At 41.9% G+C, this 129,222-nt stretch overlaps 11 protein-coding genes and 1 long non-coding RNA gene across 16 annotated transcripts; 5 read left to right on the top strand and 7 right to left on the bottom strand.

Annotated features, from left to right (window-relative positions):
- Positions 1-8,846: 8,846 nt before the first annotated feature.
- gprin3b (GPRIN family member 3b) lies at positions 8,847-17,111 on the bottom strand. The gene is made up of 3 exons (XM_058064471.1): positions 15,841-17,111; positions 14,175-14,274; positions 8,847-11,219 (listed from the first exon to the last, which is right to left on the bottom strand). Exon 3 carries the CDS (start codon positions 11,175-11,177, stop codon positions 9,576-9,578), a length of 1,602 nt encoding a protein of 533 aa, XP_057920454.1. The 5' UTR covers positions 11,178-11,219; positions 14,175-14,274; positions 15,841-17,111; the 3' UTR covers positions 8,847-9,575.
- elmod2 (ELMO/CED-12 domain containing 2) lies at positions 16,650-23,183 on the top strand. The gene is made up of 9 exons (XM_058064503.1): positions 16,650-16,808; positions 17,547-17,696; positions 17,761-17,789; positions 21,015-21,112; positions 21,196-21,325; positions 21,655-21,788; positions 21,911-21,979; positions 22,054-22,187; positions 22,826-23,183. Exons 2-9 carry the CDS (start codon positions 17,552-17,554, stop codon positions 22,963-22,965), a joined length of 879 nt encoding a protein of 292 aa, XP_057920486.1. The 5' UTR covers positions 16,650-16,808; positions 17,547-17,551; the 3' UTR covers positions 22,966-23,183.
- Positions 22,657-27,635, bottom strand: ucp1 (uncoupling protein 1). Of its 2 annotated transcripts, XM_058064493.1 has the most exons (8): positions 27,473-27,635; positions 26,153-26,290; positions 25,867-26,071; positions 24,602-24,799; positions 24,415-24,516; positions 24,116-24,296; positions 23,580-23,721; positions 22,657-23,417 (listed from the first exon to the last, which is right to left on the bottom strand). In XM_058064493.1, exons 2-7 carry the CDS (start codon positions 26,276-26,278, stop codon positions 23,607-23,609), a joined length of 927 nt encoding a protein of 308 aa, XP_057920476.1. In that variant the 5' UTR covers positions 26,279-26,290; positions 27,473-27,635; the 3' UTR covers positions 22,657-23,417; positions 23,580-23,606. The 2 variants fall into 2 exon arrangements, with proteins under 2 accessions (XP_057920476.1, XP_057920466.1); XM_058064483.1 differs by having other exon boundaries at positions 22,657-23,721.
- Positions 27,636-27,796: 161 nt separating this feature from the next.
- On the bottom strand, positions 27,797-55,167 carry tbc1d9 (TBC1 domain family, member 9 (with GRAM domain)). 3 transcript variants are annotated; one of them, XR_009123534.1, is made up of 22 exons: positions 54,516-55,167; positions 45,412-45,522; positions 43,989-44,107; positions 42,822-43,050; positions 40,244-40,505; positions 39,956-40,163; positions 38,487-38,693; positions 38,247-38,411; positions 37,988-38,138; positions 37,688-37,902; positions 37,493-37,610; positions 36,541-36,826; positions 36,332-36,461; positions 34,778-34,876; positions 34,580-34,648; positions 34,255-34,495; positions 33,342-33,407; positions 33,182-33,268; positions 32,602-32,670; positions 32,289-32,348; positions 32,098-32,201; positions 31,732-31,750 (listed from the first exon to the last, which is right to left on the bottom strand). XR_009123534.1 is itself a non-coding variant. In XM_058064455.1 (21 exons), exons 1-21 carry the CDS (start codon positions 54,634-54,636, stop codon positions 28,515-28,517), a joined length of 3,075 nt encoding a protein of 1,024 aa, XP_057920438.1. In that variant the 5' UTR covers positions 54,637-55,166; the 3' UTR covers positions 27,797-28,514. The 3 variants fall into 3 exon arrangements, 2 of the variants coding, with proteins under 2 accessions (XP_057920438.1, XP_057920428.1); XM_058064455.1 differs by lacking the exons at positions 31,732-31,750; positions 32,289-32,348 and adding an exon at positions 27,797-28,532 and having other exon boundaries at positions 54,516-55,166; XM_058064445.1 differs by lacking the exon at positions 32,289-32,348 and having other exon boundaries at positions 28,920-31,750.
- Positions 55,168-58,102: 2,935 nt separating this feature from the next.
- LOC131139670 (aspartate aminotransferase, cytoplasmic-like) lies at positions 58,103-66,703 on the bottom strand. The gene is made up of 9 exons (XM_058089488.1): positions 66,473-66,703; positions 62,511-62,692; positions 62,310-62,433; positions 62,120-62,232; positions 60,834-60,938; positions 60,607-60,757; positions 60,373-60,538; positions 59,939-60,081; positions 58,103-58,785 (listed from the first exon to the last, which is right to left on the bottom strand). Exons 1-9 carry the CDS (start codon positions 66,579-66,581, stop codon positions 58,646-58,648), a joined length of 1,233 nt encoding a protein of 410 aa, XP_057945471.1. The 5' UTR covers positions 66,582-66,703; the 3' UTR covers positions 58,103-58,645.
- Positions 66,704-70,550: 3,847 nt separating this feature from the next.
- On the top strand, positions 70,551-76,673 carry LOC131140311 (uncharacterized). The gene is made up of 11 exons (XM_058090593.1): positions 70,551-71,101; positions 71,724-71,862; positions 71,944-72,106; positions 72,217-72,409; positions 72,626-72,697; positions 73,155-73,229; positions 73,529-73,603; positions 73,998-74,072; positions 75,400-75,505; positions 75,764-75,834; positions 75,909-76,673. The coding sequence occupies exons 2-11, from the start codon at positions 71,754-71,756 to the stop codon at positions 76,656-76,658; spliced, it is 1,689 nt and encodes a 562-aa protein (XP_057946576.1). The 5' UTR covers positions 70,551-71,101; positions 71,724-71,753; the 3' UTR covers positions 76,659-76,673.
- Positions 76,674-77,810: 1,137 nt separating this feature from the next.
- Positions 77,811-80,789, top strand: LOC131140318 (uncharacterized). The gene is made up of 8 exons (XM_058090606.1): positions 77,811-77,973; positions 78,131-78,217; positions 78,871-78,921; positions 79,022-79,060; positions 79,170-79,220; positions 79,306-79,335; positions 79,588-79,641; positions 79,790-80,789. The coding sequence occupies exons 1-8, from the start codon at positions 77,913-77,915 to the stop codon at positions 80,032-80,034; spliced, it is 618 nt and encodes a 205-aa protein (XP_057946589.1). The 5' UTR covers positions 77,811-77,912; the 3' UTR covers positions 80,035-80,789.
- A 7,909-nt stretch (positions 80,790-88,698) lies between these two features.
- On the bottom strand, positions 88,699-90,967 carry LOC131100413 (uncharacterized). Its single transcript, XR_009119091.1, has 3 exons — positions 90,864-90,967; positions 90,129-90,200; positions 88,699-88,839 (listed from the first exon to the last, which is right to left on the bottom strand). It is a non-coding gene; the product is annotated as an uncharacterized LOC131100413 (long non-coding RNA).
- A 187-nt stretch (positions 90,968-91,154) lies between these two features.
- Positions 91,155-93,252, top strand: LOC131141530 (homeobox protein Nkx-2.3-like). Its single transcript, XM_058091604.1, has 2 exons — positions 91,155-91,685; positions 92,587-93,252. Exons 1-2 carry the CDS (start codon positions 91,241-91,243, stop codon positions 93,216-93,218), a joined length of 1,077 nt encoding a protein of 358 aa, XP_057947587.1. The 5' UTR covers positions 91,155-91,240; the 3' UTR covers positions 93,219-93,252.
- Positions 93,253-99,757: 6,505 nt separating this feature from the next.
- Positions 99,758-104,848, bottom strand: LOC131141514 (mitoferrin-2-like). Its single transcript, XM_058091603.1, has 4 exons — positions 104,380-104,848; positions 100,812-101,040; positions 100,674-100,730; positions 99,758-100,399 (listed from the first exon to the last, which is right to left on the bottom strand). The coding sequence occupies exons 1-4, from the start codon at positions 104,719-104,721 to the stop codon at positions 99,825-99,827; spliced, it is 1,203 nt and encodes a 400-aa protein (XP_057947586.1). The 5' UTR covers positions 104,722-104,848; the 3' UTR covers positions 99,758-99,824.
- Positions 104,849-105,291: 443 nt separating this feature from the next.
- LOC131129248 (ectonucleoside triphosphate diphosphohydrolase 4-like) lies at positions 105,292-110,409 on the top strand. Its single transcript, XM_058072574.1, has 14 exons — positions 105,292-105,471; positions 105,743-105,869; positions 105,941-106,099; positions 106,478-106,683; positions 106,759-106,909; positions 107,007-107,110; positions 107,181-107,240; positions 107,309-107,457; positions 107,609-107,775; positions 107,890-108,094; positions 108,161-108,280; positions 108,342-108,427; positions 108,501-108,662; positions 109,757-110,409. Exons 2-14 carry the CDS (start codon positions 105,862-105,864, stop codon positions 109,971-109,973), a joined length of 1,794 nt encoding a protein of 597 aa, XP_057928557.1. The 5' UTR covers positions 105,292-105,471; positions 105,743-105,861; the 3' UTR covers positions 109,974-110,409.
- A 779-nt stretch (positions 110,410-111,188) lies between these two features.
- LOC131131065 (CREB3 regulatory factor-like) lies at positions 111,189-128,933 on the bottom strand. 2 transcript variants are annotated; one of them, XM_058075392.1, is made up of 10 exons: positions 128,597-128,933; positions 122,911-122,980; positions 122,758-122,825; positions 122,569-122,685; positions 121,746-122,454; positions 120,734-120,907; positions 120,392-120,581; positions 117,885-117,958; positions 117,186-117,314; positions 111,189-115,621 (listed from the first exon to the last, which is right to left on the bottom strand). In XM_058075392.1, the coding sequence occupies exons 3-10, from the start codon at positions 122,764-122,766 to the stop codon at positions 115,518-115,520; spliced, it is 1,506 nt and encodes a 501-aa protein (XP_057931375.1). In that variant the 5' UTR covers positions 122,767-122,825; positions 122,911-122,980; positions 128,597-128,933; the 3' UTR covers positions 111,189-115,517. The 2 variants fall into 2 exon arrangements, with proteins under 2 accessions (XP_057931375.1, XP_057931382.1); XM_058075399.1 differs by lacking the exon at positions 128,597-128,933 and adding an exon at positions 127,905-128,133.
- Between the last annotated feature and the right edge of the window lie 289 nt (positions 128,934-129,222).

Genomic DNA, 129,222 nt, shown 5'->3' with positions numbered 1-129,222 from the left:
CTCTTCATTCTTCTTCCTCCAAACACGCTTATTGGAATTATGACCAAAAAGTTCTATTTTGGTCTCATCTGACCATAAAACTTTCTCCCATGACTCCTCTGTATCATCCAAATGGTCATATGCAAACTTAAGACGGGCCTTGACATGTGCTGGTTTAAGCAGGGGAACCTTTCGTGCCATGCATGATTTCACATCATGACGTCTTAGTGTATTACCTACAGTAACCTTGGAAACGGTGGTCCCAGCTCTTTTCAGGTCATTGACCAAGTCCTGTCGTGTAGTTCTGGGCTGATTCCTCACCTTTCTTAGAATCATTGAGACCCCACGAGGTGATATCTTGCATGGGGCTCCACTCCGATTGAGATTGACCGTCATGTTTAGCTTCTTCCATTTTCTAATGATAGCTCCAACAGTGGACCTTTTTTCACCAAGCTGCTTGGTAATTGCTCCGTAGCCCTTTCCAGCTTTGTGGAGGTGTACAATTTTGTCTCTGGTGTCTTTGGACAGCTCTTTGGTCTTCGCCATGTTACAAGTTAAAGTCTTACTGATTGTATGGGGTGGACAGGTGTCTTTATGCAGCTAACGACCTCAAACAGGTGCATCTGATTCAGGATGATACATGGAGTGCAGGTGGACTTCTAATGGGCAGACTAACAGGTCTTTCAGGGTCAGAATTCTAGATGATACACAGGTGTTCAAATACTTATTTGCAGCTGTATCACACAAATAAATTGTTAAAAAATCATGCATTGTGATTTCTGGATTTTTCTTTTTAGTTTATCTCTCTCACAGTGGACATGCACCTACGATGAAAATTTCAGACCCCTCCATGATTTCTAAGTGGGAGAAATAGCAAAATAGCAGGGTGTTCAAATACTTATTTTCTTCACTGTATGTATCATTGTGTGGTTTATGTTTTTTAAGTGTGCAAGTGAATCTGTATTAATGGTTTTGGTCAATACACAATGTGGTATTTAATAGTTCTTACATATTCACTCCTAATCAAGACCAGTTAACGAATTACAAGAATTTATATTTTGCACTGTTAGATCTTAAGGAGGTTCTAAGTACAGTATCAAAATGCAAAAAGAAGAAATAAGAATGAGAAAAAAATATATACAGTAAACCTCGGATATATCGGACTCGGATATATCGGAAATTCGCTCACAACGGACAGATAAAAAAGAACCGATTTTTCTGTAATGCATTTCCAATAAAATTCATTGCATATATCGGATTTTTTATAACGGATTTTGCCTATTTCGGACAAAATCTCCAGTCCCGTTCCAATGCATTTTCATTAAATTTCCCTCGCATATATCGGATGGCCGCATCGTGGCGCTCCGATTCGCCGAATCGTGACAGGCCGCTATACGACGTCATTTGCAGCGTTTGCAGCGTTGCCTGCGCGTCCAGGTACATTGGAAACATAGTCAAGGAAGTGCCTTTTTAGAACGGATAAAATCCAATTTACGCATATACCGGATATAAATCCGATATATGCGTAAAACGGACATTTTCCGGTATACGCATATAACGGATTTCGCTTATATCAGACAAAACCAGTGGGAACAATTGAATCCGATATATCCGAGGTTTACTGTATGTACTTTATTGCAATCCAGTGACATCATTAGGCCTATTTTAGGGGGGCTTCAGACATCCTAAAATGTTCTTAAGCCCCCCTAAATAATTTGATATTTTTTATTGATTTTTTTAAAAATTTTGATTGATTTTGTTGGGGTTTTTTTACAAAAAAAAATATCTGACAAATTTCATATAATAGGGCAAAAACAGGCTAATAAGCAAGCCAATAAGCAGGCTAATACTAGCCTACTAGTAGTAGTAATAATCATTCATTCATTCATTCATTTTTTATCGCTTATCCTCACGAGGGTCGCGCGGGGCGTGCTGGAGCCTATCCCAGCTGTCTTCATGCGAGAGGTGGGGTACACCCTGGACTGATGGCCAGCCAATCACAGGGCACATATAGACAAACAACCATTCACACTCACATTCATACCTATGGACAATTTGGAGTCTATACAATTTGGAATTTGCATGTTCTCCCCGTGCATGCGTGGGTTTTCTCCGGGTACTCCGGTTTCCTCCCACATTCCAAAAACATGCTAGGTTAATTAGCGACTCCAAATTGTCCATAGGTATGAATGTGAGTCGGGCGGCACGGCGGTCTAGTGGTCAGTGCGCAGACCTCACAGCTAGGAGACCAGGGTTCAATTCGTCCCTCGGGCATCTCTGTGTGGAGTTTGCATGTTCTCCCCATGCATGCGTGGGTTTTCTCCGGGTACTCCGGTTTCCTCCCACATTCCAAAAACATGCTAGGTTAATTGGCGACTCCAAATTGTCCATAGGTATGAATGTGAGTGTGAATGGTTGTTTGTCGATATGTGCCCTGTGATTGGCTGGCCACCAGTCCAGGGTGTACCCCGCCTCCCGCCCAAAGACAGCTGGGATAGGCTCCAGCACCCCCCGCGACCCTCGTGAGGAAAAAGCGGTAGAAAATGAATGAATGAATGAATGTGAGTGTGAATGGTTGTTTGTCTATATGTGCCCTGTGATTGGCTGGCCACCAGTCCAGGGTGTACGCTGCCTCTCGCCCAAAGACAGCTGGGATAGGCTCCAGCACCCCCGCGACCCTTGTGAGGATAAGCGGTAGAAAAAAACATGAATGTAGGAACGTTTCAGGAAAATATCAGTTCCCGACTAAAACAGCTTTTTATGAAAACTTAATTTCAAGCATAGCTTTCACTTTGACACAAATATTTTGGCTTTTGTGACTAAATATCTAAACTATACCAACATAAACAGCGATGGTGATGGTCAGGCGATGGGAAACTACCCACATTGCCAACCTCGGCCGTCGCCTCTCACTGCTGGCGACGCCATAATGGAATGAAGTCCAGCCTCTCTCGAGGTGAAGCCGACTATATCTAGCCGGAATGTCTCCAAATTGTGCACCAGCTTGGGCTTCTTCCCCATCGGAGGTGGTATTCCACATCCCAAGAGGATCCGACTGACCCCTTTGGCCCCCACCATGAGTGGTGTGGTGAGCTCATATATTATATCTACATACATATACGTATATATTGACATATATATTGTTTTTTTTTGGAAAAATTCTGCAAAGTCAAACATTATAATGTAATGATCCAGGTGATGGGAGGTCACCATGGCAACAACAGATGTGATATTCTCCTTCTACTTTCTTTTTAAGATCAAACTTCTACGTATTGTTGCTTTAGCTCGACTCTCCATCTAAAAGCCTCACTTTGATATGAAATCCACGTTCAAAGTGTCTAATCCCTCCACTCCGTGGAACGCTACTAGATGTTCTTCCCAGATAAGTACTTTCCTTTCATTTTCTCTCAGCAACAGAGTTGGATGATGTAACAAAAGCAGCTTAGCGCTCTGCGGGGACACGAAGACGGAGCAAAAAAAAAGAAAAACAATCCTTACGCAATGTGAGTTTTTTTTTCTTTGTTTGGCCGCACTAATGGCTAGCTATTGTTTGCGAGGTTGTCGGGGAACGTTGATAGATGGGCTGTGTGCTTCCACTGGCAGTGTTACACCTTTATCACACTTTGTTTTCTTTCTTTTCTCGTTCCGCCAAGAGGGAGAGATGTGATTTATGGGCACATGTGAGCCATAATAAAGCAGTCTCCTAATGAAGGTGCAGAAGGTGACCTCAAAGTGTGTTTGTTGGTGCGTTTGGGTGAAATCGGGAAGATTTAACCAATTCAGGGGACGTTTACTTGACAGCAATTTACTAAAAGTGGAAACGTTTTACCTCTGAAGACGAAACAGTAAACCTCGGATATATTGGATTCAATTGTTCCCACTGGTTTGCATGTTCTCCCCGTGCATGCGTGGGTTTTCTCCGGGTACTCCGGTTTCCTCCCACATTCCAAAAACATGCTAGGTTAATTAGCGACTCCAAATTGTCCATAGGTATGAATGTGAGTGTGAATGGTTGTTTGTCTATATGTGCCCTGTGATTGGCTGGCCACCAGTCCAGGGTGTACCCAGCCTCTCGCCCGAAGACAGCTGGGATAGGCTCCAGCACCCCCGCGACCCTCGTGAGGAAAAGCGGTAGAAAATGAATGAATGGTTAAAGATGTTTGTGAAATGCTTGAAAATGTGTTTTTCTATGGAAAACAAAGAAATTTGCAAGGTTAATTGGAAAACATGCTAGGTTAATTGCCGACTCCAAATAGTCCATAGGTATGAATGTGAGTGTGAATGGTTGTTTGTCTATAAGTGCCGCCTCTCGCCCGAAGTTAAGCTTGGATAGGCTCCAGCACCCTCAACTAAGATGTTATGAAAATGTCACATCCCTAACACGCCATGATGGCGTTCCCTTTGAGTTTTTTGGTATTTTTGTGTGAACATTGAGTTCAATCGGGTTACAAAACAGTACCCGCCCTCTAACCGAGCCGTAAAGGGATTGACTGTAAGAAGGTTGTTTGATAAAGCAGCACTCCAGTCTTATGCGGCACCACAAACAAATGTAGGCCACGTATTCCGTCGGGAGTGGATCGGCCATCACAAAGACGAGCGCGACTTCCAAGCGATCCAGGGATAAATAAGAAGAAGAATGCGTGCTTGCGTGCCGCTTCACGGGGGGGGGGGGGGGGGGTGGGGGGGGCGGATTAGAAGCCGGCCGAGGTTTTTAATCACTTGCCCGTTACGAGCTTAGCCAGCTTCATTACAATCTGAGCACAGACGAGAAGAAATGGAAGCTGAAAGAGGAAAATGGGGGCACGGAAGTTAAAGGGAGGGGGTTAAGATGGCTGGAATATATTCTTGATTGTTTGCTCACACTAACATTCGTCTTCTCCGTGTGAGTGAGAAGAAGCTCTCGGCTTTTTTTAATGAGGGGTTCCGACTTCTTCTGGCAGGTCCATCAGTGTTTAATTTTAGATGCTAACTCAGCCTCAGGGTTTCCCTCTTGTAGTGTAGAAACACCCCACAGGCTTTTATTTTGTTTTCAGTGGGAAACCGAGGCGGGATTAATCACCTGTCAATCACAGGACTGAAACCTACTGAAAATGAAGGCAATGTATGTGACGGACAGGCGGCGGATTAGTGGGCGCTAACTTTGTAACATGTTATATCCTGCAAATTATGAATTTGTTGTCATCTAATGGGCTGCACGGTGGTCGTGTGGTTAGCGCACAGACCTCACAGCTAGGAGACCGGGGTTCAATTCCACCCTGTCTCCCCATGTATGCGTGGGTTTTCTCCGGGTACTCCGGTTTCCTCCCACATTCCAAAAACATGCTAGGTTAATTGGCGACTTCAAATTGTCCATAGGTATGAATGTGAGTGTGAATGGTTGTTTGTCTATATGTGCCCTGTGATTGGCTGGCCACCAGTCCAGGGTGTGCCCCGCCTCTCACCCGAAGACAGCTGGGATAGGCTCCAGCACCCCCTGTGACCCTCGTGAGGATAAGCGGTAGAAAATAAATGAATGAATGAATGAATGAATGTTAACTATCATTGAATGTATAGCCTGTCCCTCGTTTATCATCTCGACCTGACTGTGATAAGTGAATTTCCGTGAAATAGGATTCAATATTACTGGTAATTAATGTTATATTTTTTTGAAGTTAGAGTACAGAAAACTGTTTAGGACTTTCCAAGTATGTTTTTTTTACCATTATTAGAGCCTTGTAGACATAAAATAACACCCCTACAGTTACTGTTACCCTCTTATTATTCTTGGTTTACAACACATTGATCAACATGATCACTGCAGGGACACAAGAGACGGCTACCGCTTTAAATATAGCATACCTACCGAGCTAACAAGTTAGCCTCCAATTGGTTGATTCTAACTTAAGAAGGGGTTTCAAAGGCAAGGACAAAGAAGCCAAACACTTACCACTTCCACACAGAAAGGGAGGAAACCTTTTTTTTTATTCTAACAATGTAACACTACTGACACCTAGTGACCAGAATACCATACCGGTAATATTTTGGGATGAATAATAGTCCAAAGTCAACCACAAAACAGCGGACATTTTGTTAATTAATTAAAAAAAACTGCAGTAGAGTCAGGGAGCGATGTTCGAAATTTTTTTATTTTTTATTTTTTTTAATTTAATTTTATTATTTATCCCTTTCATTCATCATTTATATGTATTTCTATGCATTTCAGATTTTTCTGAATGTCAAAATATAATACGTGTTGCGTTTTAACATTTTTGACTTTCTGAAACAGATTACCGTATTTTCTGGACTATGAATCGTACTTTTTTTTCATAGGTTGGCTGTTCCTGCGACTTATACTCCAGAGTGACTTATAAATGAAAAAAATTGTTATGTTACGTAAACACTGGACATCTTTACTGTTCATGTTTATTTTTTGTGTAGCTGAATAACCATTGTGTTAGCATATCTTACACCTATTCGGCCTGTTGTCTATTCTTTTATTGGTAGAAGTTTATAGTTTATAAAATATAAAAATAAATTTAAAAAAATAAAAAATAAAAAAATAAAAAAATAAAAAAATAAAAAAATAAAAAAATAAAAAAAATAAAAAATAATAATAATAAAATAAAATAAATAAATAAATTTAAAAATGCGACTTATACTCCAGAGCGACTTATAGTCCAGAAAATACAGTAATTGGATATATATTATTTCTGATAGAAAAAAATTTATTCAGTTAAGGTCCGTTTCTATTAGAGTCGGACCCGTTCGAGCAAACGAATGACTCTAACCAAGGTTCCAATGTCAATATTCCGAGTGTGAATTGGAATTCTGTCCTTTAGTAAGTGCGACTATGGGTGGTATTTTTGTCCTTGTGTCTTTACACTCCTTTTTATTATTTTTTTTGGTCATCGTAATAAATCACCCGCTGGGCTAAACGCCACCTTTGGTCACATCTAATCTCCAAGCAGTCATGTCGACACACGAAGCAGGTTATTAAAAATTTAAAACACAGCTAATTAAAGCTGGGGTTAAAGACCTATTATTATGAAATGACAAAACATAATATATAAGGGGGAGACGCTGACCGAGCTTGGATGACGAGGAAGGGTAATGGGAAAGTGTGAAAAGGTCATGGGGGGGCACTTTCACTTTCAAAAACAGCCCCCTTTCCTCCATTGCGACAAATCATCGCAGGTGGTAGAGGATGCACGAGTGACTAGATGTGACATGTCCATACAATCACGCGATGATGATGTTCACATGAAGAGACGCGCTTGTTAAAAACGATAACGCCTGCCTCTTGATATCAGCGTTAACACCAGCCATGGCTGGAAATAACACAACACACAAACATAACACAAAAGTCAGGGGATTAGGTCCGGTTAAAAATGTCACAGAACACGTTGGAATTCATATTTCCGTCAATAAACCGCAGCTCCCCAGTGTCGGCAGCACTCGTGCAGGTGATATTTGCAATAAAGATAGCTTCAAGTTTTATAATGATTAGACAAATGGTCAATGACTCAGCCCTTGCAAAAAAAAAAATTAACCGCAGCTCCCCAGTGTTGGCAGCACTCGTGAGGATAAGCGGTAGAAAATGAATGAATATTATTTTAGAGCTGCACGAGTGGTTAGCACGCAGGCCTCACAACTAGGAGACCCAAGTTCAATTCCACCCTCAGTGTCAAGTCAAACCCTTGTCCAAAATAATTTAGATAAGGCAGACAGGAAAAAAAATAAATAAAAAGATAAATAAAAATAAAAAATACTTTTCATAGCCCTCATTAAGGGAATAATAAATTTTCGTTGTAACTAGCACGTTATTTTACTAAATTAAACACGGGAGATCAGGTGGGGAAAATCTAAACCGGAAGTGGGAATCAGTTTTAAGCGCACCTGGGCGTCTGCATGGGGGCACTTCCTTTCTCAGCAGGTAAGGCTGCAGACAAGTGGTATCGAGAAGGTAGTCAGAACTGCACCCCAAACCTTGCGCAAACTGGAGCTACACAACACTGAAGAGGCAGCCGGTTTTCACCTATGCGTGCTATGCACTATGCGTGCTATGTGCTGTGCTACGCTGTGCTGTACTGTGCTGTACATTGTCACAACAAGACTTGTGCCTCACTAAATAAAACCCAAAACAGCAAAAGCATCGAGTGGATCCAGTCTTTCCTCAGTGTGGCTACTCGGACCCCCTTTTTCAAGTTCAGGGGATGCGCAAGGCTAGAAGGAACTTGACACTCAGCCATCTCTGTGTGGAGTTTGCATGTTCTCCCCGTGCATGCGTGGGATTTCTCCGGGTACTCCGGTTTCCTCCCACATTCCAAAAACATGCTAGGTTAATTGGTGACTCCAAATTGTCCATAGGTATGAATGTGAGTGTGAATGGTTGTTTGTCTATATGTGCCCTGTGATTGGCTGGCCACCATTCCAGGGTGTACCCAGTCTCTCGCCCAAAGACAGCTGGGATAGGCTCCAGCACCCCGGCGACCCTTGTGAGGATAAGCGGTAGAAAATGAATGACTGAATGAATGAATGAATGAATATTATTTTAGGGCTGCACGAGTGGTTAGCACGCAGGCCTCACAACTAGGAGACCCAAGTTCAATCCCACCCTCGGCCATCTCTGTGTGGAGTTTGCATGTTCTCCCCGTGCATGCGTGGGTTTTCTCCGGGTACTCCGGTTTCCTCCCACGTTCCAAAAACATGCTAGGTTAATTAGCGACCTCAAATTGTCCATAGGTATGAATGTGAGTGTGAATGGTTGTTTGTCTATATGTGCCCTGTGATTGGCTGGCCACCAGTCCAGTATGTACCCCATTTCTCGCTCTTTTGTGAAGATAAGCGGTAGAATATGAATTAATGAATGAACTTAAGCGGGTCAAGCATTGGGGTTAAGTAACAGCGCCACCATGTGGTGTATTTGTCTGAAAAATACCAGCACAGCTTACATAGCTTATATAAATAAATACATACATAATACAAATAAAAACCGTGTAAAACGCAACTGGTGTTTTTTTTCATCTTTTAATAGAAAACCAAAGAGTAACAGTAAGTGTATTCATACAGTCTTTTTTTTTGTTTTTTGCTTGACTGTACTAACTAGAAACAAAGGGGCGGGGCTCTTATAAATACAATAAATACACTACCCCCCCGAACGCATTAAAACATCCAATTTGACGTTGCTTTCACGTATTTTCACACGTAGTTTGACAGCAAATCATAACCCGCCTGTAACCGCTATCTTTTTACTGCAAAGTTCCTTTCGTACGTTGCGACTAATATACATGCTTCTCTATATTATTATTATTATTATTGCATTTGTTATTTAAAAACTCTTTTTTTTTAAATACCCATTTCTATAAAAGTAGTTGTTCATTTGATACCTTTTACTTCATCGCCATGGATCTCCTTTGATCACAAATGTCACAATTCTAGTCTACAAACATTCCAAGATACTCACAGGAACGCCGTTCTGTGTACGGCGTCAACGTGGCGTTGCTGCGGTGACCAGCGGAGAACAAATACTTTGACCTCTAAGTGTGGGACGGAGAAAAAGGGGGCTGGGGGGGGGGGGGGGGGGGGGGGAGACGAGGAGTCTGACATTGGCTCAACCTCTAATCATGAACGGAGGAAGGAGGGGGGCGCATGCAGCAGTTGGGACGCCGCACGTTCTGCAGCATAGACCTGAACAGGTTGTGTTGCCGCTGTTTGGTCTTCTTGCCGCCGCGAGGCGAATCCAGGCCGGTGATGGACTTGCGAAAGGAGGTTTGAGCGATCAGTTTCCTTTCCTGCTCCTTGATTTTGCACTGTAAGTGACTCTGGATGGCAAAACCGAGCGACTCCGGATCCACAGACGCGCCGTAGACTTCCCATGTCATTCCCTGCTCGTCCCAAACGACGTCGTGGACGCTTTTTCCCTTCTGCTTCTGATCATCGTCTTCTTCGTCACTTTTCTCCACTTCGGACTCCTTTGCAAAGTCTTTACCTTTCGGGTTTTCTTGAGGACTCATAGTTTTTGTTACTGTGGACTTGGATGATGTATCAGCTGGTGTAGACCTTTGGGTCTGGTCAGTCTGGGCTGGAACGTCAGACGGTCCTGACGCAACAGTTTTTGTTTCGTTTTTTGTCTCCATCTCCTTCCGGTTGCCGTGCTCGATGTTGATTTGATAAACCGGTTGGAGTTGAGATGAGGTGGTTTCTTTCGGTTTTGCGCCAAGATTTACGTCGTTCCTAGTGGGGCACATCTCCGCCTCAACGGTCAGGCGCTCTGATCTCGGATCTGCAGAAGGTAGAAGTGTATTCATCTGCGGGAGCCCCATCTGATGGAATCCTAAACTCCCGTCGGTTTTGTAGATGACAGCGAGGCTCTGCACCTCGTCATGGGCGCCGGAGTTGGGTCTGAAGGGGAGCAGGCTCGGGCTGGTGGAAACGGACTTGCTAATGGTGCTAGCGACCGCCTGGACTTCTACGTCTTTGCCCTGCTTGACTGGCGTTGATGACAGCGAGGAGGTCATAGTCGAGGCCTCCTTGTAGAGCTTCCTGAGAGGTTCCACCTGGAGTTGTGCGACAGTCATGTCAACATTCTTCGAGGGGTCCATCTGCACGGGTGCTAGCTGATGTTTTTCTACGGGTGCCTCCTGAGTTGAAGGCGAATTCGAGTTCAGTTGGGGGAACTCTTGAGAAACGGAGCGTCTTCGCTTGTGATTGGTCTCCTTTGGACTCTCGGACGCATGAATACACTCGGAGGCACCTTCAAGTGTGAGGTGCCTTGACTCGCCGTGATTTGTCGAGATAATCCGCGGCGAGGTTGCGACCGCCGCCTTGTCCTCAGGGAACGTCTTCCCGATGTTAGTTAAAGGAGAAACAGAGCTCTTAGATGCGACTTTTTCATCAGCAAGGCTTAATAGACTGCTAATATTAGCATTAGCATCCCTCATCTGGTCTCCCACCTCAGCCAAACCTTGACCCGACAAGTCCGCAGTCACCTTAAGGGTCCCATCTGTCGGTTGGACTGGCGTGGCTTTGGTTCCCGTTTTGGGGATCTGATCCTGATTGTGTTCCGGTGTCATGCGTCCGGGTTTCTGACAAACCTGGGAGAGTTTCAAGTCGGGTTCCTTCACCCAGTTGGCGTTGGACTCCTTATTAGTGAGAGGGTCCACCACAGGCACCTGAGGTACCATCTGGACTGTCACTGTCCGTTTTGGGTTGGATCCCATCCTGGAGTCTTGTTACTTCTTGTAATCCAAATATGTACTCTCCTACGAGGGGGGAAACACAGTGACTGTCAATCTTCTGAAGTCATAACAAATTAAGTAGATGTATTTATTATTATTAAGTTACTCAATTACATTTGTGTACTTTCCCACTGTTAATGTTACATTGTCCAATCATCCAATACTTCATCCAATACTTCTCTACAAGAGAGGAGAAATATTATCTCCAGAAACAGATTTGAGTGTGATTCGGCAAGCAAAATAAAACACTTATTAGTTATTACACTACACATCTATAGTGCTTGTATATTTTTATATTTTTCTCTTTATTTTATTTATACACATTTTGTATTTTTTAATTAAAAAATTACAAATCAAACATTTAATTTTAGCATATTTTTCAAATGTTTGATTCCTAAAATTACTTCTTTAAAAAAAAATAATAGCAAAATAAAAGCAAAATTTGTTCTCAATTAGAAATCACTCCACACTCTTTATTGCTCTATGGTTACTTATTGTGTGGAAATATGGGCTAATAACTATAAAAGCAATCTTCACTCACTAAATGTACTGCAAAAAAGGTCAGTAAGGATAATTCAGAGAACATACTAACTCCTTATTTCTAAAATCACTAATACTTCAACTTGCTGATAAAGTTAATCTTCAAACAGCTAAAATAATGCATACGGCTAAAAATAACCAATTAGCTAAAAATGTCATCCAATACTTCTCTACAAGAGAGGAGAAATATGATCTCAGGGAAGAAGTACATTTGAAACACTTATATGCTAGGACTACGTTAAAAAGCCATAGCATTTCAGTATGTGGAATCAAACAATGGAATGGATTGAGTAAGGACCTCAAACAATGCACAACGATGAGCCAGTTCAAGAAACAATACAAGCAGTTGATGTTTGCTAAATACAAGGATGAAGAGTCTTGAACCAGTCATGATGTGCTATATATATCACTATATTGACACTTACTATGGTACCCATTATGTCATTGGATGCTCATATCACCTCGTACTTCGGTATGTGACTAAATTAAATTAAATTAAATTAAATTAAATTAAATTAAATTAAATTAAATTAAATTAAATTAAATTAAATTAAATTAAATTAAATTAAATTAAATTAAATTAAATTAAAGAAAGCAGGAAGTGAACAAATGTAACAGTTACTGATTGTAAAAGTACCAGATGGAGGGGTAGGATTTAATAAGCTTTGCTTCTTCCTACTCCCTTTGGACATGTGGAACTGTGAACTGATTATGTGATGCATTCAATTGTAATCTGATGCATGTTCAAATGAAATAAAACCATTACATTGTTGTACAGTATATGATATACAATATCTACAATAGCTCTTCTTGAAGGTTGCACGGCTTCGAGTGGTTAGTGTGAAGGCCTCACAGCTAGGAGACCAGGGTTCAATTCCACCCTCGGCCATCTCTGTGTGGATTTTGCATGGTCTCCCTGTGCATGTGTGGGTTTTCCAGTTTCCTCCCACATTCCAAAAACATGCTAGGTTAATTAGCGACTCCAAACTGTCCATATAGGTATGAATTGTGAATGGTTGTTTGTCTATATGTGCCCTGTGATTGGACACTTTTGCACCAGTCCAGGGTGTACCCCGCCTCTTGCCCGAAGACAGCTGGGATAGACTCCAGCACCTCTTGCGACCCTCTTGAGGACAAGCGGTAGAAAATGAATGAATGAGCTCTTCTTGAACACAGACACGGACAAACATAGCTTGTTAGCATTGAAGCGACACTTTTGAACTGTCTGAATTCCAGCATGAAGACTAGATTATGTACATCCTGCTGCCAATACACTACAGTCGGACATCTGACACTTTAATTGAAAGATGATGAATAAATATGGAGGACCTAAGTGGGGTGAAATGGATGTAAATAGAAAACAAGGTTGGATAACTGCATGCAAATTGAAGAAATGCACCGTGAATTATAACACATCATTTTAAGAGATGTATTAGAACGGATGTGTTAAAAAAAAAAACTATCATTAACATTAGATAAGGGTGGCACGGCGGTCCTAGTGGTTAGCGCGCAGACCTCACAGCTAGGAGACCAGGGTTCAATTCCACCCTCGGCCATCTCTGTGTGGAGTTTGCATGTTCTCCGGGTATTTTCTCCGGGTACTCCGGTTACCTCCCACATTCCAAAAACATGCTAGGTTAATTAGCGACTCCAAATTGTCCATAGGTATGAATGTGAGTGTGAATGGTTGTTTGTCTATATGCGCCCTGTGATTGGCTGGCGACCAGTCCAGGGTGTACCCCGCCTCTCGCCCATAGACAGCTGGGATAGGCTCCAGCATACCCCCGCGACCCTCGTGAGGAAAAAGCGGTAGAAAATGAATGAATGAATGAACATTAGATAATAATGCAACAGTATGCAAATTAGGGTTGTTGATGTTGGAAAAGCTTTTGCTTTTTTGGATCAGAGGGTGAGAGTATTAGTAATGACTCAGGGTTGATGCAGTTGCACTCGAGATAAGACAATCAGAATGATGGATGACTCCATTACTAATTAAGCATTTCATTGACACACTATTCTCCACAAACTGACATTTTCATATAGAATTCAGCATCACTTCCATGCATAACATGCGGGCGCCTTACTGAATAGACAAGTGTAGCATCTGTGTCTCCCTGCTATACTATTCATGTGCCGATCTGTCACCGTAGTGCAAATATTGATGGGAAACACATCCTCCTTGTCATTGCATGTTCGGCTTGGGTTTTAATTGAAACCTGATGATTTTATAGCATGCAAGTACATAATAAAAATGATAATATTCAAAAGAGCAATGCATGTAATGTGAAGTATTGTATTTTTGCACTGCATGTCCCACCCTTAACATCCTCACAGGCCAATGATGTGTATTGCTGCTTACGTTTGACCTTGCGGGTGCACGCAACCTAGTAAAAAGCACTATGCTGTGTAGTGGAAACAACAAAAAAAGGGGGGGCTTACCTTAGCTTGCGGGGGGGGGGGGATCAGCACCGCTTTACAGGTCCTGTTAAGGAGCGCTGCAGTTTGCGCATCCGTAGTCCGTGAGATGAGGCTGAAAGCCCTGACATGAATATGGAAAAGCAGTCTCTATGACATGCGGACACGCCCTCCTGCAAGATTTTCTCCCTTTTTTTTAGGAGGAGGAGAGAGGAGGAGGAGGAGAAGGGGGAGGAGACGCAACGCACACAATCCAAGCTGCAGTGAGTCACCGATAAAAGGCTTCAAACGAAAGATGCAGCCTTTCGCAAATAAAAAAAAAAAAAAAAGGAAAATATTCACACACAGTGATGACGGTGCGTGGCATCCCTTAGTGGGCTGGTCCACCACGCACGGTGTTCACCGTGCACTATAGAGTAAAAAGCACATGATGAATGGATGAGTGTTCGATGCTTCATTCACTGCGATAATGCAATATCAAAGTCCAATATTAGAACTAATAACAATACAATTGTTTCATATTGTAACATTGTACATTAATTATGGGGAAAATATTATGTAATACAGAATATTATGAATCTTTGTACGTAATAGTCATTAAAATATGTAATACAAATCAAATGGCAGTGTATATTATGTATTTAAATATGAGACCAATATATGGAATATAATTTAATATGACCATAAAAATGTGCGTACAAATAAAAGCCTTTTTCCGCCTAACCGCCAATACAACTAATATTTTCTGCATTTTAGCAAAGAAACACCCCAGCTTGTATATATTTGAATGCCCTATAATAATAATAATAATAATAATAATGATAATAATAATAATAATAATATGCTATACATATCACTATACTGACAGTTACTATGGTACCGATTATGTCATTGTATGGTCATATCACGTCATACTTCTGTACGTGACAAAAGTAAAATAAAATAAAAAATTATTTAAAAAAATACTTAAACTATATAAGGAAAGCAGGAAGTGAACAAATGTAACAGTTACTGATTGTAAAAGTACCAGATGGAGAGGTAGATTATTCCCAATTATTATATTTTATTACATTTTATTATGAATTGTTATTATTTTTAAAAACAAGTAATTTTAGGAATGAAACATTTGAAAAATATGCTAGAATTAAATGTTTAATTTACAATTTATTAATTACTTTAATTAAAAGTTAATTTATTAATTGTATGGTCATACCACCTCGTACTTCGGTACCTGACAAAAAATAATAATAATAATAAAATAAAATAAAAACAAACTATATTAGGAAAGCAGGAAGTGAACAAATGTACCAGTTACTGATTGTAAAAGTACCAGATGGAGGGGTAGGATTTAATAAGCTTTGCTTCTTCCTACTCCTTTTTGACATGTGGAACTGTGAACTGATTATGGGATGCATTCAATTGTAATCTGATGCATGTTCAAATGAAATAAAACCATTACCATTACCATAATAATAATTTAATAAAAATTCAACATTATTTAATACCTCACCCCGATAGATGCCTGGTACTCTCTGCAGTTCAGCAACTAAACAACCCCTATCTATATATGCAGCATTTATTATACACATAATATTTGATTATATTATATTGTCTTCTGAATAGTATGAAATATTGCAGTAAATAACTGCTGTGGGCCACAATAAAGCACACAGTACATATTAGTACATACCTGTACACAGCATGAGGCGATCTTTCTTCACTGGTCAAGCAAGAAGTTTCAATCAGGGGACTGACAGGCACCCTAATTACACCACAGTGTATTTACGTCCGGAGGCCCCGCAGTTAGAGGTGCATCGGGGGCAGTCAGGTGAGTATACTGGTGTTGTGATAAATGAGGAAAACAACAACAACAACAACCAGGGCACACACACACACACAAATAATATAGAACCACTCAACCACTTAAAGGGGCTAAACCCTGCACATCTCAGTGGGTGGGGGGTTTTCAAGAAAAAGCACTAAATGGAATGAGCGGTTTACTGCTGCAGAAGCGGAAAGTTGGTACACATGGACTTCCTAACGTTGTGACGTGAGAAGGTCAAAAGATCTTGTGGAAGTCTTGTAAAGTTCTGGTACCATGCTATGTGTGTATAAGGTCTTTATTTTCAATACATTTTGTATTGAAGACCAAATTAAAGGCCAAATAGTGGTCTTATTTGTTATAGACAGTGTATGGCAGCATCTTGTGGTTGTTTTGGGAATTAGCACAATTAACTGCGTCCAGCTATTGCAATTAAAATCATGAAAAAACAGGTCTGGACACTAGATGGCGCTGCAAGCCAAGCACAAACCTCCCCGTTAAAAGGAGCGTGTGCGGTGTTTATAAACATCCCGTAAACTTGACTGTCATCACATTCAACGTTTTTGATTGACCGAATTACACAACTGGAAAAGAAAATCACAAAACTACAGATATAAGTCTTACATTTAGAGGTGTAAGTTGTTCAAATATCATCCTAACCCTCGCTTCATTGTTGCACCTGAAGCTTGTGTGTAAGCGACCCTGAACGCCACACCAATGCAGGCTGACATCTTGCTAACAGTCCACGCACATTCGTTGACTACACAGAAAACATAGCTTGCCGCTGAAGATAAGCTTGGATACGTTTTATTTTAAATGATAAGATAATAACAAGGGTAAGAGCCACAAAATCAACAAAATAATTTAGCTATACCGTATATGTGAACATCGAGCGAACAAAGCTAGCTACCGGTAATAGACAACCTGTTGTCTGGACGACGCTTTCACTGTCAATCAGTCACTGAAGCAGTTAGTTTGCTTATAAAGTTGTTATCAAGAAGCTATTTATGATCATATATGTGCCGTGAAAGCGACAGTGCACTCACATGTCTACGTAACGTCAGGTCGACGTTTGTTTTTATGCTAGCACTTATTAGCAGCGATGCTAGCCGAGCCATTGTTGTGGCAGCTGGGATACTAGTCAGCGAGTCTCACTGCGCATGTGCAATTTTGCTCAACATTGTTATCGTCGCTATAAATGATTTAATAAGCGAATTTCACACAGTAAATCATATTTGTCACAATTACACAGGCGCCAGGAACACATTAACATCAGACATGTCTTACATCATGTAAATAACTCGTATCAAAATGATGACATGCCTTGTAATATCAAGATTACTCAGATTTTATTATCAGATATATATATTTTGCATGTCTGAGTACCAGTACCTAGAAACAAAATACTCTAAAATGCTCTACTTTTTATGTTGTATATTTTTCTTTTTTTTAGTTGGTCACAAAATATAAAGAATTAGTTTTTTTATGTGATGTAAATTATTATGACCCTGTTTAGTATATTTACAACTGTTCAAGGGGTGAATGCTGTTTATTTTCAATTGTTCACCTTTTAGGAAGCATGCTGGCCTGTATCTGGCAATACGTGTACACATACTACCTCAGGTACTGGCTGAAGTGGTTGATCAGGCAGGCAACAGGCACCTGCGAGCTGCAGAGAATATGCTTGGGATACCAACCGGGAGCGACCAGAACAACAAAAACAGGTAAGAAAATCATCCCAAATGTGATGTTTCAATCAAATTTTCACACTTTTGTGTGCTATTGCAGAATACTCCCTGGGGTTGTCAAAGAGCAAGGTAAGCCATTTCATATTGGGGTATAGGCGTCAATAGCTTTTCCTATTGAGCTTATGTAATATGGGGAGCCTTTAAACCCATCAGAATTATCAGCGGTGCAAAGGTCTAATGTTGCACAGTTGTAAACAGGATCCGTCCTGATTTGTATCATCTAGAACAGGGGTCTCAAACACGTGGCCCGCAGGACACTAGTTTGAGGCCCCCGCCTTGATATGAAAGTTTAATGTTAGTGTGGCCCGTGCCACAATTGAAAAAAGTTTTATATGGATGCTGTATGGTATCATACCCAGAAAAAATTATTACGTTTGATTAATGTTCATGTTAAAGGTTAAATAACTGTTAATAGTTATCCTCCCTATCCGTGTGGAAGTGGTAAGTTTTGGGCTTTTTTAAGTTTAAAGGAAATAACTTGGAGGCTACCGTTTAGGTCGCTAGATCTCTAGTTTGCGAGTTAGCATGTGTCTCAAGACCCTGCAGTTGCGCAATACAGTAAACCTCGGATATATCAGACTCGGATATATCGGAAATTCGCTCACAATGGACAGATAAAAAAGAACCATTTTTTCTGTAATGCATTTCCAATAAAAATTCATTGCATATATCGGATTTTTTATAACGGATTTCGCCTATTTCGGACAAAATCTCCAGTCCCGTTCCAATGCATTTCCATTAAATTTCCCTCGCATATATCGGATGGCCGCATCGTGGCGCTCCGATTCGCCGAATCGTGACAGGCCGCTATATGACGTCATTTGCAGCGTTTGCAGCGTTGCCTGCGCGTCCAGGTACATTGGAAACATAGTCAAGGAAGTGCCTTTTTATAACGGATAAAATCCGATTTACGCATATACCGGATATAAATCCGATATATGTGTAAAACGGACATTTTCCGGTATACGCATATAACGGATTTCGCTTATATCGGACAAAACCAGTGGGAACAATTGAATCCGATATATCTGAGGTTTACTGTATGTTGTAAATAAAAAGAGTATAAATGTGACTATAGTCGTGTTTTGTCATGTCTACAGGGCTCTAATAATACTTTGTTAATTTTAATCTGAAAAAAATAATTTGTCTACCCACCAACTAGTATATGTGGTTTCTTGAGTTTGTATTATTTGCTGTTTTATTATTATTATTATGTTTATTTATTACTGATTGATTGATTTTCTTTATTCTTTATTTATTTTTTATCTTATTTTGTGCAGAAAAATAAAAGTAAGATATTTGAGAACAGTGGAATGTTTTATCAGAGCTTTTATTGTAGAAAATCGGAACCAAAGCACTGAAAAAGTTTGTATATTTTTCTGTTTTTAATAAGTGTATTTTTTTGGAAAACCTGATGTGGCCCAGTCTCACCCAGACCCTAGCTCCAGTGGCCCCCAAGTAAATTAAGTTTGAGACCCCTGATCTAGAACATCGTCTTGCTACACTTGGCGCGTGGTCTTCATTTTCTAAAGCATACAAACCATTATTCTACAGTCTAGAACAGGGGTCGGGAACCTTTTTGGCTACAAGAGCCATGAAGGCCAGATATTTTTAAATGTGTATCTGTGAGAGCCATGTACATTTTTTTGAACATTGAATGCAATAAAATGTGTGCATTTTTATGTAAGGCCAACAGTTTTAGATATAATGGGCTCTAATTACGTAGACCAGGAACACTACCCCACGCCAAGGGGGTGTGGCCAGCACACTTTTGTGAGCAGCGCAGTGTCCAATAATAAATCAAATACTTGCTGCCATTAATGCAACTTCTGCTGCTGCATGGTTTTGCACCGTATTCAGTACACGTATTTCATTCTTTTGGCCATCTTTGCCAGAAGGCTTGGTTCTGCAGCTTTAGCTAGGTGACTATTTGACTAAAGGAGGAAAGTTTACATTTACATCTTAATGACCGAGGTACACTACCGCATTACCCAGTAATAATCGAGTTTTGGTGTTTGACCTGGAAAATATCATCAGGAAAGATAGATATGGTTGGCCGTATTGCAGTAGAAAATAGATGGACGGATTAAAATGCATAAGAAAGTTGTTGATTTTTAATATTTTTAACAGTGATTTCTGTGATGTTTACTTTAAAATGTTAGCAAACATACATTTTTATTGTGGTAAGAAATGCTTGAGAGCCAGATACAGTCATCAAAAGAGCCCTACCTGGCTCCCGAGCCATAGGTTCCCTACCTCTGGTCTAGAAATTCTGTCTATGAAAATTACATGAAATATACAAATTGCAGTTGATTGCTGCTGGCAGTGCGAAGCAGACTCCTGCTCCGGTGGTACAAGGACCGAATGGCACGTAGTAGCGTGCCACCAATCCCGTACTCCCGCAACACCTCCTACAAGACTCAAACTCTCCATCCCCAAAGTTCGTACCGTCTTTGGACGCAGCTCTTTCCAGTTTGCTACAGCTAATGACTGGAACACCGTACAAAACTCTCTAAAACTTTCAGCCTTCACATCTCTCTCTGTCTTTAAACAAAACTTGCAACTAATTACATCTGACTTATGCACTTGCTGATTAGGCCTATTGCCATATCCCATTGTTTTAATGTTGCTTTTGTATTACATATTTACGGTATTGATATTTGTCATTTTATATAACATTTTTCTTATTTTCAGCACTCCCCTCGCCCATCAAAGTGCTTTTGCTCTTTGTTCAGGCTGCATTTGTAAATAAGAATTTGTTCTTAAATTGCTTGCCTGGGTAAATAAAGGTAAAATAAAATAAATAAAAAAAAGACCACGCAACTATATTCTAAGTTGAGGTCAACAGGCCCCCATCCCCACTGTAAACAGTGTGGACTGGGCACTGCTTCCCCTTTCTAAGGCATTGAATGGTTTGCAAGAACGACCGAAAATTCTGCTCCATGGTCTCACTCTTTTCAGCTCTACGGCACCCCTAATCTGTGGTGTCGGGTTTGGGGTTTGGCACCACAAGCTCCGAATTCCCCTCAGAAATGGGGGAATTGGGTTAATTTCAACTCTGGAGTTGAACAAGGTCCAGCCCCTTTCGAGTTTGGGTCGAGGGGAGTCCAGCTATGTCTAGTCGCATAAGCTCGGCCGAGGTTATATAGTCCCAGACACAGTAGCCCCCACTAAACCCCCCCCCCCCACCATGATAAGGTTGTGATTCACATATATATATATATATATATATATATATATATTTATTTTTTTTTTTTTCAATTACATTATACAGTACTTTTTCTTCCTCCACAGCTTCTAAGATGTGCCCTGGAAACCAGCGAGGACAAGTTACAACAATGTGTGGAGCACATCATGAAGGAGAAGAAAGTTAAACTGCAGATTAATCCGCTGTAAAGCCACACACTCTTCTTCCCAAAATAATGCTTCCTGTACTGTTAAACTGTTTTTTTTTTACCTGATTTCGTCCTTGTAGGTTCAAAGAGAGCCTGCACACGTCTCTGCTGCAGATAACAGGATACAAACGCCTGTACGCGTCCGTGGAAGACACCAGGAAGGAAGTGTTCAACTCGGATAACCAAGAACACGAGGCCATGTTGCTCAAGGTGCTAAAAATAAGATAGTCACGACTGCTAGTACAAATTTGCATCTTACGTACTTATTTTTAATATTGTCACATGTAGAAGAGCTACCTTCAAATTAACTTTATCATCAACCCTGTAAGTGACAAAGCGTACAAAAGCTGTCTAGACGAGAGCTAGCGCCAGCAATTAATTGTAAAAATATGTTAACTGCCGTTAACAACACATACCTCATAAATTCCATAAAATCAGCCGCAACTTTGTTCACATGACTTGAACAACGATGCGGCTGATTTATGGCTAGAAGAACTAGAGTTCCACTGCATGATGGACGAAATGTGTGTCGCACTCAGCTCTGGGAGTTACTCATGCCGGGCGTCAAGCTGGACTCCAGAGTGACCAAGCAGTGGGGGGACATCGGCTTCCAAGGGGACGACCCTAAGACCGACTTCAGAGGAATGGGCATGCTGGGCCTCATCAACCTCCTGTGAGTCCTGAATCTAAATCCTAATGGAATTAGTAACACAACATTATAGGCTGTTAAAGTTTTAGGCACAGCTTGTTCTCATTCAAAGCATACAAAAAGTGGTCTTGTTGTTTTTGTCACAGTTTCTTCAGTCAAAACTACACGGAGGAAGCACGCATGGTGTTGTCTCATGCTAATCATCCTAAACTGGGGTGAGGACAAATCCAAATCATCACATTTCTTCTACTCCTGATATCACACTCATTTGGATTCAATGGATTTCCAGGTACTCGTACGCCATCGTCGGGATCAACCTGACGGAGATGGCCTACAGCCTCCTGAAGAGCGGCGCTCTCAAAGCTCATTTCTACAACACGGTGGCGGGCACACCTCAGCTACGACATTTTCATCAGTTTTACTGTGAGTGTAAATCGCCTTGACTTGACTGAAAAGCTTAGCTGAGGTCTTATTCTCCCTTCTTGAGGCGGCAAACAGAGACAGCGCCTCTGCTGATGGCAACCAAGTACTGCACTGCATTTTGACATTTTGTCAGGATAGTGCATGAAATGCAAAATTGAAGAAATTTGTGGACAAATAGGCCCAGTCGCTGTCAATTAGCTCACTTCTGCTGCTCGCTGTTGTGCCTCATGATAAACTCATTTATTCAGTCAAGACAATGCATGACATGCTGCTTAGTACAAAGTCTTTGCTGAAGTTGCGGGAAAAATTAAACACTTGACTCAAAATTTGCACAAATGTGTGGGTTGTCGTACTTGGATGACGCTGTCATGGAAATAAGCGTAAATATTCAATCGAGACACTGCATGATATGCTGTTTGTTGTTATGCCTTGCTGAACTCATGGGGGAAAAAAATCGTCTCAGACACCGTCACGGAAATAAGCCGATTTATTCAATCAAGACAATGCGTGATATGAAAAACTGCACCGATCTGGCATCTCATTTTTTGGGGGGGTCACATGATCAACAGCATATGCTGTCTTGTTATGTTTTTGTTATTGGATAAAACAATAACACAGCATCTCGTCTTGTCTTCCAGGCTACCTGGCGTTCGAGTTTGACAAATTCTGGATCGCAGAGGAACCCGAAAGCATCATGCTGTTCAATCAGTACAGAGAAAAATTCCATAATTTGGTCCAGACCCAGTTGAAGGACCCCAATGTGTCTCTCGTGCTCTAATCCAGCTAACAACTAACGCTTAGCACCGGGAAGGAAACACAAACCTCTTCGGGGAGTGGTTTGTGACGATTTGAGCTCTTTCAACAAGCCAGCAGCCGACTTGCTGCGGTGGTCCAAAGACTCTTGGAAAAATGTTAAATCACGTTAACACTTTACGTTCAGCTCAGGATTTTGATATTTATGTCCTTAATAATGTGACAAATGCTTGTTTGATGTGTGACTTTAACCATTAAACACACACACACACACACACACATATGTTTGCTGTCTAAACTTAGAATAATAAGAACAGGTTAAATATATGTATTGATATATGTAGGATGCATATAAACATGTAGTACATTACACCATAGGGCACCATGAGTACTTCAGCTGCTTCAAGAGTCAATATTGTCTCGTTTGTCTTGTTAAAAGTGCAGTTTTTCTTCTTCACACTTAAGCATCAGGCACACCTGCACGATGGAACATCAGTCAGTAAAAAAAAAAATGTTTATGTAAATGCAAAATGCAGCCCCCATGTTAAATTCATATCAGTCCAAATCTATTGCAGTCACACACTGCTGTGGGATGGCCTCATATACTGTATATTTAAGAGGACTTATTAGCAAGTGTACCTAATACAGTGCTCGGTGCGTTCCTGCTCAGTTAGTGGCCTCAAACCTCTTCTTGGTGACCATCATGCCTCGTTTTATTTGCTCAAAGGACACGAACATCACAATGTTCCATGAGCCCAGTCTCAGGAAGGATGGCACAAATCTAAAACACACACAAAAAAAAGGTAAAATTAAGATTAATTCATTCATTTTCTACCACTTTTCCTCATGAGGGTCACAGGTATGCTGGAGCCTATCCCAGCTGTCTTTGGGCTGGACTGGTGGCCAGCCAATCACAGGGCACATATAGACAAACAACCATTCACACTCACATTCATACCTATGGACAATTTGGAGTCGCTAATTAACCTAGCATGTTTTTGGAATGTGGGAGGAAACCGGAGAAAACCCACGCATGCTCAGGGAGAACATCAGGGGAACAAACTCCACACAGAGATGCCCGAGGGTGGAATTGAACCCTGGTTTCCTAGCTGTGAGGTCTGCGCGCTAACCACCACAAAGATCACACACAAAAAAAAACACGAGTGAGCGCTCACCCCTTGTAGAAAGCCGTGGGCCCCTCTTTGGTGAGCATGGTCCAGGCGCAGTTGATAGCGCTCCTGTACTGACCCGGCGGTGAGTTCATGTACCTGGTCTTCACCACGTCGACCGGGGAGGCGATCACCGTGGTAACGAAGCCGGCTCCGAAGGCGGACACGAAGTGACACGGAAGATTGTCTGCGCAAATTGTCATATCAGCACTTTGTATGGACGATTGTGTTATCAGCTGGAGGGACAGTGGGTGTGTGGGCTCTCAGCCAATCAGCTGTCAGTATACATGTGCGTGTGCGCTCACCTGACATGAGCTTGTGTCGCAGGATGGCCTCTTTGATGAGGTCATAGGTTACCAGCTCTGTGCAGTTGACCAGCGCGTTCCTCGTGATGTTGGGAAGCGTTCCTGCACGTTTTTTTTTTACAAAATATTACATAAAATTATTTTTTTAAGTTATTTTTAAGTAAAAATACGTTTTAAAAAGAAGAACCTTTCCAGAGTCCTCGCAGGCCCTCGTTCTGGAAGATGTGTTTGTAGGCCTGCATGGTTCCACTGTAGCGCCGCGCCATGCCGTCCAGGTTCATCTGAGCTTGGAACCTCACCTTCACCACGTCTGTGGGCTGAGCGAAGGACACCGCCATGGCGCCCGTCGTGCAGCCGGCCAGGATACGCACCAACACTCCCGGATCTGTAAAACACAAACACAAACAGTCAAGTACTGCAATACTCACATTCATATGCAGTACACCGACACACAAATCGTTCAATTCCAGCCGTGCTTCAAAAGCCGTCCCACTCTATAACGGACATTTTTGATGATTTTGACACAGAATTTTGTGTCCTCGAGCTATATAGACATGGTCAATACCAAACGAAAGATTAGACTCTCATCTTTCATCAGAGAAAAAATATTTGTTTCTACCTTTTTCCGTTTTTTAGTAATCAGCAGTAAAACATAGGTAAGTTTCAGCAAAATATCACTTCTCAACAAAATACACATATTTAGCCACATATATTTAGCTGCACGTTGGTCGAGTGGCGCACAGACCTCACAGCTAGGAGACCCGGGTTCAATTCCACCCTCGGCCATCTCTGTGTGGAGTTTGCATGTTCTCCCCGTGCATGCATGGGTTTTCTCCGGGTACTCCGGTTTCCTCCCACATTCCAAAAACATGCTAGGTTAATTGGCGACTCCAAATTGTCCATAGGTATGAATGTGAGTGTGAATGGTTGTTTGTCTATATGTGCCCTGTGATTGGCTGGCGACCAATCCAGGGTGTACTCCGCCTCTCACAGAGAAGACAGCTGGGATAGGCTCCAGCACCCCCGCAACCCTTGTGAGGATAAGCGGAAGAAAATGAATGAATGAAAAATACGGGCTGCATGGCGGCCGGGTACTCCGGTTTCCTCCCACATTCCAAAAACATGCTAGGTTAATTGGCGACTCCAAATTGTCCATAGGTATGAATGTGAGTGTGAATGGTTGTTTATCTATATGTGCCAGCTGGGATAGGCTCCAGCACCTCCATGACCCTCGTGAGAATACACGGTAGAAAATGAATGAATGAATATTTAGCCAAAATGTCAACACAGAACCACTGTTTTAATGGAACAAACTGCTCAGCTGATGGCTTCATCATAAACAGCTGGGTTCAATATTTTAAAGCGCATGCAGAGGTTAATAATAATAAAAAACATTTCATAAAAAATATTTTAATAACACTAATTGTCATGAAAAAAAAGTTGCATACTTACTGTGTGCCCCTCCAGTGTAGAAGTCCCTGACGTTGTCGTAGAGTCCGATCCGAACGGAGGCAAAACACACTTGCCTCTGCAGACCCGCCACCAGGCCGTTGTACAGCGCCCTGGGCCCCTCGGTGCGGATCATGGTGCTGATGGTGCCGAACACGCCTCTGTAGCGGATGTTCTTGGCTGCCTCCACCGCCTTCTCGCCTTGGATCTGAACTCAAAGAACGCCATCTTTCAGGACAACAATGGCAACACAATGACGCCATTAGAGATAAAACCCGTACGCTTTTACCTGCAGTCTGACTTTGGCCGTGTCCAGAGGGAACGTGACGATGTCGGCGATGCAAGCTGCCGCTCCTGCGCTTGCCATCTTTACACCAAGAGGTGGGGGGACGTCTGAGGGTTTGAGACCCACCATCTTCTCCTAAATCTGAATTTGAAAGCACTAAAATGAGGCATGAGGCAACGTTTACATTATGGGGTGTCCAAACAAGCCATTTTCATATTTTTATTAATATTATTATTATATTTTATTTTTTTGCACTTTTTTTTATTTACATATATTTAAACTTTTTCTCATTTTACTTTTGACATTCTTAATATGACTTTTTTTTCCCAAAAATTGCGACATTATGCTTCTAAAAGTATTTTACGCCCTCAAAATATTTTATTCTTGTGAAATTCTTATTTTCTGAAGATTACAACATTTTCTTATTAGGACTTTAATTTTCATCATATTTTAAGTTATTCACAAAACAACTTCTTCCAAACTTAATAATTTTTTTTCTGTTTCTCCTAATACTTTTGACTTAAAAATGTTTTTTTTTCAAAATTTTTTTCGTTCTAAAATGACTCAAAATAGTACAATTCTTGAAAAATGTATTAGTTTTTTGTCACAAGATTCAAACGTTTATCTTTTATGACTTTATTCTCAAAAATATAACGTTTTCTAACCAAATTTCCCCCAAATTCTAACTTTATTCTTTATTTTGTTTCTCATTCTGACTTAAAAAAGTGTCATTTTTTCTTTAGTATTTTAAAATCACATTTTTGTCCCCCTTAAAAATTTACTCTTTTTCACTCAGATTATTATGCCTTTATTCCCATATTATGAATTTTGCAACCAAATTTTCCCCAAAATTGCAACTTTATTCTTTAATATTTTAACTCTGCGTTTCTAAAAAATAAGATTTTTTTTAAACTTTATTCTTTATTTTGTTTCTCATTCTGACTTTAAAAAAAGTGTAATTTTTTCTTTAGTATTTTAAAATCACATTTTTGTCCCCCTTAAAAATGTACTTTTTTCCCTCAGATTATTACGACTTTATTCCCACATAATGAATTTTGCAACCAAATTTTCCCCAAAATTGCAACTTTATTCTTTAATATTTTAACTTTGCGTTTCTAAAAATAAAATTTTATTCTTGTAAAAATGCCCTATTTTGTACTATTATAACTCAATTCTAATATTTCAACCTTATCGCTGTAAAATTTGCGCTCTTTTGTTTTTTGTTGTAAGTTATGTTGTTTAGTAATATGTTTGGCAGATAGCCCCCATGCCACACTTTGGACATCCCTTGCTCAGCGGTTCTGCAGTAAGAAGTGTACTTACATGCTTTATGATTCGGACCCTTGGGTGTCAACCAGGCAGGATTGGATAATAATCCATAAAAGGCGTCCACGCGGCACGGAAGGACGTCTTGGTGTTTTTGCTCTGTATTTATATATTTTCTGGCTGGCCGGCTTCTTTATGACACACGAGAGGCGTTACTGTAGGTTCTCCCGAGTCAAAGCAAAGTCCATCGACTGCCAAAGAGTCAATGTTCAATGGAGCCCTTTTCAAATAAACAACCCCCCCAACACAGTGGCTTGTTGCTTCACACACAGATGTTGCTTCTTGATGGGGAAATAGCTTCAAAGAAGCATCACCTGCGTGTGTCGCTTCTTCCGAGAGCCGATACGGAATAAAATGATATCAAGGGAGGATTTAGCAGCTGTCTGCAAGTCTGTTCTGTACTCCTACTTCTCACCATGTGCGTTTCATTTGCAGCCGCAAGAATGACACACTGATGAAGGTAAAAGTTGTGACTGAAGTTCACTGTGCAGCAGATAAGAGCTTCTGCATCACCGAGACGTCATAACTTCCACTAACTGCGTCTGTACCGCTGTTGGGAAAATGAGTTATGAAATTATGATGGATTTATTTCAACACTACAGCGAATGAGTAGTATGCTAAAAATGTATGAGTTGAATTTGTGCGGTTTTATTGTGATAGTTACATGTCATGAAATGCCATTACATTTCAAACGCATACCGTAGTACAAACCATCACACTACCACCACCATATTTTACTGTTGGTATAACGTTCTTTTTCTCTGACATTTACACCAGATTCTTGTTTTTGTTCAGGAGCATTTTGTTTGTTTGGGTCTTGGAACACTGACCTTAACTGAGGCAAGTGAGGCCTGCAGTTCTTTGGATGTTGTTGTGGGGTCTTTTGTGACCTCCTGGATGAGTCATGGCTGCGCTCTTGGGATCATTTTGGTGGTTGGTGGCCACTCCTGGGAATCTTCACCACTGTTTCATGTTTTCTCCATTTGTGGATAATGGCTCTCGCTGTGGTTTGTTGGAGTCCCATAGCTTTAGAAATGGCTTAAATCCCATCAATACCCTAAAAAAATAAATTAAATTGTTTAAAAATGACAGTTTTATAGTATTTGTTATATTTAACAGGGGAGATTATAGTATAATATTGTGACAGCTGTTTAAAGAAGAAGAAAGTTGTAGCACCACGCAGTGGAGACGTTGTTGCACTGCAGTCTTAGATGAGTTTTTCCTATTGGCGTGACTAAATGACAAAAACAGCTAATGAGTAACTATTGGAAGCATCTTCAATGTAAAAACCACAAGTCACACTTACAGCGATTGTTCTGATTGATTAATTATTGATCGTCATGGCATGCGTCCAAGATGGCAGGCAGCTCACTGATCCCTGATTGGTCGATCTGGGACACGCCCCAAGAAATGAGTGCATTCAGTACAAGGATGAAGGAGAAGATTCTGTGTGGCTGTGTTTTAATGTGATGAATGATACTCAGTGCATCAACTGTTGCAGCTTAAAAACACAAAAAGTACAAAAAGGATGAGGCAAGAAAATAAAATATAAAGTACACAAAGTGTGTACTGACAAAGTGAAAGTAGTGTCATTGTCGTCGTATATAGTTAACATTCAGATCTTCTTTACAAAACATGATCAACATGATATCATCTGATTATACATATAACTACATTATTATTATTATTATTATTATTATTACGGAAAGTCGTTACACAGGAAGCCACCGTCAGGAATCGACCAATAGAATGTGTCCGAGTGAAGCCCTACGCACTTGCCACAGATATACACGCTTTCACCTGCAAAAAAAGGTAGAATGAGGTACTGTTTTTAGTAGACAGTCCACTTTGCTGCAGCGCTGCACTGCTAGATTGCTGCCCTCAGTCTCCTCTTGGATAAAATGTGTCCTTTAAGAGCTAAATACAGTAGATCCTTAACTTTCTTGCTGCCCCCAGTCTCCTCTTGGACAAAATGTGCCCCCTAAGAGGTAAATACAGCAGATCATAACTCTTATGCTGCCCTTAGTCTCCTGTTAGATGAAATGTGTCTCCTCAGGTGTAAATACAATTTGCTTTCTTGCTGCCCTCAGTCTCCTCTTGGATAAAATGTGTCCTTTAAGAGCTAAATACAGTAGATCCTTAACTTTCTTGCTGCCCCCAGTCTCCTCTTGGACAAAATGTGCCCCCTAAGAGGTAAATACAGCAGATCATAACTCTTATGCTGCCCTTAGTCTCCTGTTGGATGAAATGTGTCTCCTAAGGTGTAAATACAATTTGCTTTCTTGCTGCCCTCAGTCTCCTCTTGGATAAAACCTGTCTCCTAAGAGGTAAATACATTAGACCGTTACTTTCCTGCTGCCCTCAGTCTCCTCTTGGATGAAATGTGTTTCCTAAGGGGTAAATATAGTAGATCCCTGCTTTATTGCTGCCCTCAGTCTTCTCTTGGATAAAATGTGTCTCCTAAGAGGTAAATACATTAGATCCTTGCTTTCTTACTGCCCTCAGTCTCCTCTTAGATGAAATGTGTTTCCCCTGGGGGTAAATACAGCAGCTCATCATTTTTATGCTGCCCTCAGTCTCCTCTTGGACAAAATGTGTCTCCTAAGGGGTAAATACAGTAGATCCTTGCTTTCTTGCTGCCCTCAGTCTTCTCTTGGATGAAATGTGTCTCCTTGGGGCTAAATACAGCAGATAATAATGCTTATACTGCCCTTAGTCTCCTGTTGGATAAATCATGTCTCCATTGAAATGAATAAAGGAAACACTGTCTTGTTGTCTGCGGTCTCTTGGATAACATTTTTATCCAAGCCTCAGTCTCATTTTGGATAAAATGTTTCCTTCATGACCTACTGTACTGTTGCCCATCAGTCCCTCCTTCTCTTCCTGCCCTCAATCTCCACTTGAATAAAATGTGTCTGTTTTGAGAAGTAAATACAGCAGACCCTCATTCTCTTGTTACCTGCTGTCTGTTTTTTTTTTTTTTTAGATGACATTCGTCTTCTTGCTGCCCTCTTCTCCAGTTGGATAACAACACGGCACAGAGTCTCCTTAGAAGTAAATAGAGGACCCTGGTTCCCCTCAGTCTACTCCTAGAATAAATATGTCTCCTTATAGAAATACAGGACACTGCTCCTCAGTCTCCTCTCGGATAAGAGAGAGAGAATCCTTATAGTGACAAGAGAGCCTGCTTCTCTTGGTGTTCAGTATCTTGATGCCTTCAATGCAGTGTTTTGTTTTTGCAGTTTCTCGATGAGAGTTTAAGTAGTAGTAGCATATAGTAGCATATAATATAGTAGCATAAAGGGAAAACGGAGGTGAGACGGTACTGTGCAGTGGAAAAACAGCGTATAGTTTACACATGAAATTCAGTTATTCCTTCTTTCATAGGGACGTGTTGTATTGTTGATGTTGTCGTACTAAAGCCATTGCAGTGTAAATACACCGTTGACGACACCACATGTGACTTCACGCCAACAAATATTGATATATTATGTGATGGTGTTCACATTCGTTCAACTATTTTCCACGTGAAATTAGCATCTAAAACGCACTGAGACATAATAAATAAGAATCCTCGTGAGATGTTGCCTATCCGGATAGAGAGATTTCATAGTCACTGGTGGACAGCAGGGGGCGCCCAACTTTGTGAACGTTCTTAGCGTTTGCGATGCGAGCGGTCACGTCCACGGGCTTCTCAAAGTAGCGCACCAGAGCCTGCTCGGTGAGCACGGACGCCAAGAACTGCTCAAAGGTGATAGCCCAGTCTTTGTCGACGCTGGTGCTGCGAGGCAGCGCTCGTCCTCCGTCACCGCCGCCATTGTTCTTCCCGTCGCTTCTCACCAGCACCGTGTCATCCGCGATGTCTTCGCACTGCAGCTTGTCGTCCATGTCATGGGACCCGGCACTGAGCACCGAGTATGACGACACCGATGTGTCGTCTTTGGCCTCGTCGTCGGAAATGAGCATGGCGGACGACGAAGCGGCGTTGTCTTTGGGGGACGAGTCCTCCAGTTTGATGTCCTGCATGGGCGGTGACGGCTCGCAGCCTTCCGGAACTCTCCCCTCCTCGCAGGGGCTCGGCTTGCGCTCCGAAACAAAGGGGTCGGTTTTGCATACCTCAGCCTGATCCCTGCGAGCAGTGCAGAAGAGCTTGCCCACTTCTCCCATTTCCAGCAGCAGACTGGTGACGGTGGCGGTGGCGTGGTACAGCTCCTGCTCGGCCGCGTCCTCGCTAAACATGCTGTACAGGGTCTTGCACAGCTCGATGAACTGGCTCTGCAGGAGAACACAATCAAGTCCGGTATTTTTGACCAGTAACACGCGCTTTGATCCGTGGTGAAATCCGGATTGGAACAGGTGAGTCCATGCACATGCGTGGGTGCAACGTAGCAGACTATGACTGGAAAGCGCTCCTCGCAAGTTCTTAATGATAACTGACACATTCAATCCAAGTCTAAACCCACGGCATCTTACCTGTGATTACATTTGGGTGTGTTATAAAGACATGTCATTTAATTACTGTGAGTAATTAATCACAGGTATTTTAGGTACCACAACCTAAAGTAGGCTTCGAGTTTCGCCCCCTGTGCGATTGAGTTTGAAGGAAGGAAGTGAGGTCCTACCTGATTCAGCTTGGGAAGATCTTTAGTGTGCTCCGTTTTAGACTTGGTTTCCTGGTTCCACAGTTTGAGGTAGTGGCGGTAGTCGGGATTGTTGAATTTCTTCACTGGAAGACAAGATTGTGAAAAATGCTGTGAAATTGCGTTGGTTCACGGGTACAAACACAACAATGCTAGTCCAGTTCTCATAATACCAAAACAGGGCGTCTTCTTTCACGGCTACTTCCTCACTCATGTGGTATTCAGCGTGACATCTGTTAGTGTCGTTTAGAGGACAGTTTATGGTTCCTTTTCCAGTTTATAAAAATGTATACTTGCATAAACCAAACAATAAGAAAGAATTGAAATAACCAGAGATGTACTTTATACAATTTATGTGCTATCTCCTCCCACCAGTTATGAACAATAACTGCCACCTTGCACAAAACAGAACTAAAACAGTAAGATTCAATTGCAGTTGCAATGGACTGATATGTACAGGACATTCAGGTGTCAATGTTGACTTACCCTTTTCCGTCTTAAAGGTAACCCTGACAAAGCCGTCATCCTTCTCATTTCGGTTTTTGGCGTCCTGGCCTGAGGAGAGAAAGAACGCACCCGGGATGAATTTACACCAAATTCGGGCGCTAATGCACACCAAAGCTGCTTGCCAACCGCCAATAAACAACAGAAGAAGAAAAACACCACAAAGACTGACACACACTGACAACTTTCCGTTTGAGCGGGTACAAGATACCTGAATTGGATTGGTTAAAGGAATATTCCATCCTCGTTCAATTCTTTCCGTTTGAGCAAATAAACCAAATGCAATTGGAATATTTGGGTCCATGTATACTATTGACATAATGGCTATTGACATAATATTTGCAAATGATGATTAATAAATGTTAATTATAAAAAGTGATATTGGATAATTCCTCACGGCACACCTGACAGTTTCTCAAGGTACACTAGCGTGCCGCGGCACAGTGGTTGAAAATCACTGGTATAGAGTATAAGTATAACCAAACTAAGCATATAAAAGTAGACACGCTAACGACCAGTTTGATATATATTTAGGATGGTTTCTGCATGTGCAATATGTTACCCATTGACGTTTCCGGGGTGATGTCCTCAAAGAAGTACTGAGTGGCCTCGAAGGCGGAGTCAGGCTCTTCCTGTTCATTCGTCATCTCTGACAGAAAAAAGGAACATTATCATCAACAATTTTTTTTTCATATGCAACTTTGGCCTGAGCCAACACTGACCAGGTAAAATGTGCATCTTGTAGAGGAGCTTCAGCTTCTCCGTGAGGTCCCCGTGACATAGAACACCTACAACACACAACGACTCGGCATTAGTGTCATGCCATTGTGGAAACTATAGAGACCTCTTATGTAAAACAAACTGGTGAGACCACCTAATCCAACTATGTTTGTTACCAGTTCGGCTAATGTTATCAGTGTGCAGTACTGGACTGCAACCAGCAGAGGCACTATTGATTCAACTGGTTTACTGTCTGAAGGACTCCTGTGGGAAACACTGAGCTACTATTCAAAATAAAGTTTTTTTTCCCCTCTCCCAAAGAAATATATATAATGCAACAAAGCCTTGGGCATGATCTGTTTTCATTAGTCTGGATTTTTGCATATTTTCCATCCATTCATTCATTCATTCATTTTCTACCGCTTTTTTCCTCACAAGGGTCACGGGGGATGCTGGAGTCTATGGACGAGAGGCGGGGTACACCCTGGACTGGTCGCCAGCCAATCACAGGGCACATATAGTCAAACAACCATTCACACTCACATTCATACCTATGGACAATTTGGAGTCAACAATTAACCTAGCATGTTTTTGGAATGTGGGAGGAAACCGGAGTACCCGGAGAAAACCCACGCATGCACAGGGAGAACATGCAAACTCCACACAGAGATGGCCGAGGGTGGAATTGAACCCTGGTCTCCTAGCTGTGAGGTCTGCGCGCTAACCACTAGACCGCCGTGACGCCATTTTCCATCCAAAATGAGGGAAATAAAAAGCACCATGAACAATTTTTAAGTGTAATAAGAAGTTACACAGTAACTGTTAATAGTAACACATAAACAGGTACACTATACGGTGTTATCTGTGGTATTATTTTTATGATAAATACACCATGTGATATATAATAGCACCTACCGAGTCCGTTGATGAACTCCCGGAAATTGATGAAGGCGTCCCCGTTCTGGTCCAGCAGGCGAAAGAAGCGTACAGCCAAGGGGTCCGAGTGGCTGCCGTTGGCCCAGGGAAACAGGAGATTGAACAGGCCCTTGAACTGCTCCATGTCGATGCGGTACTGCTCCAGGTAGGGCAGGCTGGGGTCGTGACGCTCCGTCGGGTTGCTGCTGCCTCCCCAGTAGCAGCTAGTCAGGTGCTCCGCCTCAGGAAAGACACATGGATTTTGGAATTGAAATATTTTTATAATGTAGTGGAAAAAAAAGTTCAGTCATGGTAAAATAGTCACCTTGAAGAGGATGTAGAGTTCCTCCAACTCATCCATGCTGAAGGCAGTCTCTGTTACAATCGTTCTGACCTATTGAACAATGTTACGCATGGACAACAAGCAGAATGTTAAGAACGTTAGTACCAAGTTGAGCTTTTTCCATGCTCAATTCTGATTGACATGCACAACAATGGCTCCTTCAGTCACAAGGAGTCTTACCACGTTGCGCTTCGTTGTATCTTCAATGGTTTGGATGACCCTCAGCCTCTGTTTGAAACGCATCTGCTCGATGACGTCGGCGCGGATGGAGCCAAATTTCTAAGGGTGGAAACAGAACGAGCAGGGATAAGGAACAAAGGCTTCGCATTTGACAGCAAAAACCATGGCTGAGTCGCTTTAGCAACAACAATTTTCACTTAGACACGGTTATGGGAACCCTAGAAATGTGTGGAGTTGTCAGTGTACAGCTTGTCAACGCAAAGCCATACCTGATGATAGTAATCATGATAGTAATCTGGGGTAATCTGGTAGTCTGGGGCTGCACGAGTGCTACCTGCACTGAGTGAGCTGCGGTTCATATTGCAGGGGAAAACAAATCCCAACTGTGACATTGTACAACTGAACATAAAGGACAGTTTTCCAATATAAGGAGCCCAAACACACCTCCCTTATGACAAGTTTCTATAGCCACGTTTACATGGACCCAAATATTCCAATTCCATTTGGGTTATTTGCTCAAATGGAAAGAATCTAACTTTTGTATACACCTCATTCCGAAAGAAAAGTGCCAATCCGAATGAATATATAATCGGATTCACAGGGATGGAATATTCCTTTTCCCAATCCGATTGAGGTATCTTGTACCCGCTCAATCGGAAAGTTGTCAGACTGCGTTCTTCTTCGTGGTGTTTTTCTTCTTCTGTTGTTTATTGGCGGTTGGCAAGCAGCTTTCGTGTGCATTAGCGCTATCTGTGGAACAGAATCTAAACCCTTCTATACGCCATTCACAAGTCCAGTTTTATTTAAAAAGAAAATACATATCTATATAAAACATGTGCCCAGCTTAATTATAAAATATTAGCAAGATTGAACTTTATCTTTTCCTGTTCCCGGGTGCGTTCTTTCAGCGAATGCTGAGATATGACGTAACATGCAGCTCGAGATGTTCGATTTAAAAAAATGGAGGCGAGCAATCAACATTGGACTGCTGCGGAAAGTTTGTTTTTGATTCAAACTAAATTTCAAGACTGGAAAGAATGAAAAACTGGCAATACGGAGTTATTCCAACAAGTGAAAGAAAAAAATCGAGGAAGTTGGTATCACGTGATGTTGGTGTTTAAGCTTTACTGCGCATGCCCCATTGACTATTCTGGTTGATTATAGCGGCGCATGTAGACACGCGATTGGAATATTCCTTTCCATGGATACCATTGCTTTCGTAAAGGTCATTCGGAAAGAGAATGACGTGGCTTATGTTGAGGAGGCTAAAGGTAATGAAGTGGCCCGGTTTGTCTCCAGACATGTCTCCACAAAGCTTACATGGTCATTCAAGTGTTGCTTTGATGTTTTCCTGACTTGTAGTGTGCATTATTCAAAGGCTAATGGCTAATTTAGCTACCCGATTATAACTTGCATGCATCCATTAAATCCATTAAAAGGTCAAGAATGTGCTGGAACATTACATTTTACAAGTCAATCATCTAATGAAAACAAGACACGATGTTAAAAAGTACACGTTGGACTTCTATAGTCCTGATGTTTTATATCAAATACCTCATAAGAACTGCGGACCAGTTTGAAGATGTCCACCTCTGGATGCGGTTCTCCGTTGTCCGTCAGCAAGGAATGTAGATGTAGGATGGGTGGCAAGGTGCTGTCCTTATTGGTCACGTTGTCAAGGTACCTACGAGAAGCAAACGTTTCCTCTTAGGTTTAGGAGGAGTCAACAGCCAGAAGGTCCCGGCTCCCGTTTTCGCCTTTACCTGCCCAGCACCGTCATAGCCTCGCCATCGTCCTTGCACCCGAGCAGCTGGTGGATGTTGGCATGCAGCACGGAAAGCGCCAGCTGAAAGATCACCTTGATGCCGTCGTAGAAGAAGCAGTCCACTACCACCACGGCGCTCTCAAATGGCATGACTGACAGGAAGAGGGTGAGGAACCAGGACAGCGAGATGGTGGAGATGACGCCAAGGTCCTGCATGCAGTCGTACAGCTGGGGGACGTACTCTCTGGCCAGTTCCTCGAACACACCTTGATCAACCAGAGCTCCTGGCACGGGAAGATAACAATGATTTTTTAAATTCAGGTATACCCTCTTCCTATTGGTGGCCATATTAATACTTAGAATGTCTACATGTACAAATACACAGGAGCAGTCAAAGGTTTTGGGACACTCTCCTTCGATAATCTTCAGCAAGTGTGTCCAAACATTTGACTGGTACTGATGCTGGTGCTCCGAGACACAGGTTGCCCACCTTTGCATTAAATGGAGTGTCCTATGGCAACAGGGGTTATGTTCCCTGACTGGCTGATTTAATAATATATCTAAAATACAAGTTATTTTACCCTCGGCCACCTCTGTGTGGAGTTTGCATGTTCTCCCCGTGCATGCATGGGTTTTCCCCGGGGACTCGGGTTTCCTCCCACATTCCAAAAACATGCTAGGTTAATTGGCGACTCCAAATTGTCCATAGGTATGAATGTGAGTGTGAATGGTTGTTTGTCTATATGTGCTCTGTGATTGGCTGGCGACCAGTCCAGGGTGTACCCCGCCTCTCCAAAACAACAACAAATCACAAAATCTATATATATTAATATATATTACCTTGGAAAAAATATATTAAAAATTTCCACAATATAACAATACATGTTATAAATGAATCAAACATGTGAAAAGGTTACGACAATTAAAAAAAAATAACGCAACATACAGACCTACGACCCTGGTGTTGTAGTAGTCTGGAAGCATCCTCTCACAGAGCGCCACCAACAACCAGAAGGCCTCCTCCTCTTTAGCATAGAGCAGCAACACCGATGTCACGATATTCATGGCCTGTAGCGATAAAGACATATCAACACACTTCCTGCACACCATTATCACCATATGGAGCCATAATCTCTATATGGTACCTGACAATATCCGATGTTGGGGTTTCTGAAGGCGTAGGCCGTGAGCACCCGGCGGAGGGCAGCGATACCGATCTCATTTTGGAAAGCAGGGTGCTCTGGCAGAGAGCGGTGAAGGTCTCGCTCGATTTCTTCTGTCGCCAGGTTGTATTTCCCCATCGACCTCTCCACCAGGTCTTCGTAATAGCCGGGATGGGTGGCCATCTCGTTGACGGCTCCTAGAAACATGAGAAACGGGAATGCTCCAAGTGAGAACTAACGCGGATTAGCGTATACTTTATATGCCGTGTGGTCAAAGCTCACCTGAGAAGAGCAGCCAGAGCTCCCCTCTCATGCCTTCAGGGATGCCTTTCAGGACCAGTTCTTTGGTCTTCTCTGTACGGTACATGCACACCCCCTGGCCGTACTCCGCAAAATGGTTCTTCCAGGCCTGCTCCTTCAGGAACTCTTTAGCCTGATGAAGCGAAATATTGAAATATGAATCATGTTAAATCTAGGTTGACATATGAAAGACAGGAAGTTGTGATAGCATGCATGTACTCCCAGCTGTGTGAGAGCTCACCAGTTTAGGATTGAAGTCCTCTGGCGAGCGGCGGCGGTACATGGTCATGAGGGCCTGGGTAGCGGTGGGCACGCTGCTGTCGTTCAAGTTGAAAGTCCGCTCGCACTCTGAACCTAGACTGTGCTGCGGACTGCTGGAGAGCAACAATCCATGCTGGGAGTAAACCTGGAAAAGCATAAAAAAACACATCTTCAGCAACAGGAACAACGCAGACAACGACCAAGCCAAAACAATTCCCACCTCGTCATCGGAGCTGTTGAGGCTGCCGGTGAGTTCCCGCTCCTGGCAGCTCTTGGAAGGGGTCTGCTGGAGGAAGTCGGAGATCCTCTGCACCAGGAAGTCTCGATCCTTCAGGTTGGCGAAAAGGAAAGTCATGCGATTCTTGGTGCTGATGGAGACCGGGCTGGGCAGCACGTTGGAGCTGTCCGCCTTCTCCACGATGGTCACCTGCACGATGATGTAGAGTTGTAGAGATGTAGAGAGACTAATGTTTTTGTTACCTTATGTGAAAGTATACTTGAAAGTATGATTTATGACAATGATTCCCAAAGTGTGGGCCGCGGTGGTACTGCAGGTGGGCCATGAGCGGTCATATAAAAATATGATTCATTTTTGCAAATTTTTTTTTTTTTTGTAACATTTTTATTGCATGATTTCAAAAAAATATTATAGTCCCAAGTAATAACCTATTGAGTGTTATTGACCTGTCACAATATTTTAGGAACCTTATACAGTTTATGATTGGAACGTAGCTCTCTGGTCATCATGCCAGTATTGAATGCAGTTATTAAAAGTATGAGAATTAATTCTGTCTTGTCTGTACACCACAGATTAAAAGTTTGGGCTTCCTTTTTCCCCTTCCTTTCATTTCAATCCTGAATCTTAATAATAATAATAATAATAATAATAATAATAATAATAATAATAATAATAATAATAATAATAATAATAATAATAATAATAATAATAAATAATAATAATAAATAATAAATAATAAATAATAATTAATCAACAATAATAATAACATTAACAACAACATTATTATTATTATTGATTAATCATTTATTAATATTAATTTATAAATATACATAAATAATAATAACATTAACAACAATATTATTATTATTATTGTTATTATTATAAGATTCAGGATTGAAATGAAAGCAGGGGGATAAAGGAATATTATAATATTATATAATAATTTTATTATTATAATTATTAGGTGCTCTGAGAATGCAGCATTTCGTCTATGTACTGTTTATAGGAGGTGGGCCGCGGACATTTTTTTGATTTTCAAGTGTGCCCTGAGTTGGTAAAGTTTGGAAACCCCTGATTTATGAAATCCAACTACAAATATAAAGAAAGCCTACATCATCTTCCCTGAAGACAGGTAATGATAATAGCAAAATGGTGTAATAAAATATAACATATAATACAGTACAATGATTAAAAACAATTATTATACTATATATTATACTATATTACACTATAATGCTAATACAAATAATAATTAAAAGTTACACACCAAAATCCACAACTATTCAGTCTCCAATTAACCTAACATGAGATATTTTTATATTTGTACTCGGCGAGAACCCACGCATACACAGGGAGAACATTGTCAACATTTTCAAGCACTGCAACGATTAAAGGGTAAATGCCATCCATACATCTCATCGTATGTGGGATGTATGGATGGCATGACTGACCTCCCGGAGTGGAATGATGAGGCTACACTGCATCTCCTCCTTGCTGGTGAAGCAGATGTAGTTGGTGGAGACAAACATCTGTCCCAGGATGTGCATTTTGTTAAAGGGGGTCCACAGGGTGCAGTCGGTGTGCCCGTCCAGTTTTTCATCTTTGGGCAGACGGAAGAGAGCCCTGTAGCGCTCGCTCTTGGCTCTAGCATCCAAGTCCCTGGAGACAGGAGACCCCAGCCATGAAATAACATTTCCACGACAGAAGAATGAAAGAAGTAAAAGACTTAGAAAAGTCACCTCTTGAGGGCCGACACCTTCTTGGGTGACTTTTTCTTGAGTTTAGGCAGTGAGCGGTCCTCCTCGAAGCCCTTGTTGTCCAGGAGCTGACGCATGGCGATGTTGGCCAGCTGCTCGGCCAGCTTGAAGGTCTCGTTGATGTTGAGGAAGACGGAGAAGACGTGCTCGTGGCTGCGCGTGCTGACCTTGATGCCGTCGGGCAGCAGGAGGGTGGCGCTCTTCTCTAGCTGCGTGATGTCCGCCCAGCGCACCACCAGTTTGACTGAGAGAGACAAATATCAGGACCCATTGTGGGTGTTGCATGGGCAAGGAACCATATAAGGCAAAACAACAATGTGAACATCATTCCTGCTTCACCCCAAGTGTGTGAAGGAGCAATATCGCATGTCCTTTCTTCCTGCAGCTGTCAGGCTGAACAACCAGCACCGCTCCCAATAGACTTCTACACCACTATATACATCTGTGTAATACTTGCTTTTATACTCAATATACGTAGTTACTCCAGACCCCATTCACTGTTCAATATCTGATCAACCTCCATGTGCAATATTAAGGGCTCTAAATGCAATATACTAAGTTCTATGTGAAGTATTTCCATAATGCCTCATATTAACTCTCTAACAAGATCTCAGTGTATCGACTGGTCATATATCTCATCTCATTTCATATTATCTACATACTGTATTGTATATAACTCTGGGAAAAACTGTTGATTTTGTTAATACTTGGGTTGTTTATATTGTTTATTTTTCTATATTGTGTATTTTGTACTGCTTAACTGACTCTGTACTCTTGCTGCTGTACAATACAAATTTCCCCACTGAGGGACGAATAAAGGCATATCTTAATCTTAATCTTGCAGTTAAAATGTGCACTATAAAAAAAATATATATTGTTGTAATAATGATGCCAAGCAATATTGTGCCACTCCACTCCTGTAGGGGACAGTAAAGCATATTACAAAGCAGGTGCCAATGGCCGCACATAGCGCAAACAGCTCCATTTGCAGTAGTTGGTGCCCAACTTAGTTTTCAAAAATGAAACTAATCATAAATTGAGTAATTTAGTATGAAATCCCCTGCGGCTGACTCAATGTGGCTACTAAGTAGCACTTAAGCTTGAAATGCATGCACAACCACAACGGACACCACTGGGCATCCACCATTTGTTATTACTGTGATAGTGTGTGTATGTTCTATTTGAGTTGTTCAAAACACAATCATGCTCCAATGATACACGTTAAATGAGTGTTAAATGTTATCTTCCTCACTCATTAGCTCTACTACTCAAACCCGCTTTTAAAAATTGAGAGTTTTCATGCTGTCATAAAGGAAAAAGCTTCTTTCTCATGGACATCATTCCCCAAGCTAGATGAGCCTGCTCTGTTTATATCTCCACCACATAAAAAGACAGGTTTGTATAACACAAAAAACAGGCTTTGCAATGCAACTTAAAATAAAGCCTATAAAGTCGGGAGCTCACTATTCCATTATTGACGATACGGCCACACGGGCCTACCTTGTTAGGGAGGGAAAAAAGTTGCAAATGGAGAAACGAGCAGCCAATATGGCCGAAAAAAATGGAGGATTTATAGAGGCTGTTGTTATTCTGCAAGATGGTGGTCACGTTGATGATAGATAATTATAGGTTATCACATGGTTTGTCTGGTATCAGGCCAGGTATCATGCTCCCAAGTGTCAGTATCAGTATATACTGGCACGCGGGGGCATGATACTGGGCCTGATACCAGACAAACCATGTGATGATCATATTATCACATACCATTTAATCATGAGCTTATTATCATGTACTATTTAATCAAAAGACCATTTTGTTTCCAGAAAATTTTCAGTTTATTACATGTATTATGTCTAAACAGTGTAAACACAATAATTGCAAAAATATTTCAACAATAATATTTTCTCAACAGTCTTATCTTATCAATGTCTGACAATTAAAGTTCCATTAATCAAGTTTGGGTTTTTTGGTGACTGGAGAAGCACTAGGCACTAAGCACTTGTGCGCTGTTCTCTGATTGGTTGTTTTACAGGAATGATACCGGAGCAGCGTGCTCTGAGTGGACAGCTACGGGGGCTGATACTGGACATGGTTAAACTCTATATTTTATCAGTATCACTGCCCTGGGCTTTGACACAGTATCATTTCGGCCTTTTCCCGTATCATTCATGGGCGCTTTCTAGGGTACAGGGCCAATTAATACTGTAGTATGTGATAAGATATGATATCTTGACAAATACATCAAATACGGCAAATGAACACAGGCATTCAAGGATGCTGTGAATGATATGTAGTATTCTACACTGGTCACAAGGTGTCAGTAATTTTACTCGCTTCATTGCCGGAATAAGATGTTATTGTAGGTTTAAATGATCTCACAACAGGCACAATAATCCCGAATAAAAAAAACACAGGTTACTGTTGCTGCCTAATACTCAACTCTAAACCGCTAAGAATGGAGGAGCTGCAAGGATGTTATTTTTTGCTAGTTGCTTGACTATTAGCATAATGTAATAGCTCACATAGCTACGCTAGTGTTGCCAATGCTCAATGTGCCCACCTTCTTTGCCCAGTAGGTAGGAGTAGAAGCACAGATGGTTGATGCTGAGGTACAGCCACCCTTGCCGTGGGACCTTGCCCTTCCAGAAGCTGCAGGAGTAATAGTTGACCAGTTTCTCCTCCTCCGGCATGCCAAACAATTTGCGAAACTTGGAGCTGGCCTCTTTGAACTTGTCCGTGTCGTCGTCCTCTTTGACGTCGTGGTTCTTATTGTACTCTGCGATGATGCCCTGCAGCGGGTAAACGGCAGAAGATGTACTGCCATCTCAAAACTCTGTGAGGGTTTGTTAGTTTTACGTTTGCCGCTGCGGGACGGTTCTTGCTACTCTCACAGATTAATTGCGAATAAGGTGTTAATGATTCCCTCGCCTCTTAGAGTGATGCAGTGTTGTTGCATGCAGAGACAGTTACATCTATTCACATTTGCACCTGCTTCACGGCTATACGTCCATACTGAGGTGCGTTTGGGTTGCTTTGTACATTTCTATAAATATACATATAATAGCCACAAATACTGGACTGTAATGTGTCATAATCTTTCCTCCAGCATATCTGGTGTGTAGCTATTTGCATAGTTACTGCAGCTACTGATACTGTGTAAATGTTAACCAAATCAGAGTGAAGCGTAGCATGATGTTTGGTGAAAATGTAGCTGTAGTAAACATAGTCACAGCTACATAGGGCTATCAATTATTGGAGGTGACGGGTTTATTTTTCAAAGTGGAAAAGTGCGAAAAGTACCATATTTTCTGGACTATTAGTTGATCCGGAGTATGCAAGTAAATCACGACATTCGAAAAAAATTGTCATAAAAGACGCAAAAACATCTATGTTGTGCTGGGTTTTAAGTTGTGTTTATTTATTTGCGAATTTCCCCATGGGAATGAATAAAGTATCTACCATTTTTAAAAATACAAATTGTCATAAAAGATGCAAAAACATCTATGTTGTGCTGGGTTTTAAGTTGTGTTTATTTATTTGCGAATTTCCCCATGGGGATGAATAAAGTATCTACCATTTATAAATATATTTCATAAAATGCAAGCTAAATTCAGCTATACTTACAAAAACATAAGCAAGCGTAAAAAAAACTGTAACCAAGTTCACCAAGCTCCCAATCTCATTCCATATCAATCAATCCACATCAATGTGAAAATGTCACACTTGCCTGGACTTTTCCTTTGACAAATGTGGTTATGTCGTTCTCATTCTCAAAGATGGAGAGAGTCTGCAGCATGTTGTGTTCCAGCCACTCCCAGTGCTCCGTGATCTCTTTACGCGATGTTCCTGAAGAAATAGATGAAGACGTGTTGAAACAACAACAACGCTTTATTAGAATGCATTCATTCATATTCGCATCTGTTTGCTAACTGCTAGCACTGATGGCACAAAGAGGTTTAATAGCCGAGAAGCTGCTCATTCTCTTATGTGTTCATTTCACGCAGAGACAATGCACACAGACACATGCAGAGTGAACCCTCTTGTCATCCAGCCTTTGTAGCACTATTGACGTGATTGTAATAAAATGAGGAGGCCGTTTTCCCTGACGGAACGCTAAATCGTCGTAGTCCACACCCTCCTGAACTAACCATGTCCAAATGGCAACCTGTTGGCCAAAAACTTGTTGAAGCTTGAAGTTGAAGCTAGCCCGGTTAGCCAAGTTTAGCAGAGCATGCTAGTGTGGCTGTGTGTGTGCAACTCTGTAGGTCAGAGATGGGAAAACTACACAACTTCCAAAGTATTTAATAGAATTTTTTTAACATTCAAGCTGACAACATAACTTGCAAGTAGTCATGTTTATCGTTCATACTTGTAATAAATAACCATCTCAAGCCAAAAACGTTGCCCACCCCTGCTCTAGGTTGTATGAGTGTGTTTACACCATGTTGTGTTTTCTCACTTACGATGCCTGCTGACGTCATGCAAGAGAGACGTGTTTATTCTTGCTCCCAGCTCGTCTTAACTGTCAACACACATTCTCAAACAAACACAACACACTTTCGGCCTCCAAAAAGTATTGACACTGGGCTCCGATACAATTCTCTTATAGGAATTTTCCGATACCACCTGCAAAGATTACCGATGCATGACCCACGTCTGTGTTTTCATGCTGTCAGCAATTGTGGCCAAAAGAGTATCAGCGATTAGAGCCGTCTCCACACATGCCAGCACTCTGACTGACTAAGTGGTCGGACTTTTACACAACAAAAAATTCCCGGGTTGCTACAATAGCAAGCTTGCCTCCATTTTTTGTAGTAACAAAAGCCTAAGTCTTAACCCCAAATGAACAAATCGCCAAACGCACACTCCAGTAATCTTGCTTAAAGCAAAAACAAATGAAATTTGCATCCATAGGACAAGAAAGCAAAATGAAAACATTACACAAGCGACAAAATCTCAGTCTGGCTGGCATTCCCTCTTCCTTTAATCCTGATCTTTAACACTCCACTGGGGCATGATGTAATGCTTGGCATTCGACTGCACACATGGGAAACGACAGGATGTGTGCGGGACATGGGTGGGGGTGAAAAACACGGGAAGGCTCCTTCCTTTTAACAATGACCATAACCCTAAATGGCAAGTTGACGCACCGTGAGCGATGATCCAGTAGGAGAGGGAGTCCGGGGTTTGGTAGAGGATCCTGAAAGGGGCCATTCGGGCACTTGAATCCAGGACCACGTCCAAGGTTCCCACCAGCAAACCTGTGAACACACCAAAATATAATGCTAAGCAAGGCGTAACACAGGAAACACACAAATCAACATTAGCTGGATAAAAAGCTCCATCCACTTTTATGACCTATAAATGCAGTTTGAATGTAGTATTCTGGTGTTAAATGATGCCAAAGTTATAGAATAGTTACAAAATAATCTGAGTGGGCCCCACCCTCGCCACACACACACCAGTTCCGGGCCCCCCCTCACGCCCGGGACAAGATTCCCAGTCAACGGCCCTGTACACAATTAACTATATACATAGAAAATTCAAATAGCTTAAAAGTCCCGTTCATAGATGAAAAACCATCCGTACATTTGGTCCTGGAGCGGACTTCCTTATATGGGAGTGGCTGTAACCCAATAAACTCCCTGCCCTCACCCAAGCGCTCCTTCCCCCGCCCTCTCCAAAGCGAAAAAAAAAAAAAGTTCTAAGCTAACAATTATGTAAAAGATAGCTAGTTTTGTGCCTCAGCGTTACATTCATCAACTGTCCCTTGAAAAAAATAAGAAAAAATGTCCCAAATTTAGCTGATAGGATACCCATCATGTCTTTGTGGGTATGCCTTGTCAAGTGTCCAGTTGGTGTGTTGTGTAACAGGGGATTATGATTGAAATACTCTTAAGGGTGAACACAATAATCCAAATATGGTCTTAATGAGGTTAAGCTCAATTATTGCTACCCGTGTAACTGCATTCATTGTCCGTGGTTATAAAAAAAACTGCCAAAGCTGCCTATGACTTTTGTAATTGCGGTGCATTTGTCAAGACAAATGTAAAACAAAGAAGTGCAAATGACATGCACATTGTTACTCATGTTCCTGCCATGCATTTACAAAAGAGCTACAAAAGAGCAAATAGTAGGCTTACATTCATCTGGCTCTGGGGGAAATGGATAACTCAGGTTAAGTCTTAAAGGCGCAAAGGCCAACAACATAATGCAGCTTAAACACTTGGCATTTGATCCCGCCCGCAAAACAAAAAAAGTGTTGTGTCGTGCATGAAAACAATGACTTACTTTCTGCCTCCCAAAAACAAAAAATCTATGCTATGTGGACAAAAAACCTTCCAAAACAAGTCAGAGCATGATGGGTTGACCGCAGCGAGCGTACACCCGAGTTCAGGCGACTATCAGGCGGTTTAGGTTTAACACAGGAAACACACAGCTTACGACGTGCGAGACCACCGCAGGTGTTAAGACCATGTGACAGCCACCATCATTATATAGGAGAAATGCACTTGATCGCCAGTCTATTGTTACTTTCTTATGTACTGGCATGGGAGACTCTCTTTTGGAATGTTCTGAACTCTTGTTTCCATTCGTTTGTCATGACTGCCCACCCCGCTTAGATGTAAACCTCGGGCTCACACTGCATCTCCGTGCCACACTGCGGAGAAAAATAGAGAATAGAGAAAAATAGCTAAAGTCATGTTGTATGTAACTAGTTGAAACCAAATAAACAGCGCCTCTCCTGGTTGAAGAGTAGTAGTGCATTCATCTTCTTGCACTTATTCAAGATCGGGTCGCCGGGGCCGCAGCCTAAGAGAAACCCAGACTTCCCTCTCAGCGACTTCTTCATCCAGCTCTTCCTGGTGGATCCAGGCCAATAAACCCATGATACAAAATGGAAAAACTTTGCGCAGGGGGCGAGGCCAACCTGTCGCACGTCTTGTGACCCAATGGTCTTAGCTGCTTGGAGCCAGTCAATATTAAAAGTTTGCCAAAGGTTGTGATGAATGGATGAAATGCAAGGCTAGGCCTGTCATGATATATTTTCTTGGTCGATAATTCTGCTGCAAATTGCTGTTAATCATCAGAACGTTTATTCATGAGGTGTGTAATTCACATTTGGACCCCTAGATGGTACTCAAGTATTAGTGTACCTGCGTGAGCCACATTAGCTTGACACGGAAGTTGTTTAAAATGTATGCCATATGGTTGAATTTCTTTTACAATGCCGCGATTGACCCTGTCGTTTCCTTATATTTGCCGATTAAACACCTCGGGAAGCATCGACTGTCGGGACGAAGACTTAAAACCCGAATATTCCCACAATGGGAATGTCGACTGTGGCGTTCGCCTCAGAAACCATCGCCTATATGTAACTACATCTAACAACTGGAAAAACAACCCGCTAAGAACACTACCTCTTTTGTGATGTAATGGAGCACATCATGTTTACATGTTTCCCGTGGTCAGAGGCATCTTAAAAAGCATGTGATGATATGTGTGTTTTAATTATAATTAGCTTTTTGTTTACACCAAGCAAAACAAATCATCCTCTTTTGGAGAAGACCTGTTACCATCGCCGTCAACACGAGGTCTCATTTAATCAGTGATATCGGCCATACATGCTGAACATTTGATGAACAACAGTAGTGAAATGGAACCTGTCCAACAGGGGTTGACGACCTTTTTGACCAGACTGACCAGCTTAGACCCACCATGACCTGGTAAAAGCCCTTGGATCAGGACTTGAAATGTGTTTTTTTATTCATTTTATGTGTGTTAATTTGTTCATTTCCTGACCCATTAAAATGGGGGCGTTCAACGTGCCATTTGGGCTGGCAAAACATTCTAAAAGTAGAATTAAAAAAAATGCAAAAATGAAATAATACGCAGTAATTTATAAGAAATATTGTAATTTTAGTAGCATAAAGTTTGAAAGTCGTAATAAATAAAACAATGACTATACTTGTAATTTTGGGGGAATTGGGTTGCAGAAAAAGTGATAATGTTAGGAGAATAAAGTAAAAAATATTATGGCAATAAACTCGTGATTACAAAAAGTTGAAATATTTGGAACTTAAATTTAATTTTTGTTACAAGAGTAAAGATATCAAGAGAAAAAAATCAGATTTTAACTATACTTGCAATTTTACAAGAATAAACTGGTAATATAATTATTAAATGTCATTTTCGTAGCATGTAGTTAAAATATTTAAAAAGACTTAAGACATAATACTATGAGAAACAGGAAAAACTAAATGAAGTTGTAGTCAAAACTCATAATATGATGAAAGAAAAAGATTATTAAAGAAGAAAGTTGAAATATTTGTCAAATAGCCAAAATGAGAAACAAAGAACAAAGAGCGAGATTATATTTTTTATATAACTTCTCATCATATCTTTACAAAATCTCAGTGATCCTTGCATCCTTTCATTTTTCAGTCTGTGGCCCTCGCATTGGACAACCATCACAACTTTGAATCACAATTTCTATGCAAAAAAAGACGCCAAAATAGAAATTTTGGTTGAGTATTTAAGGGAAAATGGACTTCTTATTAAAAGGCCACAAGAGTTAAATGGATGAGAACATTTCAATTCAGTTTCAGCAGATTATTTGCGAGGAAATGTTGGACTCCAAACAAAAGTACTACTCATGTGCAAACAATGCAACGCTTGTTGGGTGTAAAATGCTACATCCTGCTAAGTGTTGACGCCGCTTTCTATAAAAGAAGAGCAGCATGCCGTCTGTGCCAGCGTCACTGTGTGTTACCATTGCCAACTGGCACATAGCAAAAGTCAGCAAGCTTAGCATTTACATAAGGATGACATCATCCTCCCGGCATCGCCAAGTACGACGCAGCAAGAGCCGCTGCCTTGGGAGGATTCATTGGGAATTATTTATTATTACGCAAAAATGGCTTTGGGCACTGAAGCAGAAAGGCGTATTTGAAGCTAACACAAGTGAGTGTTGTGTTCAGCTGGTGTGATCAAGATGCTTTCATGACTCAGCAATCCTGTGGTAATTTACAGTATGTACAAATATAATCATGCAACACAAAATAGGCCAAAAAGCAGGCATTATGTGCAGTAATGTGATGCTTCTCAACATGAACAAATGCTACCATTTTACTCAAGGACTTAAGCTGCGCTGTCAGCCTCACTCTTCCACTATTTCAGCTAGCTTGGCTAGCCAGGGTGAGTTGGCTTCACTGCCCTGATTCGCTGCCGATGCCACTGGCAAGGCTCGCTGGTGTTCATCAGCTTCCAGGAGGAGTGATTAAATTAATTGCACTGGAACCTCGGTTAGCATCCACCTCAGTTTGAGTGATTTTTTTGGTTAAAAAATTATTAAAATGATACTCATTTTCTGGCATTTGGATTGAGTTGTGGACTCCTATTGAGCAGCTACACATGACAAGCTTTGGAGATCTTCCAGACTCTGCACCTCTTCCAGACTCTTTTCATGTAAAACAACCATTTTGTCGTTTATGTTGTGGCATAGACATTTTGCTTGAAATTTATCTTTTAACGAGGCTACACAGCGGACGACCGGTTAGTGCGCAGGCCTGACAGCTAGGAGACCAGAGTTCAATTCCAAACTCGGCCATCTCTGTGTGGAGTTTGCATGTTCTCCCCATGCATGCGTGGGTTTTTTTCCGGGTACTCCGGTTTCCTCCCACATTCCAAAAACATGCTAGGTTAACACTGAAAACAAGTCAATGTACCTTAAATTCTGCGATGTCTTTGAATGCAACCCCTCTTTGCTTGTAATGACATGTTTAAAAATGTTATTTTAGCTTTTAATACATCTAAATAAATATCATCGTCCTGTCATTTATCTTTTTATTCAGTCTTTCTCTGACATAGTTGCCAATGGTGATTAATTCATTCAAAACTGTGATTAATCCGATTAATATTTTAAACCATTTGGCATTATATGATTGATATAATATAAATATAATTGATTAATTCATGCCTGCGCCCGGGCTGCACGGCGAGCAAGTGTTTAGCGTGCACGCCTCACAGCTAGGAGACCCGAGTTCAATTCCACCCTCGGCCATCTCTGTGTGGAGTTTGCATGTTCTCCCCGAGCATGCGTGGGTTTTTTTCCGGGTACTCCGGTTTCCTCCCACATTCCAAAAACATGCTAGGTTAATTGGCGACTCCAAATTGTCCATAGGTATGAATGTGAGTGTGAATGGTTGTTTGTCTATATGTGCCCTGTGATTGGCTGGCAACCAGTCCAGGGTGTACCCAGTCTCTCGCCCGAAGACAGCTGGGATAGGCTCCAGCATACCCTCGCGACCCTCCTGAGCATAAGCGGTAGAAAATGAATGAATATATCTTTTCACAAAGCCTTTTTCCCCTTTGTTTTGTTTTCCCTTTTTGTGTTCTACTGCTGATTACTAAAGAAGGGAAAATGGTAGAAACAAACTGTTTTATATATAATATATAAATTTATTAAAAATTTTGTCTGGGATTGAGTGAGTTAAATCTTTTTTTTTTTTTACTTTACCGTAACCTACTTTAACTTTACCCACATACTGTACATCCAATTTTTATTTAGATGCATTTTACAGTGATGTAAATCTGACAGTTGGTTTACATTAAGTGAACATATGAAACATTGTACACATCCAAAATGCAGACAAGCAACTACCTGAGTATCAACAGCAGGCAGCGACAACACAGAAGCAAATCTATTTTGCATTTTCTGGCTCCAAAAAGCTGTTGTCATATCAACAAACACCGCTTTTATCGCTTTTCAGTTTCTCGCACCCTACACTTGTTGTAAAAGTTGACACTTCTCAGATCACCCATTGTCACCCGGTTCTGTTTGAAAAGCAATAAAAGTCATCCAAAGGTCCACACATGGGCGGCCACGTAATCAAACCAAGCCTTTATACTTTCTGGCTGCTGTCTAATCTAGGACTATCTGGTCAAAATGTAACTATTTGAATCCAGGTCAGGACAAGAATAGCACCTGAACGATCCAAATTTGGACCAGCACCTTAATATATCAGACCATATTTCTCAGCGATGTCATTAAAGATTCATGTACTAGTCACAGAAACATGAAGAACATGTACTCCATGAATACAATGAGGTCATAAAAAGAACCAATTAGCATCTTTTGTAAGGGTGCAGGAGGTGAAACTTAAACCTGCCGACAATGCAAAAACACAGCACTATGTAAACCAGGGATCTCAAACATTATGTTTGATTAATTAATTAATTAAAAAACCTCATTTTCTCATTCATTTTTCAGTCTGTGGCCCTTGCATTGGACAACCATCACAACTTTGAATCACAATTTCTATGCAAAAAAAAAAAGATGACAAAATAGAAATTTTGGTTGAGTATTTAAGGGAAAATGGACTTCTCCTAAAAAATTCAGTTTCAGCAGATTATTTGTGACATTCTGCAGCATTTAACTGACTTCCCTATTCTTGGTGTTTGCACGTGCCCTGTCGGACACTGAACATTTTGCATTGAAGACACAAGAGGAAGGATGAGGAGGATTTTTTTTTTTTAATAAAAAAAAAAAAAAAGAGGAAGGGGGATGATTCAGCATGAGCAACCAGTGCAACCATATCTCCGCCTGAGAGGACTCCATCAAGCATCTGCACTGTTTTAATCCTACAAGCGTTAGCATTGTTTCTGTTTGTAAACAGCAGCAGGCAGGAACATGTCTGCTATTTTTGCTGCAAGGCGCTTTGGTTCCTTCTGGAATCATCTGCACAGGTTTTTTACTGACAACTTCCTGTCTTATGAGGACACAGCAAGGTTATAACCTGATCACGGATCATGTGATGGTCACGCTGTCCAACCATGCATGACACCTGCCTATATAATCATTGCAATTACACAATGTGACAAGAGCTGCATTAAAGATATGGCCTTTACAAACACAATGGCGTTTAATCTCCCGACCACAGCTATGGTGAATTGGAGAATTACACAATCCATGATGAATATGTAACGCTATAACATTATGAACAGCCTTGTTTAACCCTCAGATGAACGAGTGACTGGACCCTACACTCTTCCATAAGTGGGTCAAAAATGACCCATACTAGAATCAATGTGTTTTTATGTTTTTATATAATTTTGCCATTTTGGTTAGGAATAATCACTTGTATGATATTTAGTATTATATTTAAGACCACACAAGTATTATTTCATGTTAGAAACATCTTAAATTTTCACTTTTTTAATTAGTTGGCAATTTACTGTTCACGCTGCACTTTACATTATGTTGTTCATATTTGGTGTCTATTTATTCTCCACATTATTATTATTGTTATTATTTATTATTACTTATCTTCTTTTGTGTCTGTTATATGGGAGCCAGGCAACGACATTTCGTTGGCAATTTCACTACTGTGTTTTTGTGCAATGACAATAAAGGAAGTCTATCTATCTATCTATCTATCTATCTTAGAAAAAGAAAATGACCCCATAACAACAATAGAATATGTGAGGATCCATTGTGTGTTTCCATTGTCCCATCACTGCATGCAGTTCAGACAAACTACCCGTTTCTGGCTGTGATCATTGCACACAGGTACATTGCATTTCCCACACCTATGGCTGACTTTGTGATATTTGTTATTTGGTCAGATCTGACACCCGTTTCTCTTTACTACACAACTGCTGGACATCTATAGGACCATTTCAGCTATGTATCTAACAGCCAAAACATGGATGAGGAAACAAAAGAGTAATGCCCAATAATACATATAGAAATGTTAGCCAGCTAGTTATAAAGTAGGCTAATTTGTTGATAATACTAACAGTCATGAAAGACACATACACAATATTATATGAAGATGTGTAAAATAATTTTCCTGAAGGGGTGACACTTTTGATATAGTCTGTGTGGTCTACTGTTAATTTATTCCTGTCAGCCTAACTTGATAAGAATCAAAGGTTCCTATTGGATTCCATAGAAAATGCATGCGGGTCATTTTGGACCCACTTATGGAAGGTTGGGGTAGTGACACACTGTATGAAATTTACGTTAAAAATTTGAATGGCATGATATCAAAAACATGTTTTTGGAGGAATACCTGAAATATGAAATAACAATTTTTCATTACGAAGATATTTCAAGAAAACATTTTTGACCCACTTATGCATCTAAGGCAGGAGTATCAAACACGCGGCCCGCAGGCCAAGTGTGGCCCGCAGGACACTAGTTTGAGGCCCCCGCCTTGATATGAAAGTTTAATGTTAGTGCGCCCCCGCAAGTTTGATATGGATGCTGCATGGTATCATGTACCCAGAAAAAAATATTACGTTTGATTAATGTTCATGTTAAAGGTTAAATAACTGTTAATAGTTATCCTCCCTATCCGTGTGGAAGTGGTAAGTTTTTGGCTATTTAAGTTTAAAGGAAATAACTTGAAGGCTACCGTTTAGGTCGCTCGCTCTCTAGTTTGCGAGTTAGCATGTGTCTCAAGACCCTGCAGTTGCGCAATATGTAAAAGAGTATAAATGTGACTATAGTCGTGTTTTGTCATGTCTACAGGGCTCTAATAATGCTTTGTTCACTTTAATCTGAAAAAAATAATTTGTCTACCCACCAACTATATGTGGTTTCTTAAGTTTTTATTATTTGCCGTTTTATTATTATTATTATTATATTTATTTATTTATTACTGATTGATTGATTTTCTTTATTCTTGTTCTTATTTTGTGTAGAAAAATAAAAAGTAAGATATTTGAGATCAGTGGAATGTTTTATCAGAGCTTTTCTTGTAGAAAATCGGAACCAAAGCAAAGTTTATTCATTTTTCAGTTTTTAATAAATGCGTTTTTTTTTTGAAAACCTGGCCCAGACCCTAGCTCCAGTGGCCCCAGGTAAATTGAGTTTGAGACCCCTGATCTAAGGGTTAAGCTAAGCCTAACAAACTAGATAAAGGACATGGAACTTGTATAATTTATACCCAGGTTTCTATCAAACAAGGGAATTATTCAGTATAAAAAACACTTGGGAACAGTCCTGCGTACCACCAGTGGTACTCGCACAACAGTTTGAGACACTATGCCCTTTAACGTCATAGCACTTTTTAATTCACTGCTGTGCTGAGGGAGTTTCTAAGGTACAAGATGCAGGATGGGATACGGTGTGGTGGTCTACACTTTTCTTAATGCAGCTCCTGTACTTGAGTTTAAGGGTATAAACGACGGTGACGATTATGTTTTTCAACACTAAATAGAAAATGTAAAGATATAAGACACTCACCCGCTAGTCCTCCACCTCCGCCGCCATGGCCCTTCCTCTTCTGGAGGATGAAATAAGGATTCGCTCTCTCGGTCATCCATAAAGCGCCAGCCAGTAACACCTCTTCGGGACTGACCCACATGATTGCTTTTAAGGTGACATAGACCTCTTAGGTTTTAATAATGGCAATATATTACTATTATTATTATTATTGTTATGAAATGCAGTCTAATTGCTAGCTAACTTGCAGGCGCGAGACGAGCTAAAATTAAACACTGCTAGCTAGGCTAGCTAGCGTCGAAGCCCGAATTAAAAAAAACCTTCCACACGTCACTTTTTCCTTTTTTTAAAAATTATATTAATAAAAATCGGATTATCCGTGTCCCTGTTGTGCTAAACCAGCTTCGGGTTCGATGAGGTGTTTGGTTGTGGACGCTCCGTAGCAGGTGCGCCGTCTCCTTACATGACACAGCGAGACACTCCGCGATATATTCAAGAAGAAAATAAATTCAATGTTATTTTTTTCAAAAACAACAAACAAAACACGTTTATAACGTGTCACCCTCTCAAGCTGCGGTGACTTCCCTCGCAGACGTGAAGGGGTCGTCTGACAACAATGACGTTAACCGGACACCATCCTTCTTCTTTTTGTCCTCCTCCGAGGAGGTGGGCGGATCTACACGAACGTCCAAGTACCGATACCAAGGACGGTATCAGTACCGAATCGATACCAGCGTATTTAGATTTATATTTTTCAGTATCTGCGGTGTTTATCTTTTGGTTTATCTATGTGAATATTGTTTCAAATAATTTGTGTAAAAAAGACAATATTATGATCAAATTGGTGATATCTATACATATTATATATTATTGTATTTACATTTGGTGAAAAACAAATAAAAAGTATCGTATCGGCAAGACTGGCATCTTATTTACTTGGTATCGGATGGATACAATATGGGCCGTATTGCCCACCCCTTACTCTTACTTCCCTCCACGGAAAGTAGAGCGTGTGCGTCCCACGCGGACACTATGGCTACACGTTACGTCACCAGCCTCCTTATAATACATATACAAATTTCCAATATGGTTGAAAACAAATCAGCTAAAGCCATCACAGCACATTATGGCAATACTCGTATAGGATGCAACCCCCCAATACACAATAAATTATTATTTTTGATTTTCTAAAATAGTGGTCACTCAACTGCAGAGAGTCACGGGTGCCTTTATTGATATATATTTATCCAAATGATACCCATTATCCATAAAAACTAACAAAAAATTATGTATTTTATATTCAATACAGAGTAGAGAGTCATTAAAGAAGATCATATTTTCAGATGAAGTTGCAAAGCATCGCTGGACCTCAACCAAGCTGTTAAGAAATGGATCTAAACATATTTTTAGACTCAGAAAATGTGTGGTATACTTGTTTTATATTTAATACAGAGTAGGCTGAGATCATCATAAGATGAGGTACAGTATAATGGTTATTGGTTGGATATTGTAATATCAGTTTTTATTGAAAACATTGTTTATACATTAGACAGAATAGGGAAATTAATACTGCATCCTGGAATATTAATTAGTAGGGCTACAATTGCACATTTTCTTTACAAGTTTGAAGCCTTATAGGACTTCTGCCCCAATACAAATATCTGTACCTTATACCTATACCTAGAGTTATAGGTGGGGTTAGGTTTAGAGGTAGTGTTAGGGTTTGAGGTACCGTTAAGGATGGGTTAGAGGTAGGGTTTGAAGTTGGGCTGGAGTTAGGGTTACAGGTAGGGTTAGGTTTAGAGGTAGTGTTTGGGTTAGAGTTGGTTTAAAGGTAGGGTTCAAAGTACGGTTGCAGTTAGAGGTAGGGTTTGGTTAGGGTTGGGGGGTCAGGGTTAGAGCTAGTGTTGGGGGGGGGGTCAGGGTTAGAGCTAGTGTTGAGGGGATCGGGGTTAGAGCTAGGGTTGGGGGGGGTAGGGTTGGGGGGATCAGGGTTAGAGCTAGGGTTGGGGGGATCAGGGTTAGAGGTAGGGTTAGCTTTAGAGTTACGGTTAGGGATGGGTTGGGTTTAGGGTTCGGTTTAGAGGTAGTGTTAGGGTTAGAGGTAGGGTTACAGGTAGGGTTAAGGATGTGTTAGAGGTAGGGTTTGAAGTTGGGCTGGAGTTAGGGTTACAGGTAGGGTTAGGTTTAGAGGTAGTGTTTGGGATAGAGTTGGTTTAAAGGTAGGGTTCAAAGTACAGTTGCGGTTAGAGGTAGGGTTTGGGTTGGGTTAGGGTTGGGGGGTCAGGGTTAGAGCTAGTGTTGGGGGGGTCAGGGTTAGAGCTAGTGTTGGGGGGGTCAGGGTTAGAGCTAGGGTTGAGGGGATCAGGGTTAGAGCTAGGGTTGAGGGGATCAGGGTTAGAGCTAGGGTTGGGGGGATCAGGGTTAGAGCTAGGGTTGGGGGGATCAGGGTTAGAGCTAGGGTTGGGGGGATCAGGGTTAGAGCTAGGGTTGGGGGGATCAGGGTTAGAGCTAGGGTTGGGGGGATCAGGGTTAGAGGTAGGGTTAGCTTTAGAGTTACGGTTAGGGATGGGTTGGGTTTAGGGTTAGGTTTAGAGGTAGTGTTAGGGTTAGAGGTAGGGTTACAGGTAGGGTTAAGGATGTGTTAGAGGTAGGGTTGGGGTTAAGGTTACAGGTAGGGTTAGGGATGGGTTAGGGATGGGTTAGAGGTAGGGTTTGAGTTAGGGTTGGGGGGATTAGGGTTAGAGCTAGGGTTGGGGGGTCAGGGTTAGAGGTAGGGTTGGCTTTAGAGGTACGGTTAGGGATGGGTTAGGTTTAGAGGTAGTGTTAGGGTTAGAGGTAGGGTTTGAAGTAGGGTTGGGGTTAAGGTTACAGGTAGGGTTAGGGATGGGTTAGAGGTAGGGCTTGAAGTAAGGCTGGGGTTAGGGTTACAGGTAGTGTTAGGGTTAGAGGTCGGGTTAAGGGTTAGGGTTTAGAGGTAGTGTTAGAGGTGGTGTTTGGAGATAGGTTTGGGGTTAGGGTTAGAGGAAGGGTTTGGGTTGACTTTTTTTTTTATTTGGGCACACAATCTTTAGCCTGCTGATAGGAAGACAAATGGTTGCCAACAGTAACCATAGTCCACATCCTCCATGACGCCTTAACAACATAAATAAGACAACTTGTAGACTCAGCCTGCAGCACTGGACCAATCAAGCACAGACGTTGGGTCACGTGACCACAACGGTGCAGGATACAGTAACTGGCTTTAAAGGTACACTAACCCTTTGCATTGGCCCTTGCAGGTTGTTTTAGTTTTTCTTCTGCAGGAGACAACTCTGCTTCAAGATTTGATTGAGGATGTGAAATCTGAAAAAGCAGAAACGATACGCTGACCTTGAACAAGGGACAGGAGTAAACGACATCAACAAACAAGTTCAAGCACTTTCAGCCACTCATATCTACACAAATCCCAAAGACAAGGACAACACTTTGCTATACAATTGATGTTTTTGCAATTGGAGGAAGAAATTCAATCTTGTCTGTTCTTGCTGTAAACATGCCGTCTGAAAAGGAACATGGTGAATTTACACCAAATATTTCACACTCAACAGAAATACAACAGAACACACTTTCATGTACAGCTGGGATTTTATTAGTGCACCTGACAGGCAAACTGCAACACTCATAGTTTATAGCTGTGTGTGCTGAAACAATCATTTCCCATATCCCATACTGTATAATTCCAGCACTTTTCAGTATTCTAAGCCCTGAAGGACATTTTTATCAGCTTTCAAACATTAAGACAAACAAATGAAGAAAAGCTAATCAGGTTTCTTGTAATGACATGACACTCGTTTGATTCAAATACAGCAGGAGAGCAGCTCTTCACGTTCCTAGCATATTCTTGAATATTTCAGTGTAGTTCGGGCCCAGAGACTTCAAGACAAAGTGTGTGATGACGTCATGGGTGAAATGTGCTTACAGTTACACAAACAGCAAAAGGTGAGGATGCACGTTACTGGCCTGACGTCACACGGGAGACAAAAGCAGGATTTGACATATGGAGGGACACGTGGCGCCACCTGGAGGGACTTCTCATTGGCAGTCTAGCCAATCAGAGGCCGGAGGGGGCGATGCTGAACGAAGGCAAGGCAAGCAGGGGGCATGGCCTCTTATTGGACCTGGGTGACAGCCTCGTGGATGGACTGGGCCACGTAGTCGATGTTCTTGGAGGTGAGGCCGCACATGTTGATGCGCCCGCTCGCCATCAAGTACACATGCTTCTCTTTGATCATGAACGACACCTGATTGGCTGCCGGACAACAATGGAAGGCTTCAATAACATTTAACTAGGTAGCTGTAATTCCATGTTATTGTAAGGTGCTTCAAGGAAAATTGCACTTTTGTAGTTTTGCCCATCATCAACAATTCTTATGTGAGACATGAACACACATTTTCTTTTTCCTGTGTGTTTTAAAGATACACAAACAGCTAAAAAAAGAGGCAGGTCATTAATGCACACAACGGGTCACACCTACAAGGTTTTATATGCATTGTACTAACAGATAACATGTAATACTTACAGTATTTAGCCATGTTTTGTTCCTTTTAAACATTAGCGGAACTTCCTTCCTGGGCGCATTGGTTTCACATCACAACAAAGAAAGGAACACTACACCTAGAGTAGAATTTTCCAAAAAAAAAATAATTTCCAATCACAACAGCAGTTTCCATCTCTATGCCCATGACATTCAGCTATAAAGACCTGTGCTCCCCAAAACACAGAACATGGACCCTCTTCACAGTTATCCTTCTCCACTGAAATGAGGGGAATATTCTCTTTAGCCCTGACCCCCCCATAGCAACAAAGAAAGGAACACTACACCTAGCGTAGAATTTTCCAAACTCTAAAACAAAAAAAATAATTTCCAATCACAACAGCAGTTTCCATCTCTCTGCCCATGACATTCAGCTATAAAGACCTGTGCTCCCCAAACACAGAACATGGACCCTCTTCACAGTTATCCTTCTCCACTGAAATGAGGGGAATATTCTCTTTAAATGTAACAGTTACCGATTTTAAAAGTACCAGATGGAGGTGTACGATTTAATAAGCTTTGCTTCTTCCTACTTCCTATGTGGAACTGTGAACTGATTATGGGATGCACTCAATTGTAATCTGATGCATGTTCAAATGAAATAAAACCATTACCATTACCATTACATTAAGTCAAATGAGTGTTGGAGGTGGGTTTCCCAGATAGGCGGAATATGCACTTCCCATTACCTGCATTCTCAGTTTTGCCTTTTTTAGCTGTTTTTATCTTTATAATGCACAGAAAGGAGAAAGACGTGTGCTCCTGTCTTACATAAGAATTGTGGAAGATGGGCAAAATTCCCCCAAAGTGCCCTTTTCCTTTAAGTAACTAGTTTAAGAAGACATAGTATGTGTGTGTTGTACATACGGTTGAGACCCGTGAAGCTGAACATGCCGATCTGCTGGGTGATGTGGTCCCAGGTCCCCGGGGTGCCGAGGGCCTGCAGTTTGGACTTGAGTTGGTCCCTCATGAGGAGCACCCGGTCGGCCATGGTCTTCACGTTGGACTTCCTGTCGCCGTGGAAACCACAACATTGCATAAATCACGTTTACTGCGCTGATAATACCACCGCGTGATGCCTTCATGCACAGCTAGGAAATGCAGAGGATGGTTGGCGTGATGGCCAAGTGTCTCCACGTCTCTTGCCGGCTATGACTCAGTTTTCCACAAAAATGTATTTTATATACATAATATTTCATCAATAAATAGCACTAGCTCACTATCCTGTATGTATGCAAACAAATAGAAGATAAAAAGTGGACTCAATTGTAGCATTAAGTAGCATCCGTAGCAACACGTACCATTCTGCAAACAATTCAGGGCAGTTGAGGGTCTTGCTGACCACACGCGCCCCCTGTGAGGGCGGGTTGGACCAGGTAGTCCGGACAATCTTCTCCATCTGAGACAGGATGCGGCTCAAGTTCTCGCTGTCGCGTGCCACCACGGTCAGGTTGCCCACCCTCTCGTCTGCAGAAGAGGCGGGTTCTTAACATGGCCGCTCAAGTTTGCCGTGGGTGTACTTTGCATGTACTCACTGTACAGCCCAAAGTTCTTGGAGAAGGACTGTGCCACGAAGAGCTCAAATCCCTGGGACACAAAGAAGCGGATGGCCCAGGCGTCTTTCTCCAGAGAGCCGGACGCGAAGCCCTGGTAGGCGGAGTCAAAGAAGACAAAGAGATTCCTTCTCTGGAGACGAGAAAAAGAAGAAGATGAGACAAGGACCAGCAGGATTATGTGAAAATCAAACCAAACGTCATGTGACCTTCATGAGCTCTGCAATCTGCTTCCACTCGTCCTGAGTGGGGTCGGTGCCGGTGGGATTGTGTGCGCAGGCATGCAGCACGAAGACGGAACCTTCTGGAGCTTTCTGTGTCAACACACAACGTAAACACGATGGATCCACTTTACTGTCCCATGATATAAATATAACAATAAACTGTGCTGTTTATGGTTAAATACAACCCATTATTAGTCAAAAATATTCATGTTGAAGAAAAGTTGATGTATTTTTTGGCTAAATTAAGCATTCAAATGAACTAAAATGATGACGTGAATATGTAGTATTCTACTAGGAGCCAGTGCCAGTGAAGCACGAGAGCAGGGGTCTCAAACTCAATTTACTTGGAGGCCACTGGAGCTCGGGTCTGGGTGAGACTGGGTCGCATCAAGTTTTCAAAAAAAAAACACATTTATTAAAAACAAAAACATTTAAAAAACTTCGCTTTGGTTCCAATTTTCTACAATAAAAGCTCTGATAAAACATTCCACTGTTCTCAAATATCTTACTTTTTACATCTTATTTTTCTACACAAAATAAGATGAAACATAAATAAACAAATCAAGAATAAAGAAAATCAATCAATCAATAATAAATAAATATAATAATAATAATAATAATAATAATAAAAAAACGACAAATAATAAAAACTTAAGAAACCACATATAGTTGGTGGGTAGACAAATTATTTTTTTCAGATTAAAATGAACAAAGCATTATTAGAGCCCTGTAGACATGACAAAACACGACTATAGTCACATTTATACTCTTTTTATTTACAACATATTGCGCAACTGCAGGGTCTTGAGACACATGCTAACTCGCAAACTAGAGAGCTAGCGACCTAAACAGTAGCCTTCAAGTTATTTCCTTTAAACTTAAATAGCCAAAAACTTACCACTTCCACACGGATAGGGAGGATAACTATTAACAGTTATTTAACCTTAAACATGAACATTAATCAAACGTAATATTTTTTTCTGGGTACATGATATCATACAGCATCCATATCAAACTTGCGCGGGCCGCACTAACATTAAACTTTCATATCAAGGCGGGGGCCTCAAACTAGTGTCCTGCGGGCCGTGTGTTTGAGACCCCTGCACTAGAGCCAGCAAATGGAAATGCAGTGTAAAAAGCCAGTTGAGGCTTTACAGTGTGCATTACTGCCATCTATAGGACTAGAGTGGAACTTGTATTTTCATTCAATAAGGCTCTGCACTCGACTGGGTAACATTCTCGTTCAATCATGTCACAAAAAAAAAGGTCACCTCGAGGTCCTCCAGCAGGCCACTGAGGTCCAGACCCCTCTTAGCAGCATCCCAGTAGCGGTATGGCCGGATGTCTTTGAATCCAGCGTCTGCAAACACGCCATTGTGGTTCTCTGTCGCAAAAAAGCAACGCCAAAATAAATCATCTATCACAAGTTTACACTCATCCTTGGTGTGGCGGTGTACACACCCCAGGTGGGTGCCGACACGTAAATGGGCGTGGCCGTGTTGTTGACGCCGTTGTACCAACGCCGCAGGAACTCCGCTCCGATCCTCAGCGCACCCGTCCCACCCAGTGCCTGGACACCACCCACCTGAAACAACCTCACAGAATCACTTATGTCATCGTGCCAGTTGTGTAAAAATAAACATTAGCAGACATTAGCCTCACCCTGTTCTCCTTGATGGCGGGGCTGTCGTCTCCCAGGGCGACCTTGGAGGCGGCCGAGCGGAACTCGGGGAGTCCGAGAATGGGCAGGTACTCGTGGTTGAGACTGGTGTCCTCCACGATGAGTCGCTCCACCTTCTTGACCACCGGCAACACCCACGGCTGGCAATCATCTGTGCGATAGGCTGAGAGAGACACCGCCATCTTCACTTTACCACCATAATAATAATAATAATAATAGGGCGGCACGGCGGTCGAGTGGTTAGCGCGCAGACCTCACAGCTAGGAGACGAGGGTTCAATTCCACCCTCGGCCAGCTGTGTGTGGAGTTTGCATGTTCTCCCCGTGCATGCGTGGGTTTTCTCCGGGTACTCCGGTTTCCTCCCACATTCCAAAAACATGCTAGGTTAATCGGCGACTCCAAATTGTCCATAGGTATGAATGTGAGTGTGAATGGTTGTTTGTCTATATGTGCCCTGTGGTGTACCCCGCCTCTCGCCCGAAGACAGCTGGGATAGGCTCCAGCACCCCCCGCGAGGAAAAGCGGTAGAAAATGAATGAATGAATAATAATAATAATAATAATAACAACAACAATAGTACATTTTTACCATAAAACAGACACATACAGTTAGCATGAGAATAAAAAAATGGGATGTAACATTATAAGCAAGGTTGAAGAGAATGGGTTTTAACATGGTGGACAGGTCAGTGCAACTACGAGTGTAATGGGCGTAACGGGTGACCAGGTCACATGACCTTCTATTGATAATCTATTATCACATGGTGGACTTTAACAATTTGTTGTCAACAATATGTTGGCAAACAACAACAATGTAACAGTGTCCCCTGCCGCCCCAAAGTCGTGACCCTGAAAGATATACCTTGGTTCCCAAACTTTTTATGCAAAAAATGCAATACTTTGACCTGAAAACGCCCCTCAGCTACACTTTAGCACTGGCGTCGTCAGCAGTACACGTTGCTAACTGCAGTACACGCCATTTTATGATTCATCTACTACATCCATGTATTGATTTACACTCCTTAGATGCAATTACATCGATGTGTGTTCGGCAAGGACGACATATATCGATGTAACGTTGTTGAAAAGGTCATCGATTGATTGCATGGATACTAGACAATAAAGCATTGGATTCTAGCACAGCAGGCTTTATATGGATGCGTGCTTTATTTAGCACTTTTAACAACGAAGACGTTAAATGTTATTTGATTCAGTCGGCCTGTCTGTGCATGGCGGATCGCACCGGTGAGCAAGAAAAATTTTGTTAAATAGGTGTGCAACGCTCTTTGTTTATTCAAATGAGAGAAGTAGCAGGCTGAACCACCGCTCACCTGACCTGCAGAGAAGTTGGTTGCACTTTATTTTTGATATAAATGTTGGACTTGTATTCTTATTATGCTGAAAAACAACAGATAAACTTAGGGTTGCAACCAACGATTATTTTAGTAATTGATTAATAGGTCAATTATTATTATTATTTTTCCCAAAAAATATAATAACTATTAAGAGAAAAAAGTTTTAATTAAACGAGAAAAAGTCTTAATTTTATGAGAATTTTAAAGAAAAATAACGTCATTTAGTAGCATAAAGTTACAAATATTAAAGAAAAAGATGTTATTTTTGAAAAGTCACAATATAATATAAAACAAACAAAATAGTTTTTGGAATTTTTGCACAAAAAGTTCTAATGTTATGGGAATGACATCTAAATATTTTGGGAATTAAGTCATAATTACGATAAGACAGTTTACAAGAAGAAAGCTGAACTAGTTTAAGAAAAACAACAACAGACATGAAACACTTGTATTTGACAAGAATAACATAACATAATAAATACAATGCCATAGTAAAGTTGAAAATATGAAAGAAAAAATAATGTTTGGAATATTATGTAGAGCTCCACTAGGACAACCAGGACAGTGGCATTTGCGCGGCAGCCAATGAGACGGCTTCTATTAGCGACATCCCTTAGCCGTGGCCAATGAGAGCGCTCAGCTAGGAAAAGTGCAATTTTTTGACATTTATTTTCATGTTTTTATCACATGTTCATGTGTGCCTGTTATTTTAAATTAAAACCTAGCTCATCGTCTATTTTTACAAGCAAACCCTGCGGCAAGATGAGATAACCTGTGCTTTCATACAACATCAGGAAAGTTTACTGAGGAAAATGTTCAGTACGAAAAATAAACCCAGTAGCATTAAACTAAAACGCAGAAACAACGTTTGGCCACCAGATGTCAGTGTGTAAAATTAATTCATGTGTTTCCTCTCTTGTCATCTCTTATGGGAATAAAGCCAAACTATTATGGGAATAATAATATTACAATATATGAAGACTATTTAAGAAGAAAGTTGAAATATTTGAAAACAAAAAATAAAAATCGGCAAAGCTGAAGTACATTTTCTTCTTGAAATATATAAAACATATTCACTAAGCATCATTGGCATTCGTCAGGAAGGGCATCCGGAATTTAAAGGGCTCAAGCCAATCAGAAAACACCCGAAATAAACAAACAAGCATATCTACATGTGTTGCTTTAAAAATTATCAAATTGGCCCTTGTATCTTTTCATTTTTCAGTATGTGGCCCTTGCTGGAAAAAGTTTGGACACCCCTGCACTAAACACTTTGCACTAAACAGCTCTTTTGCACACTTTCATACTCGACAGCTGACAGTAACAGAAAAAGTACTTCCTTTCCTTCATACATTGTATTGCATTGCTGCAACAGTCAAACAAATTGTGAGCCTGACAGAGAAAAAGGTCACATGGACTCACGAACACACTGAACTGAACTCGCATGCACATGTTTGACCCCTGAGGAACTCGTGGCGTCTCTCCTTGTGTTGTATCACGTATCAGATCACGGCTACAGCTCTACACCAAGGACCGCTGGTGGTGGGCGCATGGAAAAGGTCACAGGGTCCCCAGCTGGAGGACAAGGACCGTGAATGAAGTACAGTAGTGCATTTATGTAATAAAAGCTGCTGCTTCCTGTATGCATCAAGTCACGTGATCACCTACTATACACGGTATAACCACTGTCACATTGGAGGAATTAGATTTTAAAAGATATATCACAAAATAGGCTCTGTAAAACCTCTTTTATTGAAGCTGTTTATTGCATACGACATGTTGGTGCGGATTTGTGTGTTGTTTTGCCAACAACCTGCTGCTGCCTGTAGTTCCTTCATTCTATTTATTTATTTCTCTCTCCATTTACCTATATATTAAATATATGTAAATATATAAACATTCGCAACAGAAGAGAGAAAGCTAGCTGTAACAAACAGCATCATTTTCAACATTCCCCATGCAACATGTACACAAAAGCTTAACATTGTGATATCTGAATGCAGACATCACTCTTGCTTGCAAATACCCATCCACACAAAAATAGGCTGTGATGCAATTACAAATGTATGCCTTGGTGGTTATAAATATTTAAATAGTGGAGTTTTTCCTCCATCCACAATTCAGTGCCTAAACTGGTAATAATCAAAATAAATAAATGATTGGGTAAGATCTGAATAAAACAGGAAATTCAACATTAGTTTGCCCTCCTTAAACGACTTAAACGTTGTCATTTTTGATCCAAACAGTTGTGTAGTTATGTTGGCCAATTTCAATAAGCGTGAGAGGTTGTCTTGTTTTGACAAACTATGACTAATAATGACAATGAATGGGAAATGATGCATTCGCGGTACATCATTCACCGCAGGAAAAGTCAAACACAGAGATGCTCGGAGAACACCGTTACGTCATAGTTGCCACGGTACAAGTTTCCATATCGGCGAATTAATGTGCACTCAGCGTTCATCTACAAGCACGACACATGAGCGGAAATATGATTTAGACCGTGATAGTTACGATATTCATAACTGTGAGGTCACAGGACGCATTGAACGCAGCTGAGCATTAGCATTAGCATTGTTAGCAGCTTACCTCCGACGCCAAGATTCACCTTCTGTGGGTGACTGTCGTCCCTGAAGTCAGCGGTGAGCTTGAAGACGGCAACCGGGGGCGCCTGCGGGACGTCGCTGAACACGGACATGGCTGAAGAGAAGATGGAAGGCGGCCCGGGGTCTTCTAGCTAGCAGGCAGGTAAGGAGGGAGTAGACAGCGGGTAACCGGTTTCACCTTCACCGCTACGCTAGGACAAGCAGGACATAGGCGTCTGCGCGGCAGCCAATGAGACGGCTTCTTTTAGCGACGTCGCTTAGCCTTGGCCAATGGGAGAGCTCAGCTAGCAAAAGTGCAATTTTTAACATTATATTATTATTTATTTATTTTCAAGTTTTCATCACACGTTCATATGTGCCCGTTATTTTAAATTAAAACCTAGCTCATCTGTCTGGTTTAAATAATCAAAACCACTCTCTTTAAATTAAAAAAAGAGGTAATAATAAAGACTATTGTCTATTTTTATAAGCAAACCTTCCTGCTGTGCTTTAATACAACATCAGGAAAGTTTACTTAGGAATATGTTCAGTACTAAAAATAAACCCAGTAGCATTAAACTAAAACGCAGAAACAACATTTGGCCACTAGATGTCGTACAAGAACTAGTGTACAACACTACTTGTGAATGCGCCTAACATTCATCCATGACCTTAATTCAGGGTTTGAACTGTTGTACTTTCACTTTTCCATTACAACTGACAATTTGGGGTGTACCTAATGAACTGTCCAGTGGCTGCAGAGGATTTAAAAGCAACAATGAAACAAATGTAGGATGCTGTTAATGACAGGTAAGTCCCACTGGGCTGCGGGATAACACGTTCAGTGTGTAAAAATAAACATTCATGTGTTTCCTCTCTTGTCATCTGTCCTTAAGTGTTTGATGAACAGCCTCCTCTTCCAGCCGCCTGTAGCCAAAGTAGCAATTCTTTTGTGACACACACACACACACTTTGTACTGCTCTCCATGTGAGGACATCTATTAAAGTCCATTTGTTTAGGCGTGGCTCACCTAAACATACACAGACAAAACAAACAAAGAGCTATTTACATTTACTGTCTTTGCATAGCGTTGTTTGTTGTACCGCTGGGCAAATACTGTTAACTAGCGTATATCGATGATATTTTAAACAAAAAATGAAACTCCTTTTAACTCAAAACCAGGAAGTAAACATGCCACGTTACTTTAAGAACTTCAGCAACAATTATTTTTTCAGCTGAGCCGCAGCGCCCTCTACCGGCACAAGCGGGTCATGAATGGAAAACAGTAGTGCGATGGATGGATTACCTATTTGGCCTTCTTAACGCCCTCTCAGATGTTTTTTTGCCGTCGCCATGACAACTGAAAAGACAAACCCAAGTTAGCTTGATGCTTGATTGAACATTATGACGTTATTTAGAGTTTTTAAACAGAACCAAGCTGCATCCAACCAGACCAGGAGTGGCATAGCCTTGAATGGAGGCTCAGGTCGAAAGCCTTAATGCTTTTCTTTTAACACTCTTCAGCCATCACTCCCGAGAGCACTGTCTCCTCCGGCCGGCCGGCCGGCCGGCCAGCGTCTTCTTCCTCCTTTGCAGTCCACCATGGCAGCAGTGTTGGGTTTCAAAGTCTCCTGGATGAAGATGATTGAGTCCATTAGTCCTCATGAAGGACGCCGCTTACAAAAGCCTCCCGAGGGAGAATTTCTCGGTGTTCTATTTGTGAAAGCAGACAAATATTTAGTCAACATGCTTCTTAATAGCAACCTTTGATGTTTCCATTCACGGAGACTAGATAAAACATGTCTGATGGGAAGCTGCTACATTTAGCCTTGTTGTTTTGGTAACACTTTACATGGAGGTATACAATTACAGTAGTTAGAGGAACCTAACCCTAACCAATACTCATTAGTTACTAATCATTACTTCATTAGGTCCTCAGTAATTACTCATAGTTTATGTGCCTGAGTAACAACTCATTATTTCCTCAGTAACTACTCAAAATGTATGTGCCTTAGTTCCCCAGTAACTACTCTATTCATTAGTTCCTCAATAACTACTCAAAATGCACATTCCCTAGTTATTAGTTCCTCAGTGACTACTCTAAATGTATATGCCTTTGTTCCTCGGTAACTACTGTACTCATTAATTCCCCAGTAACTACTCTAAATTGATGTGCCTTAATTCCTCAGTAACTACTCATTAGTTAATTTGTTCCACAGTAAACATATGTGTCTTAGTTCCTCAGTAACTAATCTACCCATTAGTTCCTCAGTAACTACTCAAAATGTATGTGCCTTAGTTCCCCAGTAACTACTCTATTCATTAGTTCCTCAATAACTACTCAAAATGCACATTCCCTAGTTATTAGTTCCTCAGTGACTACTCTAAATGTATATGCCTTTGTTCCTCGGTAACTACTGTACTCATTAATTCCCCAGTAACTACTCTAAATTGATGTGCCTTAATTCCTCAGTAACTACTCATTAGTTAATTTGTTCCACAGTAAACATATGTGTCTTAGTTCCTCAGTAACTAATCTACCCATTAGTTCCTCAGTAACTACTCAAAATGTATGTGCCTTAGTTCCCCAGTAACTACTCTATTCATTAGTTCCTCAATAACTACTCAAAATGCACATTCCCTAGTTATTAGTTCCTCAGTGACTACTCTAAATGTATATGCCTTTGTTCCTCGGTAACTACTCTACTCATTAATTCCCCAGTAACTACTCTAAATTGATGTGCCTTAATTCCTCAGTAACTACTCATTAGTTAATTTGTTCCACAGTAAACATATGTGCCTTAGTTCCTCAGTAACTACTCTACCCATTAGTTCCTCAGTAACTACTCAAAATGTATGTGCCTTCGTTCCTCAGTAACTACCCATTAGTTCCTCAGTAACTACTCAAAATGTATGTGCCTTAGTTCCCCAGTAACTACTCTACTCATTAGTTCCTCAATAACTACTCAAAATGTACATGCCTTTGTTCCTCGGTAACTATTCTACTCATTAATTCCCCAGTAACTATTCTAAATTGATGTGCCTTAGTTCCTCAGTAACTACTCATTAGTTCATTCTTTCCACAGTAACTACTATAAATGTATGTGCCTTAGTTCCTCAGTAACTACTCAAAATGTATGTGCCTTAGTTCCCCAGTATCTACTCATGATTTACTCAATAACTACTCAAAATGCACATGCCCTAGTCATTAGTTCCTCAGTAACTACTCTAAATGTATATACCATTGTTCCTCGATAACTACTCTACTCATGAACCACCCAGTAACTACTCTAAGTTGATGTGCCTTAGTTCCTCAGTAACTACTAATTAGTTCATCCGTTCCACAGTAACTACTTTCAATGTATGTGCCTTAGTTCCTCAATAACTACTCAAGATGTATGTTCCTTAGTTCCCCAATAGTCTACTCGTTAGTTCCTCAATAACTACTCAAAATGCACATGCCCTAGTAATTAGTTCATCAGTAACTACTCTAAATTGATCTGCCTTTGTTCCTTGGTAACCACTCTACTCATTAGTTCCATTTTTTAGTTCCATAATTACTTTAAATTTACTTTAAATTCGCTATTAACATTGCTTCACTTCTTTTTACACTTGTATGAGGCTTCAGAGTGTTGAAGTGGGACTTCAAGTGTTGGGCACAGGTTGACCCAGGAACAGATGATTCCAATATCCATTACTTTACTGGGGGATCAATTGTTTCCAAATTTGATTGCATTTATGATGGCAACAGATGATCTCCAACAGGGAACATACCTACAGTAGTCTTCTTACAGGTTAAAGTGCCCACTTGCGCTCGAATTAACAATGAGATGCTCTCTACTGGTTTCAATATTGTAGTCGGGGGTCCCTGGAGTCCCATAAAACCAATTAGGCCGAGCGTCAGAGGCCGTGCTCTCCATTGGCCATGCTCTTCATTGGCCGTGCTCTCCATTGGCGCTTAATGGGCTGTGCTTTGTCAGCGACGTCTGCTTCCTCCCGTCAGAAGTCGGCACACAACAAGCTGTCAACAAGCTGATTTATACAGCAACAACTCTGTGTGTATGTGTATGTGTGTGTGTGTGTGTGTGTGTGTGTGTGTTTGTTTTTGTGAATTATGAGGACATTTGACAAGAATACACGCAACACTGTGAGGACATTTTGAATTATGAGGACAGGGTCGGTGTCCTCATAATTCTGCCAACGTAGAAGTGTTTCTATGGGTCTAAAAAGCTGAAAACCAAATTTTCTCCAAAAGTCCTCACAATACACATATACCAGAATTTGTGTAAAATCTGTGTATCGCTCTAGCACCCCTGTAGCCAGGTCCTGGTATTGCACCCCTGATGAATTATTCACACTTGTGTAAATTTTAAAGCTTCTGATTGGCTGCCGGGCGGAAGGTACCCACAATTACGGATTGTGACAGAAAAGTTGTGTATTTACTTCGTCCTGATTGGCTGACTGGTAGAGGGTCCTCATAATGTAGGATTTTGTCAATTGTGTGTATTTAAATTCTCAACACCGATGAGGTGACCGCTAATCAGCCAATGAGCTGCAGCCCCAAGCTTCCTGGCTTCCTGCTACAGCGTGAACACGTTGCCATTTAATTGTCTACTGCACTGGAGACACGAGGTAAGAATGAAAGCACACTACTATGTTTCAAGTCCATAAAGTTTGCAATCCCAGTAAGGAGAACACTGTATGTCAACAGCATGTAAACCAGCTAGTACTATCTTAACATACTAACTGGTTAATTTATGTTAGCACGACATGGTATGCTAGCCTAGCTTAAAGAGCTATTTAAAGAGCTAGGTACATGTTAGGTACACAAGCACATGTTAGCATTAAGCATATAAGTTTTCATTTAGTCTTTGAAACAAATATATTATACCTAACAGCACAAGTAGATATTGTGCCTTGTGTTTTTTAACCTGCTAAATTCACTTTTAATACAAACTAAAAGACATGACTTCCTATGCTTGTTCTTTTGTCACAAAGTAAGTGGTATGTATTAAAATATAATGTAGGTGACAATGCATGCACCTGATGTAAATTTCAGATGGTCTTAATCTAGTTTAGTGTAGTTAAACAGAAACAGCAAGTGAGTTGATGTTTCTGTCTTGATCCTTGACTTAAGGGGGAACAGTGTTTAAAATGTTTTACTTGCACTATTGCACTATGACAAAAAGTTAGATGTAAAATGTTTGGTAACAGGTAAAACTGACATACTTAAGTTCTTATTTATTGATCAAAGGCATCATCTTTATTGAAACAAAGCGAGGCAATGAGGCCGCAGAGGGTGAAAGTAAAACCAAAAGAAGAGGCTGCATACTTTGCATCCTTAGGAAAGGACAAGGATGGATTTGATATCCGTTTTATAAATTCATTCAAAGGTGAGTTACAAGATGGTTTAGCATGAATTAAATCTTGTGCTAATCTCAAAACTTTGACCCTTTGTCTTTTTTATTTTTTAGGTCGAGGAGTATTCAGCAAGCGGCATTTTGAGAAAGGAGAGTTCCTCATCGAATATCGAGGACAGGTCATATCTAAACAAGAACATGAAAACAGGCTACATATATACCATGATGCCCTCAAGGTGTTCATGTTTGAATTTCGGTATAATGGAAAGAATTTGTGGTATGTATATTGTCACACATAACTTGCAGTATGTCGTTTTACACAGAAAAACTATTCAACAAAAATAACAATAACAGAGTTATTCATTTTGTCATTTTTTGTAATTTTAGTGTTGATGCTGCTCAAGAGGATGACTCCCTCGGCCGACTTGTAAACGATGATAATGTGAGCCCAAATAGCAAAATGAAGACGATCACTGTCAATGGGCAGCCTCATTTGTGTCTATTTGCAACAACGGACATCAAGCCTGGTGAAGAGATAACATACAATTACGGAGACTCTGACTGGCCATGGAGGTTAAAGGTACAGATGGAATTTGACAAAATACTAACACATTCCTGTGTGGATCTTCTATAATTTTACAGTTTACTATGCACAGGAGAAAACAAGTGTGCCATGTCATATTACAAAATGAATATGGTATATCAATACTTTTATTGTATTTCTATTCCTTCTACTAAACCATTTGACAATGTTATCACAGGTACACAGCTAATTGCTTCCTTGTATTATTTTCAGTGTCCCACAGTGAAGGAGCCGGTTTGTTCTGGGGATTTGGTCAGCCATGGAAAAATAATTGCAACTGACAAGGTAAATGTTGCTGATGGTAAAAGATTTTACAGTAAAAGAGCGATCTTGGCGACATTAGATGAGTCCAATACATTGTGGAATTAGGAATGTTGTATCCAACCATTTAATTAAACTAAAAATATACTGAAGTCAGACCAATTGTTCCTAGATATATATTTGTTTTCTTTGCTCACTACTTGTGTGCTATAACAGGTATGCAAAATGTATTATTGAATTATAATTATAATATATATATATATATATATATATATATATATATATATATATATATATATATATATATATATATATAATTAAATCATTAATCAGATGTGTTTTGACAAGATCACAACTGAAGGAGATCCACAACCTGCTGTTGCAACCATGTCATCGGACTCCTTCACAGATGACTTGAATCATATTGCGATCATGCTGTCCAAAATAAGTATTTGATAAGATGTCACCCCTTATTTTTCAGGAGAACATAACTGAGGCAGATCCACAACATGCTTCTGTGACCATGACATCTAACTCCTTGATCGATGACAAACAGGTGACTTACTCATATTCTGAATGTTGATCAATGTTGATAAAACTTTGTTGGCTGGATGTACTTACTGTATGTGACTTTGCTCGATGTGTCCGTCCTGTTTACACATACTGAGGACTCATTATGGATACTGCTAAGTGTTAAATTTGTCTACATCACATCATCTATGTTCACACTAACAGTTACCACTGCACCATATTACAGTCATCAATATGATACAGAATTGTGTTTTGAACTCTGATATTAGCAGTTACTGTCTGTTGTGCTAAAATGATGTAAGCCTTTTGTTTTTCTGTCACAAGGTATCAGCTGCCACAGATGGTTACCATGCAGAAGAGGCCAAGATGTGTGTTTCCCCGAGTGAAACCAACGAACAGGTAAATTCATTTCCACTGATTTTAGGTATAGTTTTTCTCTCAGATTAGCTGGATGTAAAGGTCAGACTTGTACATGTGACAAATATTTGTGTGTGTCTGAATTATTTAACGACAATGGCTGATATTCCTGACTTGTTTAATTTAATTATTGCTATTGTTGTTGTCAATCTGTTGTGATTGTGGATTGATGTATGGCTGGTGAGCTACAAATGAATTGCCCCTTTGGGGATAAATAAAGTTTCCTGAATCTGAAACATCAAACTAAACTGCTTACATGAATGAGTGTACAACAACTTTTTTGAACATTATCCCTCTTATGGTAACTCACTACATACAACTGGTGCTCTTGTTCATACCTGGTTATTTAATGTGATTTTTATCCCTTATTCTTCAGGACAACCAAACTGAGACAGATCCACAACCTGCTGATGCAAACAAGACATCTGACTGCTTGACCGATGATAAACAGGTGATTTACTCTATATTCTGAATGCTAATCTAGGTCTGATGTTATGCAGGGACAAAATACTGTTGGCTGGATAATGTCAATATTGAACAGACCGAGTCAGGTATAGACATAAAGAGGACTATGTTTGGACCCTATACACTTTTTTAATAATTGAGATGGGTTTCTAACATTAAATGTTACACACACACAGTCCTCCTTCTGTCCCTCCTTGTCAGGTATAGACATTATGAAGACTATATCTGGGCCCTATACACAGGAATATTATTGAGATGGGTTTCTAACATTAAATGTTACACACACGCAGTCCTCAGTATGTGTCCTAGTCAGGTATAGACATTATGAAGACTATATTTGGACCCTATACACAGGAATATTATTGAGATGGGTTTCTAACATTAAATGTTACACACACACAGTCCTCAGTATGTGTCCTAGTCAGGTATAGACATTATGAAGACTATATTTGGGCCCTATACACAGGAATATTATTGAGATGGGTTTCTAACATTAAATGTGACACATACACAGTCCTCCTTGTGTCCCTCCTAGTCAGGAATAGACATTATGAAGACTATATTTGGACCCTATACACAGGAATATTATTGAGATGGGTTTCTAACATTAAATGTTACACACACACAGTCCTCCTTGTGTCTGTCCTAGTCAGGTATAGACATTATGAAGACTATATTTGGACCCTATACACAGGAATATTATTGAGATGGGTTTCTAACATTAAATGTGACACATACACAGTCCTCAGTATGTGTCCTAGTCAGGTATAGACATTATGAAGACTATATTTGGACCCTATACACAGGAATATTATTGAGATGGGTTTCTAACATTAAATGTTACACACACACAGTCCTCAGTATGTGTCCTAGTCAGGTATAGACATTATGAAGACTATATTTGGGCCCTATACACAGGAATATTATTGAGATGGGTTTCTAACATTAAATGTTACACACACACAGTCCTCCTTGTGTCCCTCCTTGTCAGGTATAGACATTATGAAGACTATATTTGGACCCTATACACACAAGAATATTACTGAGATGGGTTCTAACATTAAATGCTACACACACGCAGTTTTCGGTATGTGTCCTAGTCAGGTATAGACATTATGAAGACTATATTTGGGCCCTATACACACAGAATTAATGCAACTGTATTTACATTTTAATTCATTGGAGCTAACGGAATACATTTCATTAATTTTTATCTTCAATCAGGTGGTAATACTTATTGTTGTACTTATTTGAATCTTTTAAAATTTGTGATGCAATTTTAAAGTCACTGTTTTTGTTGTTGGGTTCAACAGGGCTGTAAGCATGACTTGGTCTCCACAGTAGTACCGAGCTTGGAAAAATGTGCCCTGTGTACTGGACCCTTTTCTGCCTTGAAATGGATTGGTGTGAGATGTAAAGGTTGGTATTACGTCTTCATGAGGAAAATGCATGTGAAAATGCAAGTGCATGTATAGATACACTATGTATCTATTACTAAACCACAATTACTGCAACTGACTGAATAGACTGCAGTTCTACAACTGCTAGACTGTAGAAAAAAGGATAATTTGTATGAACAACATGATTTAGAAAGACAATCAGTGCAGAGGGCAAAAAGTGCATTGTAAAATCCACAGTATATGCACTGACGTACATCTGTCTGTATTACCTGTTTAGTTTGCTCCTGCTTCTGGCACAAATCCTGCTATGTCAAGAGGATGAAGACTGACTCTGAATTCCCGCCATTTGTAAGTGTATTTAAGAAATTGTATTGTTTAATTCTTAAAAGGTCAGTGCAGTGATCTTTCCCCCCCACTATCAGGTTACTGAAGGAGCAAGTTCAAGTGAAGAGATATCAGATGAGGAATATGTACCTGACTCTTCCAGTGACTCAGAGAATTCCGGAGATATTTCATTAGGGCCTTCAAAATCTTTTCAAGAAGTGCCTGATATTGAAGTGGTCTGCACTGAGCTTCCCTCTGAAAATCTGGAAAACACACCTTCCCAAGAACACCTCTTAGATGAAGTGACATTACCTGATGTTAGAGAAGCAGACACTACATTGCAGCTTGAGAAAACTTGTGATGACTCCAAGCAAGCCTCAGGAGGGGTTCAGCCTGAAGTTCAGAAAGGCAGTGTTGAAGATACATTTCAGACCACTGAAGAAACTGGAGAAGACCACCATGTACAGTCTTCAGGCATATCCTCTTCTGCAAGCAAGATAAATTATTGCTACATTTGTGGCAAACCACAGTCAAAAATTACTCGTCACCTGAAAACCCATGAGAAGACAAATGTGGAAGTTGCTCGAGTTTTAGCATTCCCAAAACACTCCAAAGAACGACAAAGACAGCTGAACATACTACGGAACAAAGGAAATCATAAACATAATACAGATGTTTTAACAAGTGGGACTGGAGTGCTGAAAATGAAACGAAAACCCAAGAAAGTGCAAGACGTTAAACAGTATGTGCATTGTACGTATTGCCATGCTTTGTATCTTCGGAGGCATCTGTGGCGACATCTTCAAAAATGTCTCTCAAAACCAGGAGAAACCAAAGGAAGGAACTAGAGTCTTGTCCTTGGCCACAATGTCAGAGTCAGGCCTACCTCAACAGATATCCCAAGGTGTGTGGAAGCTGTTAACTGTCATGAAAGATGATGACATTTCTGCTGCTGTGCGAAGTGACTTCTGCATTCTTCAGCTGGCGCAGTCATTTTTCAACAAACATGGTCAAGATCCCACCAAATATGAATATATTCGGCAGAAGCTTCGTGAAGTTGGAAGACTTCTACTAATACTGTGTAAAGAATTTTCCATATATAATCTTGAGGATGCTGTAAGACCTGTAAATTTCCATTCAGTTATCCAAGCAGTCAAGAAGGTGTCTGGGTTTGATGAAGAAAAGCATTGCTACAAAACGCCAAGCCTCGCACTTAAGTTGGGTCATTCATTGCAAAAGATTAGTGACATCATCCATTGCAGAGCTTTAATGACAGGAGACAATGAGCTGAAAAAGTCAACCCAGACTTTCAAAAAGCTTTACACCTCAAAGTGGTCTGAACTTGTCTCTCATACTGCTTTGACCACCTTGAATGAGGCGCACTTCAACAAGCCATCCACCCTGCCTTTTACTGAAGATGTGCAACGTCTTCATCAGCATCTTGAAAAGACAGCAGATTTGGCATCTGAGAACCTGGGAAAGATGCCTTCACCACAAGTGTATGGTGAACTTTGCAGAGCAACTTTGGCAAAGATCATATTATTCAACCGAAGACGTGGAGGTGAAGTTGCAAAAATGCAATTACACAGCTTCATCGGAAGAGACACAACACCCCTCCATAAGGATGTTGCTCTTGGCCTCACAAAGTTTGAACAAAAACTCTGTGAACATTTCAGCCGGGTGGAAATTAGGGGTAAAAGAGGACGAAAAGTTGCTGTGTTGCTATCACCGGACGTGGTTGATTCATTGACACTCCTCTTGAAAAAAAGGAAGGAATGTGGAGTTCCAGAGGAGAACATTTTTTTGTTTGGAAGGCCCCACTGTTTAACTTCATACAGAGGACAGGATTGTTTAAGGACGTATGCAAATGAGTGTGGTGCTCAGAACCCAGAACTCCTGAGGTCAACCCAGTTACGCAAACATGTTGCAACGTTGTCCCAGGTCCTGAACCTCAAAAACCATGAACTGGACCAGGTTGCAAAAACCATGAACTGGACCAGGTTGCGGACTTCCTCGGCCATGATATTCGTGTCCACAGAGAATACTACAGGCTTCCAGAGGCGACAACACAGCTGGCCAAAATATCCAAGCTACTGCTTGCCATGGAGAAGGGGTCCATCACAAACCTTCAGGGCAAAACTCTTGAAGAGATTGAGATAGAAGGTATTGTTTAAACTAGATTAACATTTCATACATTTTACAGGCAATTATTCCTTGATGATATTTAGCAAAACATGACTTGTCTACAGACTACAATTTAGTGACTTTATTATAAAAATAAGTTAATGTTAAAAAGTAATTGATCTTTTTTGTTTGTCAGATAACCTTGACTTCACTGCTTCTGAAGCAAGTGAAGAAAGTGAAGCTGACGGAGAGGATCAGCCCTCAGATCCACAAACAGACATGGGTAGGTGTAGCTAAATGTAGACAACCCATGTCCAGTAGTCAAATTGCCTACTATAGCACTTCCTATTATCTAAATGACCAAGAATCTTCAAACGTTCAGCTAGATGAATGAAAAGATGGAATATATGTGAAATTATATAAATCCACATGTAGAGCGTTCTATGATGCTCTCTCGTGAAGCAGAGTATATACACAAAGGTTTATTTGGAAATTGATGCCCAGTAGTCACACTGAAAACGAATGAAACATGATGAATGTTAACATCTTCCATAGTTTCATAGTGTTTGGGCAATATGAAAGTGTAGCCAGCATTAAACCATCTGAAGCGCAAAGACTGTGCCTCCCGTTTGCTCTTTACTCAGTTGTTTCCTATTTCATTGAACTTCTTGATTGTACTTTGTCCATGGAAGATGTGAAAACCTAATACATACACGCAGTCAATGGCTAACCAGTTAATACATTTTTGTCAGTGGCACTTCTACTAAATAAAGACTTTTTTAATTAAACAATGAGGATCTGCACTTATTATAGTGGCATTGTCCGATTTGCATATCAAATATTGACATGTGCTACTGATAGTTTTTTAATATTATCTGTGCACCTTGCCTGCATGAAGTACATTACCCATTTTAAACTGTGATGTATATTTTACAGGACAGGAGAGAGCTGTGCTACCTGTCAACAACCCTTCAGCTGCCTCAGATGGTATGATCCTGTGTCAGTCCACCAAGCATTGTTTCGTACATTGTAAGTACAATCAAAAAGTGTGGAGGGTTATCGTAAATCGGTGTTTCATATTCCACAGACTTCAGAGATGACTCTGCCCTTCTAAAGACTTCTAGTGGTATGATCAGAGATATAATTGATTAACCATCAAGAGATGTGCTGTGTTGCCAGGTTAAAATATTATGTAAAAAGGTGACTTAAAGTGAACTGTGATGTATATTTTACAGGACAGGAGAGAACTGTACAACCTGTTGACAACCCTTCAGCTGCCTCTGATGGTATGATCCTGATCCACTACTTGCAGGTCAGCTGGTGCTGCTGTTATGGTCTATTCTAATCATTTGTTTGATATTCCATTCATAGGTGACACTGCTCTTGAAGGGACATCTAAAGGTCTTTTAAAAATATAATTTTTAAAAGCAATTAGGAAGCATTAGTAGCATCCCCACATTTTAAAACTAAAATCAGTGTGCTGTTTTTTTTTAATTCTATTATATTTGATTGAATAATTGTCATTGCACACAATTTGACCTTTATTTATTTTTTTATTGGAGTTTTGGCTTTATTACCTATAATCAAGCTACATAACAACACAATTTTAACTCTATAAACACTAATACTGTTTTATTTGCTGGGTTTTTTTAGAGGATAATGGGAAGAAAAAGTCCAGCAGGAAAAAAAAACGTCATGAACAAAGTGGTAAATCACACCTGTACAGACACAATTGAATAACCTGTATTCAAATGTAAAAAGGAACATGATGTAGAGGGTGCATGAGAAATGCAAAGGAAATAATTGTTCATCAAGGGTTTAGTTTCTTGTTTACAACGTACTTTCTTTTTTATAGCGATTACCAAAAATGCTGGAGTGGACGATCCCAGGAGGAAAATAAAGCATCCATGGTCTCCAGCTGAGGTTGCAGCTGTGATGAGACATTTTAAAGATCACATCAACAATGGTAAACTCGTCACTATGATTCAGTGCCAGCAGTGCAAGACCGCTGAGCATCATGTTCTTGCCGACCGCACTCTTCAAAATATAAGAGATTTTGTTAGAAATCGTGGCATAACACTGAAGAGGAAGAACCAATAAGTACAGAGAGAGATGATGTTTTGTTTTTATGTGTTAAAAGATAAGAGCTGAGCTCTGTTAAGTGGCGACAAAGCCACAAAAAATAAAGTTGGTTCTTTAACAACTTTAACAACTGGTTATACCTGGTGTAATGTCTTTGTCTATCAGATATGTATTAATAGGTTTTACCCGAGGTGGATAATGACTATTGTATACTGAGGATGTCTTACACACATGCCACAGATCAGGTATGTCTTTAAATTTCACAATGGTATTGTGTTCATCTATTTGTCCTCATATACTGGTTGTGACCTATTAATGCACATTACTTTCATTTTTGTGTTTGTGTGAATCCATGTTCCAGCAAGTCACCTGTGACCCTCCAAGTCACATTAGTGTCAGTGTTTGTGTGTTGTATAACAACAGTCCTTATTAATCAAGTTGGTTCTTATAATTCTCCTTTTTGTCATGGGCGGGGTTTAGCAGCTCATTAACTTTGTCCTTACAAGTCGTCGTAGTGTCAGGTTGTTGTAACTTGCGTTGCTTTTTGTGTTTCTGACTTTTGAAGTGAGATTTGCAGAGTACAGCCCAAACCAAATTTTTTGATATATGCCACACCTCTGGGAAACAAGCGGAAAGGGGTGCCACCCTAATACACCAAAAAACTTGTTTGGCGAGAGGTGTCCTTGTAGTTCACAAAAACCCGTATGTGTGTGTGTGTGTGTGTGTGTGTGTGTGTGTGTGTGTGTGTGTGTGTGTGTGTGTGTGTGTGTGTGTGTGTGTCTGGATGAGCTCTGGCTGCAGGAAGTGATCCGTGTTGCTGTGTACACATCAGCAAACACCACCAGGGGCCGTGAAGGAGGGAGGGAGGGGGTACATGTTTGGGGTCAATGTGTGTGTTTGTGTGTCCTGTCATCAAGCCTACACCTTTGACAAAAGGAAGAGTGATGTGTTATTTTAGCTTTCTTTCTTTTCTCCAATCACCAACAACACCTCATTACTACTACTACTAATAATAAATCATTACTATCAATAATAATTTAGCAGAAAATTGTTGTTAGGCAGGTCCTGTTTGTTTGTTTTTTTCAGAGACAGTTTCTGGGGGAACAGCTACTCTGTGCTCCTACCACTGGAGGGCGATATTTGCAGAACTTGACATCAATTGGTTCCAGACCCGACAAATGAATTTGTCTATCATGATTAATAAATGAAATATTTTTATAGTTCAAGCATGTAAAATCTGTTTATGACTTAATAAATACAATTTTTACCATTATCAGAGCCATGTCGCCGTGAAATCACCCCCCTGGAGTCACCTTTACACTCCTATTATTTTGTTTACACCACATTGCTTTACTGTAATGCGCAGGCTACGGGATCACTGCAGGGACACAAAAGACGGCCAAGGTTTTAAGCATTAGCGTGCTAACAAGTTCAATTAAAAAACATGGTTTAAAATGGAGTGGGGAAGGACAAAGAAACATACCACTTCCACACTGGATGGGAGGAGAACTATAGATATTGTTTTTACTGTTGCAATAAAGGAAAGTCAGCAGGATTTAAAAATCCTTTTTGTAAACTGATGAGCCATATATTTTATTTATATACATATTTTTTATGATTGATGCTATTTATGCCAGCATATCATAGCAACCCCCCACATACTGCCATTGCCACTTGCCCTAAACAAAAGTAATGTTTTGTCGTTTGACAGCGATGGTGTTCCATAAAAAAAAGTCACAAGTCGAGCATAAAGAGCACCGGTTCAAAATGGTGTGTTCATCCACGCTTGGGGATCGAACCGTGTTCTTGGTGTGCTGCTGTGATGCCGAGCTGCTGCCAAAAGTCACGCAGGGGTCACAGGGAAAGGGAGCGGCTGCAGCTCATGTGAAAGGAAGCGTGCTAGCGTGTGTTGTCATGTATGTTTACATATGGCCTCCATGCGCTTTATGATGGACGACCCCCCCACTTGAGCGCTCACATCCATCCAGGAGGCTGACGGGCTGGAAATACACAAGCTAGCTAGCAAGCGCAGGGAGACGCCAAAAGAGGATTGATGGCTGATGTTTCCTTTTCTCTTCTTTTCTTTTTTTTTTTATAGGCCTAAATCACAACTACTTAACGATCCACGCGATAAGCATGCCTTCGCCGTAAAGCCGTGTGACCTTCCAGGAAGTAAACAGCGCTCTGGAGCGATGGAGTCGGGCTGTTGTGGCGAAGTGACAACCTGTTAGCCAGCTCATGTAAACAAACATCCTTACTGGACGCTTTATTCCTGTCGTGTTTGCTGACTGCAGCGAGTGGGAATGGCGGGGGCTGAGCGGTAAACAGAGGAGCGCACGTCCGCAGCTGCTGGATGCTGAGCGGATGAAGACCATCAGGCCTCAAGGTCGTCTCCCCGGCAGCAGGAGAACGTCACTCAGCGTGACAAATGTATTTTCATTTCGTAACCGCTGGTCAGCACCAAAGTTGGGGGTGTCCAAAGCCTTGGGAGTTGATGACCTCGTATTGGAGGGGAAATGCGGCACGGTCTGCAAAAGTGCAGAATTCCCACTGCGTGCCAGTTTTGGAATTGTGTAAATCCGCCAAGTAAAATCAGACTTATGATCAATAACATTATGTTTCTTTGCTCCTTTCAAAGCGAAAGTAAACAGGCAAGGAAACATGACACCACCTTCCTATTGGTGGAAACAAGCTCATCCATCAATCAGTCAAAGCAATGGAGGTAGTTTGGTTGCAGAGAAAGAAGGGGGAGGGCTAATCCAACACTGCCGTCAAGTGACCGCCTGACACAGAGACGTGAGTTTTTGAGTACTTTGAGTACTTTGAGTATGTGACTTTTTAATTACTGTAAATTTCAACGTAATTCAAGCTGCAGCTATGCGCGTCATAAAATGTGATATTTTAAATACTTTTTAATCAAATAAAACACAGCAACTTAAACAGTGCAGAATAGTACACGGCTACTTCAACAGTACCGAATAGCACATGTAACATACTGTAGATAACAGTAGTCTATCCTCTTGGGAACTAAAACCACAAAAAACACACAATTCCTTCATCACACATGTTGTCTGTCTCTCTCTCTCTCTTTCTCACAGCCTTTCGAAGCCTGTTCTGCAAGTGCAAGACTTGTTGCACAGTTCTTTTCTCTGACAGCCAAAAATATGAAATATCCCATCTTGAATCGTATATAAAAGTAAAACAATTTTTTATCAAATAATAAAAATGGAAAACAAAAAAGCAAAAAGGCGGCCAGTAATAAGAAAAATTGAAAATGATATTACACTTTATGACCTAGGAATAACTTTGGATCGTCTTAGCCCGCTTACAAAACGAAAAGGACAGTAGGACACCAGCGTGAACAACACTAGCATAGCTGTGTGATGCTAAAATGCTAACATTACACACACATCTTAACAGCAACATCATGCTAGGTCAGCATAGTCGCCAAAGAAAAACAAAATGATCAAACTTACATCTCACTCGTCTGTCGCTGACTGACGGATGGTGGCACGACTTTGTTTTAAGACGCGTAGTGAAGCCTGATTTATCCATTTTTTTAAAAAAACAAAATAGAAGCTTATAAAGGAGGCCTGCTGACAACAGCGTGGCGGACACTTCCTGACATTCTTGTGGCGCAGGCACACAGACAAGTCTATACATGACACGTTACTCCTTCAACACAATCTCCCATCATGCATCTTGGTAAGTGAATGGAAGGCACTGCAGTGTGTGTGTGTGTGTGTGTGTGTGTGTGTGTGTGTGTGTGTGTGTGTGTGTGTGTGTGTGTGTGTGTGTGTGTGTGTGTGTGTACCCATGATTAGACGTTCCACAGATAAACGAGCTGCTAATCCAGTGCAGGTCAACGAGGTCAGTGGCAAACTGCCGCCAGAAGGAGACACATGCACACGAAAGTAAACACAACATGTATATACGTGTGCACACACACACACACACCTAAAGGTATGTGTGTGTGTGTGTGTGTGTGTGTGTGTGTGTGTGTGTGTGTGGTCAGATGTCCAATTGTCAACACTATTGTATCATCTGATCTTGTTTCACATGTCAAAAGAACAAATAAAGTGGCAATGATGACGTTAAGCTACTCTTGCTAGCATAAGATGAGCTAAACTGTACTCACATATAAGGATAAATAGGCTGAGCTAAATAAAGCCAGGATATATTCATATGCTCGTAGTCGTTACACTAAGATGAGCCAAACCAGGGGCTTCCAAAGTGTGGCCCAGGGGCAATTCGCAGCCGGCAAGTGTTTTTCACTGGCCGGCGGAGCATTCTAAAAATTGGCTATTCCAAATTGTCCATAGGTATGAATGTGAGTGTGAATGGTTGTTTGTCTATACGTATGTGCCCTGTGATTGGCGGCTGGGATAGGCTCCAGCATACCCGCGACCCTCATGAGGATAAGCGGCATAGAAAATGGATGGATGGATGGATGGATGTGGAAGCTAACAAATTACATAGAAAATGAGAAAATGCGGGCTGCACGGCGACCGAGTGGTTAGCGCACAGACCTCACAGCTAGGAGACCCGAGTTCGATTCCACCCTAGGCCATCTCTGTGTGGTATTCTCCCTGTGCATGCGTGGGTTTTCTCCGGGTACTCCGGTTTTCTCCCACATTCCAAAAACATGCTAGGTTAATTAGTGACTCCAAATTGTCCATAGGTATGAATGTGAGTGTGAATGGTTGTTTGTCTATATGTGACCTGTGATTGGCTGGCCACTAGTCCAGGGTGTACCCTGCCTTTCGCCCGAAGACAGCTGGGATAGGCTCCAGCACCCCACGCAACCCTCGTGAGGATAAGCATTGGAAAATGAATGAATAAATGAGAAAATGCACCAAGATTATTGAAGAAGAAAGTTGAAATATTTAGAAAATGTTTAAAAAGAGCAGCAAAAATTGGTTTAAAAAATTAAAAAAGGAGCAAAGACTAAAGTTAATATTAATTATACGCCATCACTTTATCACATCTTTTCCACAGTAATTATTGCACTTTCATGGTTGAATACGGCCTTTTATTAGTAAAAAATAATAATATTTATGGAAATTGTACTTTTTCTGGGCCTAAATGAAGTATCAAAGTTTGAAAATGGCTAAACGAACTCACTAAATGCAACTAAAGTGCAACTACAGAGCAGAAAAAGTATAAAAATTGTGAACGTTGGCCGCTAGGTGTCACTAATGGTTCGGTGAGAAAAGTCCACAAAAGGCATTTCTTGCAAGCTTAAAGTATCTCACAATAACAAAGAAATAATAATCATAACAACAACAACACGGGCTCAAGTCTGAACCTCCGACAGGTGACCAAGGTCACTTCCTGTCCACCTGGCACTCAGGTCCCCCCAGGGAACACATTTAATGTGACACACACAAGCAGGAGCTTTATTTACATAATTTACTCTTTGTGTATATACTATATACTATACTATGTACTATATACTATATTGGGTAATACAAGAGAGGAACCATTTAAAGCTGCTATTACGATACATTCATGAGCCACTAGCCAACACAGGATGTACAATGTCCAGAAAAAAACTATGAGGAACTGCTAACATGCGAGTCTGTGACCTTATTAATGTCTAATATGTCTTATTTTCTCTGATTGTATCTACTAAAGGTGATTATAGGGGTGCTATTTCATGTCTGGAGGGCTCTAATGATGTTACAAAACCACATTTGGAAGATTGTAAACAGGCTTCTATGGCATAATTGATCACAAGGTTTGTTGCTGTGATGCAACAATTGCTTCTGCATTGTATACCTTTATTTCCACGTATCACGTGCACCAAGGACGTATGTTGAACGGGACTGAGACGGTCGTGTTTCAGAGCCGTCACGGTGTCACATGACTGCCTGTCACTCACGTGACCTGTCATCTTGTCACCCCGCTCAAGGAGCGGCCTCATTACAAAGTCATGTCAGATCATTACAACCTCGTCAGCCGCCCGGGAAACTTAATCGCCGCCATGCACGCGCATGCGCATGCTCACACGCACACCCTCAGCTCCAGGCTGTTTGTTCTAGAAAATAAGTCACTAAAAGAACATGTAAATGAATTTCAAGCATGCAAAGAAGCAAAAGAAAAAGCCAACTTTCGTTTTTCGTTCTGCTTTGAAGTCTAAAACCTAATGTTGTCTTTCTTTCATACGTTCACCAAATTCAATTGACTCCTTGCTTCAAAACAAAGGCTGAATTGTATTTCTATTTTTGACTTTTTGTTTGTTTTAATAAACTTTGTAACAGGAACAGAAGTCCAACTTTGCAAAAGTAATTGTAAGAATTTGACTTGCTGATTGTTGAACCTCTCAAACTTTTTCATATTGAATAAACATTTAATTTGTGGTGGGGTGACATTTTCATAGTAGTGTATTTTGATATATTTTTTTAGTAAGTTTAACATTTAAGAGAAAAAACATTCATGAATGAATGGCATACATTTTGAACACGAATTTAAAAAGTCAATAAAATGAAGTTAAAATGAATTAAATAATGCATGCTATACATACAACGTAATGTAAATATAATATAAACAAATACATAGAATAAATAGATATAAATAACATTTTATTTTTTGGAGGGGATTCTTATATTTAATGAAAAATATTTATATATGCCTTTTCAAAACATGAAAAGGCTTTTCCGAAGCAAAAAATGACTTAAATAATAGACCAAGACAGATATTTTAGCTGTTTCAAAATAAAATTAAGGTGTTTTTTAAAAGGTTTTTTTTAAGTTAAAAAACAAATCATTTTAAAACTGTCCGTCTTAAGTCTCAAAACTTCTACCCAGACTTCAAAAAAGAAGGGAATTATAAATTATGAGATAAAATGTCTAAAATATGAGTCATAATTATGACACAGAGTCGAAATTATTTTATAAAACGTCAACCAATTTTGAGATAAATCGTATACTATGAGATTAAAAAAGGGCAAATTATGACATAAAAATTGAGAATTAATTGTGACAAAAAAAGTCATAATTGTGAGATAAAAAGTCGAAATGATCAGTCATGATTCATTGTGAGATTTTTTTAAAAGGCCAATTCATGAGATACAACGTTGAAATTAGGAGATGTGCTGCCTTCTTCGCTTTGCACATGCGCAGTTTGTATCTCATAATGTCAACCTCTAATTATATATATTTTTTTGTCTCATAATTACTACTTTTTATGGCATCATTTCGAACTTTTATCTCGTAATTATGACTTTCTATCACGTGATTTCGACTTAATATCTTGTATTTATATACTTTGATTTGATCATTTCTACTTTGTGTATCATTTTATGAGTATTGCCAAAACTAGACATGTATTCACTTGGTTTCGGATCGATACCCAAACACAGACAGCAACACGCACGGAGGCCGCACGTGCAAGTTGGAGTGTGGCGGAAAGGCGGAAGACAAAATAAACAAAACAATAATTTCCCACATAAATCATCCATTTCTGTGGCGGGTAACAAATTGGAGGCGACGTGTGACGTGGCGCGTGACGCTTGACGAGAAGTAGAAGCGCCGAGCCAATTCAACTCCAACCTTCATCCTGTTTAACGCCACCATTTACGACGCGCGTGCGCACACACGTTAGTATTTGTGGTATTGATGACGTACTAGCGCGTGCTCTAATGTGGATGTTTTTTGTTTTCGATTCTGCTAATTATAATTCCTGATATCAAGACTGAATTCCACTTTGTTGAGGGTATTTTGAGTAAAACATATTTATTTCTAAACAGTTTTATTGTCATTTTCCCAGTAAATGTGAAATTATCCGCCACAAAATCAAAAAAAAAGATTATATTTGATAAAAGAACAATACAATATAATAAAATACAATAATATCAGATGGCATATAATTAACAAGAGGGGATAGAAGTGACCTAGATATAATTAAATGGGAAAAGATTTACAATAATCCAATTATTATATTATTATAACAATAATTATTAATACAATACAATTAAATACATTTCATCAATGTAAATATCTTATTATAAATATTATTATTTCGTTCATGAAGAACCCCACAATGGCGTCCTGTCTTATTCCACAAAGTATTTCAATGTATGTATTATTATTGTTATTATTATTATTATTATGTTTTTGCTTTTAGTTTCTGCTTCTGGTGCACGCGCACACGCTGAGCTAATCCGAGCATGAAGAGCAGCCTGGCGCCTCCGAGAATGACAGCAGACAAGAGGTGTGACCTTTCCTATTGTCAGCAGCACACAAGTAAACACTACAACTACTGCAAAAATCGAAATTAGTTTCTTTTCATTTTCTCAAAAAGTGCATTTATATTTGTCAACTGCAAAACTACTGAACAAAACAAAGAATCTATGTTTACATAAGCGAGCTATATAGCAAAAGTGTAGTTTTTGCATTCAAAGTGGTGTAAAAAAATAATACCAATTGCATGCCATGCCAGAGTGTACACTCTTAAAAAGTGTATATATAAGTCACGTGACTGTCCCACACCAACACTTTAAACCAGAAGGTGAACACTGGAATGAGTTACCTGGCTTTGCTTTTAGTTTCTTCCCAACATGCACCAGTACACGTGAGGAAGGTCACACAAAATAAACACCAAGGTCAATTCTCAGGCCACACATTGGACTCCAATAGCAAAAGGAAGTATTAGTCTTGATGCTGGGATTAAGACAATTCAAAGTGCTTTTAGTAAACCATACTGTGTGTGTGTGTGTACCTTTGATCCACTTTCGTCATACACCACGCAGGATGGTCCAAAAGAGTTTTTCCTCAGGAAGTAGTCCTTTGTCAGGTGGGCATTGTGAAGAGCAGCGTTGTCCTGTTGAAAAAAACAGCCATTACCACACAGACCATGCAGGGCCTTCAGTCATGAGGGATTCTACCCTGCATCTCCTACATCTCCACATAGCTATCTGCCATTTGACGCCCCTGCACAACCTCAAGCTATATTGTTGCATTGAAGGATCATGATGCCCCCCGCCGTGTCGCATGGAAAACATATAATGTGGAATCTTCTTGTCATGCCGGTAACCTTGCCAAGATGTCTTCCCTCTTAAATGTCCCATATAGGTGCTCTCCTGCTAATTCCAAAGAGGTCATTTTGTGGCGTTAAAGGAGACGAGACCTTTTAGTTCTTAAAAGCCTTCTCATGGTTATTTGACTGCACTCTGTATAGCAACATTCATTTGGGTCCTGTGTCTTGACGGACAGCCAATTGGGATCTTCCAGCTCAGGGCGGGTGACATTTTTGCTCTGTAACCCTCAGGGTCTTTGTAGAAGTTTCAAACGACTGTCTGACTGCGTCCAACCTCAGCAGCAAGAGCACGCTACGAGAGGCCTTGCTTATGCAGCTCAACAATCCCACCACGTTCAGAAAAAACTTTTTTTTTTTTTTTGTCATCAAGAGATGGTGACAGTGTGAATGCCTGACATGAAATCACATTCAATCCACATTGTTGCCAAGATTAAACATTTTTGCCTCACTCCCATTTCTTCTTTCTGTATTTTGAAGTTTTACTTCCAACCTCCTTGAGAGCCAACAGTGCAAAATAGAAATTCTTGCAATATTTTTCCTAGCCTATGTTGGATTGGTGTTAGCTTGTTTAATAATTAGATATTAAACACCCTGCTTCAGCAAGCCACATATTCAGAATATAATTTCATTTCACCACATCACAGTGGTGTCATCAGGCTTATTTTTAGGCGGACTTCACCCCCCTAAAATGTTCTTAAACCCCCTCAATAATTTGATATTTTTACTGATTTTTTAAAAATTGTTAGTGACTTGGTGTTAGCTAATTTTAAATATTTTTTAAAAATTAAATTTTATTATCGTTAGCAACTTTTTAGTTGGTGTTAACTTCTTAGTGTTAGTGACTTGTTGGTGTTGGCGACTTGTTAATGTTAAAATATCTGACAAATTTCATACGATAGGGCAAAAGCAGGTTCTTGGTCATTATTATTATTATTTTTTTAATGTGTACTACATTGAGTGCATCTCCATTGGGCTAAGCCCCCCGTCTGTCCTCAGAACCTAGTGACTCCCCTGTCATTTTCTAAACAATATTTGGTGCAAAAACAAAACAATTTCGCACAAAAAATGTATACCTGTTTTTGAGGTTATGGTGGTCTTCAGGGAAAGGATTATTTGGGTGGGGGTCCATCGATTTATTGGTGCCACTGTAAAAGAAAATATAAAAAAAAAGAAAGACAGAAGCAGATTAGTTTCAGCTTTATAAAAAAGACACTACGTTTTTCCTGGAGGAATTTTAATTGCTCCCTCTGGGGGGGTCTGCTTATCATCCCAGGGTGGTTATTAATACAACAGTCCAGATAAAGAACCCCGTGGGATAAAGGCTTCTCACGTAGTATACCTCTGTATACATGACATATAATACATAATACAGTTTATTAAGAAGATTTGAACTATTTTTTTTTTAGCTTTTGACGCTTATGGTTGGGATTTTGTTTTGTGTTTAAAAAAAATATAATTATTATTGAATGATGTACTTCCTGTTTACAGTCCATCACAACCGGAAGCAGTGGCCAATAAAAAGGTAACGTCCACTGCGCATACATGTGACAAATATGTCTTTGTGCTGAGGTGACAAAGAATAAAGTTAGCATGGCTAAAAGAGGAAATGTTCGCTTTAAATTGGTGGGATTTCTGCGCACAAACGTTTTTCTGCGCACTTTGGAGGGGGCGATATGCTCGTGGACAACAAAAGATGACGTTGGACACAAACAAAAGAAGAAGAGTTTATATATATATATATATATATATATATATATATATATATATATATATATATATATAGTATATATATAAATATTTACACTCACCACGCAGAACTTGAACTGCTTGCTTCCTGTGTGCGTAAAAGCGCGCAGTAGTTGCAAGGGGGGGGGGGCAAACTGCACACATGCACGTGCGCGCACGGCACTCCACGCCCACTCCCCTTTTTTCTCAAAAGTTTTTTTTTCCACTTTTCTCTTCCACGCCTCCCTGACAGACGAGCAGGCAGAGGCAAACACAGAAGTGTCCAACAGGAGAGCAGCAGCGCGGACCAGGACCAGGACCAGGACCAGGACTCCTACCTCGGCTGTGGTGGCCAAGATGGGGGCTTAGAGGCACCTCAAATCCCCACAGGGCAGGCAGGAAGACGAAGGAGGAGGTGGTGGTGGTGGTCATACATTTGCACAAGGAGCAAGACGCGCGCATGTTACTCGGAGGGCTCCACGTCGTGCACGGCGGCGAGGAGCAGGACTTGGACGTCATGATGCTGCAGAGCCCGCTCACCTCCACGCCATTCTCCGTCAAGGACATCCTGAAGCTGGAGCTGGAGCAGCAGCAGCAGCAGCAGCAGGCCTCCATGGAACTCCAGCAGCAGCGGACTCACCTGGCCGTCTCTCCCCGACACACGCATTACCACAGCCCGCCGCCCTCCTGCATGCTGGCCCGAGATAGCCCTCCGTCCTTCTCGGACACCGACGACAACCCCATGGTCTACCTCGGGGCGCTGGCCAGGGGGGGCGATGAGGACGACGAGGAGGACGATGAAGAACGCGGTGGGGACAGCGGCTTGTCCACGGACGTGTACGCTCACAGAGGCGGGCTGCGGGGGTCCAAAGTGGAGACCCCAGACTTGGACGAGCAGGACAGGAGTGAGTCTCTATAAGGCCTGCACGCTAAAATGACAAAATAAAACAATAAACATTATAGCAATGTATGAAATATAAAAAGTACCTAAATTAGTATTTATATTAACTTTCAAAACCAAAGATAATCTTCATTGCAGCCATTTTAATCTTACATAGAGCACATTAAAAACAACGTCAAATAAACAACATAAATTATCAACATTTTTATCAGATAATCATAAAAACTGATACATTAATATAACATGCCAATGTGCTAAAACAACAAATCAAATGTGAGATCAGTAGAAATATATATTAAATTGACTGTATTGTACAGCAAACTATATTATATACATTAATATATTAAATATGAAATGTTAGTTTGGTAATATTATAAATTAATATAAAATATTAGTTTAAAATCTCGGTGTTCAGCAACAGCATTTGTTTCAATGATATTATTTTTATTATGATGATGAAATCTTCCAGCTTTCTTTTGCAATACGTCAACTAAAGACGTACAATTACAGTAATAAAATCCTTTTATAAACATAGTATTAATAAGACTCAGTACTTCAAATTTGAGTATTTTCTATGCACTAATATAACAATCACAAGTTGGCAATAAAATAATTGAGATAAATAAATGTCCTAATTGATATATTACACAGAAGGATATAATATAATGTAATATAATGTATTACTGATAGAAGCCCACGATTAAAGATGTATATTAAGAGGATAAAGATAACGGGAGAGATGCCTTATGAATAGAATATCAACAATATGTCCCATTGGTAAATACATGTTTTCAATAATAAACAAAAAAAATAGAAAAATGAATAAAGTAGTTGACCGTGTTTGAACGTCCATTAAGTAGTGAAATGAATGATATGACGAGCGTGTTTCTCTGCCTCCTTCCCAGGGCTGCTCGTGTTGGAGTCCCGGGAGGAGGCAGCCGAGGGCGGCCACGGCGACGCTCAACGGCCGGCACAGAAGCCTCGGAGCCGGCGGCGACCCCGTGTGCTCTTCTCCCAGGCTCAGGTGTTCGAGCTGGAGCGTCGCTTCAAGCAGCAACGCTACCTGTCCGCCCCCGAGAGGGAGCACTTAGCCTCGGCCCTCAAGCTGACGTCCAACCAGGTAAAGATCTGGTTCCAGAACCGCCGCTACAAGTGCAAGCGTCAGCGGCAGGACAGAACCCTGGAGACGGCCGGGCAGCACCGACCTCCCCCACCGAGGCGCGTCGCCGTGCCGGTGCTGGTGCGGGACGGGAAGCCGTGTCTCGGCGGTGGGGCGCAGGGCTACGCGACCACCGCGGCTCCATACGCGAGCAGCCCGTACGGCTACGGAGGCTACCCGGCCTACACGTACGGCAGCCCGGCCTACCAGAACACCTACACCTGCACATACAGCAGCCTCCCTCCGCTGCCACCCTCCGGCACCAACAACGCCTTCATGAACTTGGGGGGGCTGGGCGGCTCTCAGCAGCCCCCAAACCACCAAGGCAGCCCCGTGACGTCCTGCCAGGGCTCCCTGCAGGGGATCCGGGCTTGGTGACGTCATTGCAATTGAAGGACAAAGAAGAACGGACGCACCATGTTTTGAATGTTGCTTTCTCCTTTAAGTTGTCGGTGAGTTTTTTTGTGTTGCTGAGAGATTTCACTTTTATTCTAATAAATAAGACAAAGTTTGCTTGACTTTGTGGACGTCATTGTCACATAAAGTGCTGGTCCACTTGGGACCTCTTTGTCCCGATGCCAGTGGATGTGCTGAAAGGTTGGGGGAAGACAAGCTGGTTTCAAGAAAGTAGTCCAGCACAATGCCTCTCATTGGACCGACGGGGGGGCAGGAGAGGAGGGGGTGCAGGGTCCCCAGCAAAGACAAAAGGGACGCAGGCTTTCTGGAGATTGACGTCCTAATATTCCCACATGAGAGCGAGTAGTGCAAATGTGCGCACTTTTGTTCCCCCTCGTCAAGCTTTTTGTTCCCCCCCAGAAAGGAGCCGCGTGGTGCGAGGGGCAGCCGGGCTGGAGGTGGTGCCAGCAAGCAGGGGGGCAGAAAGGGGAGGGGGGGTTCTTGTCAAAGAATTGGGTTTTTATTGCTACAAGTTGCACCATTTAGCCAGAATGGGGTTGGGGGGGGGGGGGGGGGGGGGGGTAGAGGGTCGAGTCCTGTGCTCCATTATGTTGGTTTGTGAGGGGGGGGGGGGGCTTGTTCTCAACATTGCAATTTAATAGCAGCAATGATAAGAATAAATGATTAATAATTGATTAATAAATGATTAATAATCGCTTCATTAACACACCCACTGTGTCCCTCAATGGACACACTTGAATTGCCTTTTAATTAAGTGTGATAATTAGGTATTGTAATGACAGTATGTCATCCTCATTATCATTTATCTCCCAGTTTATATACATTTACATGACATTTATTTACAAAATCATACTTTTAAAAACTATTTTAAGGAATTATTAACATAATTTGTTAAAAAAAGCAACATCCGGTTGGGGGTTTTTATGTCCAAATTAATTAAAACAATTTCATAGATAAAAATAGTAATTAGGAAAATTGCTGAAATAAATAAATACATTTATAGATAATATACATGTTCAATTATTATCATTGAGGAAAAGAAAAGCCTCCACATGCATGAAGAACAAGGTAATCATGAAAAATGGATGAGCGAGATGCTAATTTGATGTTAGTCATTGACTAACAACAAGTGCAGGTCAATTATTAACAAGATGGAAGTGGAGGGTGTCAATTAGAGGGGAGGGGCATCAATTATGCATCATTTGTCCCTCCTGTTGTGCTCTAATTGGACTCCCTCTATATGTGTCACCAGCTTCTGGAAACATCTGACTAAACAGTGTGCTTCTCAAACAATTCCAAAGCACCATAAAAAGAAGGAGAAATCCAAAAGTAACCCCCCCCCCCCCACACACACACACACACATACACGCATACATACCCATGCCGGCAGTCTGATGGTCTGATGGTCTCCTTGCTCAAACTGAGATCTTTGGATGATCTGTGTGAGACAAGACAGAAATAATGGAGGATTATTGAAGATCTGATAAGGAGGCGTGCCCTCAGGTGATGTACACAAACACGGGTCTGTCAAGGGCGGGCCACATCAAACGTCTTAATCTTTTTTTTTAAACCTTTAAAAGGGGACCTATTATGCTCATTTTTCGAGAAGAAGCCGGACACGAGGACGCAAATGTTAGCGACACTAGCATAGCATAGCAAGCAAATACAGTACAGTGCTAACACTACATCAACAACAACATTATGCTAGGTTACCTTAATAGCTGAAAAAAAACAAACTGTAAGCTCCCACCTGACTGACTGACTGACAGATAGTTGGCATAGCTCTGGGTGTGATTTTAAGATGTGTAGTGAAGCCTTTTGGTAATGGTATTATTTCATTTCAACATGCATCAGATTACAATTGAGTGCATCCCATAATCAGTTCACAGTTCCACATGTCCAAAAGGAGTAGGAAGAAGCAAAGCTTATTAAATCCTACCCCTCCATCTGGTACTTTTACAATCAGTAACTGGTACATTTGTTCACTTCCTGCTTTCCTAATATAGTTTCAGTTTTTTGTTTTTTTTTAAATTTTTTTGTCACGTACCGAAGTACGAGGTGATATGACCATACAATGACATAATGGGTACCATAGTAACTGTCAATATTACTATATTGACAGTTGCTATATGTCAATATCAGTTACCATAGTAACTGTCAATACAGTGATATTGACAGTTACTATGCTATGGTACCACATGTGCTATGGTCAAACAAAGTAGTGAGCGCCTAAATCGGCCTGGCTTATCAAGCTAAGGGTCAAAACGACAGCAGTTGGCAGTTGACTTGAATGGGTTACCTTTTAGGATGTGTGGCGAAGCCTGTTTTTTTCCCCCCCTTCATGTTAAACACACACATCAAAAAGTCACTTTTGCCTCATCTGGGGGTCCTGTAAAGATAGTATTTGCAGTTAATATCGGACACCATCAGTGTATCATCTCCACAGAGTGGATCCCAGCTATTATGGGATGCCAGCGCTGCATTTAGAAGCGTTCTGCTCATCGTCGTCTCCCGTCAGACTTCCTGACAGCACCTAATAGATTTCAGCGCGGACGGGAATGTTTGGTTTAGCTTCTCTCGATGGTTTCCCGTGTCCGCGGTGGGAGAGCGCGAGGGCGGCCAAGTCGAGACGCTCCTTTGGCTCGTCCATCAGTCTTCTGTAAATATTTGCACGGTCGTCCACATTTATCCTGCGAGCGCCGCGGCTTTCTGGGGCAAAAACATGGCGTTCCTGGGAAGATAGCAGCACGTTTGTGTCCAAGAGATTTATCCCAATGTGCCAAACACACATAAATTCACTGGCAGGCGTGTTTCTGTAAAAGTCATTAGGATCGTTTATCAGCTGCAGCTGGGAGAGAAAAAAGTACCAAAAAAATCATCAGCAGCTGATAAAGCAGGGGTCTCCAAAGTTGGGCCTGCGTGCCTTTTGAGGAATGGAAAATCCGCTTTCTGCAAATTCTACAGATCAAATACTATGAAAACATGACACAAAAACACCGACAATGGACCAAATCCCCCCCAAAATGTTATAATTGGAATGATTAAAGTCGATTGACAAATGTGGAACATGGAAAACATTCTTCTTTCACTTTCAACGGGAATTTTGACACAAAAAATTTGGAATTCAGGAAATGTGGACATTTATTTTTCTACCACTTATTCATGATCTAACTTATTTTCCTAATCTTCTACTGTTTGTTGTTTTATACATTTATATTCCATATTGAGCTGTGTTTTAATAAACAGAGATTTGGATAAAGCAAACAAAGATCAAAACATATGTGATTAATTACAAGTTAACTACGGACAAAATGAGATTAATTTTTTTTTTCAATTGACAGCCCTAGTTTTTACATATTGACTGATTGTGCTTTTGAATATTGGATTTGTGTTTTTACATAATTATTGTGTTGTTACTTATAATTGTTTGAAAATTATTTTATTTATTCATGTTGACTTTTTTACAAATTAAAAAAAATCCTGTTTTTCCAATTTTTCATATTTATGTATTTTTTAAATCTTATTTCATGTATATTTTTTATATATATTTATGACCGTGTTTTTATTACTACTATTTTTTTTTTACATATTCAGGTGTTCCATATTTCATTTTTATGTATTAAAATGCAAAGAATATGAAACACGTGTCATTTTGCAGCCCTGCACACCCTGTACTAAAGATACAAAAAGTTTACTTTGGGATGGATGAAAAAGGGAAAGGAGAATATCACTCCTCTACTATCGTCCATCTGTGACTCCGCCCTTCCTGTGTAAGCCCCACCCCTTCGACGAAGTTTCCAAAGCTCGACAGGCTGCTCTTCATTGTCGCTCTGGAAAGTTCCAGGCAGAGGTGGCCATGGTAACGCACTCATACACGCCCCCTATTCATCAGCTGTCTATCAACGCCGTGCTTCCCTCCCATTGGTGATTCACGGCATTGATGTCGGTTCACCTCTGTCGCCATGTTGTCCTGACGTCACGGTCCACGCGCGAACAGCAGTAAACACAAGCTAATGCTAGCATCAGGAATAAGGCTATGCTAGCCACACAGTTTAAGAAATCTACGTTTTTGGCAAAGATTTAAGAAGCGGTTTAAGTTTTTGGTCTGTTGCAGTAGTATACCCAAAAAGATTAAACCTATTTTTGTCTGCATCTTAGAGGAATTTTGTTTTGTCATGTAAAAACTACATATTTGATTTGTTTGTTTGTAAGGCAAATAGGCTATTACAGGATCAATTTTACAAGTGCAAAAACCAATTCTTCACTCATAACCAAACACAACTTTGTCAGCGAGTTTGTTTATAGTGCATAGTACTCTCAAGTATATCACCAAGTTCTGTCTGTCTGCTAGCAAAATTACTTTGTTTCTTAAAGCAATGTTTGTCTTTTTTGCTATCAAGATTACACAAAAATTACAACCTATTTTTTGTTTTTGTTAGCATTATGTAAAAAAACAAAACATATATTTTTGTTGCACAAAAGAAAGTGTTAGTTTGTATTACGCAAAAACAAGAACAAACACTTTGGCTGGCAGTATGGCACAAAAACTACACTAAGAATATTTTATATTATAGTGTAACAAAATAATGTCATGCAAAAAAAAAAAAAAATTAAAACCGTGCAGTTAATACAAAACTGCACATGATTGCAAAATGATTTTGTAAACGTAAACGCAAAACGTCCCGAGGAATATGTTTGTTACTTTTGCTAGTATCCTGTGTGTGTGTGTGTGTTGGGGGGGGCGTGTCCAGTTGCTGTTTACCTGCAGGGTCTTCTTGTCCAAGCGTTGCCCATCATGTCTCACTTTACCTCCCGGCTGGAAAGCTGATCTGATAGTACTTCGGACAGGAAGTCCGAGGTCACGCGCTGCCTCCACCCCCAGCCTGGAGGGCCGCATGGCGGCAGCTGAGGTCGCAGCCAAGGTCAACATTTGGCGCGTGGATGGAACAGGAGACAAATGGAGGTGGAGGACACGCAAACATGTCCCCCTCCGAAGTCGTGTGAGGAACACAATCCTCCTGCCCAACTGTGATGAATGTTCCAATGTGGGACCACTTTCTAATCTTTCCATCCACGCCCGCAGCTGACAAGAAAAAAAATCCATTAATCTTCATTCACTTTGCTATAGCTACACGGCACGCGCCTGACGACGCCATCTTGGTTTTTGAACACCCGCATAGTTAAACAGAAACCATTTACTGGCCTCGTAGGAAATAAGGAAAATACATTCAAAATCAAAATCACATTCTTCAATGACACACAAGTGTAAAAAAGAAGTGAAGCAGTGTTAGTAATAAATATCACTTTGCTAAGAGTTCCCAATCCAATCACAATCTGCAAAATCAGTGTATAGCGCTAATAGATACAACAGAAAACATGACCATTACAAAAGTAAAACAGTGTCACTTGTGCTTGATAGCCCTTTGCTGCCTTCATCTGAGCCAGTGAATGGACTCGTCTTGCGTTCTGGGTATTGTCCTCTTATACATGTTATGTTACCATGCAGCCCCCACCAAGTGCAAATCCATTACGACTGAAAACACCCATGTATGTAAACAGAGATCTTAAATTAAACAACACCACCCTCTGCTGGACATACGTGAGTATCACCCTGCATAAACACCACTTACCTTGATGTACCTGCTACTTAAACCTGAAAAGAAGCCAAAAAGAAGACACACATCAAACATAAAATTGAAGGAAACTAAGAGTAACTATTTTGTATAGCTGTGGTGGCTGTTTCTAATATTTGAAAACTAAGGCAGTGAGATATTAGAAGTAGTTATGTAGTAAAAAAAAAAAAAAGAGAGGCGTGAAACAAAGTGGAATTGAGTCTTGGAGCACCAAGAGAAGACCCTGCTTCTGCGAGGAGCTGCCTTAGCGACTTTATTTACAAGCAAACAAAAATACAGGTGTCGCTTTTGAGCAGAGTTCAATCAAGCGTCTTGTTTTCCACATTGTTAGTTCTCGTCTATGGGGGCTCTTTGGCTTGCAAACCTTCTTTTACAACCTGGCAGACCATCAGTGAGCTCCTCCGCTCATATTTCATACTTCCCAGAGCACAGCTCAAGAAAAGACAGACTAGTCCCTAGACAAGTTAGCTAGTGGTTTAGAGCGTCATTTAAATATACGTTTCTATTCTGAGTATTATTTACACGGCTGTATGGCTTCCAAAAAAATAAAGTCATCCACGTAAGAGTGAGAGTTGTGCGTTGGCTGTGTGGCGGCTAACTGAAGGCAAGGCGTGATGTTGCGTTCAACCAGACGTTACTTCCAGGCTAGCGTTCGCTGCTAACGGCTTGGCTCGAGAGGGGGAAAAAAATCTGAAATTTAGCAGCTAATTTGAATTTGAATTAAAATGAGAAAACGCTTGAAGGTGTTTTTCTGCTGGAGGCATGATTATTGTTAACTATTATTGTGTACTAAAATGTACCAAAAACACACGTGTGTGTGTGTGTGTGTGTTTGGGGGGGGGGGGGGGGGGGGGGGGGGGGGGGGGGTTCTTCCAACTTTTTGATGCCTGAGAGCAGCGGCGTGGGTGAGAGGTTCCAGCAGGTAAAGGACCCTTCATTTGTCGCAGTCTCCGCGCAGTCGCCTCTTGTGCTGCTGGTTGGTGATAGCATACTTGAAGAACTCGTACACAGACCAGCTGATGGCCGTAGACGGCATCTGGTAAATGATGCGGGCCTGGACTCCCTTGAAGAAGGCCCCCACGCCACCCGTCCTATACACCGTCCGAAAAGCCTCGCCCAGACCGGAGATCTGACGGGCGGCCTGTCCGCTGGGGGCGGCGGCAGCCGCTCCTCCCACCTCAGCTTGGATGACGTGCACGGCGGCCGCTTCCTGTGTGTTGAGCAGCGTCTTGCAGACGTCGAGCGGCGTAGTGGCGGCGGCGGCCAGCGCTCCGGCCAGCGCCCCCGACACCACGTGGGAGGTGGGGTTGTAGTTTCTGTGTGGGTTGAGCACCTCCTGCAGGTACTCGTAGGTCATGAAGTGGAGCGCCTGGAAGGGCACGTTCATGGTCAGCTGGGTGGTATAGCTGCGGTAGAACGCTGCCGGGCCCTCCTGCCGCAGCGTGGCGCCCACGCAGTCCAGAACACCACGGTACGGGGAGTTGAACATCTGAATGCGCTGCTTGACCACTGGAGGACAAAGAGTTAATAGGTGACCTTAATCCGGGTTGTCGGCAGGAAGGTGGGAACACTCAGGAGGAAGTTTTCAATGAAAATTTCATGTAATCTTAACAACCCATTTCATATTTACACTGCTTCAATATTTCTATATGAAAACCCCACTCAGTAAAGATGTTGCCTTGGGATCACAAAACTGTACTTTGCCGCCCCCGCGTGTTCCAATGAGGGATTACATAAAGCGTGAAGAATGGATTGATGGGGTTGTGGAAGTGCATTTGTTTACCTTCAGCTGGGTTCATGACGGCGTCATGGAGCACCGTCGCCATGCAGCCTGCCACGCCTACACAAAAACACACAGCAGACACGCTAAAGACAACGACGCCGCAAACCGCAACCGGATCATGCGACGCTTCACACTGACCGTTGGCAAAGTGGCTGTTGGCGCCGGGGTGGACGGCGTCACTCAGTGTGACCTTGATCTTCTCATAGCAAGCAAAGTAGAGCGCGTGGGCGGGCCCCGCCCCCACTGCCAGCACGTTGATGCCTCGGATGGGCCGCCACACGCCCTCGGTGCGCACGATCTGCCGCAGGGCGTCCATCACGTTGCGGTAACGTGCGCCCGGCTCGGGATGAAGGCTCTGCATGCGCGTCTGCCCAGAGATAAAACTCATGTTATTATGATATTGTTTACTTGTATTCATTCATTTGTATTAGGCCTACACCACAATTAGGGATTTACTAATGATGTTCGGGATGATATGAGCAATGATGACGCTAAATCGATAAATCCGATAGTCCTCCCTCGTTTATCGTAGTTCACTGATCCCAGACCCGTATGACAATAAATACATTTTCCGTGATATAGGATTCAATGTTAATAGTAGCTCAGAGCATAGAAAACCTGTTTAGGACTTTCTAAATATGTTTGTTTTTTTAACATTAGAGCGCTGTAGACATGTAATAACAACCCTATAGTCACCATATTCTTGGTTTATGATTTATATTACGCAATTATTATGTTGCAAGGACTCGAGCCAGCCAACTAATTTATTTCTCAACTTACAGAAGCCTGTTTTCACTCTCTCATGTCGAACAGGCCGTGGCTGACGTCATGTGATGTTAGGGTAATGTCTAGTGACCAGATTGTTATATATCTTTTGTATTTCTATGTGTTTTGAGTAATAATAGGCCATATTCTACAACTAAACAGCAATCATTTATTAAAAATAGCAAGGGAGCAATAATCGGAATGCGATATTGCGAGGGATGACTGTAATACTAAAAATAGCTGCGATTACCTGCACACCTCTGAGCTCACTTGTCAACAAACATAGCGTGGATCAGCATTGCTGAGACGGTGTCTGGGAAGCCTACAAAGACGCCAGCCGTACAGCTTAGCTCAACAAATAAGAGAGAAAGCTTGTTTGCCTTTGCCATTAAGAGCTCATGACAGGCTGAATACCTGACATTCAGTACACAATTTCTGCCAAGGTCTTTAATTTTTCATCTAACATTTTCAATTATGTAAATTAGACCCCATGGCCCTCATGCAACCCACAGTCACAACCCGCAGTCCCATTGGCAACACTGACAGTTCATGGAAAAAAAAATCTGCAAGGTCAAAGTTCATTTATGTTCAACTATGGACTTTAGCTCCAGAACAAGTCAAAGTGGCGCAATGCTGAAATGTCTGTGGCTGAGTAAAGTCTAGGAAATACCCAATCTGAGTTTCTGGGAAACAGGAACTCGGGTGGAATGTATCCAGTCATCCTGAGTGTGTGCAGCGTCCAAACTTGGTTTATCTGGCACGCTAGCGTCACGACAGGACTGACGCACGCGAGTACACACACACACGTTGAAAAATGGTACACAGCATCCAGAAAGTTAACAATGGGGGACTGACACACATCCTTGACACACAATATGGCCACTTCAACTTGTCCTAAATAGAAACTAAAAACTCTGACTTCATCTTGTCACAAAGTCGCACCAACGGAAAGAATAACCCCAAATTCAAAATACACATCTTTTCTCTCTTACTGCTTGCTCAAAAACCTTGAAACACCATTTGATCCTGTCGACAACAAGAAGAATTGACTGAAAGATGAACTTTAGCACGAGTGCTCCAAGCTACGAGGAAAGAATGAAGAGTATTCTCTGACGCACTGTTCAGGGTGGAAACTTTAACGACCGAAGTTTCTTCCATCCGGAAGCTAAAAAGATCCTACTTGACTTCCTGGTACTGGGCGTTAAACTCACCTTCTGCTTTGCTCTAATGGCTTAGCCATTTCTCAACTAAGTCTATAGTTTAGGTAAAGTTTAGGTAACGACAAATCTTTATTATTTGTTCCATTATGCCTTTTTGCTACATTTTTTTATTTTTTATTGTTATTTCTGCAAAGTGCCACAAACGGTCTGGCAAATGGCCCTCGGGACACACTTTGGACACCCCGGGTTTACATATAATTGTTACAAAAGAGGCTCCAGGCTTTGTCTTCTTAGCACTATTGCTATCATGACTCTCACTATAGGCAAAGGTTGGTCTGCATGTGTGTGGGGCTGTTCTGCAAGCCTCCGCATATCGCCCCACACAGCGGCTGTACCAATGCACACTAACAAGGCTTGTGGAGGTGCCCTGCATGTCTGGATCGCTGAATATGTTGCCTTTTGTGACTGCTTGTATTTGATTACAGAGTAGATGCATGTCGCAAGAAATACCCAACGTCTTTCACTTTTAATATGGAATTTGGAGCAAATTTTTTTTTAATTCATGTTTTTGGTGTAAGCTCACGTCTATTTCAACATTAAGTGGACAACAAGTCGGCTAGTTCTATTACATGAGCTCAATCCTTTCCTATGTACTAATTTGGGCTTGGTCTCACTTTACTGCGTCTACCAAGTGCCAGCTCGCCTTGAATGTTATTAATGTGGAATACAACCAAGCAGCTGTGGTCATACTTCAGTAGGGAGCTGCTCTGAGGGAGAACAATTTAAGAATTTGGACTTTAAGCCTGGCCTTAGCAGGTTTGCAGACAATTTTGACATCAATTTCATGTTCACGATTGTGTAGGACTGTACTGCGTCACTGTTCCTGCAAGAGCCCCCATTGCACGAAACTATAAAATAAAGCGGTAAATGATGTCATAGCCGGTGTACCTAACGTTGTGGCCACTGAGTGACCCCTTCAAGTCCAAATAAACAAAATGAACACTTGTTGGAGTTAAAGTAACGGCCCGCTATAGATGGGGTAAATGCTTATGGCTGCATAAGCAGACACTAGTTATGAAATCTGTTTTACTCAACCAGTCATAGAATATATGGCTGTCAAGGTGCTTATTTACACTCACTGAAATCTGACCGCTTTCCAGTCTGTGAGCATCGCTTCTTTACATTGAATCATAAAATGATATCGTCAAATGGTAGTCTTATTTAAAACGATAGCCGAAGCTTTATACGAATGATTCCTTCCCCATTCAAAAAGTACAGTCAACCCAGCGGTTGTTTGTGCGACAGTAACGACTTCCCGGTGTAAGGCAGCTAAATTCGGCCAATGAATGCTACAACGGAGTCGCAATAAAACAATAAAAGCGCAGCAGTAAAAGTTTACAGCAGGATTTCCGATCATGGATGCAAGCTAGCCTACTTTCTGTAGCTAGCGAACGCATGCTAACTTAGCAAACAACTGTCAAACCTGCTACCCATTGAGTGACGGTTGTAACTATCACGTCGTGTGTGTAAATATACATTGTGCGTTTCAAAAAGCGTATCAATATCTATATATTCACTTACTCAACCGTGTACTTGTTGTTTATTGCAAGCTAACAGTTAACTGACCTCTGACAGCAAGGTTACCAAGCTTGCTAGCTTACGACACACCCGAGCATAGGCTTGTGTCGCGGCCTATCGGTTTTACGCAACTTCCTTATATATTAAATAAAAGCCTGAAATATTTAAAATGAGTCAGATTGTGTCCTTGTGTGTAGTAATACCTTCACGCAGTCGATAGGGTACATGAGACAGTGCTCCATGATTCCAGCCACGGCTCCAGCTAGCATGTGTGTGCCGGTGGTTGCTCCGTGAGGCAGTCCTTCGTAGTCCACTTCTGCCTCGGTCGAAGAAGAGCTCTCGGGTGTTGTCCGGTGCAACGCCGGGGCAAAGTCGTGCTCCCCTGATACTCTTGTTGGCAACACCCCAACGAAGCCTCCAGTGGTGCCCAGAAGTCTGCCACCCAGCCATCGAATCTCTGCCCCGGTGGCGACGCCTGCAACTCGGTTGTCTATACCCGGTGCCTCCAGGGACGTTCGCCGGGACACGAAGCCGTCCGCTTCCATTAAGACGGCGGAGGGAACGGTCTTAAAAACAACAAACAAGCGGCCCCCCTATCCGCAGTCTTCACCGCACCACCGCCGGACACCGACACACTTGGCGGGTCTCTCATGTGTGAATGAACATCCGGGAAATGTTATCTACCTGGGCGGGATGTCATAGATATCTAGCAGCTGATTGGATAGTGTTCCTGGCAATTACTTCCAGTCCTTGCCATTGGTTATTTTGGCAATACAGAAAGGCGGGTAGATTAAAATATAAAAATAAACATGACATTCATTAATTTTCATGTTCACAAATCCAACCAAAATGTTATTATGCTACCAAAATTACAGAGTTTATTGCTTTAGGTGCCGTTTGTGTAATTATAACTTTTTGACTGCTGACCACAATTAAAAAACAATTTGCTCCGTAGGACAAAATAGCAATGTAGTGAATTTCATATTTGGCATCAAGTATTTCTTTGTACATGTGTGCTTTCATGGTAACACTATTCCACATTCGTTTACTTTGGTACTACAACCCACTTTATCCGACTGTCCCTTAATGCAGCACTCCAATTGGGCCACGTACTCGATGACGCAATGACGTCGTGCCGACAGGAAGTGGGCGTTTGCAATCCTTACAGTCGTCTTTGTCGCCTTCTTTAAAACTATTCATTGTTCATTAGTGAATACATCTGTTTGCAGTGTATTCTTTCGAAGAAACTACAAGTGTCGGCCTGCATCGTCATAGCAGAGGATCGACTCCTTTGGGTAGGTTTAAATTCAACACAACACCATATGTCTACACTTAACGTTAGCGGTGTTGTTAGCTAATGCTAGCTTAGCTACACAACTGGACGCCAAATGAACATATTTTTAGTGTTTTGCTAATATAACCACGTCGTTGTGTATCACCACCTTAATGACAATCTTAAAGATGATTGATGGAAAGTGTGACGTGGCTGTCATGTGACCATATTATGAAGCTCAATGAGGTTAAAGGTTAGACTGGATTAATATGTGACCTATTCATCCCGTACAGTGCCATACAAAGCCAGAACACAGGTGAGTGTCCCCAGGTGTGAGCGGGACCCAAAGTGAAACTGACGGCGCCATGAGGTGACGACTGTGACAGCGGGTGCTTGAAAACTCTGCGGACATATGGCAAGGTAACGCACCTTCATCAGTTTTACTTGTGTTGTCCAAAATGGCCGTTTTATGAAGTGTGCGGGTGTTCCAGGATCACGTTGTGGTGCCTGCCGGCGTCCTGGTACTGCGGCGTGGCCCCCAGACAGAAGCTGCTCCTACTGCTCCTTGCCACCTCCGTCGTGCTGCTCCTGGGGTCCTACCAGAGGCACCTGTGGGGCCCCCAGAGGGTACACGGGACCCGGGTCAGCAAGTAGGTGGTTTTGTTTAGGAAGACCTTAAGTGTTTCACATAGAACACGAAGGCTGGTTAGTGCAATATTAGCAATATATATATATATATATAAATAGCAATTACTCTTTATTCATATTTATTAATTCCAGAAATACTCAGTATGGCTCTGAGAACACATTCCCATTTCCTTCCCCTTGATTTGTCTTCAAAGGCTGAGTGTTTTTGCTGTATTTTAGTTTGATTTATTCCATTAAAACAAACAACGCCATGGTGAAAGCAAACAGTTCTTTGCGATAAGTTCTCATATAGAAGGTCAACATGAGGGCAGCTGGTATTTCTCACATGGACTCGGATCAGGTCTACAACATTATCGACCCGGATTCTGTGTGGCCTCCAGGTATCTCTCCAGCTTGGAGTCCATGGAAGCCACCGACCTGTTGGACCCCGCCCTCAACTACGGTATCGTGGTGGACTGCGGCAGCAGCGGCTCCCGCGTTTTTGTCTACTACTGGCCCCCCCACAACGGCAACCCCCACACGCTGCTGGACATCCGACAGATGAGAGACCCGGACCGAAAACCGGTGGTGAAGAAGATCAAACCAGGTGAGCGCATCCGCACGTCGTCCGTCTTTCGTGCACAGATATTCCAAAGTTGATCTCGGTGTTTTGGGATTTCAGGAATCTCCACGCTGGCGACGGCGCCGACGCAGGCCAGCGACTACCTCTATCCTCTGCTCAGCTTCGCCGCCGCTCACGTTCCGAGAAGCAAGCACAAGGAGACGCCGCTGTACATCCTGTGCACGGCGGGCATGAGGCTGCTTCCAGACAGGTGGGGGGGGCAGCGGTGTTCTTTGGAAAGGGGCATCGCAAGTCCAAATAAAAGCCATTATTGGTCTTCAGTCATTTTAAAATGCTTTTTCCTGCAGCCAGCAGGCGGCCATTTTGGACGACCTGGTCACCGACGTTCCACTGGACTTTGACTTCCTGTTTTCCCGGTCGCACGCTGAGGTCATCTCAGGGAAACAGGAAGGTGAATGACACTTTTTTTTGTGTTGCGTTTGACTCGTGTGAGTGAGGCGCTAACGTGTGTGTGTCCTAAGGCGTGTACGCGTGGATCGGCATTAACTTCGTCTTGGGTCGCTTCGACCACGCCGACCAAGGTGAGGACGCCCAATGCCAAAGCCATTTAAGGCCTGACGCCAACCAGAGAAGTCTTTGTCTCCTACAGAGGACGCAACTGTCGAGGTGACGACGAGTTCGCAGCATCAACAGCCAATCAGCCGCCGCCGCACTGTGGGCATCATGGATATGGGCGGAGCCTCGTTACAGATCGCATACGAGGTGCCCGGCGCCATCACCTTCAGCTCCCCACAAGAGGTCAGAGTAACACATAAGCTACTTACATAACTAGCTAACGGGCTAGGAACTAGCTAACTAGCAACCACTTAATGAATTCAATCAGTACTCATTAGCTCAACTAACAGCCAAGCTAATAACTAGCTAATAACCCGTCTTGCCGTGGGTGCAGGAAGAGGCGGGAAAGAGCGTTCTGGCGGAGTTTAACCTGGGCTGCGACGTGGAGCGCACGCAGCACGTGTACCGCGTGTACGTCACCACCTTCCTGGGCTTCGGCGGCAACATGGCCCGCCAGCGCTACGAGGACCACCTGCTCAACAGCACGATGGCAAAGAACAGGTACGTGCCCGCTAATATGTCTTAGTATGGCTAGCTATGCTAACAAGGAATAACGCTGCCTTGAGGGAAGGGGCGTGTCCTATTAGTGACGACGTCCCGCCGCGTGTCAATCAGGTTGCTGAGCACTCAGACGGGCCTCACTGAGGAGGAACCATACCTGGACCCCTGCCTGCCCTTCGCACTGTCCGACACGGTGGTCCGAGACAACCACACGTTGCACCTGCGGGGTCAGGGCGACTGGGCTCGCTGCCTGCACGCCGTCCAACCCTTCCTGGGCCTGCGCAACGCCACCACGTCGGCAGCAGGGGGCGTCTATCAGGTAGGTTTCCTCATTTAAACGACAATGGCGCCGCGTATTATTATCAACATGACTTCCTGTTGACAGGCGCCCATCAACTTCAGCAACAGCGAGTTCTACGGCTTCTCTGAGTTCTACTACTGCATGGAGGACGTGCTGCGTATGGGGGGGCAGTACGACAGCGCCAAGTACTCGCGAGCCGCCACGGTAAGCGCAAACACGCCTTGTTTATGTAACGCAGGACTTCAACGTCTGTTTGGGACCGCAGGACTTCTGCGCCACCAAGTGGTCGACACTGAAACAGCGTCTGGACAACAAGCTCTTCTCCCAGCAGGCCGACATCAACAGACTCAAGTATGTCCTCCGCCGCTGTGTTCTTCCCCGGCGGGGGTTGCCAGCAGCGCCAACGGGTGTCTTTGTGACGCAGGTCTCAGTGCTTCAAGTCGGCCTGGATGTACCAGGTCCTGCACGCCGGCTTCCGCTTTCCCAGCGACTACCGCAGCCTGAGGACGGCCCAGCTGGTCTACGACAAGGAGGTGCAGTGGACTCTGGGAGCCATCTTGTACAAGACACGCTTCCTGCCTCTCAGGTACGACAATGTGTCCTCCGGCCCCCCCTCCCTCATGGAATTGCATGATACCGTATTGTTTTACGTGGCCTGCCAAAGTCACTCCAAAAGACACACTTAACAGTTTTTATTATTTGAAAATAATGTTATTTAAATATAACTACATTTTCCTTGTTTTTTAGAAAATATTTTTTGATGCATTTTAATGTATTTTTTTACGTAAGTATAACATTTTCATCTTAATATTAATATATTAACACATTTTTATTGATATTAATAGATTATGGTTATATATTTTCATTTTATTACTTGTACTTCATATAAAGTGAAATACAAAAAAGAATTAGTCAATATTTTCTTTAACAGCACATTTTTGTTTTATGTAAAAAAAAATTATGCATTTAAATTGTATTCCTATTTTTACTCTATTTAGAGTAAACATGTAAAGTAGAAAAAGACATTAAAAAGTGGAAAATGCATTTATTATTATTTTGTACAAATTTTCATTAGTAGGAAAAAAGTATGTGTTTTTACACTTGTTAATATTATGGCTTATTTTACTTAAGTAAAAATAATTTAAAGCAAAATTGAAAAAATAAATTAGTCAACATTTTATTATTTAAATATAATTTTTTATAAATATAATTATTTAAATATTAGGATTATATTTAAACAAATATTTGTATGCATTTTCATTTTTTTACTGTAATTTACTTTAAAATTTTAAGTAGAAAAAAACTAATAGTATTTTAGAAAATATTTTTATTAGGATTGTTATTTTACTCATTCTAATTTTGACTTAATTTTTTATTAAATATAAAAACCTAATGTTCATATTACTAGAATTTATTTTTTAATAGTTTTTTTTATGCATTTTAAATTGTATTGCTTTTACATTATATAAAAAGAGACACTATTTCTCACTAAATGTAGTTGTCCTGTCAATTATTTTTACTGCTTGTTGGTAAAGACAAAGTGAAAATACTTGTACTGAAAAAACTACACCAGGGGGTTGCCTACTGCCGCCGCTGTTCGCTGTCTGTCCTCACAAGTCATCACAGAAAGTAAAGTTGCCAGATGCACTAGTTGTAAATTCACCTGCTTCATGGTTCCAGGGACCTCCAGCAGGAGGCGCTGCGGCAGAGCCACCCCAGCTGGCTGCGCTGGTCCTTCGTGTACAACCACCACCTGTTCTCCCTGTGCATCCTGGTGGTGGTGCTCGCCATCCTGCTCTACATCCTGCGGCTACGACGCATACACCAGCGCGAGCAGCGACAGGCCGACGCCCTCGACCTCCTTTGGGCCGAAGAGGGTGAGGCGCTCCTGCCGTGAGGACGCCAACCGAAGGACTTATAACATTCCTTGATATGGAAAAGACAGTAGGGGGCACTATTTTGCAAACGGGATGAAGACGTTTTTTTTTTTTTTTTTTTCCCCCAGATGACATCATCCCGCTGTCCTACTTGAATAATCGTTCTGACCAACCTCAACTTTTTTGTCTTGAACTCTACTACTGACGGAACAAAACGCCCCTCACCACTTCTGTGTGCAATTTTTAAATACTGTGAAATGGAAAGGGTACCAACATCACCTTTTAACCACCCTGACGCTTGTCCTCCATTCTTGTTCTTACACTGTCTTCCCGTATGATGTCCCTGTCCTCAAATGTCCATTCCTGCACAATAAAAGGCGAAACGAGCATGGTGCAATACTGACCTGATAGGATGTTGATCCATGTGAATAGAAATCAATAAAAAAAAAACATCCTTTTTTTTACCAACTTGTTGCGTTTGCAGTCTGCTTCTAGCGACATCAGACAAGTGACAATAGCTACACTTCAACTGAGGCGGGGAAAAAGTGTATATTCTTGCAAACATCATCTGTATTTACAATACGAAAAAAATGGAAGACTTACAAGGTTGCAGATAATCTTCCTCGCCCTGAGATCTGAAAGATCTGAGCTGGGACCAGTCACAAAGGGTATAGCATCACTAACACACTGCGTAGTCATGGATCCAAGTCCTGCATTGCCAGATCTGTCCCCCTACATATCCAGGGCGTCTGAAGAAGGCCAGAGGTTTCACCTGTGGTTGCCAACAGAGATCTCGCTACCAAGTATTCACTTGATCTTTTTCCTCATGTCCAATTATTTATTTTATGCTAATAAATTAAGATTTAAAAAAGTATTCATGCATTTAAATGTTTTACTTTTATACCAAGAATATGTTTTAAAAAAATGAAGCAGAAATCAGTAGAAAACATTTAATTCGGTCAATTTTTTCATTTTTATTAAATATTTTTTTAAATCAGTAGGATTATTATGCTTATATTAAAGTAATTGTAAGCAGTTTTATTTTATTGTTTAATTATTTTAATTTAAAAAATATATAATTAAATTATAAAATAATTAAATTATTTTCCTGTCCATTATACCAACAAATATTTTTAAAATCATACAATGTGATTTATACTATTATTTATCAGAAATAAATTTAAAATTAGAATTGAAAAAAAGAAAAATTAGGCAAATTTAAGACTACTTTCTTAAATTGTCTTTAAAAAATATTTTTTCTAGTTAAGAGCATAGAAAATGTGGCTACAGCCTTCTAACTACAGTTTTGAACATTATTAGAGCCCTGTAGACATGATATAACACCCCTATAGTCACCTTTACACTCCTATTACCCTATATAACGGACATAAGGGAAAATAAGACATTTAAGATGTACTGCTGTTAATGGTGGTGGGAAAGTTCAGAGGTTGAGGGACAAAAAGTGACGTCAGGGCTTCAGTGTTTTTAGCATGTTAGCGATTATTGTGCCTGTTGTGAGATCATTCAAACCTGCGATCAAAGCCTGTGGTTCCGGCGATGCAGTCCGGTGCTTGTGCGTCTCAGTCAACATTACAGTAACATTACTGGCACCTAGTGGCGTTAAAGAACAAACACCTTATTTTTATTTTAAAAATATACTTTTAATACAACAGCTGCATATAAATATTAAAATATACATTATACAGGTTTACAATAAACACCCACACACACAAAAATATCAGGCTTCTATTTTTACGGCACTTCTGTAATTGTTTTTTTTTCTTGTCTATCTTAAAAGGAGTTGAAGGTGCTAACAGGTCCAAATGTTACTGAAGTAGTGTGATTACACGGGGACACACAAAGAAGAGTGGGGGTTGCTGTACATTATATGACATGAACTCGTGGAATGTTCTGACAGTCTCTTGGTTTGCTTCGCCCTGCGGGCTTTTTCACCACGATTCGATCGCTATTTCAACCTCGAACAGAAGCGGACTGGTTTTTGCTTAAAGACGCGCCCGACACGCCATGACTGATTCCGTGCGACCACGCGGCTGCGTCTCAAGTGCTTAATCGTCATTTGATGGATTTTGTGGCGACACTAAGTGCGCAGTGTATGCAGTGCACTTAATGAAGTGTACTAACTCAAGTATTCAGCCTTAGTTTTGGACTCTCCTGGCTCTCTGATTTAGGCCAAGATGGCGGTTCAAAGGTTTCCAAGCTTCATGAGGACTTTGGGGATGAAACGGACACCTCCCACATGGACGTCCCCTTCAGGGCCGTGACAAAGGACGGGAGAAAAGGGGGCGGGAGGGGGGATTCCAGCCTCTGCAGCTGTCCGTGTGATGAAGTCTTGGTGGTGTAGGTTTTTTTTTTTTCTGTCGCTTGGAGGCTCCGACAGCGAGAAGCCGACAATATGAGCGCTGGGCGGGTGGGGCCGAGGTCGGTGGCGTCTCACCAGTGTCGACTTACTGACGCTTCTGAACAAAAACAGGAGCGATGGCTAAGATGGCCTAGTCTAAAATAGGGGACATCTGTTAGCTAGCGCTAACTCCTAGTAACTCCTAGCGCTAACACTGTATGGCAAAAGTTAGTAGAAACAACGCACATAGCCCTTCCTAGGCAAGAGTGCTAGAGCCGTGGATCTAGTGCTAACAGTGCTAACGCCGTGTGCCAAATTTTTTTTTTTTTTTTACAAACACCGCACACAGAATTAGCATTAGCTTGCGCTAACAATGTTAGCACAAAAAGTAGAACTGTGCGAAGGTTTGTACAAACAATGCATATAGCCCTTTCCCGGACATGAGCGCTAACATCACTTGCCTAGTGTTAACACTACAAACCCCATGCACAACCATAGTACCATTGCTAGCACTAACTAGCGCTAAGGTTTCTAAACGTTTGGTAATCGAGAACATGGATTGATTTAGCAGGCCCAAAAAAATGCGTGTCGTTTGCGAGATGTAGTTCTCCTAAAAACCACACGGTGTCAGAGCGAGATAGCCGTGTAACGCCAGTTAGTAGTCCTCCGGAGGCAGTAGAGAGACGCAGTTTGAAAGTGAAGCTAAGCTAAAATGCTCGCTCGTCATTCAACATTCAAGTGTCAACAAACATTCGCCAGTCGGTTCAGCAGTTCGACGTAACCATTTTTATCGCCTACGTCTCTCACTCGTTGACGGACGCGAACAACGGATGGCGAGCTGTGTTACACAACACCACGCAGGAGAAAATTCACATCTGGACTGTCGTCCAAGATGGCCGACGGTCAGCTTTGGTTGTTGGGTGTGCATAAGTGCATACTGAGAATTCAAATTAAGTACACTGTCTGTGTGCAGTGATGAACACTTAGCGCCCTCAACAGTCGCCATCTTGGCTACGTATTACTAGAATGGGAGGGGCTAACTGGAATGGTTGGAATTCACATGTAAAAGGAAGATCTGCTAGCATGGACGGATGGTAGCGCTCAAGCCCGTGAGCACATTTCAGTGATTTGGAACTCAGTTCGATGTTAGTTGGTGGGAGCCCTTACGTCCGAGTTTGGCTTCTCAAAACAATATGCGTTCAAAAGAGCAACTACTGAGAGCGAGACAGACAACGTGTGTGATGAAAGAATAATCAGGCTGTTCAATTCCGAAGGAAGATGAACACAGCGATGATGACTTTATGGTAGGCTACGGTTTACCCAGCCGTAATTCGGAAAATGACGTTACAAAGTGAAAACCTGCAGATTTTTAAACTTAGCGGTTGCAGCTCATATTTCTCACACTCACATTCATACCTATGGACAATTTGGAGTCGCTAATTAACCTAGCATGTTTTTGGAATGTGGGAGGAAACTGGAGTACCTGGAGAAAACCCACGCATGCACGGGGAGAACATGCAAACTCCACACAGAGATGGCCGAGGGTGGAATCGAACTCAGGTCTCCTGGCTGTGAGGCCTGCGTGCTAATCACTTGCACGCCGTGCAGCCTTTTTAAGGATATTCATTCATTCATTCATTTTCTACCGCTTTTCCTCACAAGGGTTGCAGGGGTGCTGGAGCCTATCCCAGCTGTCTTCAGGTGAAAGGCAGGGTACACCCTGGACTGGTGGCCAGCCAATCACAGGGCACATATAGACAAACAACCATTCACACTCACATTCATACCTATGGACAATTTGGAGTCGCTAATTAACCTAGCATGTCTTTGGAATGTGGGAGAAAACACACGCATGCATGGGGAGAACATGCAAACTCCAGGGTGTGGAATTGAACCCTGGTCTCTGTGTGCATGTTCAAGTGCGAGAGATGTGGTGTTCGTTTGTGGGCAAGCAAAAACCAGTCAGCTGTTCAACATGTGGAGAAGGTGCCAAGAGTCTTTCTTTTGTTGCTAAGTTTGTTTTTTTTTTGTATTTTTTTATTTTAAAAGGAGGACCTTGAGTCCTCTTAGCAAGGTGCGTTGTCGTCGTTTTTTGTTTTTTTTTAAACCACAGTGCAATTCAAAAAGGGTCCTTGAACTATTTCTGCTTTACGTCCACCAACATTTAGAGACCGTGGACAAGGTTGGTCTACAGCTTCACAGAAGAAAGGCAGACAGGCCCACCAGGTGGGCTGTGGCGTGGCCACGCAACAATACATAGATATTATTATAGAAAAGAACAAGTGAAATGCATTATTTGCTGTCTAGATCTACAAGTGTCTTACTTTGTGGTTGCAAGTGAGCAAGGTGTGCTACATTTTCAGTTGAAGGAGGGGCAGGGGAGGGCTTGGCCAGGGGCGCTGGAGGGTTTGTTTGTTTTTTGGGGGGCAGGGGGGTGGGGGCATGCTGGTGAAGTGTTTTGAGTTTTCTCACGTGAGACAAAAAAAATAACATAACATGAAAAAAGGGTTGGCAGCATGTGAGAGGTTTTGGTGTTTGGTGTTTTCTTTGGTCGTTTCGGAATAAGGTGCAGCGTTTCAAACATGGGCGGTGATGATGATGACGAGGAGGAAGATTCGGGAGACGTGTGGGTGTTAAAGCTCGGGGGGGGGGCATCGGGATTCCATCGTCACTGGCGTCTTTCACACAGGAAATGGAGCCGTTACCGCGACATCTCCCGACAATGTGACGTGAGCGGCGGCGATGTGGGCGTGTGTGAAAGGCGCCGATGCGGCACCCCGGGACCCCGACTTTAGACAACCACCCGCCACACACTTCCTTATTTTAAGACCCCCTGGCCCTCGGCTCACTAGCGCCCCCACTGCTGATGACTACGGGCATCTACAAAACAGTGCAAGTCTATTTATAGGCACAATGGGGTACGAGTACAGCACACGGCGGGGGTTGGGGAAAGGGGGACCGGGGGGGGGTTCAGTACAGTATTTTACAAGAGCGGCGTACACTCACACATACAAACACACGGGACACCCAGCATGGCGGCGACGTCAGCAGCAGCAGCAGCAGCATTCTCGCCTGGTTACCAACACCTCCTCGTCCTGGTGGAGTGGGAGGGGGGGGGCGGTGCTCGTAGGAGGAGGAGGAGGAAGAGGAGGGTCTTGTGGCACAGGCGGAAGCGGAAGTGAGTGGGCAGGATTTAGCCCGACGCCTAGTCTCCTGCCTGCGGGGGCTTCTTGCTTGGGCTCTGCCCCCCCGCACTGGCTGCCAAAATCCTCTGCACGAAGTCTTTGGTCCGCCCGGCGACTAAAGGACCTGATAAATGGAACAAGAGAAGAACAAGACGGGATGAGAATGGAGGACAACCACTGGGTGTTGTTTCCAGACATTCCACATATATATATATATATATATATATATATATATATATATATATATATATATATATATATATATATATATATATATATATATATATATATATATATATATATATATATATATATATATATATATATATATATATATATATATATATATATATATATATATATATATATATATATATATATATATATATATATATATATATATATATATATATATATATATATATATATATATATATATATATATATATATATATATATATATATATATATATATATATATATATATATATATATATATATATATATATATATATATATATATATATATATATATATATATATATATATATATATATATATATATATATATATATATATATATATATATTATGACTACTCAGTCATCCCAAGAGGGGCTCGGAGTAGAACCTCTTCTCCTTCACGTCGAGATGAGCCAGTTGAGGTGGCTCAGGCATCTAGTCCGGATTAGGGCTGGGTTAAATGATTATCTTTGTCATTGATTAATCTACAAAATTGTTTTTCGATGCATCGATTAATCTAATGATTCATTTTTAAATCAGATTTTATTCGATTCGATTACCTCCCCATAATTTGACTTATGTAGCATTCATTCATTTTCTACCGCTTTTTCCTCACGAGGGTCGCGGGGGTGCTGGAGCCTATCCCAGCTGTCTTCGCAATTAATGCTAATTTGTCTCCATGAATGAAATTCAAATTTCTTTCCAATATATTTTTATAAAATTAAAAATAATTAATTAAATGAAATAATATCAAAATAAAAATAATAATAGCAAAATAAAATAGCAAAATAAATAAATCAAAATAACAAAATATATTAAAATATAATTAAATTGAATTTTTTTATTAGAAAATATATAAATAAAATATAAAATAAACAAAAATAATAAATTAAACTTTCTTTCAATAAATAAAATTACTGTGCAAAAAACACAATCTGAAAATATAAAGATAAATTAATCAAAAATAACATCAGCTGTGTGTGTGTTCCTGCAATAGCACTTTATCTTTCCCTCTTGCTAGGTGTCGCTGGAGTACTTTTATGGTACGCTATCTCCATTTTGCTCAGGGCACAGACCACTGAATCGTTACCTTTAAGTGTAAAGTACTCACATACTTTTGAAATCGTATTGCAAGATATTCTCTTCTCCCCGGACTCGCCGCTACGTGATGCGGCGGCAGACATTTTTGATTCTGAGAGACGACGCATCGACGTGCACTTCTTGCGTGGACATATTTTTTTTGCGTCGTCCCAGTCCTAGTACGGGTGCCTCTTCGACCCCCCGGTGAAGTGTTCTGGGCATGCCCAGTCGGGAAAAGGCCGCAGCACGGGTACTGACAGTGTACTGCCTTTTGCCATACTTGTGCCAACTGAGACGCATCACACAGTCTGGACGTTCCCCCGTTTTTTTTTTTTTTTAACTGTGAATCCCTGAAACGTGTCTCACCGCTGGACTCGCCAAGGATGTCCTCCAGACGCTGAGTCATCCCTCGCTCGTCTGTGTCGTCTTCCTCGCTGCTCTCCACCTTCTGCCGAATGACCTCTTTGATACGCAGCAGCGCCCCCAGCAAGTTCTCTGCACCACACATACACACACATACAACAAAGCACAAGGAAGCAGGCTTTAATATTGCAGTCATGTCGCATCAAATGTAAGAAAGTACAAGGCATGTGTGAATAATTCTTATTCAGGATGCCTTTAGGAGGCCTTGACGTGTTTGGCGTTGCCTGAAATGTGTGCTAATGAGCGAGAAACCAGCGTGAGTGAGCTAAAAAGAAGGAGGTGGGAGGTTGAAGAGACGGCTTCCTGGTGACGGAGCTAAAAAATTTGCCGGAGCCACTAAAGCCCTGGCAATGAGAACAGGAACGACTGGAATGTAGGAGGAGGGAAAAAAAAAAGTAAAAACAGAATTACAAAGGAGGTGGAACCAAACAAAATGTTGCAAGGACGAGAGGCCGCCGGGATGGAGCTGGCACATTTTGTAGCGTGGAGGCGTTGATGAAGTCACACATGCCTGAGAGGGTGTTACTATCACAGAAGCTACTTTGTTATTGGTCGTGAAGACGTGAAGTTTAGTTTGTGCCAAAACAAACTAAACTGATTGGTGGAAAAGGTCTTGATGGGAGAAGCCCGTGATGGACTAACCGTATTCCTGGTTGAGCCCCCACAGCTTGATCTTGTTGGCCTCGTGCTGCGCCTTCTTCTTCAGCCTGCAGGCCCTGCAAAGCAGAAGACAGAGAGAAAGGGAAAACCGTCATTGCATGCACACTCACAAAAATGCATTCATGAACAGAATAAAAACACGTCAAAAGAAAAAAAGTCCATCAGTTCATGCAATTGGGCGGCACGGCGGTTTAGTGGTTAGTGCGCAGACCTCACAGCTAGGAGACCAGGGTTCAATTCCACCCTCGGCCATCTCTGTGTGGAGTTTGCATGTTCTCCCCGTGCATGCGTGGGTTTTCTCCGGGTACTCCGGTTTCTTCCCACATTCCAAAAACATGCTAGGTTAATTAGCGACTCCAAATTGTCCATAGGTATGAATGTGAGTGTGAATGGTTGTTTGTCTATATGTGCCCTGTGATTGGCTGGCCACCAGTCCAGGGTGTACCCTGCCTCTCGCCCGAAGACAGCTGGGATAGGCTCCAGCACCCCCGCGACCCTCCTGAGGAAAAAAAGCGGTAGAAAATGAATGAATGAATTAATGGAGTTCATGCAATTGATGGTCCGGCGAGCTTTGCTGGGCAGGGCATGAGAACCACCTCGCCCTGGCGAGGCTGGCAAGAAGAAGGAGAGAGCAAGGATTAAGTTTCAGTGTGAGTCTTTGAGTGAATTTTTTTTTTGCGATGCAGCTCATTAAGTAAAATAAACATCGGGAAAAAAATTGGTATTTAGAAATGAGATTGCAGCCCTCGTCTGTATGCAAGTCTACATGTCTCAAATTACAAATCAAAGTGGGAGGTGGGATTGTAGGATAATCCCACCGCAAACTTTGACTTGGCGGCAAGCCATTGTCAGCCTCCGAAAATTCCTGCATATTTAATTCCCAACAAAAAAACACGACGCCGCTACCACGTTTCTCCTTCGCAGTGCGGCGACATGTTCAACATATTAGCTGCAAAATCAAAACAAATTCCCCAGAGTTCCACTCCAACATAAACTGGCCTTCTCTGTCTGCTCCTCGGCCCCCTCCCTCCCCTGACGAATGAACTCCACATGACCTCCTCCATCCTGCCCTGGTTTCCTTCCATTCATGCTAACCGCCTCCACTTGCATGCATCACCACAACAGTGCTGACATGTTTAAAAAGCCACATTGCGAGGTTTCCGACCAATAATATCCTACTGAGCCATCGCTAACTTTATCATCATCAACTTGTGACAAAGTACATCTTTCATCATAATCATTAAATCGATTAATCAAACTTTTAATCAAATTTGATCATTTTGCCGGCATTGATAAATTGATGTGTGTATGCATGCATGTTTCTTTACCACACAGGCTGGATGACAAGAGGGTTCACTCTGCATCTGACTAGGCTTCTTGGCTGTCTATTAGAGTTCAAGTCCGCCAGGTTAGCATTAGCACAAGTTAGCGTTGTGAGCAAGCCAACGCAAATATGAATGAAGGCACAAAAGCGATGGTTTCTGAGCCAAATGCCACAGTCCCAGTGTGGGAACAGGGCGCATGAACACAGATAACTGGAAAGAAGGGGAATACAAGCAACTTCCATACGGAACGCCAACATCCTGTCCAATTTTCCCAACTGGAGCCTTCATCCCAACAGTCAACGCTTACTGAGGTGTTTGGTGGGCAAGGTAAATATATACAAAACAGCACAAATGTCATTAAAATGTCATTTGCTACATGTTAAGCCTTCCTGTTATGGAATAATGATAAATATGTTAATTATTTATTCAATTGGATGAGTGGCCTCACAGCTAGGAGACCCTGATTCGAATCCTCCCCCCTCGGGTATCTCTGTGTGGAGTTTGCATGTTCTCCCCGTGCATGCGTCGGTTTTCTCCGGGTACTCCGGTTTCCTCCCACATTCCAAAAACATGCTAGGTTAATCGGCCACTCCAAATTGTCCATACATAGGTATGAATGTGAGTGTGAATGGTTGTTTGTCTATATGTGCCCTGTGATTGGCTGGCGACCAGTTCAGGGTGTACCCCGCCTCTCGCCTGAAGACTGCTGGGATAGGCTCCAGCACGGCCACGACCTTTGTGAGGATAAGAAAATGTAGTAGAAAATGAATGAATGAATGTTTATTCAAGTGCATAATAGACTTAATACTCCATTTTATTTACTGCTGTGTGTGCTTTTTATTGTGAGTGTTTTTTGGTAGATTGATATAGGCAAAGAGACTGGGTCTATATTTATTGTTTATGGTTACGATTCAGGTTTTTATTTAAATTTAATTTTTGTTAAAAGCAATCATATTATGCCATGTACTTAATGACAAAATTGTATCAAAAATGTTAATAATATTTACTAAAATCAAATTAAAAATGTGCTATCGTGACAGGTGCATGTACAAGCAACGCTTAGTTTTGCTTTCAGTCCGAGGGGCGTCGACTTAAAGGGGCTGCATTGTATTTTAAATATTCATGGATGATATTCTGGCAAAAAAATGAAAATCCAGCGTTTACCTGGAGGCCAGTTTGTTCTTCTCTTTGCGGGATCGTGCTCGGGCCACTGCGGGCAGGTCGTTGACGGGACCCATGCCATCGATGGCAGCGTTGAGCTTCTGCAGCTGCTCGCCGATGTTGTGGAGCTTCTGCGGGTTTGGAGTCAGGTCACTGGCGTCCGTCTTGCGGGCTTTGCGACGACCTTTTTTGCCTGGATGGAGCAAAAGTAGCCTGAAGTGGCTTACAATTTCTGGTTGATGATTTGGTTCTAAAACACAACAAAAGTGATCTACGGCAGAGGTGGCAGGCAAACAACCACGAATCCAATGTTTCCCAGCAGGGCAAACGAGTAAATCATCTCACCTTCTCGGCGGTAAAGCGTGCTCGGTAGCGTGCTAGAGCTCCAAGACAGCGACCAGTGCACGTCGCCACACATCTTCTTCTTAGTGGCTGACTCGCGGGAGCGTCTGTACTCCCAGAAACAGCGGCGTTTCGACGGACGCTCACCAGACTGCCTCACCGGTTCCGCCTCCACCTCTGGAAGAGCAAAATGAACACAAAATTTAAGAAAAATGTAACTAGAGTAACTACATGCATTAGGATTTGTTCATTTTCAACCTGTAGAGCCAACATTTATTATTTAAATCACTTTCAACTTGTGAATAATGGAGTCATAAATAATACAACAAAGATTCTGGAACAGCAGAGAGATGATTCCTCGCACACAAACACACACACGGCTTATGCAACACGTCGTCTGGTCCGATTGTGCACATAGTATTGTCTGAACTCTCCTTGCACCGTCTTGTACATTGCCTCCCACATCGCCATTCATCATACGTTGTTGCCTTGTGATCTGCTTGATCGATTACACACACACACACACACACGAAAGGAGGTCAGCAGCAGGAGCAGCGTGTCTGTGGACGTCACTGAGAGCAAACCAGCGTCCTTCCTTCTGGTAACAAAGACATTGAGGGCTAGTCTTAGGACATTTCATGTTGTGTATGGCTTTAATGTGTCAGGTTTCCCCGTGTCATAAATACATGACACGGAACAAGAGCCATGGCGTAAATATGCCGCTGAGCACTTCCCACACGTTCCGCTCCAAACATCCCTCCAGAAAACAAATGACAGATCGTGCGGGAATAGTTTGATGTAAGCGGAACCCAAACGCTCAATTCAGAAAAGCAGCATGTTGTCTGGGATTCCACCGCAGCTTTGCTCATCCACGTGCCTCCGCTTGGCCATGGAAGACATACGATGTGGTCTGAGGTCTAGCCTAGACCGGGAACCCGGTGGGATGCTTGCCATGTGGGCAGCAAGCGCAGGATCAAACAGATTTGAACAAAAAGAAAAAAAAAAAACGACTCACCGCATTCAGTTTCCGACGAACTGGAGAGGTCGGCCGTCGTCTCTTCTGCGCCGTCCTCGCCATCCTCTTCCTCCTCCTCGTCCTCCTCAGCTTCCTCTTCCTCCTGCTCGTCGTCCAAGTCCAGCTGGGCATTCTCCTCACAGTCGCCCTCCTGCTGCACCTCCTCCGCCTGGACCCCCTTGCTCAAGGAGTAGTTGTGTTCCTCACTGCAGTGCTCCACTACCAAGCCTGACGTCGGTGCCGCCTCTTGTGCCACCTGATACACCTCCACCGTGCACTCCCTGCTCATGCCGCCATCTTGGTCTCCCCCGGACGCTCTTCCGGCAACTGTCGACTCCTTCTTTGTTGTCGTAGCAACACAGCGAGGCCCCAGCCCGCTTGCTCCTCCTTTGGCCTGTGTTTCCTGCGTGGTGGTGGTGGGAGGTGCTGCGTGTGTCGTCAGCCCCCGCTTCTCCTCCTCCTGCTGCTGCTGGTCCTCACGGCTCCTCCCCCAGCGGCCCATCAGGACAGCTTCTTCTGAGGTGGCCAGTAGCTCCCCACCGACGCCGAGGCCCAGCTTGGTGTAGCGCGCCATCTCGTCCAGCGACGAGACATCCCAGCGCTCCGGATGCAAGTCCTCACCCAGGCCGCCGTCGTCCACCAGGTCGCTGAGCAACTCAAAGGGCCGTTTCCGTGGGGACGCCGGGGAGCCCAGCATGAGAAGAACGCTCTGGAAAAGTTCAATTTAAGTATAAGTCAATAAAACATGGCTTCCGTTTGACCCTGGAATCGATTCTTTTCATTACTTCCTGTGGGATTTAAAAATCCAAAAATACGGCCTCACCTGGTCGTACTCCGTCCTGCCCCCTTGTGGCGACATGGCCAGAGGGTAGGGGCTCAGCAGAGCCCGATGGCACCCGTAGGCCTCGCCAAAAGCAGGCTCCATCCCATTCATACCCGGCTGAGAGGGAGCAGATAGTCACGTGAGAAGGAAATATACCGGCACTAAAACCCGAGTACACCACTACTTTACCTGAGGCATGCCCGAGTCCTGGAGGGGGGGTCAGGTCTTTGTCACAAAGTCAGTTCTGGTGAGTTTTACTGCAAAAACATACAAAATACACATCAATACGTATCAAAGCTTCTGCTGTTGCACGGCGTCATACTAATATTGTGAATCCTTTACCTCAGATGCAAAAGTGGACAGGGTCAAAGGTCAGTGCTACTTCGCATGACTCAGCGTTGTTGCTTGCGGCCTGTATGTAAAAAAAAAAATGTAAAAAGAAAGAAAAAGCAGAAACAGGAAGTGAGTTCAACCCAAGGACACCACTTCACTTGGACAGGAAGCCATAGACGGCCACAATGTATTCCACAAGACAACGCGTTGATTTTATTTACATTTTGACATCACCCACCATTCCCCTGTCAAGATATTCTTCATGAAGAATATCTGGAATATCTGGAAAAAAAAGACGCTGGCATTCTTTCTCAGCTCGCATCAATGGCATGTGGCAAAATGAAAGCCCAATATGAGAAATAAAACACATTTGTTACTATTGTCACAAAGACTAAGACAGGTAGGCTAACTGCTGAGGAATAGACGCCTCCCAGATGCTTTTATTTATAGCCAAACGTTGCTCAGGCAGGTTTTGTCGTGGACTATTTTCAGCGGCGCACTAATACGCAAACTTTGGCCACACTGGGCCACTCACTCGCGGGCTTCAATTCACTCGCTTAACAACAAGCAAACCACAGGCTATCTTTATTCTCGGGTCGGCTGTAGCCAACGTGCCCTGTGAATACTGCCTCCTTGGCTCCGCCCCTTGTGGTTTAACTCCGCCAATGAGATCGCTTCTGCCTGCCCAGCACCTCCACATCCAAAACTCAGCAGAGGAGACGAGGAGGCAGCGGGTGCGGTGGAGAGTAACTGATCTCGGCGAGCCATGATGAAACACAGAGAAACCCACCCACACATCTTCAACTCCCAACACACAACACACACAAACACACACACACACACACTCTACCTGTCAAAACAAAAAGAATGTGGCTCCCGCTGACCCAGGTTCAGCAACGGGAGTACAATGCCATCATTTTCTGTGGTTTGAGGTCATGCGCACACAAGAATGAGGAAATGGAGATTGGCTGGGCGTCCATGACTCGGCCTTGGCACGTCTGGTGGAAAACTTGTATTTGGCACCAGGAGCCAGCTAGCTACCGCCGATCCGTGTTACGCAAACACTTAAATGGCGGTTGCAGGAAGCAACGCCAAACATGGTGGAGAGGAATGCAGCCATCCCGTCTTGACTGTAGATGTACCAGCAGTCACAGCTGGTGGGATTAAAACATGGCTACGGCTGCAACAAATTGATTAATCGATGATTAATCAATTATCCAATTGATCAACAACTGTTTTGGTATGATTTCAGCCTCTCAAATGTGAATTTTTTTCAATGTCCTTAGTCATCCTTGAAAGGAGACTTATTATATTTGTGTTTTAGGCAAAAAAAGATATTCACAAACATCAACACAACTGAATATTCTCATTCATCCAGGTCGTCGCATTTGCAAAGGAATTGAATGGATCACAACTTTGTTAACATGGTTGAGTCAACTGCTGATGACATCATGGATGCACGATGTAACTTATGGTTGCCATTTTGCTTGGCTAGCCAGTAGGATGCTAACAACGGAGAAAGAAAAAGAACACAGTTGGCTTCACGCAGTGTATAAATAACAAGACGCGCGCCATATTGAGGAATGCACACAAACTTTGTGGCTCGCATTTTCGACGTCAAATTAAAAGCACGCCAACCGCGACGGATGCTAACTGAGGTTGCACTGTGTTTTTCACAATTATGAATTAAACTGCATAAAAAATGTTGTACACGTTTGTTTGGAACAGATTAAATAACTGTTGTACACGGCTGTCACTCACCGCTGTTGGTATTCGCATACATGTCTGGCATGTACACACGCACGCGCACGCACAAAAAATAGTCTCAGAGAGCCGACCGACAAATGCCAATCATGTTGTTACGAAAGGCTATACATTGAATGATAGCTAACTTTGCCAAATTGTTATTATGAGCTGACAACAAACATAACTAGTGTACAATTCCAATGTTGATACGGTCCCTTTGGATGACTGGATCTAGTGGATCACTGCCATACTTGGCCCCCATGCAAGCAGACCATAAAACCCAAACTGGAAACTTGTTTTTGCCTCATCCTGTTAAAGCAAGCAGCTGCAATTAAAACCCACTAATGTCTCATTTCATCCACTTGCCAGGAGGACCGGCGTTCCAGAAACCAAGACAAGCAGCTTCCTTTCACCACGGTGTGACGTTAGCCACCATTTCTGTTAGTCCGCATGGCAAACTGATCTTCTTACATGTGCTTTTGCCAGGCAAGCTGATATCGGAGGCAGGCGGAAGCGATCATTTGTGGTGTGTAGGTTTCACCATGGAGCAAAAGGTCCAAAGGTCTCCGAGCTCATAAACACAGCGGCTGAGTTCTCACCCTTAAAAGCAGCAATGACGACAGCAACAACAACAACAAGTACTTTGTCCCCAAATGACGATTGCCAACAAGGCCTCGACGTTAAGAAAACTAAACCACACAACTGGTATGCTTATGTAACGGTGCACACTGGCTAGGCAAACATTCCCAGTGTCGCACAATCACCCCCCAGCACACACATACACACACACTCAACAACCCAAATGTTTTTTACCAAGCAGGTTACTTCCTGCTTCACCAATCAGTTGTGTTGTCCTGCTAAGTATCACTGACACTTTCAGTCAGATTTACAATACTCTGGTGGCCTACTTTAGCTACGCAACAGGGTCAAAATATTAGAAAATGATATATACATGCAAAATAATAAACCGACTTACAAGTCTTTGAGTGAATTGATACAGCCAACGATGCTATTCTTAGCAAAATGACACAGAAAGCACTGCTTCAAGCCAACCCAAGCAGAGCAAGCGATTCGAACCAGACCTTCACCGTGCCTGTGAATATTCTCATTCATCCAGGTCATTGTGTTCTCTTGTGTTTATCCTCCTTTCCACAGGAAATAGATCAGATTTTGCACCGAGCGCTTTGACTAGAACTGTCCCTGGCTCACTAGGGGGTGTTCACATAGTCTTTGAACATAAAGTGATGAAGCCTGCTCGGATGAGAGGCGAAACATCATACAAGACAACCAGCACAGTCCAGTTACGATTGATTCAATGCCCTGAGAACACAACTTTAGTGGTACAATGAATAAAAGAAAATACAGTATATACGTATAAAACAAACATATACAAGACTAAGTGTATTTTTGATAAAAAAATGTTGCACTTCCTTAGTCACCCATGAGCGAAGACCTATTATCTTTGTGTTCTAAGTAAAACAAAATATTCACACATAACCTTTGACTTTGCAAACCTATGATTACACAAAAGACATGTACCTAACCAAGGGGCGTAAACACTAGCTGTTAACAGTCAACTTTCTTACAAATCCATTGAACACAAGTTAATTGTAGGGCTGCAACAATTCCTTGAATAATCCAATGCAGCTACGTCACCCACGCAGAGGACCGAGAAGGAAGTGGATGTGCGAAGGCACGGGAAGATTGAAGAGGCCAAGAGAAGGAAAACAAAATGCTAAAAAAGTGAAAATGTGGGCAAACACAGTGACGTGTATCTGTTGTGATGCGGCACCAAAATATCACAACAGCACATGAGCGGAAAATCCGAGACAAGGTTAATTTAACGTAGCGCAAACCATTCAGATTACAGTTAATGCGCCTTACTAAGATGTTAGCCGTGTGGAGGGCTACGTTACTCTCGTCTAAGTGAGTGTGAGACACACTTCCTTGTTACATTAATGCCTGCTAGAAATGTTCCTGTGCACAGTGTCAATAAATATAAGTATTTATTATTGCTCTATAACCAAGCAAAAATGACTGAATTTGTAAAAATCTATGTTTCTTATTACACCAAAGAAAAGCCGATGAGGGAAACGATGGGGAAACGTCTTGCCATATTTGTGGACGAATGCCTTACAGGAATCGACCTCTGGTGGCGAGGAATTGTCTGGATGGGGAAAACAACCATACACCGGAGGACCCACCAGCCTGCGGGACAGCTATCCGCTTTAGAGGAAGATGGAGTCGGCGGCACAAGAGATGGAAGTGCAGTTCTTGCCGTAGCCTGGCGACCGGGCTAAAGGCTAGACCGTGACCCTGATTCCATCTGTTCTAGCTATCATCTTTCATCATCATTCATTAGCGGGGAGTACCGATGCATTTTATAATTCCAAATGTGTTATTTAGTGTTATAACGAGGCTGAAACGTGTATACTTGAGAGTTTACTAAGGTTGAGGATAAAACTACTTCATAAAAAGTGATGCTTCTATAGAATATTCCTGGCATCCAAATAGGGTTTACATAAGAAGACGTGTGCTATCAGCCTATATAAGCAAGTCCTTGTGGGCCATGTGACCAGACAAAGAATTTAGCAGCAGGGGGGCCCTAAAAAAGCTATCTACTCAGAAAGGAGACAGCTTGTGGAGCACTGTAAATAAATGACAGTGACGGGGAAAAGCTGGACTGAACAGGACCAAGCAAAGGCCGCTGTTGCCGAAGCCATGTGGCCGAAAGTAGCGTGCAGGAGACGGCAGAGCAAGGAGGAGCGGCCCGCCTCCTTGTCTGGAGGACAGCGTGACACAGTTAAGCCACAAGTCTACATTTTGTATGTGCTTATGAGAAAAGCTACTTTAGAAATTTTACTATATAAGATAAATGTGGCCTTAGTGTCCCCGTCCGTGTCCTTGGAGCTCCGGTTCTTACGGAGCCAAGTGGCCCTGTTCCCCTGCCCTGGTCTCGGTCCATAACTGCCCCCGACCAAGCCCCTTTGGAGGAAGTACAAATGTAGCGGCAGTTGCATCGCTGCTAATAGGGCATGACGGCGCCGTGTGCCCGCACAGCTGGAACCAGAAGCAGCGGATCGGAGGACAGGAGGTAGCCCAGCCTATGGTCCTGGCAGCCGGCCCCGCGTCCAGCATGTCGAAGGGCACAAGGCGAGCCGAAGGGACGCGCTCTCACATCCACGTTACTCTCACACACACTTTGCAGAAAAAAGCACGCCACACGATGCTAAAATACAAACATAGCAAAGTCTTACCGAGGAGCGTCCGCGGTGCGTGGCGTGGCGGAGCTTTGCAGCTCTGGGAGCAGACAACAATAAAATGGACCCCGCAGCTGGCAGTGCCACCGGATGTCCAACATGAATTGTTAATGGCAGCGCCCACATTGTACTAGCAGCACCTTTTAAAGCATCACAACAAATCTACTGGCTTAAAAGTAGCTAGGAACACATTGTTTGCAATAAAGATAAGAGTAGAACAAGTTGAGCTGATGTGTGCCCACCTGCAAGCGGAACAGGCCCAGACCACCTGGACAAGAACCAACCACAATTTAGCCTTGAAGACCACCCAAAACTGTAAACTCAACCGGAACACACAACAACAAATTACACCGAAACCGTGTTAGCTAGGTGCAGCAATGCAAGACAAAACTGCAAACAAACACTCAACTTTGTACAACTTTTTAGACTGTACAAGTGTAACTCTTAAAAATGTAAATATGTAAGTGGGAAGTTGTGCTGGTGAAGCTTGAAGAACTTTCGTGTCATTTTTGCTGCTATTGAGTTCTAAAAGGACATTTAATTAGTCTGCAAGGAGGTTAAAAGAGGGTTTTTTTCCTCACATATTCCACGAAAAAGGCTAAAAGTATTTTAGTAAAAGTAGTTTGTGAACAGGAGTGGTGGTTGTGTATGTGTGGGAAGGGTTGGGGGGGAGTGAGAGGAGGCTTTACCTCTCCGTGTCCTCGGATGTCCCTTCTCGGCGTGAAGACTCCTCCAGACCAGGGGTTAAGACAAAAATGTCGGCTGGGCCTTCTCCTGGTGCTATTGGCGCACACCATCCACGGCCAGGCGGAGGAGGAGGCCGACCTCCGTGGACGCTGATAAGCCAGTGCCGCTTCGACCCGGGTGGGTGGTAAAGCCGAGCTAGCCTTGCTCTATGGCGGACACCGTACACAGGAGACAGTGGTGGAACTGAGGGAGACCTCCTCCGACTCGTCGTCGTCCTTTCTCGGTCTTTCATTGGTCCCGCCAGCCCGCGGAGGTTGACAAGGGGCGGGAGATGCGCGCGCAGGCGTCCGTTCACCCCCGCGGCCTGGCGATATGGTGCCGTCCACACCATGGCGGACCTGACACAGCAAGGCCGCGAATGGCCAGTGTTGTTGATTTTCTGCTGCGTCATTGGTGCTTCGTTGAGTGGTTGAGGGGAAGAGGTTCAAACGAAACACTTTGCGGGTCTTGGTGTTCACCATTAAAACATAGCAGTGGCGAGAGATGAGCGTACACTTCCTCATTTGGGGTGTCACAATAAAAGTCGCCATACTTTACCGCTAAGGTACTGTCTTAGTGTGCTGGTCAG

The sequence above is a fragment of the Doryrhamphus excisus genome, chromosome 1 (genome assembly GCF_030265055.1).
Source record: "Doryrhamphus excisus isolate RoL2022-K1 chromosome 1, RoL_Dexc_1.0, whole genome shotgun sequence".
NCBI classification, from domain to species: Eukaryota; Metazoa; Chordata; class Actinopteri; order Syngnathiformes; family Syngnathidae; genus Doryrhamphus; species Doryrhamphus excisus.
Note: the sequence above shows the minus strand (reverse complement) of the source record. Positions and strands in the feature narration are given on the sequence as shown.

What these genes read in the sequence shown, in the direction of transcription:
- gprin3b (XM_058064471.1), bottom strand. Translation starts at nt 11,177, where the DNA reads ATGGGATCCAACCCAAAACGGACAGTGACAGTCCAGATGGTACCTCAG.
- elmod2 (XM_058064503.1), top strand. Translation starts at nt 17,552, where the DNA reads ATGCTGGCCTGTATCTGGCAATACGTGTACACATACTACCTCAGGTAC. An exon ending in TGGGGTTGTCAAAGAGCAAG is followed by an intron (nt 17,790 to 21,014) that starts GTAAGCCATTTC and finishes CTTCCTCCACAG; the next exon opens with CTTCTAAGATGTGCCCTGGA. An exon ending in CTGGGCCTCATCAACCTCCT is followed by an intron (nt 21,789 to 21,910) that starts GTGAGTCCTGAA and finishes TTTTTGTCACAG; the next exon opens with TTTCTTCAGTCAAAACTACA.
- ucp1 (XM_058064483.1), bottom strand. Translation starts at nt 26,278, where the DNA reads ATGGTGGGTCTCAAACCCTCAGACGTCCCCCCACCTCTTGGTGTAAAG. An exon ending in CTACACTGGAGGGGCACACA is followed by an intron (nt 24,800 to 25,866) that starts GTAAGTATGCAA and finishes TGTGTTTTACAG; the next exon opens with ATCCGGGAGTGTTGGTGCGT. An exon ending in CCCACGGCTTTCTACAAGGG is followed by an intron (nt 23,722 to 24,115) that starts GTGAGCGCTCAC and finishes TGTGTGTTTTAG; the next exon opens with ATTTGTGCCATCCTTCCTGA.
- tbc1d9 (XM_058064445.1), bottom strand. Translation starts at nt 54,636, where the DNA reads ATGTGGGTCAGTCCCGAAGAGGTGTTACTGGCTGGCGCTTTATGGATG. An exon ending in CGGAGGTGGAGGACTAGCGG is followed by an intron (nt 45,523 to 54,515) that starts GTGAGTGTCTTA and finishes GTGTGTTCACAG; the next exon opens with GTTTGCTGGTGGGAACCTTG. An exon ending in TCAACAGCTCCGATGACGAG is followed by an intron (nt 38,412 to 38,486) that starts GTGGGAATTGTT and finishes ATGCTTTTCCAG; the next exon opens with GTTTACTCCCAGCATGGATT.
- LOC131139670 (XM_058089488.1), bottom strand. Translation starts at nt 66,581, where the DNA reads ATGTCCGTGTTCAGCGACGTCCCGCAGGCGCCCCCGGTTGCCGTCTTC. An exon ending in CCGCCATCAAGGAGAACAGG is followed by an intron (nt 62,434 to 62,510) that starts GTGAGGCTAATG and finishes AGGTTGTTTCAG; the next exon opens with GTGGGTGGTGTCCAGGCACT. An exon ending in CCTGAATTGTTTGCAGAATG is followed by an intron (nt 60,082 to 60,372) that starts GTACGTGTTGCT and finishes CCACGGCGACAG; the next exon opens with GAAGTCCAACGTGAAGACCA.
- LOC131140311 (XM_058090593.1), top strand. Translation starts at nt 71,754, where the DNA reads ATGAGGCCGCAGAGGGTGAAAGTAAAACCAAAAGAAGAGGCTGCATAC. An exon ending in TTTTATAAATTCATTCAAAG is followed by an intron (nt 71,863 to 71,943) that starts GTGAGTTACAAG and finishes TTTATTTTTTAG; the next exon opens with GTCGAGGAGTATTCAGCAAG. An exon ending in AAATAATTGCAACTGACAAG is followed by an intron (nt 72,698 to 73,154) that starts GTAAATGTTGCT and finishes CTTATTTTTCAG; the next exon opens with GAGAACATAACTGAGGCAGA.
- LOC131140318 (XM_058090606.1), top strand. Translation starts at nt 77,913, where the DNA reads ATGGAGAAGGGGTCCATCACAAACCTTCAGGGCAAAACTCTTGAAGAG. An exon ending in TGAAGAGATTGAGATAGAAG is followed by an intron (nt 77,974 to 78,130) that starts GTATTGTTTAAA and finishes TTTGTTTGTCAG; the next exon opens with ATAACCTTGACTTCACTGCT. An exon ending in AGATCCACAAACAGACATGG is followed by an intron (nt 78,218 to 78,870) that starts GTAGGTGTAGCT and finishes TATATTTTACAG; the next exon opens with GACAGGAGAGAGCTGTGCTA.
- LOC131141530 (XM_058091604.1), top strand. Translation starts at nt 91,241, where the DNA reads ATGTTACTCGGAGGGCTCCACGTCGTGCACGGCGGCGAGGAGCAGGAC. An exon ending in CTTGGACGAGCAGGACAGGA is followed by an intron (nt 91,686 to 92,586) that starts GTGAGTCTCTAT and finishes CCTCCTTCCCAG; the next exon opens with GGCTGCTCGTGTTGGAGTCC.
- LOC131141514 (XM_058091603.1), bottom strand. Translation starts at nt 104,721, where the DNA reads ATGGAAGCGGACGGCTTCGTGTCCCGGCGAACGTCCCTGGAGGCACCG. An exon ending in CAACAGCCACTTTGCCAACG is followed by an intron (nt 100,731 to 100,811) that starts GTCAGTGTGAAG and finishes GTTTTTGTGTAG; the next exon opens with GCGTGGCAGGCTGCATGGCG. An exon ending in CGTCATGAACCCAGCTGAAG is followed by an intron (nt 100,400 to 100,673) that starts GTAAACAAATGC and finishes TTTGTCCTCCAG; the next exon opens with TGGTCAAGCAGCGCATTCAG.
- LOC131129248 (XM_058072574.1), top strand. An exon ending in ATGAGGCTGCTTCCAGACAG is followed by an intron (nt 106,910 to 107,006) that starts GTGGGGGGGGCA and finishes TTTTTCCTGCAG; the next exon opens with CCAGCAGGCGGCCATTTTGG. An exon ending in GCCGACATCAACAGACTCAA is followed by an intron (nt 108,428 to 108,500) that starts GTATGTCCTCCG and finishes TTTGTGACGCAG; the next exon opens with GTCTCAGTGCTTCAAGTCGG.
- LOC131131065 (XM_058075392.1), bottom strand. An exon ending in CACGCTTTACCGCCGAGAAG is followed by an intron (nt 120,582 to 120,733) that starts GTGAGATGATTT and finishes TGCTCCATCCAG; the next exon opens with GCAAAAAAGGTCGTCGCAAA. An exon ending in AAGAACAAACTGGCCTCCAG is followed by an intron (nt 117,959 to 120,391) that starts GTAAACGCTGGA and finishes TCTGCTTTGCAG; the next exon opens with GGCCTGCAGGCTGAAGAAGA.